Here is a 144,179-nt window from a genome sequence, read left to right on the forward strand (position 1 = left end):
CACTCGTTTGAGGTTGGCAGATGCAACCTCCATCTCTGCACCAGAACTTAGAGCATTAGAAACTATAGTGCCACACTGTAAAGAAGAGTGAGCAACAGTAGCAGAGTGGGCAGATGGTACAGGAGTAGCAGTTGGTACTGGAGTAGCAGCCGATACAGAAGTATGAGAGACGCTGTTTTTTTTGGATATGTCAGGACAAGGATGCACAGGAAGGACATCGGGAGTTTTGGATGTGTCAAAGCAAGATGTAGCATCGACACGGGTGTTTGTCACAGGAGGAACCGGAGGAACTGGGATGGGGGAGGTACTCCCAGACGCTGGAAGAACCACCGCAGAGGGGACACCCTCAGAGACAGGAGGCACCTCCCTGGAGGAAGCACCATGCAAGAACGGCAAACATGACCAAACCTTTGACAATAATAGCATCTTCTAGGTCGGGGAACATAAGGTTTAACCTTAAGCTTCCACCATGCAGCGGTGATTACCTCTGGCAAAGTAAGACGATCAAATTACAAGATAAGAGTGGGCGTGGGGATTAGAATCCCATCAACTTTCTTCATTATTCTTTGTACTGCTACAACTCCCTGAGAAGCCAGCCCCTCTAAGAGGGAAGAATCAGAATATGAGACCAAGTCACGAGAATATACAACCCCTCGGGACTGATTTAGGACCAAGTGACGAGAGGCAGATACAGGATAATCAGCGACTGTAGTTAGGGACTGGATGCGTGAACTCTCCTCTTCATTCTTGGCTTCTAGCAATAGAGAACCATCACCCTGCAAAGAGACCTTGGGGGTAAATCCACATGCTGTAACTAGACCACTGTGAATCTTAAAACAGTTCAGGTTCCGGAAGGAAGTACCATCATCCGTTTTGAGGACTATATATTTTGTGTAGGAGTGTTTCACAAAGACACCAGGTAAAAACTCGATGCAGGGAACATCTGAACTCGCAGTTTTGGCAGACGACCCAAAGGGTACAGGGTCGTCGGCAGAGAGAGTGACCACTTGATGCTGACTCGTGTGGCTGATCACCGACCACACGAGTGGTTAAGAAATTGTTTAATGTATCCATACATACTTCAGTAAATATGAATTGGCACCAGGAGCCAAGGGAAACCGCTTACCAGGGAGTGAGGGGACCGAACGCAGTCTGATGGGAGCGGGGTACCTCGTCCCCAGAGGGTGTCCCAAAAAGGACACCCCATGCTACGAAAGTTTGCTCCCACCAGTGCAAAGACCCCCTTCCCCAACACCCCCCAGCCCAGACACCCAACCAACCAACTAAGGACAGCACCGAGGTGATCCCTCTGGAGGGCGGTACCGATGACCCATACGGGTAACCTACGTTTCGGGCAGCGCTTAGTCAGACCCCTCACCCACAACTCTACCCGCATGGGAGACCCTGCCAGATGTCGTTACATCCACGGGCAGGCTTGTGGGATCACAGGGGCACGCAAGCCCCCCCACCATGACAAGGTGGCTGCCCACGGGGGGGGTGATGGAGGGATAAGTGAGGGAAATGGATCTCCTAAAGGGGGGAGGAGGAGAGGGACACAGACTCTCATTCGTAAGGAAAGTTGAAAGACAACTGACCACATCGTTCTTTAGCTACCCCAATCTTCTAGAAATTCTTTGTATGGAAAGCAAGACTGCTGCAGAACTTTCGCCCAGCTATTTGATGTCCACCATGTGAACAGCTGTTTCACTTCTGCCCCACATCTTACTCACACAATGTGTTGTAATATACTGTACCTTTATTTGTTACCACTCATAATTTAAAATAAAAAAAAACATACACTAGGTTTCCGTCTAGAGAATCCCCCCTTCCCACTTTAATTAAATCAGGAACAAACCTACACAAAGGGGAGTAACTATTTTATTATTTAAATGGATTTCACATAGGTTAATTTCGCACTGAAACCTCTGTGAGGCTTCCAAGAGAATGAAGTCATTGTCACTGCTGAGTTGCAGGAATGGGTGTTATTGTCACACCCTCAAAAAGTTCCATCTCGATGGGGGTACATTGTCCTGCAGTGAATTTCGTTCCTGCGTTACTAGGAGTGATAAATGCACTCACCATCTTGTCTGCCTTTTTACTATCATCTTGGGATCATTTCACAAAATGAGACTGAACATCCAAGTCGAATTTCTTCTTTTTCTTTGGCAGCAGCTGGTTTTTTTTTTTTTTTTTTTTTTTTTGGCATCACTCTCGAAGATCTCGCTGTCCCTTCTGGATGAAGCACCAGGAGCAGTCTTCCTGGTGTCTGGGATCTTTGCCTCCTCTTCCAAGTCACATAGAACCTGAAGGCAACACCTCTTGCTTCTTCTCACCCACTCTTATCATTTCCTTGGGTAGACTATAATAATTTTTACATCCTGGACACCGGTGGGAATAATGTTGGAATAAAACATGTACCGTATATATAATAGTATTTGACTGTACAGGAGAGGAGATATCATCACATAGTGTTAAAGGTAAATTTTACCCAGTAACATCACAGACAGTGTCTGGGATTTTGGGTGGTCATAATTAACATTTTGACGGTCTTTAGATGCAGATCCGTGTCCAACCTGGAAGTGTCCAACCTGCTTTTTGGACGCGGATCCTCGTCCAAACAAAACAATGTTCACCATAAATCAGGAATAGTGTCTGACGTCCTGAAATTTGGTCTGATATTGGCCTGATTGAATACCCAGTTCAGCTGTACTATTTCCATTCATGAGAAAGTTAAAAAACGTGACCAAGAAACGCTTAGGAAAAAAAAAGTGGTATAAACATTATGTGCTCTTTTAATTTATGCATGCCATAACTATTTTACCTTATGTAATATCACATTCTTTGTTCTTTCATCTTATTCTACAAACTCTCAGGATTCTAATGGTTTAGGAATGGTTTAGGAACAAATCTGCCAATCCAAATATTTTGTGATGAAAAATGATCGGGATAGAAAAACTCGAGAGCACATATTTATAGTAAACATTCTTAAGTGTTCTTTCAACTTTGACAGGTCCTATTATACTTTATGAAATATCACTTTATTTCTTTCACCTTGTTCTACAACGTTTCAGCTTTCTAACAATATAAAAACAAATCCACTAATCCAAATATTTTGGGGAGAAAAATTGATTGCAAATTTAAAAAACTCACCTGTGCGGCATGGTACGGGGAAGGAAGAGCGGGACGGAAGGAAAGTAGTATGGTTATACTGGCTGCAAGGGGGTTGGTTGGACCACGCAAGTGTTAAGAGTTCTAACTAGCTCTCGTGTAGGAGTATTGTAAACAATAAATAAAAGCTACATTTAAAGTCACAATATGTAAATAGTCTTTTTACTGTATAGGAATAGTTGCTCTCCTTCCAACATGCTGCTCAAGAAAATTTTATAACAAACAGTCAGTAAAGGAGATAAAGGCAAACATAAACAGTTGTAAGACAAAGTATGAACACATGAATTTTCTCACTCTCCCATAGTTCTAGTGTTTCTGCAGAGCCATGTTGGCAAAGTTCAGACAGTCATAGTTGGATGTGTTACGCTATGCAGATATCTGCATATTTATACCATAGGTTGGTGTTCTATGGCAACCCCTTATGATTGCAAATCCTACCTGCCTGGCTTGCCGTGTGTGTGTGTGTGTGTGTGTGTGTGTGTCTGTGTGTGTGTGTGTGTGTGTTTCCCTCCCTTTGTCCAATCACGTGGTCTCACACGTGCATCTAATGTGGTTAATACTACTATTTCCACAAAGCCAGTATTCATGCAGTTATGAAAAAGTTTATATCCCAAATGTATCATTAATCTGTCATTGTGATTAAACTGGATATTTTTAAATGTGCCATGGATACACTACACAGTACAATTTAACCCTCTCGTGCATGGATAAGTTTAGTAAGTTTTCCAGCACATGATTTTATTCCACCCCCCTCCTCACCAGCCCCCCTGCATGCCACTGAAAACATGTATTCTCGCCTTATTTTCGCCACCCAAACATCTATATATTGCCATGAAACCTACATCGTCTTATTCGCTGATGTTTGTTCTAGCCGATAAGCAAAAAAAGAAAAAGGAAATTACGAATAAAAGTACATTTGGCCAGTGTGAATAAACATTTCGGAATGTCAGTCTCACTTCCCAACATCCTAGTTCGAATGCTTTCCATCATACAGAAAAATGTTATTAGAAGTTTTGACAGGAAATTTCATCGGCTTTTTAATGAGCTTTGTCCGGTTGTGATATGATTTGTACTTTTTGAGAAAATAACACAAAACTAAAAACCATTTTCTACCAAAAAACTGATTTTGTTCAGGGAGCTCTACTGCAAAAGTTTTCTCGTACAGGTTATGTTTTTATTTCACAGCCTTATGTAGAATTTCATGAGCTTTCTCGTGGTACCTGCAGATTTTTCATGCGCCTCATAGTTTCCGAGTAAATTGCAAAAAACTAGTGGGTACCCACACCCGTGCTGCACTTTTATCAAGCTCGCACAAAAACAGTTATATTCCCGCCTATGTAACAATGGCTTTTCATCAGAGATATTACATTGCTATGTCCTGAACTTATATAGAATTCACTGATCTTTATAATGGATCTTACAGGAAATCGATATGTCTAATACTTTTCGGGTAAATGGATGACAAAGGTAGAAAACTCCTCCGAATGCTGAATAGTTTTACCGCAAGCAAGAAAAAAACACTTTCTTCCCCTGCCTTTACCTAAAAAATATGCTACCAAAGTGTTATATTTTGGTCATGTACATACATACAATTCACTGATCTTTATCATGGTTCTTACAGGAAATTGATACATCCAATAGTTCTCGAGTAAATGACCGACAAAGCTAGAATACATCACTCAGCGCTATATGGTTTTACTGCAAGCAAGAAAAGGACACTCTCTTCTCCCGCCTTTACCTAAAAAATATGCTCCCAAAGGCTTACATTTGGTGATGTACATACTTAAAATTCACTGATCTTTATCATGGTTTTAACAGGAAATTGATATGTTCAACACTTTTTGGGTAAATGGACGACAAAGGTAGGATACTCCTTGTCGCTCACATGCATGATAAAAACACTCTTTCCCTGCCTCACTCACACCTACATGTTTTTGCTCGTTAGGTTATATTTTATTTTTTTAATCAAAGTATACACATAAAATATCATAAGCTTTTTTATAGTGATCTCAGAAACTCGACATGCCCACTAGTCTTTTTGCTAGGTACTGATACTGAAGCTGAACTTTCTTCCATCTCATATGTGTATATGTAAAACACAATACTTATTTGTGTAAGAAATGTAGAAATATAGAAATAGGTCAATATTCAAATCAACAAAATGCGGATAACTAACTTCCTCCAGAGGTGTTGAGCTGCCGGCAGGACCTTGAAGGGTTTGAAGATGGGGAGTTATGTAATGTGTGAGCATGTGTGTGTGTGTGTGTGTGTGGTTGTGGTGTATTTGTTCTCTCCTCCTTGCGTTACATTTGCCTAACACATGCGAAGCACACAATAGATTTCTCCACAAACTTTCACTGCACAACATACGTATAAATATGTGGCTGTGTGGTTTATTTGTTGTCTCTGACCCTTGCGCTAGGTTTGCACTAAGTCAGTCAATGCACGCAATAATTCTCAGTGAACACTTGTTGCACTATTTTATACGTATATTTCATTCTAAACCATACACAGTATTGCACTGTCTGAAATTGGTACAATACCTTTTCACTGAAGTCTGTGGCTGTGTGGCGTATTTGTTGTCTGATCCTTGCGCTAGGTTTGCGCTAAGTCAGTCAATGCACGCAATATTTCTCGGTGAACACTTGCAGCACTATTTTTTACATATATTTCACACAAAACTATATGCAATATAAAACACTATCACACTGATTCCATCCCAACCTCCTCTATTATTCCCTTCCCGACTCTATGACGTACGTGACCGCCTGTTCCCTCAGCAACTATGGCATATCTCTATGGTGCACATAACACCTGCTATGGTAGGTCAGTTATTTCACTAATGGAGGGACTATATGTTTCACAAATATAAGTAATGGCATCACTATAAAGGTAAAATACATCATTTACGGGTGGAGTGAAGCAGAGTGGAAACCCCCCCTATAACAAACCAGATTCCTGCCTCTAGGCCTAATGGCTGATAATGGGCCCCAATGCTTTACAAACAATATATCTATGTTCCATATACACAATAACTTCAAAGTATAGTTTAAAACATTGTACAGTCACAATGTTTCAATAATGGCTTCTGCCTCGGGTGGGAGGGGGAGAATGGAGGATTTAAAGGGATGACTGACGCAGTGCTACCCTTCAGCCTGGCTGGTCGTGAGGTAGTGAGGTTTTTCTGTTGCACATAGTCTCATCAGAGCAGTCACAGTGTTGCCAAGTATTTACTTTGGGGGCGAGAATGGCATGATAGAACGTACCAAAATTTGATGCATATCAGCTGAAAACTTAATTTTTGATTTATTTTTTACTTTTTCACGTGATTCAGATCAATGTGCATTTATCAGATAATAAGCATGGAATGCAATTCGTGTCATTGTGCCCGGGAGAGTAAATTAAAGTGAATTATTACATATGAAATATACTTATTAGCTAAGTTACACACATGCATAACTGGGGAAGCTTGTATGAGTAAACCTAAAGAACTGAGTTAAGGATTTAGATTATAATCATCATAATAACCTATTGTTAACGTTGCATAATTAACATATACTGTGTTCCAGTAAAAAAAAAAAAAAAAAAAAGTCTTTCTCATCCATAGAGACCGTATGAAGAATAATAACAGAAGGTTTCTCATGTATTCCTCGCTCATCTTCTGCAGACGAGACAAATCATTGTCTCCAGTGCAACCTCAGAAATGAACTCTATTTCCTGGTGCATCTCGCAAGCCGCATTCAATCTCTAATGCATTCATCTCCAATTACACCTAAACAATGCATAACACATGATGGTGTGCATCTATTTCAGTGATTTCAGACATGTCAGCTAGGAAAATAATGACACGTTTCTTATTTTCACCATCCTTGAAAGTTAGGTTAATATTCATATTACAAGATATCTTCACTGGAATACCATTAGTTAAATCCTCAGCCACAAAATTAAAGACACAGAGGGTTCTCCTACCGTGAAAAGTGTCACAGGAGAGAGCGTGACCATTTTCCAAACCTAAGGCTTCCCATATGGAATAGTACATCATAGAAATATGATATAGAAAGACAGCATGTAAATTATAGATCGTCGAACCATTGATAGTGAACTGAATACTAAACAGATTTGTATTTTGGAAACATAGGCTAAGACTCTAATATCAGCCATTCGGACTTTCCTTATCAACAATAACCATGGTTCGGTATTTGGGATGATTTGTGCAAACAGCAATTCTGCTAGAAGATTCATTTGATTGGTCCCCACGACATTTGCAAAGTTCTGTTTTACATATATTCTAGGGGTTTCAGTGTGATGAAATAATTGATTCTAAAATAGAGGCATGTGGAATAAGTCAGTCCATCCATAACTTCCTCATTTGGAGTGTAAACTTGTAGATGCTACCAGCCCGATGTGTATTCAGAGTCCAAAATTTATGAAATAGTTCCAGTCTAATGCGAACGTCTGTTCCATCCAAGAGATATGAATTCAAACTCACCAAATCTAATAATATGGCCGCTGTTACAGAGACCAGTATCTTTACAGTGTTTTACTCGTACAACTTCCTTTTCTATCCTATTACCTCCCAGGAAATATTTTGCACTATACGTACCAACTATACCTTTACCTCCTTATAATCCCTGTAGTAGAACGCACATAATCCTAGAGTATCCACCTTATCAGGGGAAAGTGTAGTTGCCATTTTAACACTTTTGCAGTCTTTCAACACGGATCCGTGCCCAACCTGAAAGTGTCCAACCAGCTGTTTGAACGTGGATCCACATCCAAACAAAGAACCAGTCACCATAAATCAAGGATTGCGTCTAAAGTCTTCAAATTTAATCCGATACTAACCTGACTGAATTTCCAGTTAAGTGATAGTTTTTTCATTCATAGGAAAATTGAAAACATATCCAAAAAATGCTTGAGAAAAAAAAGTGGTATAAACAATCTTATGCAATTTTTTTTAACTTATGCCCATCATAACTATTTTACTCTAAACAACATCACTTTGTTTTTTCTTTCATCTTATTCTTCAGAGTATCAGCTTTCCAATGGTATAAAAACGAATTCGTTCATCCAAATATCTAGGCGTGAAAAAGTGATCGTAATTGAAGAAAAACTCGAGCTTGCAGACTTTTAGCTGGCAAGGGAGAACAGGGGGTTTCAACTTGTACTCGTCATAACTGTTTTACTTTATGCAATATCACATTTTGTTATCTTTCATTATATTCTGCAAAGTCTGAGCTTTCTAACAATACAAAAACAAGTCCACTAATCCAAATATTTCGGGGTGAAATAATAACAGGAAAAGAAAACCTTCAAGCACCAGGATTTTCAGCTGGCGTGGGAGAGTGAGGCAGGGAAGTGGGGGGAACCGGGTACGTTCTACTAGCTGCAGGGGGGGTCAGACCACGAGTGTTAATAAAACTAAGATAGTTAAAAAAAGCATTACTCGATTATCTGCTCATTCAAATAGCAAGTCCAACTTATAAAGATGGTATTACTGAAACCATTTGCAAGCACCTTGTGGTCCATATCTAATTTTACTCCCCCTGCCTTGATGGTGCCCATATTCCTATCAATTAGTTAATGTGGAAAAATCGAGAAATTGCCCCACAACCCCTGGGATTCTGGAGTTGTTATTTGTATCAATGAAAGTATTATCCTCCTCCCAAGTTCACAGTGAGAAGCTCTAACTTGGGGTGAGCCACAATAGAGCTTTCCATTGCTCTTGTACGTGATGTACAGGGATAGTTTTCGGATACTGTGACAAGACACTCCTTGATAGGAGAGTAAATTCCACCGCCCTGCACATCTGGTCCGATTTCTGCTTTTGCTTCATTTCAGAAAAAGTCCACATGAGAATTATATTGTTTTTACAACAGGCTGTCACTGTCTTACGTCTTAGTCATCTCCACTTCTTTACCACTCTATTTCTGCACTTTGAAGTTTTCACCCTACCACCATCTTGCAATATTTTCTCACCCAATCCTTTCAAGGCTTCCACACCTCTTGTTTATAAGGAAGGTCAAAGTGTTGTACTCTTCATAACATCACTTAATTCGTTCTTTATCATACCTCTTCTGGAGTTATATTTCATATGAGAAAGGGGACTGCATTTCTTGAGACCACTATGTTAAGTATACCTCCTCCTCTCCTCGGGACTTCAGGTTAGGTGATAGAAGCACTTTCCTATTCCCTAAACCTTTGGCGGGCCTTACACCCTAGGCCCGCTCCACTCTGACAGTGTCAGGTGGAAAATCTCAACACACACACACACCGTAAACCTCCTCCCCTGGCGTAACTCTCAAGACAGCGTCAAACCCGCAATGAGATTGTGGAATAAAGCGCTCCTCATGACAGTTGAATAGTGAATAACACAAGTACTTGTAAAGTAAGGTATTTATGTATTTATTTCGAAGAGATATGAAGCACAACAGTCATAGATTTTTCCTTCCCAGACACAACTGAGCATCCTGTTGTCAGCCACATGATAGAAATTGTGTCCAAGAAGATTTTGTTAAGAGGTTTATATTTTGGTAAAAATCTCCGCCCCCCCCACCCCGACTCTTCCATGGCAGCTTCTAAATGATTTACACTTTGCCCAACAAACGTCGAAGGTGACTTTACAGTCACTGTAAAAGAGAGCAAAATCCATTTCACTGTTGACACAAGGTGGGAAGGGTAGAACAAATCCGCTAAACCAATTATTTCAGGATAAGAAAATGATCGGAACAGAAAAAACTCATGAGCACAGTTTTGGTATAAACATTCTTATGCGCTCATTCAACTTATACTTATCATAACTATTTACCTTTATGAAATACCACTTTCTTTTTCTTTCATCTTATTCTACAAAGTCTCAGCTCTCTATTGATTAAAAAAACATCCGCTAATCAAGATATTATGGTGTGAAAGTTTGACTGGATAAAAAACGCAAGCAAATGGCAGGGTAGGAAGGAGGGAGAGTGGGAGGAGACGAAACCAGGAGGGTACTGCTGGCTGCAGGGGGGTCAGACCATGAAAGTGTTAAAAGTTATAAGCTACATATCTAGCCCTCCTGTAGGAATATTGTTAAAAAAAAAATTATACATTTAAGTTGACTATATACACATAATCTTTTTACACTGTAAGAATAGGTGATCTCGCTACATTCTGCTCAAGAAAATTTTACTAGCAAACAAACACAGTCTGTGACATATAAACGAACGTAAACAGTTATATGACAAAGTTATATGACAAACATACGATGTTACTCTCCCACAGTTCTGGCGCTTCTGCAGGACCATGTTGGCAAACTTCACACAGTCTTAGTCGGATGTGTTATGCTATGCAGATACCCACATATTTATACCAGAGGTTGGTGTTCTATGGCAACCCCTTCAGGTTGTAAATCCCACCTACTCGGCTTGCTGCAAGCGCGCATCTGTGCGTGTCCCTTTGTCCCGGCACATGGTCTTATTCGTGTGTGTACAGTAGTTAATACTGTATTACTATTTCGACATAGAGTGTCTTTAAAGCAGTTGGGCATATGAAAAAGTTTTAATCCTAAACCTATCATTAATCTGTGATTATGATAAAACTGGCGACATTTAAACGTGCTGTGGATACAGCACAAAGCACGATTTAGGTTAAGGTTACTCATTACATAACAAAACTACGTAGCGTAAATGCCACATACAATTGAATATAGTCATTTTAACCTACACGCTAACTTAGTCACATGCTTTGTATGGGGAAGCTTGTATGAAGTGATGTAAACCTAAAGAACTTATTTTAAAATCTATGTTCTAACTATCATCATAACCTATTGTTAACGTTGCACACTTAACATATACAGTAATCCACTGTCAAAGATGAAGAGTCTCTCATTTGCAGAGTGCGTATAAAGAATAAAGATGCAAGGTTTCACGTATTCCTTGCCCATCTCCAGTAGACGAGACATTTTTCCCCAATACAACCCCAGGAACAGAGTCTATCTCCTAGCGCAACTCGCAAACCCTACTCAATCATTAATGCATTCGTCATCGATTATACATCACACGTGACGGTGTGCATCTATTTCAATTATTCCAGTCGTGATGGCTAGGAAAATATTGACACGATTCTTATGTTTGCCTTACCAGAAAGTTAGGTTAATTTGCATATTACGAGATTTCTCCACTGGAATACTGTTATTTATGTCCTCAGCCAAAAACTTAAAAGACATCTTAAAATGTGTCATAGGAGAGTGTGTGACCATTGTCCAAAACATAAGGCTTTCAGTATAGAATAGTACAACCAAGTAATATGATGTGGAAATTTACTGTGCAAATTATGATTGGTCGAAACATTGATAGTGATATGAATATTAGATTGATTTGCATTATGGAAATATAGGCCAATAATCTGATATGCGCTATTCAAACTTTCCATATCAACGATAACCATGGTTAGAGTATTTGGGATGATTTGTGCTAATGGCAGTTCTGCTAGAAGATTCGTTTGGTTGGGCCCCTAGATGTATGTCTTGAACAAAGTTCTGTTATACCTATATTCTACGTGTTTCAGTATTAGAGAATGATTAAGTGATGCCAAAGCAGAGGCATGTGGAATAACTCTGCCCACCCACAACTTCCCCAGCTGAAGTGTAAACTTGTATGCGGTACCAGCCTGATGTGTATTCAGCAACCAAGATTTACAAGCTAGTTCCAGTGTTAACGTCTGTTCCATTCAAGAGATATAAATCCAAATTCACCAAGTCTAATAATATGGCCGCTTTTACAGAGAGACCATGAAATTTACAGGGAGACCATGAACTTCCATTTTTAGCCTGTTACCTCCTGTGATATATTACTCACTATCAGTATCAACAATACCTTTACTTCCTTTATAATCCCTGTAGTGGAAAGCTCTTTATCCCGGAGTACTCACCTTCTCGGGGGAAAGTGTAGTTGCCATTTTAACACTTTAGCCATCTTTGGATGCAGATCGGTGTCCAACCTGGAAGCGTCCAACCAGCTGTTTGGACGCAGATCCACGTCCAAACAAAGAAATATTCACAATAAATCAGGAATTGCATGTAGGGTCTTGAAATCTGATCTTATTTTAACCGGGTTGAATTTCTAGTTTGGTGATACTCTTTTCATTCATGAGAAAATTCGAAAACGTGGCCAAAAAAATGCCAGGAAGAAATGGTGGTACAAACAATCATATGAGATCTAATTTATACTCATCATAACTGTTTTACTTTAAGAAATATCACTTTGTTTTCTCTTTCATCTTATTCCTCAAAGTATCAGCTTTCTAATGGTATAAAAACAAATTCGTTAATCTACATATTTTGGTGTGAAAAAAGTGATCGGAATAGAAAAAACTCGAGCTTGCAGACTTTTAGGTGGCGAGGGAGAGCCAGAGGGTTTCAATTTATACTTGTCATAACTATTTTACTTCATAAAATATCACTTTCTTTTTTCCTTCATCTTATTCTGCATAGTCCTGGCTTTCCAATAGTATAAAAACAAATCCCCCAATCCAGGTATTATGGGGTGAAAAAATGATAAAAATTGAAAAAATCTGGGCACCCAGATTTTCAGCTGGTGTGGGAGAGGAGGAGGAGTGGGGGTAGGTTCTGCTAGCTGGAAGGGAGTTGGACCACGAAAGTGTTAATAAAACTATGAGAGCTAATAAATCATTAGACTCAACCAACTGCTCATTCAAATATCAAGTGCAACTTTTAAAAAGGCTTACTGAAACCATCTGTACACACCATGTGGTCCACATTTAATTTTGCTCCCCCTGCCTCGATGATGCTCACCTTCATATCGATAGTTAATGTGGAATGATCGAGAAATTACCCCACCATCAGTGGGATTCTAAATTTGATATTCGTTTCACTGAAAGTATTATCCCCCTCCAAGTTTACAGAAAGAACATCTAATTTGTGGTGGGCCGCAATAGAGCTTTCTATTGCCCTTGTACGTGATGTACGGGGATAGTATTCAGATACTGTGACGAGATACTCCTTGAGAGGAGTGAAAACTCCACCCCCCTGCACATTTGTTTCGTATTCTGCTATTGCTTATTTTCTACTAAAGTCCACATGAATATATACAGTATAGTTTTTATAACATGCTTTCACTGTCTTATGTCTTAGTTGTCTTTTCTTCTTCACCACTCTCCACTCTTTGCAATTTTCCCCCTACCACCACCCCGCAATATTCTCTAACCCACTCCTCTTTAAGGCTTTCACATCTCTCTTTTTTGAGGGAATGTCAAAGTGTTGTACCCTCCATAACACTTCATACACCTTTTCCCATCTTTACCACTTCAGGAGTTATATTTCTCATGAGAAAGGGGACTGCTTTCCTTCAGAGACCACTTAATATGTTAACCTGCCCCATGCCGACCGATTTTCCACCACTGACCTCCCCCAGACCCGACCAAGTTTGGGAAAAAAAAAATTTGGCTCAAACCTCCGAAAATTCATAGAGAAATCTCTCACCTGAGGTTTAAAATACTGAATACAGGTAGCGGTACCCCTTACCTTACTGTGTTTTCTATCAGGCTGGCTCCAAAGAAAATGAGTTCTATGGGAGGGTTACTATTCCACACCACTCATAAGCAGTATTTACTTATTTATTTGGTACGAATTTATATGTAGTACCAGAGTATATTGGCTATCACACAATAATAAAGGCAATATAAGCATTGTATCACTCACCAAACACATCAACATACCTTTTTTGGCGACATTACCTGATCATTTCTGACTGTTTCTTCCTCTAATGCTATGTAAACTTTGTCCTCCACATTGTCATCGATTGAGGAATCACTCTGGCCTTGAATTTCGTATCGTGGCACGACATGTCTCTACTGGTCAGGTCACTGGTAACAGGTAAATTGCTGAGACAAAGGCATGCAGGGGGGGGGAAGGTCATGTGGGGTAAGGCATTGACCCTGCCTGGCATCTTGTAGAGGAAGGTGTCCCGTGTATACATACCAAAAATCATGCACGAAATATGAAAATTGTGCAAATTAGGGACCTTGCAATTGCTGTGCGTTTATATATGGCAACGGAAGTCACAGTGACAAAATGTGTGGACGAATATATACATCAGCGGGAGTCAGTGGGTATAATATACTTCCTCCCCTCCCGGCGCACTTCAATTCAGGTGATAGAAACACTTTTATAGCCCCTGAACCTACTGCCCACCACCAGAGTAGCTCTCTAGAAAGAGAGTGTCAAACCCGCAATGCGGTGGCGGAATTAAACCACTCCTCATGACGGTTGAATGGTGAATAACACAAGTACTTGTGAAGTAAGATATTTATGTATTTATTTTGAACGAATATGAAGCATGACAGTCGTAGATTTCTCCCTCCCAAATGCAATTGTCTGTCCATACTGGTCAGTCACTTTTATAGAAATAGTATCAAAGAAGGTTTTTTTAAGAGGCAAAAATCACTCCCTCCTGATGCTTCCATGGTTATAGCTTCTTAATGATTTACACTCTACCCAGCAACCCCCGTAGGGGACATGTAGTCACTGCAAAAGAGAGCAAAATCCAACCCCCTTGTTGATACAAAGTAGGAAGGGGACGAGGATGTAGGTAGCTGCCTTGTCAAATGGGAAAGTCGCTCCAAAAATCCAATACACAGCTGGATACTGCAAACCTAATACTTCACTCATCATGGAAACCATTTTACATGAGAGTTTGGAAAAATGTTCATCACTCATGCAGAGCCCTTTTCAAAACAATAAGATTCAATCTTTTTAATCTTTCATTATACTGAAAAAAATCGTCCATCAGAGAAAAAACGTGAATATTCCCCCCTTAGAATGTCTTGAAATTGGTAACCCCATTCCAGTGTTAATGGTATTCACCAAGTGCTGCGCATCCTCTGGATGAAGGTACATATGTGTATAGATGGTACGAGTGATTGGTATCCATCTGTGTCACAGCCCATACTTGTATCCTAGCACTATAATCATTCACTGATATGTCATAATAATTTTTTGAGTTAAGGTATATTATAATTTAGGATATAGGATATCACTGACACCTTAATAACAATACTGTAATGACTAAGAATATATAACTGTTGGCTTCTCACTCCCATACTCCCCCCTTCCCCCTACATCGTGCCATTTCTGGATGAACTTGCCCTCTGATTCTGAACCACAACTCAACCTGTATCGTGGTTCACGTTACAAGGCAAGAGAATTATTTTATATAACTCAGACTATAAATAGTGCACAGCCCATTATCCCATCGCATAATATTCATTAGCCTATATCGTAACTTAATACAATGGCCACATAATATTATTCGGAGGATGAAGCTTAGCGATTCGAAAAATTGTCGGGCACACACACACACACACACACACACACAGTACCACACAGAGGCAGTCAAAGGAGGCAGACGTGCGACATCGGCGCTCTGTACCGAACCAACACGGCCAGTGGCATTACCTAAATCAGTATCTTTGTATGAGTCAAGCTCTGTACCAGGTTAAACTAAATGATTTTTCATTATTAAAAGAAAAAAAATAAGAAGAAGGTTAACCCCTTAACCGCGGGGCGTCACTTTCGTGACGCTTGGGAGCAAGGGATCATACCGCGGGGCGTCGCTTTTGTGATTCTGTGTTATTTTGAATTCACCCGGGCTTTCCAGTGGGGGCTTGTATCATCTATCAGTACTGACAATGTCCAACACTAGTCAGCACTCCTAATCCCATCTGTACTCCCATCCATTGTTAACAATTTAGCCATTTCTCCCCGTTCTTGACTCCCCTCCCTACCCCCCCTCCATTACCCTATGCTCTCGCCTGCCCGGCCATGCTACGCTAAGTAAATCTTCCCTGGAATTTTTCACTGATTTCATCCATTGAAATAAGCCCTATGTCGTATTCTTATACCAAATAATATATACAAGTAAGAAATCAGGTAAGTGAGAGTGCCATACACCTGGAATTGGCTAATTATCACCTGACAACACCTCACGTGCACTCGTTCGCTAATTTTCGCTGTTTTTTTCCCCTTGAAATATGCCGTATAATCTATTTTCGTAATAAATATACGTGTAAGGAGAGAAGGGAGAAGCCTAAATGATATTTACATTCACCTGGAACTACCTAATTTATAATGTATTGTCTAGATTTCCTGCCAATCATATCAGTGCTACACAAAGCTGTTTCAAGATTTAACATTGGTAGCTCTGATTATATATCTCCTAAGTAGGCCTCTAATCTATTTTCGTAATAAATATACATGTAAGGAGGGAAGGGAGAATATTTACATACACCTGGAACTACCAGATTTATAATGTATTGTCTAGATTTCCTGCCAATCATATCAGTGCTAGACTTAGCTGTTTCAAGAAGTAATATTGGTAACTCTGAATAACCCCTAAAGCAGGCCTCTAGGCTGCCCCTGCGTTATCAGTGTACTCTCATCTTCCGAAGTGAGAGGACGTACGTTTCATCTTGCTGACTTCAAGGCCTTTTTTTTCACCCCCATGCAAATGGCTCTGTGACCTTTACCCCCTACTAAACCTCGTGTGGAAAGAGGTAAAGGGCTGACAATTGATAAAAGAGTGACTATGATCTTTCTATTGAGTAAAACAGTGCAAGTGGAATTGTAAATAATGTGTAAATAATGTGTAAACAGCAAGTGAAAGTAATGAATGTAAATATACGTGAACAATGGAAAATAGTTTTATAAGTTATTTCAAGTGACAGTGCACAACACAGTGTAAATAAAATAGAAATGTAAATAACGTAAATAAAATAGAGAACGTAAATAGAAATGTAAATGAGTAGTATTATAAGATTACGAGTATATACCCTAGGAGTAATGAAAGTGAAAGTTTCACTCTAACATGTCTGAATGCTATGAGTTATGAGAGTGAAGATGAAAGTGACATTCACTCTCAATGCCAGTATACAGGACGAGAAAGTGAATGCTACGTATTTTACTGAAAGAAATTGAATCCCTACAGTGACAATAAACTAATACTACTGAAGGAAACTTATGGATAAAGACTGTAGATATATATAAGTGTTATATAGTAATAGAAATATAAAGTGTGAGGGGTTTTATGAATAATAAATGACAGGCTACCATGAGCGAACTAGTGCCAGTGCGACGATCAGACGCGCTCGTAATTTCCATTGCTTTCACAGTGTTTTTTTTTTTTTTTAGTATGGATCCCAAACTACTTGAAAATTGTAGAATAGTGTTTATAGTGTTTGTATCTGGCTGTGGTAATCATATTACGGGTTGTCGGGAAGTGTAAAGTGGAGACTTCGTTACCCTACTTCAGAGGTCTCCACAAGTCCTACGGTAACCGACGAAGGCTCAACAATCATTCCAGGAGAAAGCTGAAGGTATGTGCCATAAGCATATGTAATTTTATTATTCTAGGACTAATAACTGATTTTTGGCAAATATTTTTTGAGAGTCTGTCGGAGCCCAAATAACCCCGCGGCACACGCAAGTTATTGGTAAACAAGCCCGCGGTGTAGGGGTTAAACAATACTTGTTCAAACAGAAAAGAGAACCAAGACGAAAATATTCGCTCAGTCAGCTGAGGTTTGTTTACAGCAGCACGGGGAATGTAAGTACATACTCTTTTAGTACTGCAAAATGGATACATACTTTAGTAATGCAAATTTGGAAAAGAAAAGGGATAAAGGTAGAAAGCAAAATGATGATTTCTACCAAGAACTGGTTGAAGTGGAGACTCACAACAGACTGGTTGAACGTGTACACAAACTAGAAATGGTTTTCAAAAATGAAATTGATGAAATAAAGAAGCAGATGCACTTGCAAAAGGAAGAAATAGAAAAAACTAGGAAGGGAGGCCAACAAGAAAGACACAACCATCAGTGAACTAACAGTGGAATTGAGTACACTTAGCAAGAAAATGAGTGAAATGGCAAGTACAGTAGTCAATCACGAGAGTGTTATGGAAGAGTTCAAAAATGACACAGAGACAATTAGGCAAGTAAGCAGTCTGATAGACCAAAGCAGTGATATTGAGGAGAAGATAACACAGGTGAATGAAGCTGTGCAAAGCTACAAAAACGATGTGGAAACCACGAATGCTGAAATGGTGAAAGTAAAGAAAGACTTAGAAACAAGGGTGGAGGAAAAAAGCATTAAACAGGAAGTGAAAAGAATAATCCAAAACAATCCAAAGTTAGTCAGAGATTCAGTAGATATAAACAAATCTATAGTAATCACTGGTATAGAAGAGGAAGAAGTAAAAAACAAGATCACAAGAGACAAAAAAGAGATGGCAAATGTAATGAGCTTACTGAAAGAAGTATCAGAGGAAATCTATAGTAAAGATATAGAGGAACACAAAAGGTTAGGGAAATAGGAGAAAACAGGACAAGACCTCTAAAGGTGACTTTCCAGAGTGTAAACACTGTGGAGGAGATACTAAAAAATGCAAAGAATCTTATGGAAAAAGAGGTGTTCAAAAATGTATGGATAAAAAGATGCCTAACACAAGAGGAACTAGAATTACTGAAAGAGAAAAGGGAGGAAGCAAAAACAAAAAATGAGGGAAGATCAGAAGAGGAGAAGAAGAAATTTTTTTTACAAAGTAGTAGGTTTGCAGGTACGAAAGTGGTACACAAACAGGATGGAATAAAAAGGAGGAAGATAGTAAAACCATGTCATGACAAGTATATAAACAAGATGATAAAGTTGATGTACTCAAATGTGGATGGAATGGTATCTATTTTACTAGAGACGAATGATTATGTCAGAGAATATGAACCACAAATAATATGCCTAACTGAAACAAAATTAACACCAAGGATATCCAATGACATATTAAACTTAGAGGAATACAATATATGGAGAAGAGACAGAAATTAAAAAAAAAAAAAAAAAAAGGAGGAATTATAATATTAACTAAGAAAAATATAAAAGTCAATGAAATAAAACTAGATATACCAACACAAGTAGAACTGCTTGCAGTAGCGATCAACACATCTGAAGGAAAAATAATTATAGCCAATTTGTACATGCCACCCTGATCAAACACATGGGAAAGAGACGAATATGAGGACCTGGCAGAGAGTACAATTCAAAGTATAAGAACATTACTACATAAAATGGAAGAGAAATCGGAAAGGATTATACTAACTGGAGATTTTAATACAAATATAAATTGGAATACTCTAGATATAATTAGCCAAGAAAGCTGTTGGGACCAAAAGCTCCTGGATCTCGTGCAAGAGTTTTTCCTAACGCAACATGTGAGGGAAACCACCAGAAAAAGAGAACTCGATGTACTTTCAGTGCTAGATCTAATATTTACAAGGCAAGAAAATGATATTAACAGTTTAATATATCACCCTCCACTCGGCAAAACCGATCATGCAGTACTAAATTACAACTTCAGGATAGCATATGACATAGTTAACAGCAATGAAAGTTATAAAAAGAGCCTAAACTATAAAAAGGGAAATTATCAAGACCTAAAGAAGTATTTCTTAGAAGTTGATTGGGAAAATGAGCTTAGAGGACAAGATTTAAATGCTGTATATAAAAAATTCTGTGAATTTTATGAAATGGGAGTCCAGAAGTACATCCCACAGCACAAAGAAGCAGATAAGAAAATACAGAAATGGTTCAAAACAGAATGTAAAAAATCAAAAGAAAGAAAAGATTTGTTGTGGAATAGATACAGAAGACACAATAGTGAAAGGGCATACAATAATTACAAACAGGCAAGAAACGATTATACAAGAATAAGGAGGGAAGCCCAAAAACAGTTTGAGGAGGATATAATAAATAAAAGCAGTGATCAACCAATGCTGTTTTATAGCTATATCAGAAGCAAAACCAAAGTAAAAGATATAATACAATCCATTACAGACGAGGGAATCACTTATACACAAGAGAAAGATATTTGTGAAGCACTAAATAAGAATTTCCAATTAGTTTTTACAGAAGAAAAAAATTTTGAGAGGGACTATGTGGAACGTACATGTCCACACATACTACCAAATATACAAATAACAGAAAAAGTAATTCAGGAGGAATTAAGTAAATTAGACAGAGGAAAAGCAAGTGGTCCTAATGAAATTTCATGTTGGGTACTACGAGAATGTGCAAAGGAGTTAAGTAAACCATTATTTTTAATTTTCAAGAAATCCTTGAGTCAAGGTAAACTACCTGATATTTGGAAAAAAGCAAATATTGTCCTCTTATTCAAGAAAGGAAATAGACATAATCCACTCAACTACCGACCAGTATCACTGACCAGTGTTGTAAGCAAGGTATTAGAAAAGCTTATAAGAAAAGCTTGGGTAAATCATCTAGAAGAACACAGTATGATAACAGCAAGACCTTTTGGTTTCAGAAAAGGAAAGTCATGTGTAACTAATCTGTTGAGCTACTATGACAGAGTAACAAACACAATACAGGAAAGCGAAGGATGGGTGGACAGTATCTGTTTAGATTTCAAGAAAGCTTTTGACACAGTAGCACACCAAAGACTTTTATGGAAACTGTACCATCAAGGAGGAATTCGAGGCAAACTCTTTTGTTGGATGCAAGATTTTCTCATAAAAAGAGAAATGAGAACAGTACTAAGAGGAAACTACTCATCATGGAAAGAAGTGACTAGTGGAGTACCACAGGGTTCAGTGCTGGCACCAATCATGTTTTTAGTGTATATAAATGATATAAACAGTAACACTGGAAATGAGAGCCATCTGAATATGTTTGCAGATGATGCAAAAATACAAAGGAGAATTACTAACACAGACTCTTGTAAAGAGCTACAAGAAGAATTAAATAAACTTCATGAATGGAGTAATACATGGCAAATGGAATTCGATGTGGACAAGTGTCATGTAATCAAGTTTGGTAAAAGTGGAAAAAGACCTGATTGGGATTATAAGTTAGGAAATAAAACCCTATACACATCAGAAAGAGAGAAGGACCTAGGTGTGATTATCAATAACAGACTATCTCCGGCTGACCACATCAGCGAGAAGGTACGGAACATGTATACACTGCTTGCAAATATGAGAATAGCATTCACATACATAACTGAAGACATGCTAAGAAGGATAATAACATCATTCATTAGACCAACCCTGGAATATGCATCAGTAGTCTGGAGTCCTCATCTCAAAAAACACATAGACAAGATTGAAAAAGTTCAAAGGGGTGCTACAAGATGGATACCAAGCTTAAGGGACCTAAGCTACGAAGAAAGACTAAATAAACTGAATCTACCAACACTACAGGAGAGAAGGAAAAGAGGTGACATGATAATGCTAAGTGCATATCAGGCAAGGAGAAAATAGACATAAATGATTACTTAACATATGGAGAAGCATCAGCAAGAGGACACTGCAAAAAACTGCATAAGAAGAGAGGTGATAAAGACGTAAGGAAATTCAGTTTCCCAAACAGAGCAATTGATCAATGGAATGCACTACCGAATGAAATAGTGTGTGCCAAAACAATTCACAAATTTAAGGATATGTACGATAAATATGGTTTAAGACACGGGACAGTACGAGCTTGACTCATTCCTGTAAAGATACAATTAGGTAAGAACACACACACACACACACACACACACACACACACACGGGCGCGCGCTGATGCCACATTAGCCAAATCCCACAACCAGGTGGTCCAGTCGAAAATCTTGCCTAACGTACATGGTCGACACCTCACCCAATCTTTGTCATTTACAGTACTTTCCCAATCTTGACTATCATTTTAAGAAAGACTTTTGATCAAAGAATGATAAAAGAACTATGAATGCAGTGTGCCAGGTTGCGCTACATTTGTATAACTGTGGGATTAACTGTCTTGCTGCGCCTGTCCACTTGCGCGCTTCCATAACTCTTGACGGTTCATAAAATTTGTTCCTTGTTCTTGAGAATGTTCCTCACTCTTGAGTCACTTAAGCCAAGTTCATGTCCAATGCCTGAGTTCCATTTACCTCGCTTATTCAGATCAATGGCCTTTCTTTTCAGCTCCAAAGTGATTCTCTTATTTTGGAATGGAGAGGTGGGACAATGATTTGACAGGTGAGCAAGAGTGGGGCTTGTACAATGCTATAAACGCCACAATATGCCAGCGTGGTGCGGGCAGACACTGAGTAACAGACTGAGAGTCTTGCAACTTGATTTGAGAGATGTCGTGAGGGAAGGAAAGGAAGGGAAACCGATCAGCCATCTGGTGACCGCTTTTGATACTGCCATTTTGAGCGGACACACCGATTTTTTTCATATCTTTTGTGGGAAATATTTTTCCCCAGAGCAGTCGCACTCTCTATATTTATCATAGTTATCCCTGGTTAAAGGCAGAGGAAAAATAGAGACCGTTGTTAATTGTTCAAGCGGTTTTAATAACCCAGAAATTACGTTCTCTTTAATAATTCTTGTTATTGATAAATTAAATGCTACTGCATTTAACCCCCGTGGACAACTATACTTTGTAAATACATGTAATTATGTGGTATTTTCCACTGACCTAAACTGCGTCTGCGCGTTAGGTGACGTGGCAAGCAGGGAAAGATTCTCCTGTTAAGGCAGATGTGGAATTAAGATATTTACACAGTTAAAGGGAATATTTGGTCTAACTTTAGTTTAAGTAAAACTAAGATTAATTTGTTAGATTTGCCCTGTACATATCATGATGTAATATAACTGTATTTAGTACTGTAATTAAATAAGAGTTGGCAACCCACAATTCGATGAAGAGTTGGGGCTTGCCGCGTACACTCACTCAGCTCCTAGATCTCGTGGAGTTAGCACTTTGTTCCTAGTCATCCTCAAGCTAGGTTGTACAGAAGCACCATAAGGACGCTTGCTTGCTCAAGCAACTTCACCAAGCAGCCTCATCGTCATCGGTTAACGATCACTCCCTCTTCACTAGCTAAGTAACCTTAACGAATTGGCCAATTCAAGGGGGGATTAGCTATGAAATAGAAGAGAAATAGTTATTGTAGGTGAGTTAAGTTTAAGTTACGTTTTGCTTAACTCTATGAGACTTGTTTGATTTACTTAGACAACTTTAGGGAAGAGTAACGACCTGCGAGTTGTTTACCAGAAAATTCTTGCATAGCGGTGTCCCGGCAGGGATACCGATTTGTATACATTAAATATTTTTCACATTTTGGTGCCCAGAAAGAGGGCCCCGATTTGTTTACCTGAAGTATTAAACATTTTTCACATTTTTGGTGCCCTGACCGAGTGAGGAAAACCGATGTGTGCCAAAGCGCTGAATGTGTTTAAAGTTGCTTTTGTGGGGCACAGTTTACTACCACGTTCGGTTGAAGTGGAAGACGTGGACGTACGTGTCTATAGAGCTCCGGGAGGAACGGCAAGCTTTTCTCTGAAGATGAAAGGCTGAATGCCGTACTAGACTGGGAGCATGACCGTACGGTCCTGTTCCTTGGAGGAAATGATATCCATGAGGACGTGGAGGTCAATGAAGTAGTGGAGAATAGTTTACCAGTGGTAGGAGCCATAGAGGACTTTTGTAAATCCTCAGTAGCCATAACCCTCCTCGAGCCAAGGAACCTGCCATATGGCTCTCCAGTTTGTTATGGAATATATAAATTAATTAGCAGAGCTGTAAACCGAAAGTTGCAACGGGCCAGGAAGGCAAGGGATTTCATACATTTTAATGCCAAGCCCTTCCAAGCAATGTTGAAAGCTGATGGTATACATTGGAACCATCATGGTAGGGAAGCGGTTCTGCAGAAATTTATAAATTATGTAGAACTTAAGAAAGGAGAGTTCTATGCTGTACATGCTATGGGTGGGCCTATGGAGTATTGAGGTAAATAATTCTGAGCTCGGGGAATATGGGTGTTTTGGCAATTGAGTGTGGGGATGGAAATAAACCCTAGAGGTTTAATAACCCTGGGGGATAGGTTGAAATTAAAGACCTAATCCCTACACTCCTCAAAATTAAATAATTAGCTGAGCTGTAATGAATATTACGAAATTGGGAGAGGGGATAATTTTCGCAATGAGAACTTAATCCCTACCCTCTTCAAAATTTAAAATAATCAAATCATTACTAAGTTGAGGTAAATTTGTGGTTGGAATTCATATTTAAATAATTAAATTAGAACTTCGTTAACATGTCTGTTTCATTATTGCAAAGATCTTCCAGTAGTAAGGCAGGATGGGTAACTAGAGCCATAAATGATTGTAACCAGTCGTTGGACCAAATACCTCTGTCCAAGGAGAGAATAAATAGTCTCCTAAATTTCCTGAAAGATCGATGGAGTAAGTACGAAGAGAGTTACTTAACTTTAGAAGTGGCTATAGTAAAGGCTGAGAATAAGGAACTCTTAGAGTCAGAAACTACGAAGTTTGAAGACAAATTAGAAGAATACTTAACTGTAGTAAAGACACTAGAGTTAAAATTAGCTGACACTGCCGCGGAAACACAAGTTGTGGCACAGCAGAGTAGAGCTGTGTTACCACAAATAATGCTTCCGGAATTTGATGGAGAGCAGAACTGGAAATCTTTCTGGGATCAGTTCAAATATTTGGTACACGATTGAACAGATCTCCCTAAAGTCACCAAACTTACGTATTTGTTAGGACAGGTCAAAGGAACACCATATCAACTGATAAAAGAATTACCAGTAGAAGAAAATAACTATAAGGTGGCTTTGACCATCCTTAGACAAAATTACGAAGACAGGGAGCAAGTTATAAATCGTTTATTGAAGGCTCTAATAGAATTACCCCCGCCTAGGCACGATTTTGATTCCTTGCAAAAATTTAGAATTGCAATAAGTTGTAATTTAAAGGCCTTAGGTACTTACGAAGATATTAAGACATCAGGTTGGGTGCTTTCAAGAATTGTGTCTTTAAAGCTACCACCGAAAACCAAGGATGTTTTGTATGGTAGGTACCAGAAGGATAATTTCTCCTGTGAGGAGATTGAGGAAGGCTTGATGCAACTCTGTAAACATTTGCAAGGAACGTTAAACATTACTGAGGTAAAACCCATTAACCAACTGATTGGGAAGGTTAAGTCAGAGAAGACTAAGTATGTGCCTAAAGAAGAGATAGGTACTTTCCTTAGCTCCACAAAGGCCGAGGATAAAGTATTAAAGATAAGGAATAGACATGCTGAGGATATTAAGGAAATAAAACCTTCCATGGTAAAAGACAGGAAAGTTTGTGTCTTTTGTGGTAAGCAACATTCCAATGTATCTTGTCAACAGTACCCTGATTATGCTTCTAGAGTAGGGAAGCTTCAGGAACTGGGGTGTTGTATAATCTGTATGAACTCCGAACATAGTGCCGCGGACTGTAAGACTAAATTAAATCTTTGCTTTAAATGCAAAAAAGATCATCATCATAGTGCTTTATGCCCTAGGATGAAAATTGAGGTTCCTAAACCTGCAAGCGTCAATATGACAATTGCAAAAGGGAATGCTCCATTAGTAATGCCAGCTGCAGTACCAATAGCAGATGTGAAAGTATTGTTTGAGAATAGAAACCAATTAGTATGTACCCTGTTTGATACGGGTGCTCAGAAAACTTTTATTTCTGCAGACATTGTGGAGAAATTAAAGTTACCAGTTATCGACAAGGTAAATCTAACCATTACAGGATTCTTGACAACTAGGAAGGCTCAGTCTTTTGATTTAGTTAGACCTGTAATACAATTAGGAAGATATAAATGCCGTATAACAGCAGCTGTGCTTGATACTATGGAAACAAGTATATACATAAAGGGATTGAAGGAAACCTCTGATCATCTGCAAAGCTCAGGGATAAAGATGGCTAAACAGAATGTTGAATCAGATACTGTGGGTCCCATAAAAATGATAATTGGTTCTGATTATTGTGGAAGATTCCTACATAGGACTTTCAAAAGGAATAAGGTACAGTTGTTCAAGAGTCCAGGAGGTAACCTTATTATGGGTCAGTTGCCTTTTCCAAAACAAGTTAAAGGAGAGGCCAAACTAGTAGACTCAGTGTTTGTTACCCCGACACAGTCATTGATGGCAGCTAGAACAGGTGCAGAATTAGAACCTACTCAGATAAATGACTTGTTGGATGAAAACATTGAACCTGTACACAAACTGTGGGACCTAGACAGTATAGGTATACACACTGAGGAACCAACCCCTGAAGATAAAATAACATTGGACTTGTATAATCAGTCTGTGGAATTTAAGGATGGACAGTAGTGGGTAGGATTACCATGGAAACTAAACCATTCAGAGTTGCCAACAAATTACCAAGCAGCTAAAGCTCAGTTAAATTCTCTTCTAAGAAAGTTGAGAAATAAACCAGAACATCTGATTCTATATGATAATATTATAAGGGATCAATTGAAAAATAAATTTATACTCGTAGAAGAGGTAGAATACGCTGTTAACCACAAAGAAGGACACTACTTACCACATCATGCTGTTAGAAAGGATCCAGTAACTACTCCCATAAGGATAGTATTCAACTGTAGCAGTAAAGCGTCCAAGGGATCAGCTAGCTTGAACGATTGCCTATACTCTGGACCTACACTAACAGAGAAGTTAGGGAATGTGTTACTAAGATTTAGAGAGAAACCTTACGCTTACACAGCAGACATTAGGAAGGCTTTTCTCAGAATAGGACTGAGAGATGAGGATAGGAAATTTACAGAATTCCTCTGGCCTCATGATCCTCAAAATGTGGATAGTCCATTGAAAACTTGCTGTTTCCGATCGGTGCTCTTTGTCTCTTGTGCTAGTCCTTTCCTACTTTGCAACACTTTAAAGCATCATTTTGAAAATGCCAAATGTCCAGAAATAGGGCAGGCTTTTTTTTTGGATAATTTGCAAGGTGTTGCTGATACAGAGTCGGAAGCTTTGAAGGCTTATGAAGTAGCCAATTCCGAATGTGGGAAGGCAAATTTGCCGTTACAGAGCTGGAATACAAATTCATCGCTTTTGAGGAATAAAATACAAGAGGACTATCCAGATCCTGACATTCCCAAAATTCAAAATGTGTTAGGTCTTAACTGGGATGCAACAGCTGATGTATTAAGTTTGAAACCAATTAAGTTCTCTGATGTCACTCTCACCAAGAGGTCCTTGTTAAGTCAGGTTTCCAAACTATTTGACCCATTGGGATTTGTCAGTCCTATAGTTATTAGGGGCAAATGTTTAGTACAGGAGGCTTGGCGAGAAAAGTTAGACTGGGACACTGAATTAGGTGAGACATATGTGGAACAATGGGAACAGATTAGAAAGGAGTTTGAAACTACATCAGGCATATGTATTCCCAGGAAAATAAACAGTAATGAGAAGTCGCACTTACACATATTTTGTGATGCTTCTCAATGGGCCTATGGAGCAGTAGCTTATTGCGCAACAGGAGAGGATAGTAAGATTATAATGTCCAAAGCCAGAGTTGCGCCAATTAAAGAAAGAACCCTACCTCAAATGGAATTGGCTTCCATAGAAGTAGGAACTAAATTGGCCAGGTATATAACCACTACTCTTGATACTCAGTTTGAGGATATTTACATATGGACTGACAGTGAGATTTGTCTTTACTGGATAGGGAAGGAAGACAGCAAAATTCCTTTCGTCCGTAATAGAGTGAAGACTATTAAAGAGCTGTCTTCCAAATTTAATTTCATGCATGTGTCCTCCAAACAAAATCCAGCTGATCTGCTCTCGAGAGGTTCGACCGTAAAGACACTGATCAAAGGTAACTTGTGGTTTAAAGGTCCTAAATGGTTACTCGCTAAGGATTGGCCTGAACAGAAACAGTACAGTATTGCTGAGATTAGTGTAGTGAACTTGGATCCTATAGTACCTGAGCCAGAAGTAATTGACATCAGCCGATTCTCATCAATAAGACAACTTCTAAATACTACTAAATTGGTTGTTGAATTTTTGAATAAGAAGGTGGGGTTTCAGAAATTAGATCCCCTAGAATACTGGCTGAAAAGAGTACAAAGAAATTCTTATGGGGAAATATATAAACTTTTGGGCCAAGACACTGAAAAAAGGAATAAGCTGATGAAGAATTTAGGCTTGTTCTTAGACGGAAAAGGTCCGATAAGATGTCGAGGCCAATTGGTAAAGGCTGACTTATCCATCCAAACCAAACATCCCATTTTATTACCTAAGAGTGGATGCTTTGTACAACTTATTATAAAGGAAGCCCATGATTCCACTCTCCATGGAGGTGTACCGCAGACCTTAGCCCAAATTCGGGAAAGGTACTGGATTCCTAAGGGTAGACAGGTTATTAAAAAATATCTCAAAAACTGCATCATTTGTAGGAGGTATGAGCAGCGACCTTATATCTACCCAGAACCACCAGACCTACCGAAGGATAGGGTGAACATAAGTCGGCCCTTCCATATAACAGGAGTGGACTACACAGGGACTATAACTGTTATGGGTGAGGAAAAGCCCCATAAAGTTTACATTTGTTTATTTACTTGTGCCTACACAAGGGCAGTCCATCTAGAACTAGCGGAAGACCTACGCTCTGAGACATTCCTCAATGTCTTTCGCAGATTTGCTGCTAGAAGGTCTTGTCCTGGGAAGTTAATAAGCGACAACGGAACTAATTTCGCTGGAGCAGCACCCTTACTGTTGAACATAATGAACGACCCAAAGGTTAAGTCGGCGCTGGGAATCCGAAATTGTATTTGGCAGTTCACAGCTCCAAGAGCTCCATGGCAAAATGGATTTACCAAAAGAATGATTGGTATTGTCAAGAACTGCCTGAGGAAAACATTACATAGAACTAAGATCACGAGAGAAGATTTAAGAACAGTAATAACTGAAATTGAAACCAGGATTAATAATAGACCTTTGACTTATCAAGATGACACTAGTGACTCGCTAGAGGCCTTAACACCGGCTCACATGTTATATGGCAGGAAGCTCCATCCAATGCCTTGTGTGGATATCCAGGAAGAAGTTGATGATCCTAACATAGAAAATAATGATTTAGGACAACATCTGTGGGAGGGATATCAACATCTGAAAAAGGTGTTGGATACTTGGAATAGACATTGGAGCGAAGAGTATCTTTTGAGCCTACGCGAGAGGTTTTATGGGGCTCAAGCTGCCAGCAACAAATCAGTTATTAACATAGGAGATGTGGTCTTAGTGAAGACTGAACAGCCAAGATCCCAGTGGCCATTAGCTAAAGTGATCTCCACACACCCAGATTCTGAAGGGGTGCTGAGACTCGTAAAAATAAAATGCAGGGGACATACCAGTATAAAAACTATTGATAAACTGGTACCTCTTGAGTTAGCAGCCACTCCGAATCCAGAGGATGATGAAGATCAAACGGGTCAAGAAGCGCGACCTAGTGGGGCCGCAGCACAAGGTTCTCGAGAACTATGGAGGGAACTCTTGGCTAAGGGTCATATTACATGATACAGCCTATCATTTTCCGCCGGCCCCAAAACTGTGGGAAATATTTTCCCCCAGAGCAGTCACGCTCTCTATATTTATCATAGTTATCCCTGGTTAAAGGCAGAGGAAAAATAGAGACCGTTGTTAATTGTTCAAGCGGTTTTAATAACCCAGAAATTACGTTCTCTTTAATAATTCTTGTTATTGATAGATCCTACTGCATTTAACCCCTGTGGACAACTATACTTTGTAAATACATGTAATTATGTGGTATTTTCCACTGACCTAAACTGCGTCTGCGCGTTAGGTGATGTGGCAAGCAGGGAAAGATTCTCCTGTTAAGGCAGATGTGGAATTAAGATATTTACACAGTTAAAGGGAATATTTGGTCTAACTTTAGTTTAAGTAAAACTAAGATTAATTTGTTAGATTTGCCCTGTACATATCATGATGTAATATAACTGTATTTAGTACTGTAATTAAATAAGAGTTGGCAACCCACAATTCGATGAAGAGTTGGGGCTTGCCGCGTTCACTCACTCTGCTCGTAGATCTCGTGGAGTTAGCACTTTGTTCCTAGTCATCCTCAAGCTAGGTTGTACAGAAGCACCATAAGGACGCTTGCTTGCTCAAGCAACTTCACCAAGCAGCCTCATCGTCATCGGTTAACGATCACTCCCTCTTCACTAGCTAAGTAACCTTAACGAATTGGCTAATTCAAGGGGGGATTAGCTATGAAATAGAAGAGAAATAGTTATTGTAGGTGAGTTAAGTTTAAGTTATGTTTCGCCTAACTCTATGAGGCTTGTTTGATTTACTTAGACAACTTTAGGGAAGAGTAACGACCTACGAGTTGTTTACCAGAAAATTCTTTCATAGCTGTGTCCCGGCAGGGATACCGATTTGTATACATTAAATATTTTTCACATTTTGATGCCCAGAAAGAGGGCCCCGATTTGTTTACCTGAACTATTAAACATTTTTCACATCTTTCATGTTTAAAAATTATTATTTTTTAGGATCACACTTTTCGTGTCAGAAAATTGTTTTTTTTCCTGAGTCGAATTCACACAGTAAGTGCTTTGTATACTGAGATCCTGCATATTCGGAGACCGCAAAATGATATAGTTCACATAGTTCTTGACTTCTTTGTTTGTAAGAGAAAACTTTAAGTATACCGCTTTCAAATGGCCTTGTACCACTGTTTTCCCTTGTTTTATGTTTTAAAACGCTAAAAAAGAAAAAAAAATCAATTGTCATCATAACAATTATCTGAATGTACAGAAATATTTTACAGACTAGTATGTTGTATAATATTCTCAAAAAAATCCTTTTGCTACTTATTATTATCAGCATTCCATTTATTATTTGTCTGTATTATAGCGGTTTGAGATAAAAGAAATATATATGGGAATTAGATAAATATTATGTAAACTTTGTAGAAAATTACCAACGATTTTGTACGGATCTAGTATGATTTATGGGAATGATTTTAAGGTAAAATTATTTACATTGTATGGTATAAAGGAGCAAATCTCCGATGAAGAACTCACGTAACTGTTAACAGTTAATAGTTCAGTGGGTGTGTAAGTTATTTAACAGTTCAAAAAAGGAAGAAAATTTTTTCACTGTAAAGAAATTTTGTGCACTGACGGTGAACACGAAATGTATGTCATCATACAGTCCAAAAGGGAAATGAATTACACACCCTTATCATTTTTCTTTAAGTAAATCACTGCAGGGTAAAGATTTTCCGTGGTCAGGTAAGTATGAAGTGATTCTATTTACTCCTCTCTCTTTTCCAGTAATATTTTTTACCACTGTCCACCCCCCTACCCCCCTGGGGGTAGGGGGGGTTTTCAAGAATTCTCCCCCAGTATCCCTGCTTGTCGTAAAAGGCGACTAAAAGGGTTGGCGGAGGGTTAGTGCCCCTCCCCGGAAAGCAACTAACTAAAAAAACAAACAATAAGCCTCGGACAAGGACTGACCAAACGATGACGACCAAGGACCGGACAAAGGACATGGTTATTGGAACGTGGAATGTAAGGGGAGCGAATGATGAGGTGATAGAGAGAGATTATCCAGGTGCTTGAGGGTGCGAAAGTGGATGTATGTGGAATAACTGAAACAAAATGGAGAGGAGAAAGTGTGAGAGAATGGAAGTATGGATGGGGTATATGTGCAGGAGTAGGTGAGAATGAGAGGGCAAAGGAAGGAGTATGTATAGTTGTGAGTAAAACATGGAAGAGGAGCAATAAGACAGTATGGATCAGTTGGGTCAAGGATTGTGTGGGTAAAGTTGAAAGTTGGAATACAAATGTGGGCGATTGTGTGTGTGTCTGCACCAACGCAAGATCGTGCTAGAAGAGTGAGAGAAGAGTTCTGGACAAATGTAGAATTGTACAGGGAAAAGTTTGGAAGGAATGAGAGAGTGTTTTTGATTGGTGATATGAATGGTAAAGTTGGGAATGTGAAGGTGGATGGAATAGTTGGTGAGTGGGGTGTGCCTGCTGAGATAGATGAGAATGGGAGTGCGTTAGTGGACATTTGTGCTGGGAGGGGGTTGGTGATAGCCAATACCCTCTTCATGCATAAAATGATCCACAGGTATACATGGCGAGTGATGAGAAGGGTCGGTGGTGAACTGAATGAAAGGAAGGCAATGATTCATTATGTGTGTGTGGATGAAAGGATGCGAAGATGTGTAATGGATGCAAGAGTTTATAGAGGTTGGGGGAGTGGACTTTCTGACCACTACTTGGTAGTGGCCAGAATTAGAATTCAAGTAAGATGGGGGAATAGAAGACGGGAAAGACGAGAGGAAGGAGTAGTTGCAAGAAGAGTGGAAAGGTTACAAGAGGATGAGAAAAAGGCAGAGTATAAGAGAGAAGTGGAGGAACCATTGGGAAAATATGAATTGGAGCAGGTGGGGGACGTGGAAGGTGTGTGTAGGATATTTACAGAAGAAATATGTACAGCATGTGATGTGGTCTGTGGAAGGAAGAGAAGATGGCGGGAGGTGCAAGGAACAGCGTGGTGGACTGAAGAGGTGAAACAGGCTGTGGCACAAAAGAAGAAAGCATACAATGAAAAGATGAGAAATAGGAGCGTGGAAGAAATTGAGAGGCGGAAGCGAGAGTTATATGTAGAAAGAAAGAGAGAGGTGAAAAGATTAGTAAGAGAGAGTAAGAAGAGAGTGGATGAGGAATTTGGAAGGAATTTGAGTGTAAAGTGGAGGGACTGTAAGAAAATGTTCTGGATAGAGGTGAAAAGAGTAAGACAGGGTGGAAGTGAAGTTAGCAGGGGAGTGAAAGATAAAAATGGTAGAGTACTAGTGGAGAAGGGAGAAAAAGTGAGCAGATGGAGAGAACACTTTAAGGAATTGTTGAACGTAGAGGATGGAAGTAATGCGAGTATAAGTGGCTGGGGAATGGCTGGGAGAAGAAGGGAGGTGAGAAGACAGGAAGAAATCAGTAGGATAGAAGTTGTGGAAGCAATGAAGAAAGTTAAATCGGGGAAAGCCCCAGGAATTGATGGAGTGTGTGGTGATATGCTGAAGCATGGGGGAGAGATAGTAGTAGAATGGATGTGGAAGATGTGCAGATTGGCCTGGGAGGAAGATAGAGTCCCGGAGGATTGGAAGTCAGGTATATTATTCCCTTGTACAAAGGAAAAGGGGAAAAAGAAGTGTGTGGTAATCATAGGGGCATTTGTCTTCTTAGTATAATAGGAAAAGTGTATGGTAGGATACTTATTGACAGAGTTAGGAAAAGAACAGAGAACTTAGTTGGAGAAGAACCGGAAGGCTTTAGGAAGGGAAGAGGTTGTGTAGATCAGATATTCATTCTTAGATCTTTAGTGGAAAAGTTTCTAGAGAAGGGAAAGAAGTTGTATGCGGCTTTCATGGATTTGGAGAAAGCATATGACAGGGTGGATAGACAAGGATTGTGGAAAGTGTTAAGAATATATGGAGTAGATGGGAAGTTGTTGAATGCTGTGAAGAGTATGTATGATGGTGCGAAGGCTGCAGTGCGTGTAGATGGTGAACTAAGTGAATTTTTCTCTTTGAAAGTTGGGTTGAAACAAGGATGTGTCATGTCTCCATGGTTGTTCAATCTGTACATGGATGGGGTAATAAAAGAGGTACAGGGTAGGGTGGTGGATGTTGGAGTGGCCCTGGTGGGAGGGGGTGGTGTTTGGAAGCTCCCTGTGCTGTTGTTTGCAGATGATACTGTGTTGTTGAGTGAAGACGAAGGGGAGCTGCAAGGCTTGGTGGATGAGTTTGGGAGAGTGTGTAAGAAACGGAATCTAAAGGTGAATATAGGGAAGAGTAAAGTGATGGTCTTTGAGAGAGGTGAAGTCAGTGAATGTACAGCTAGGTTGGATGGTGAGGAATTGGAAAATGGGAGTACATTTAAGTACTTGGGTAGTGTGATGAGTAAGGATGGAGGTTTGGAGGGTGACGTGCTTGAAAGGGTACAGCAGGGAAGAAAGGTTGCTGGTTCTTTGAAAGCAGTGATAAGAAACAGGGAAGTGAGCATGGAAGTGAAAAAGTTACTACATGACAGTATTGTGATACCAACTCTAACGTACGGAAGTGAAGCTTGGACGTTGTTGGAAGGACACAAGTCAAGAGTGAAAGCAGTGGAAATGAGTTATTTAAGAGGAGCCTGTGGAGTCACATGGAGAGACAGGCTGACGAATGAGGATATAAAGGAGCGTTGTGGTGTTGATGTGGATGTGATAGGAAGCATTATGAGGAACACACTGAGGTGGTTTGGCCATGTGGAAAGGATGGAGGGTGAAAGACTGACGAAGAGAGTGTATGTGAGTGAGGTGGAGGGGGGAAAAGGGAGGGGGAGGCCGAGGATGAGATGGAGGGATGGGGTGGAGAGGTATATGAAAGAGGGGTGTGTGAGTTGGGAGCAGGGCAGTGAAATGGCGGGGGACAGGGCGACTTGGAGGCGATTTGTTTGTGGCCACCCCAAACGGGATTGAGGCGTCTGGCAATAAAAAAGATAGATAGATTTTTTACCAGTGTTACGTCCTCACCCCACACTGCCACAGGCTCCAATATCAGCAGTTCAGTACAGGAAGGACGTTGCCCAGTAAACTGTTCTTCCTATGGTCAGCCTTTAGTTGTACAGTACACAAGATCAACTCAGGCGTGGTGAATAAACACCGACTGCTTAAGTTCACTGTCTTTATTTTCCAGATACTTACACTTAATGCTTGCCACCTTCAGTTCACTGTTCTTACAAGCACTGGAGCTATACAAACTTTACTAACTGCTGTTACACTTAATGCTTGATGACACTTCACTGGCTCCTCCGATCACAACCTTATTAGCTTAACCTGTCCTATCGTTCCGGTACAGACTGTGGACCCTCCTAAGAAACGGCGACTGTGGCACTTTTGAGCTGAAGATTGGGAGGCCCTCACGCAGTACTTCTTTGATTTTCCCTGGAATGATTATTGCTTCCATGGCCGGGAGACCATCTGAGTGTGCCTTGTGCATTACATAGGTTATTCTCTCGGGCATGGATCTTATATTCCTTTCTCATATCCTTTGACTTGCAAGAAAGCCATGGTTTAATCAAGCTTGTTCTAATGCTGTCCGCAAAAAAGGAGAGGGCAAATGAAAGGTACCAGTGCCAACCCACCCCTGAATCACATCTTTATTATGTTTCAGCCCGGAATCGTGCTAAGTCTGTTCTTCGCTCTGCTAAAAATAATTTCATCTGCACTAAATGCTCTCAACTCTCCAACTCGAATTCTTCCCGCTCCTTCTGGCACCTTGCCAAAAAACCTTTCTAACAATTTTACCTCATCATCCTTCCCTTTTCTTTTCTACTCTGATGGTTTTGTAGCTATTTCTTCTACTGATAAAGCAGATCTCTTCGCTCAGACTTTCTCCTCCAATTCCACATTAGATGATCCGGTGCTGTTCCTCCATCACTTCCCCCTCTGACTTCCTCATGGCTGACATTAAAATGTCTTCAGCTGATGTATTTTCTGCCATCACTGGCCTCAGTACTAACAAGGCATATGGGCCTGATTTGAGTCCCTCCTGTTGTCCTCAAGAACTGTGCTTCTGTGCTTACACCCTGCTTAGGTAAACTCTTTCGTCTTTGTCTTTCAACTTGTACCTTTCCTTCTTGCTAGAAGTTTGCTCTCATTCAGCTTGTCCCAAAGAAGGGTGACCATCCCCAACCCCTTAACTATCGTCCAATGGCTTTAACATCCTGTGTCTCAACAGTTTTTGAGTATTCTTAACAAAAAAAATTTGAAGCATCTTTCCTATCACAACCTTCTTTCTGATCATCAGTATGGGTTCCGTCAGGGACGCTCAACTGGCGATCTTCTCACCTACCTTTCAGACTCTTGGTCATCCATCCTCCTTTTTGAACTCTGGCGAAAGCTTTTCCATTGCACTTGACATCTCAAAGGCTTTCGATCGAGTCTGGCACAAATCTTTGATTTCCAAAATACCCTCTTACGGTTTCTATCCATTCCATCTGTGCCCTCATCTACAGCTTCCTTTCTGGTTGTTCTATAGCTGCTGTTGTAGATGGCCTTCGTTCTTCTCCTAGATCTATTGACATTGGTGTTCCTAAGGGCTCTGTCTTATCACCAGCTCTCTTCCTTTTATTCATCAATGATCTTCTAAGCTGTATATCTACCCCTATCCACTTGTATGCTGATGATTCCACCCTTCACCTTTCCATTCGGTTCCCGCAACGTCCATCCCAGCAGTTACTTCAACAAACAAGGGATGAGGCTATGGCACTCCTAATGTCTGACCTGGCTTGTATCTCTGACTGGGGTAAAAATAATCTTGTTTTTAATGCATCTAAGACTCGGTTTTTACACCTATCAACCTGACAGAATCTTCCACAGGCGTACCCACTCAAACTGAATAATATCCAGCTCAATCCAGCATCATCCTGGAACATGCTTCGGGTTTCATTCACTCGGGATTTATCTTGGAAAGATCATACTTTATCTCTGTACCAATCTGCTTCCAAGAGATTAGGTGTGCTATGCCGACTCAGTACCTTCTTTACCCCTGCACAGATGTTGACTTTATACACGGGATTTATTTGCCCCTATATGGAGTACAACTCTCATGTGTGGGAAGGCTTCCCACATTCAGCTCTTCTTAATAGGGTGGAGGCAAAGGCATTTCGTCTCATTAACTCTGCTCCTTTTACTGGCTCCCTTCAACCTCTGTCTCTTCGCCGCACTGTTGCATCTTTATCTCTTCTCTGTCGCTACTTCCATGGTCATTGCTCCTCTGAACTGTCTGCTTGCATCCCTCCACCTCTACGACGGGTGCGTAGCACCCATCTAGCAATAAACTCTCATCCTTTTTCTGTCCAACTCTCTAATGCAAGAGTTAACAGTTACTCCCAATCCTTCATTTATGCAAGAGGTCAACTATGGAACTGTCTCCCTCTGTCTGTATTTCCTACTTCCTATGATCTCCAGTCTTTCAAATGCAGTGTGTCCAGGCATCTCGAAATGAACAGATCTTGAATTTGGCTCTCTTTAGTACTGTTTTTTTTTTTTTCCTTAGAAGGAACTGTTTTGAGGGCTCGTAGCCTTTGGTTCCTTCTTCCTCGCAAAAAAAAAAAAAAAAAACGAAAATATACAAACTTCACTACACTGACATTGCACAACACTCAAACTGAACTGAGAACCGACTGAACCTGAACTAGTCTCTTCCCCAACCATATAATTTAAGCTTGCATTCTTCGAGAAATTTCTAGCACAAACTCGACAGTGCAACAGATAATGGTTACCAACTAAGAGACATCAAAACATGCCAGAGCTTTCTTACATTAGTGCGCATCCACATGTGTGCTTAAAGAAGTGTTGGCAACATGTAAGCAACACAGTAATGAACACGCTACAAACATGTTGGCAACAGCATCATCCAGAAAATGTTGGCAGCATCATGATGAAGTCTCAGCTGCCTCGTATGGACACACTTATCCCATCACCTCTACTGTCAGTGTTCGAAGCTGCACTGAAACATGTTTGCATAAATCTGTCCAAATACTGTTGCAAACATGTTCCCGAACATTTTGCCAGCTGTTTTGGCGCCAACTCTCTTTCTCATTCATATAAATGACCTCCTATCTGTTTCTCACAACCCAACACACTCTTTTGCTGATGACTCGACTCATCACAGTTCTTTCACATTTAGTACCTCCTTTACACAATTTGATATTATAAATTCCCAAATAAACACAGCAATTTCTCTGAACCATGATCTTTATATAATTAATCAATGGGGACAAACAAAGCTGGTCTCATTTAATGCTCAGAAAACTAAATACATTAATTTCTCCAACAGAAAGAATCCCTCAGACTCTCACATAATTACAAAGTATGTCAATATTCCCATATCCACTACAGATGATATCCTAGGTGTTACTCTAAACCCCAACCTAAGCTGGACAGCTTATGTTAAATCCCTTGCTAAAAATGCTTCCAAAAAATTGGGACTTATGTACAGCATTCATGAGTTCTTCACTGACGAGCAGATGGCCACAATATACAAAAGTCATGTGTGTTCTCAGACTGAATACTGTTCACCACTGTGGAGTGGATGTGGAGCGGTTGCATTGAGGCAGTTGGACAAAATTCAGAATAAAGCCATTTCATTAATCTATAATCCTGTCATTACGCAGGACCTTCCTCCATTATCAGTACGTCGAGATGTTGCTTCTTAGGCACTATTCTATCGATATTTTTACCGTAAGTGCTCTGACGAACTGGCTTCAATTGTGCCTCCCCTTCACATTTTCTCCCGAAATACTCCGGCAACTGGGAGCGCCCATGAACTCACACTCTCTCCCCTGCAATGCAGAACCTCTGCTTATCAAAATTCATTTATACCCAGAACTACTACTACTCTGGATATCACTTTCTGGGAGTTGTTTCCCACAAACATTTAATCCACTTCAATTTAAATCCAGTTTTTATAAATATTTTATAAATGGGGGATGCCTTTAGGCACATGGACTTTTTTCCTTTGTTTTTCCTTCCTCCATTCATCATCTATTAAAAAAAATATATGTTCGAATACGCCTGTGGACATGCCCTTACGTGACACCGTAAATTATTTAGCATACAAACTTAAACTGAATTACACAATTTAACAAACAATCACATAAATAATAAATCATTATAAAGACTAAGAACATAAAAATTAATTCATAACTTACGAAACAACTACGCTTACAAACAGCAGGCAAACTGGCAACTCTAACTTGTACCGAAACCACTGTAAATGTCGAGAAGCAGCGAGAAGCCTCTCGAACACCCATCTGGCAAATCTCGCCTCTTAGCACCAGTATAGATTGCTGATGTTCATTCCTGTAACCTCTAGCCATTCAGACAAGTTGCTGTATTACATGTGCTACAAAGCAGTTCAAAAATATGTAAATTAATCGGTAACCATACTGAATTTTGGTCGATGCCTGATTAATACTCATAATTATGTGGGTGAGTAAGTTATTTAACGTTCAAAGAAGGAAGAAAATTTCATCGTAAAAAACTTTGTGCACTGACGGTGAACACGAAATGTATATCACTCATATAGTCCAAATGGGAAATGAATGATGCACCCTTATCATTTTTCCTTTCAGTATATCACTGCAGACTAAAGATTTCTCTGTGGACAGGTAAGTATGAAGTGATTTTATTTACTCCTCTCTCTTTTCCAGTAACAATTCTTACCAGTATAGGCTGCTGATTTTCATTCCTGTAACCTCTATCCATTCAGAGAAGTTGCTATATCACTTGTGCTGCAAATCAGTTCAAAGATATTAAAAATAATTGGTAACCATACTGAGTTTTGGTCGATGCCTGATTAATACTCATATTATGTACATATTTGTAAACAGAATGGTGCTTCCTGTGTGCTAAAGTAATAACCGAGCTGAAACTTAACAAATTAATCACACTGGTCTGACCGAGATTCGATCACTGCCCCTGCGCTTCATTCACGCCCACGTTACCACTGAGCCGAAGAGAGGATCCCCCCACTTTGCTTCTAAGCAACGTGGGCGTTTATACACCCCATTACATCCCTTTTTTCTTCCCTTGGTGATTAACTTGGTCAGTTTCGAACCCACAAGGTAGCGTAGCATCTGAGGCCACCTTGGGGAGGATGCAGACCACACTGAACAGTCCATCTCCGGGATGTAAGGCCAAGGACGCTGTCAGCTAACCAAGGAACATCATTAAATTGCCAACCAAGCCCCGCCTCGCATCCCACACCGCTGCCAACCAATGTAATAACCGAAATGAAACTTAACAAAATAATCATTGTCCTCGCTGAGATTCGATCTCAGGCCCCCGCGTTTCATATGCACGCACGTTACCACTCAGCCAAAGAGAGGATCCCCCCACTTTTCCTCTTAGCAACGCAGGCTTTTATAAACCCCATTACACTAATGACATGTGACCAAGTAGGACTGGTTCAGACGTGTCATATATTCATCACCCTCAGTATCACATTCAATGGATCCTGGAATATGAATGATGAAAGCATGGCTCACAGGTTACTCGGTGCACTACCTTAACCCATTAGCACCCACAGTTCCTGGGCAAGGTATTTTGCTGGAAGGGTACTAAGCATACCGCCCTCCACCTATTGGCTCATAGTTGTAAAGCTCATAGGTCCCTACCCAGGGGTTCCCTTCTTTATCAGATTTTAAAAATGCCCAGCTGCATCCTATATTAAGAACACTGGGAGCAAATGGGTTAACCCATTGGATCCCAGGGCTGCTGGGCGAGGCACTGTTCCGGCAGGGCCCTAAGTGTACTGCCCTCCGCCTATCGGCTCATAGTCGCAAAACTCATAGGTCCCTACCCGGGGGTCCCCTACTTTATTAAGAATTGAATATTCTCAGTTCTGTCCAATACTGTGGACACTGGGCTCCATTGGGATATATATATATATATAGCCTATGATTTCATCATCCTTTGCATAATTCTAACGTTCAGTATGCAGCATGTTTGATCACGATTCGCCTCGTGGCTTCCACAGTGACCAGGTTTGCGTGTTCTACCTCACTCCCCCCTTCTCCCCCTTATAGTAGAGTAAGTCGTTCTTTCTGTTGCTCAGAGCAGGATTGTCAACTCTTTGTCCCCTATGGCTTCATTTGTGCATCCTTCTTACAAGTTGTATCAAGCTCTGCTGGCCCCTATATAATGAGCTCAGTCACTGCATTAATTGCCACTTAGATCTACTCCTCATTTTGTTCACATCTCTGTCCTCCCCTGTATAGTGTATTTTTGTGAGTGTTCATGAAGTCTCCAGCCATCTAGCTGCTGTATAATTTGAGTATAAGTTGTTACCATTTTTCTTGTACTGTGTGGCCTGGGGCGTTAATTCGTGGGCCTGGTTAGGTTTTTGTGATTCATGTAGAGTTTTTGATGTCAGCCATTATTAATAATATTTTGTATCTGTAATATTATATCTTGCTTTAACTGAGCATTATCCGGTTTTCTCATTTATCAGGGCTGACTTAGATAAATTTGTTCTTGCTAAATTCGTGTTAATAGAGGCTATTGCAGTTAACCATATATTTAACCTGTTTTTGCCATTACATTATCCTTATGAGTCCTGAATGTTTAGTTGTTAGTTTGGGCATTAAACTTTAACTTGTAATATTACCTAACTCTTTTGTTTTGAACCTGGAACGTTGCGGGACAGTAGTGATTTTAGTATTCTCACTTGAAGTGTTTATTATCTTTCTCTGTTCCATAACAATATATATATATATATATATATATATATATATATATATATATAGATATAGATATATAGATATATATCTATATATACCAATCTATATCTATATCTATCTAAATATATATATATATATATATATATATATATATGGTGCCGCAACCATGGCAATATTTGTTGCCATTAATCAATAAAGCTATCGAGTAGGACTATTGTATTACTTATGAACCTACTGAGTTGCTAGTGTTCACCAAATTAAATATGTAATGTGCTGTAAGAACAGTGGACTATAAATATTATAGGTTTTGAGGGGTATCATTATCTCAAGCACAGAGAATCTTAACATTATCAAAAATTCAGTAATAGGAAAGCCACTAAGTCATGCCTATTCACCCAGCGGCCCGCGGGCCGTTTTTGCTTGGCCCTTTGACTGACTCAAAAGAAAGAAAATAAATAAACCAGTATAAACCAGTAAAGTTTTGCATTTTTCATTTTTATTCATGTATTTAGCAGAAAATGTAAACACAAAGAATATATGAATTGTTCTGGTCTCTTTCTATGTAAAAGTGTTTAGAAAAAGGGAAAAACAGAGGGGAAATAATGTATGGCCCTTTTTGTTCGTCTGAGTTTCATAATTCGGCAGTGTGTGTAGAGTAGCTGAATAGCCCTGCATTATGTCAATATAACCAGTGTTGATGAGTCGTATTCTCATTTACATACCTTAGTGATTTAACTAGCACATTAAAGCTTAATATTTTCTGACGTCTTGTAAAATAACAATACTGAGGAGGAAAAAACAAATGAATGGAAAAGCAATCCATACACCAGATTGCTGGTGTCCTCCATTCATAAAAAAATCTGTAATAGTTGGATTTGAACAACTGTAGGTTGAAGTTTGGGGGGAAACGACTCCAGGGAATCGAGTTCCAGAGGAATGCAATTCGAGGAATACAAGATTTCTGACAGGCGGAAGTTCTGCAATATGGCAATGTGACATTCCAGTCATGAGCACTAAGAGATGCCCGAGTAGTGCAGTGGAAGGCATGGAGAGGTGGCACAATGAATGCAACTTCGTCTGGGGATTTGCCATAAAAATATCTGTAAAATAATGCAAAAGAGGCAACATTCCTTCTTACTGGTAGGGGAGGTAGTTTAATTGTAATAGCAGGGTTACTGATAATTCTAACAGTTGAAAATAATATCTAACTGCTCGTCAGTGACGAAACTACGAGCTCTATACAGTAGTCCAAGTTTCTTTGAGGCGGTTTTAGCAAGTGATCTGACATAGAGGTCCAGCTGAGGGCATTGTTAAGTGAAACACCGAGAATTTCAATACTCTGGGGAATAGGAAGATTAGCAGCACTGAATCTGGCAATATTTGTCTATTAGTAGACTGTATATATTTGGTTTTACTAGCATTAACAGAGACAAGGTTATTTTGTCCTCATCCAGCGATCCTAGATAAGTCTTGATTTATGGAGATGGCTGTACTGAGTTTTGAGTTAGAGATATTAATCTTTGTGAATGGGTGTTTATGTGAATGAACTGTGAAGTGTTGAGTCATCTGCATATGAATGAATGGGATTATTGGTGACAGATTAGAGATAATAAATATGATTTAGGAATAGGGTAGGAGCCAGAGGTGATCCTTCTGGCACGCCAGCATTAATTGAATAGAAATTGGAATATACATCATGTGCTTTTATCCTCTACTTTCTGTCGCTGCGATATGAGGAAAGCAGAGAAACTAAAGACGTCAGTCCATAGCAAGGGAGTCTGGATAGCAGTCATTGGTACCATACTCTGTCGAAAGCTTTAGAAATATCAAGGGCTGTTGCATGAGTTTCTCCATGTTGGTTAATGGATAGATGCACAGTGTGAGTCAGGAGATTGAGTATAACAATGGTGAATCTGCCATGGCGAAAACCAAACTGTCTATCACTAATTAAGTTGTTGGATTCAAGATGCTTAACTATGTGCTTATTCATTACGAATTCAAATACTTTAGCAAGAGAAGACGTGATAGCTATTGACCTGTAATCAGTTCCTCGGAACTGGGTGGACATTGGCTTCTTTCCAAGAATTAGGGAATCAAGAAGTACGTATGCATAGTCTGAATAATTTAGGTAGAACACAAGCAAGTTCTGGGGAGCATTTTTTCAAAACAATTGGAGGAATTCCATCTGAGCCTGGAGCTTTGTTTTTAATATTGACACTCATTGCATGAAAAACATTCAGCTTTACAGATATTTGTGAGTCTGCCATGTGGAGAATAAATCAATGATGAAAAGGTGTTACGAAGCCTCCTAGGGTAATGAGAGTAGTCCTTATTTTCTTTTGGAAGTGCTAAGAAATTTCGTCAATGAGAATGCGCCTCACTACATTAGGTGGTTGTGATTCGTGATGAAAGGGACCTGCTAACACCATTATGGAGTAGCAAGCTATGTCGAGCCTACCTCTTCCTGCTCCTCGGTCCACAACCTCTGCTGTCTTTTGCTGACCAACACCTCAAGGCCTGGGATTACTATGGCAAGTAAGTGGACGTAATTTGATTTAACTGTACAGTAGCTTTGATCAACAATTTGAACCAGAGCCAATATATAATCTCGTGGTTCTGGTGTTTGTACTGTACTGTGCTGCTGTAATTTGACTGTAAGGATATATCAACATCTTCATGTTCGTTCTGAATTACTCTTATGCATTTAGCTTAATAAATTAAGAGCATATCTTTTGGGGAATGCAAATTCTTGTATTTGATAGAATAAAAAAAGCTGCTATTTAATGCCGTTAAAAATCCAGCAGTTCAAATATCTATCAATCTATCTATCTGTCTATATTTATATCTATCTATCTATCTATATATATATATATATATATATATATATATATATATATATATATATATATATATATATATATATATATATATATATATATACAGGGTGGTGCAAAAGTAGGTTGACATTATTATGTTGACATTATTATGTCCCCACCAACCTGGACCTGTGCATTAATGTGTGGCGAAGTGTGGCTGACAGACTCCAGGAATGTGTCAATGGTGAGAGCGGACACTTTGAACAGTTACGAGACTAAAAGTGTGCCTATTGTGTTGGAATAAATGGTAAATGTTAACCTACATTTGCACCACCCTCTCTCTCTCTCTCTCTCTGTATATATATATATATATATATATATATATATATATATATATATATATATATATATGTAACCGTTCAACAAAATAGACACACAAGAGCCCAACAATGTCATAAAAGCGAACATGGGGACGATTATCACCATCATGTGAGTGGCTTATTAATGAGTCATCTTTGTTTGCAATAGTTCCCGCTGAGATATTCGTTGGCTAACATGCCATTCAATATTTCTAACTGTACTTAAGTATATTTCGGCTTTCTGTAAAAAAAAAAAAAAAAAAAAAAATGTATTACTGACGAGCCTGATTAGGGCCTTTCTGAGGAGACTTGGGGTAAATTACCCGCATATGAAATTTGGTTTAGAAACTTGATGTTTTTATGCCACTGGCTATTTACTGAAAATGTAAGACTCCTTTCTGTCAATACTTAGAAGCTCAACATGGCATTTACTTTTTTGTGTAATCACATAACAGTTTTGAATTAGCATTATAGTTCCATGGATTCATGGTGCAGGTAAAGATTAAGCAGATGACTGCAGGAGACTTAGCACTGCTTCAGAAATCAGTGTGTCGGTAGACATCCCGTATAGGGATGGCGTTAACGTGCCATTATGTTTGTTAAGGTTTAGGTCTCAACAAGTATAGTTCTTTGTAACTACCGAACACAAAGTATTAATCTGTTTAAGCACATAACCTTAATCCTCATGATGATCTATACTGAAAGCATCCACATGTTTCCACATATAGATTTCTCCATAGTGTTGATGCTTCTTCTTCTTCTTTGTGGCTTAGACCACTCTAGCCTTGAAACTGGCAAGCCGAACATCTTAGTTTTTCTTAGTGTGATTTCATTACTGGGTCGGAAGCACGATACTGCCGTAAAAGAATCAAAGATAATACATAACGAACAAGGCCAACATTTACAGTACTGGTTCGACACAAATAAAACTTGCTTGAAGGGTAAAAGGTGAAGAAAGGGTTAAAGGTTTCAGTTTTAGGAACAATCCGTCGAAATTTAAGGTCACAAGACAGTGCTAGATTATCGGTCCTTAACCCAAAAAATTGTCATTCAGTTTGTATTAAACTTAGTGGAATGGTCTAGAGTCAGCCTTAGATTAAAATGTACGGTTATGAAAACAGTATGACAAAGGTAGTGTTCACATACCAAGGTCATCTTAACACATTTTGATCAAATTTGAACGAAATTCTTCTGGTGGGGTTCAAGGTTGCGTAAGGATAAAGTATTTCAAATCTGAGAGCAATGGGTCAAAGGTCAAGGTTACAGAACTAGGTCAAAACTTTAATCTTCGAGCATTTGCAAGGCGTGTGTGTTGCGCTCTCCCAGTGCTCCTTGTTATTTTCTCACTCTTTTTTTTTTTTTAGTCATCAAAGAATTTTCAAACTGGAGAGGGTTAGTCAGAGCCTTCATTAACCAAATCACCACCACGCCGCTCATAAGATGGAAAACTTACTCAAACATTAGGAATTTTCTTACAGAGAGGCTCTTAAAAATCAGCAAGGAAATTATATATATAATTATATATATATATATATATATATATATATATATATATATATATATATATATATATATATATATATATATATATATATATATATACAGTACCCTCGCGTCTAACACGGGTTTGTCCAAGACGTTTATCATCCAAGAAGAAGACCATAAATAATAATCCAAAATATTGCTTAATACGGTTGCATACGTCCAATACGGAACCAACAGTTCATAACGGCCAGAATTCCAGGAGAATACATCTATGACAGTCTCACCAAGTCCAACACGGTTCCCGCGCCCGGTAGAGTGGTTGAGATGTTGTCCAATAAAATATTGGCATCTGGTCACGTGATGAGCAAGCGGGGCTTGCTTTTGTCTTTCACCAGTGCATCGTGGTCACACTTAACGTGTGTTGCACTCAGCGTTTGATCCTAGGTTATTGCCTCTCTTTACGTAACCATGCCTAGGAAACCATCTGCTAACCCCTTGAAGTGCCGCCATCTACCTCAGGATACAAAGCTGAAGATAACTGAACTACTAAGCTGGAGATAAGCTCAGAAACACACCCTTTCAAAGTGAAGAAATTTGTTTTGGTGCCAAAATAGGTCTAGGTTGATGTTTTTACTGGTACTTTTCGAAGATTTTCTGACAGTATTATTTTTTTCCATAAGGTCTTGTGTTGGTCCAAGACGTTTTCCGTCTTAGACGAGACCCTCAGGCGACAACACACACACACACACACACACACACACACACACACACACACACACACATATATATATATATATATATATATATATATATATATATATATATATATATATATATATATATATATATATATCACACACACACACACATATATATATATATATATATATATATATATATATATATATATATATATATATATATATATATATATGTTTGAGGATGAAGGGGATGACATTGTGCCAAAAGCCATCGGAAGAAGATCGAGGCAATAAAACTATACGTAACCCTATTCTTGGATTTTTTTTAAAAGTCTTGTACGTGCCATTATAATGCAGCATAAAGGCACCCGAAAATGTCATGACAATGGTACAACTATTAACCAACAGTTCAGTATACAAAAGCGTGCCATAAAAAGTATAGGGACTGGATTAAATGTCATACTTCCTAGACCATGTTCCGATGGTTATCGAGACACTGCCATCCTTATATCTTCATAAATTTTTCAAACGTTTATGGACTTGTATTAATATTCAGAACACCTTGATAAGATATAGGTGGTCTGTATTTTCATTAGTTGTATTTATTTTATTTTATTTTTTTTATTTATTTTTTTTTAAATAACAGAACAGAGGAAGGAAAAACAAATGGAGAAAAAAAAAATAATCCATACACCAGATTACTGGTGTCCTCTGTTCATAAAATATCTGTAACAGTTAGACTTGAACAGTTGTAGGTTGAAATTTGGAGGAAAACAACTCTGGGGAAGCGAGTTCCAGAGAGATGCAGTTTGGGGAATGAAAGAATTCTGATAGGCAGAAGTTCTGCAATATGGTTGAGTGACATTCCAGTCATGAGCGCTACCAGATGCCCGTGTAGCACGAGGGAAGGCATGGAGAGGTGGCACCATGGACGCAACTTCGTCTGAGCATTTGCCAAAAAAATATCTGTAAAATAATGCAAGGGAGGCAACATTCCTTCTTACTTGCAGGGGAGGTAGTTTATATGTAATGGCAGGGTTGTTAATGACTCTAACAGCTTTATTCTGAATTTTGTCTAGTTGTTTTAATGCAACCTCTCCACATCCATTCCACAAGGGTGAGCAATATTCAAGCTGAGAGCACACATGACTCTTATAAATTATAGCTAACTGCTCATCGGCGAAGAAGTTACGGACTCTGTACAATAATCCAAGTTTCTTTGAGGCGGTTTTAGCAAGTGATCTGACATGAGAGGTCCAGCTGAGGGCACTGTTAAGTGAGACACCAAGAATTTCAATACTTTTGGAGATGGGAATATTAGTAGCACTGAAGGTAATGTACGAATCTGGCAATATCTGTCTATTAGTAAACTGTATATATTTAGTTTTACTAGCATTAAAAGAGACAAGGTTGTTTTGTCCCCATTCACTGATTGTAGATAGATCTTGATTTATGGAGATGGTTGTATTGAGTTGAGAGGTAGAGATATGAGACTTTGTAAATGGATGTCTGAGTGTGAATGAACTATGTAGTGTTGAGTCATCTGCATATGAGTGAATGGGATTGTGAGTGACAGATAAGAGATCATTAATATGAACCAGAAATAGGGTTGGCGCCAGAACTGATCCCTGTGGCACGCCGGCGTTAATTGAGTGGAAATTCGAATATACATCATCTACTTTTACTCTTATTTTCCTGTCACTAAGATAAGAAGAAATCAAAGGAACAAAAGACGTTAGTCCATAGCAAGGGAGTTTGGACAGCAGGGAACGGTGCCATACTCTGTCGAAAGCTTTAGAGATATCAAGAGCTACTGCATGAGTTTCTCCCAAAAGATCAATTGATTGATGGATGGTATGAGTTAAGAGATTGAGTATGTCAATGGTGGATCTTTCGTGGCGAAAACCGTATTGTCTATCATTAATTAAGTTGTTGGATTCAAGATGTTTAACAATATGCTTGTTTATTAAAGTTTCAAATACCTTACCAAGTGAAGATGTGATAGCTATTGGTCTGTAATTGGAGGGGTCAGACGAACTTCCTTTCTTCGGAACTGGGTGGATATTGGCTTCTTTCCATGAATTTGGGAATAAAGAAGTACGTTTGCATAGTCTGAATAATTTAGCTAGGACAGAGGCAAGTTCAGGGGAACACTTTTTCAAAACAATTGGCGGAATTCCATCTGGACCTGGAGCTTTGTTGGTAGGTAAATTGTCTAGGATGGATTTTACAAATCTTGTCTGTATTTTAAGTGGGGCAATTTCGGGAGAATCTAGTTCCAGTACTGAGACATTCTGGCTGGTATCATCTATGGTAGAGTTTCTTGCAAAGGTACTAGCAAAGATATCTGCTTTCCCACGTGGGTCATTTGTAATATTGCCATCTGAAGATTTTAGTGGGGGAATGGAAGATGACTTGTTAAAGTTATTATTGAAAGAATTAAGAGTTGACCAGAATATTCTATTGTCATTAGGGTTGTTAAGTAGTTTTGATGCTTGCTTTTGAAGAAAGTTTGATTTAGATAGATTTAATACTGCTTTTGCATGATTTCTAGCAATTTTAAATTGGGAGAGTGATTCAGGTGTTTTTTATTTAAAGTAAGAGTTATATGCTAATGACTTTTGGGCTGTTGCTCTGGCACAATTGCCATCAAACCATTTTGGAGAGTTTGATCTTTTAGTGAATTGTTGACTTGGTATGAATAAATCCATACCAGCTAGTATTAAGTCACAAATGTGGGACTGGGTAGAATTGGGATCACTAGAGAAGAAAGACTGCCATGGAACATCAGCAAGATAATTTCTAAATCCATCCCAGTCCGCCCTGTCAAAGTGCCATCGGGTCACCCTGACAGGTTCAGAATGGGGAGGTGTAGGAGGGTTAACTAATGAGGCTTTGATGAGATTGTGGTCAGAGGATCCAAGTGGTGACAGTACCTCTATCCTGTATTGATCTGGATTATTTGTCAAGAATAAATCCAAGAGATGGGCATTATGGTCAGGATTATCAGGTATTCTGGTTGGTTGCTTTACCAACTGGGTGAGATTAAACGATTCCGCAAACAGCTCGCATTCGAGACCAGCGTCGTCAGTCCGGGCAGAATGCAATAACCATTCAACATTGTGTATGTTAAAATCACCCAAAATGGTAATTTCATTGCCAAGGTCAAGGTCAAGGTTACTCAACTGAGTGGATATGGAATCAAATACACTGGGTTCCGAAGAAGCATTGGGGGAACGATAAACTACACAGATATATTTGGTAATGTTTTGGAAATTTAATTTATATAATGAGTAATCAAAATTGGATGAAGTGAAGTTTAAAATAGTATCAACTGCATATTGGGATTTGATATAACATCATTTTGTTTAACACACCACATTTCATTATTAGGACAGTACAAGAAAAGGCACAGCGGATCACAATTGCCTCCTCACCTCTGAGAAACAACGGAAAAAGGAAGTACGACAAAAGACTTGAACATGACAAAATCAAAGCTTAAAACTAGACAGGCATACTGTGGAAGATTCATGCATATTTTTACTGACTTAATATTATTCAGGTAGTTAAGGCACATCGCCTTCCCTATATCTTCAGGCAATTTAGGAAATATTTTTGTCCATAAATTAACTTCGGCACATCTTGATAATATACATATAGTCTGTATTTTCTTTTGTTGTGTTTATTTTATTTTACTTCCTTTTATTTAACAATACACTTCATTACCGACAGAGACAGAACAGATTACAAGTGCTTCCTCGCAGCTTAGAAACGGCGCAAGAGGAAGTAAAGCAAATGATTAGAACCTGACGCAATCTAAGCTAAAGCCTAGACAAATGTACAGTAGAAGATTCTTGCAACACTCAAGCCCATCCAAATAATCACGCTATATATACTATGTACCGTACTTAGGCAGGCATTTCCGCAACTACACAGTGACATTCATAAAACATTTACTGAACTGGGTTATCGAATATGACGTAACTGCCCAAACACTCTTCCTGAATCCCTAGTACATCAAGAAGCAACATAACGACCCGGCAATACATCATGCATGGGGTTGTTTTATGAGGCCTATGTGTACGTAGCCCGGAAATCAAGAGTAAGGAGTACTAGCATATTAATAAAACTAGATTGCAGTTAAAGTTTCATTGATAATTTGTTTTTAAAAATGAATGAAAATAACATATTTAAGCCTGTTTAAAAAAAAAAGCTTACCTAAAATTTTCCAAATATTTCCCAAGAGCGCGAGCCAAGAGCTGTGCAAAGAAAGTATTGTAATTTATGGAGGTCAGGCAAAAAAGAAAACTTTATCTGACAGGGTCACACGTGAACACAGAGCAAGGGCAAGTTAGGAATTATATAAAAGAGCTTTTGCATCACAGTATTACACTTAAATCCAGTTAGTAATAGGAATATTCATCAAGTATACACAGACATATAAGTGGTGATAGCAGAGAGTGTCAAGAAATAGTCAAAATGGAAGCAAGTTCAATCTTAGGATGAGGCAAGGAAGTGAGATAAAATTCAAATCGTAAAATCGACTCTTCTGATCTTCCAGATACCCCACCGGCAAAAAAAGATCCCCCACAAATACCAGTGCATCATTCTTGAATACGACTGCCATATATATGGACAGTGGGTGTTAAAATGATGACATGTGAAGGTATTTGGCATGTAGGAAAACTATTGGCTCACAGTGAGTGGGCTGTTTAGCTAGGGCCCAGAGTTAGGCGGTTTTTTCTTTTATAGATAAGGTACAGTATATTCTTTAAAACATCTGAGCGAATTTAAACTCGGTTTTTGACGTTCCTATTCAACCACAGTGTCCACGTGTTTTCCAGTTCATTGTACTGTGAATATGAACCAGAATAAAAAGATATGTTTATTTTCCCAACTTCTAACGTAAATTCTCTTATTTGGGGGGATCTGATCACTATCCACTGACAACATCTTTAAATGAGAATAAAGGTATGGATAATGATGAAGGTCATGACGATAATTTCTTTGGTGTTATAAGAAGAGCACGGTGTGGGAAGGCAACTGCAACAACTTCATCCCTTTACCGAAACTCAGGCTTTCCCAAACAATGTTCTTACCTGATTTCCTTAAAAAAATAAATAAATAAATAAACGATAAACGACGGAGATACAGACATATTTACGTACTGTAGACGATTTCAACACCGCTGGTCAGTAGTTTTCTCTTTCCAGAATGCTCATTGCTTGTTATTTGCTAGTGTAAGCTGATAGGATCTGTTGATTTGGGTGGTTCAGACTAATTGTTGAGAATTTCCTTGGTGAGGGGTACTAAAAATACGAGTATATGATGTGCCCTATGAACCCCCCCCAAAAAAAAAAAAAAAAAAATCACATTTTTTTATGTAAGACGATATTATCTTGATAAGTAATGACTAATATTAAAACAGGTAACGCTTCCCAAACTCAAGCATAGTAATGCATATTTCGGCTTACATTTAATTGAAAACCAACAGTAGCTACAGTGATTCATTCTTTCACTAAAAACATTCTTTATTCAGAGGAAAAACACTATCAACAAAAGCTTTAAAGACTCAGTTTTGTGGTTCATTGTGCCAGTTTCCTTCCAGTCCTGCATTGATTCATATCAGGACATCAGTTGTCTGCTTGCTTCTTGACCTAATATGATGCCTTCTCACTTCTCGGAACTAAATACTTTGCCTGCTGCTACTGTGACTTGCTTGACACGTCGTTCTTTGTCATAAGCATGACGTGCCCACTGAGGCGCTTGCATTGCCACAGCGATGAATTTCATTTGTTGTAAGCCCAAAGGTTAAAGGTGGTTTATAAACTCCATCACACCAGTCAATCAGATCTAAGAGTGAGGACACCTCTGGTTTGATGGAAGAGTCTACCTGGCACGGACAGAAATATCCCAAAGCTGAGTGTCCTCATCTCCACTGCCTCTCGATTCGGTAACCCTTTGGACACTCTGTCGCCTCTCCTCACTATCATCAGAGCAAATCAGTGTTTGGATTATCATGTCACTAAAGACACTAAAGGAAAACCATGCTGAATGCTGTACAGTAAGAATGACAATATCCACCACAGCCTTCTTCTGATGCTTTAGCTGCTGCAATTGAAATAATGTGGCGATGGCCCTGATTCAAAGAGTGTTTCATTTTAATGTTTAACCAACAAGGATAGTTAACGCCCAAAATGCACTCGACTATCACTCACAGATTAGTCAGAGTATTTCCTTTGAGGCCCTGTTTTGATAAGCATATCGGCTAAATCTCTTGCTGTTGTCAACCATATTGAGTGATTTTTACAGGGTTAATCTCAAGGAAAACCAGGTCTGCAGGTAGATAGCTTGCTTTCATTGCCTGTGTAATATTGTAACCAAAGTACTGATAAGTGGAGAGATACTGTACTTAAATACTTCAACACTTAGGTAGATACGTCATTCCGTGTGTATCTTTCATGAAAGATTGACTTCTAGCTCCGTGGCCGAGTCAAGCATCTTCCATATTGTACCATTCCACTTGTTTGACAGGATTTTGTCATCCAGTGCGTTTCCAGTGGCCACTGAGGTAGCTCATTGGCATGGAGGGCACAAGCCAGCCAATTCTGCCTACGATCAAAGTATCTCCTCTACCCAGTACTTGGTGCCCCCTCCCACCCAGTGTTGACATTTGCGGAATCACATTACATGGATTCAAGCTTCTGTCAATCCCTGTTTCTCTCATGAATTCCAAGAGATCGCAATGGTTTCAGTAGTTTTCCTGTCTTGGACTGTTTCTCAGGTGTCAAGTGGAAGAGATACTGTCCACCTGACTGCCTGCACACGGCATAAGGCTCCTCTTTGTCCATGACTGGAAACTGCCTCTCTGATTCCTCCGCCTTGAGCATCACCTTTGTGTGTCTCGGCAGCCATCTAAAAAGCTACGGTCAATTAGTCCTTCCTTGCAACAGTCATCAAACTTCTGGTCTAGTGTCATATAAATTTTTCCTATGGCCTGTTTACTTTGCTGTGGTCAGTGATAAGCCTCTTATCCTGTACTCGGTCTGACGCACTGATTTTGCCAGCCGAGGACAGGTGGATCTGGTAACACTGCGCGATGTACTCGGGCGGTGAAATCCGTTGTGTTTGAACGTGCACCAAATTGACTTTGTATTCCAACCAAGGCCGTATTGATTTGTAAGATACCGGAAAATACAAATACAAATTAAAACAATGATATCTTTAATGATAAATATTTGCCTTTTAAATTACTAGAGAGAAACCTGAACGACAATGATAACAAAAACTAAGTAAAGTCGCGACTGGATGCATACGGACACCAGTCAGCGACTGATTTTTTTAAAATTCATTGTTTGATTTCGTTCACACTGCACGCGGTTTTATTATAGCAGCAGAGTTCAACTATTATTTTCTCATGGGGTCTGTTTTTATCTTACTTTCCTTTCTTCCACCATTAACAAAAATTCGGTTCATTCATTATATAATGATGTAATCCATTATCTTCCCGGCTCTCTGTCGACGGGACAGGGAAACATGCTTGAGGAGAGGGTGCATGGTGACCAGCGATAGGGTGTCCGTCCGTCTGTCTGTATGTCTGTCTCATATGATACCAAAATGTTAGCGAAAATCAAACACCAAATTTATTCATGTTTGAAATAATTTCACTGAATCTGACTGGCAATACAAACAAATGTAGATTTTTAAAGCTACTGTTACCTATGAAGGTAATGAAAATGTGTATGTACATTATATATATATTGAGAATAGCATGTATTGACCCCAGTTAGGTGTGTGTGTGTGTGTGTGTGTGTGTGTGTGTGTGTGTGTGTGTGTGCTCACACAAATCATAATTATTAGAAGATAAGGTAAGCGTATATAGGGTCAGGTTGTATATTGGCAGATGAGGTGTTGACTGTAGGTTGTGACACTGTGTAGTAGTGGTGGGAAAAACATTCCAGCCTTCACAGAACCTCGGAACCACCTCGCTATGAACATCTGAATTCCCGCCACAGTTGCTGACTGGTGTCCGTATGCATCCAGTCGCGACTTTACTTAGTTTTTGTTATCACTGTCGTTCAGGTTTCTCTCTAGTAATTTAAAAGGCAAATATTTATCATTAAAGATATCATTGTTTTAATTTGTATCTGTATTTTCCGGTATCTTACAAATCAATGAGGCCTTGGTTGGAATACAAAGTCAATTTGGCGCATGTTCAAACACAACGGAAATCCACCAATCACCGCCCGAGTGCATCGCGCAGTGTTACCAAATCCACCTGTCCTCGGCTGGCAAAATCAGTGCGTCAGACTACGTGGAACCGAGTATAGTTAATGATCTGCCATACGTCCTTCAACGTAGCTGTACCAATAGCACCTGTATGACGAATGCCAACGCCATTCTTGATGCTCTGCAGGCCAACATAAAGTATTTCTTGCTAAAGTGTTGTACTCCATTTTTTTTTACTGATGGATGTGCTTTGGGTTTCAAATAGAGGCTTATTTGGAATAACTTGCACATCGTGGTCTTATTCATCTCCAAGAAACTCCAGTGTTACAGATTATATCAAAGATTGTTGCTCATTTATATCAGCCTTCTGTTTACCTACTTCTTCTTGTCTTACCTGTAATTTTCAGGACGATCTGGAAGCCCCATCTGATGAAGTCTAATGATGGCAGGTTGTTTAATCCTTCATAAAAGCAACTCCTTTCAAAGGAATCCTTCTGTCTTTAGGACACTGACAGTTGATGCGAGCTTCCTATTAGCAGTCATGAAGGAAACTGTAGTTAAAGCAGGCAAAGACTTCGCATTTGCAAACAAGATTGTTGAAGAGCTAGTCAAGGTTTGCAGTAAATGTGTCCTTGACTTACAGTTTTCTCCAGACAAACGATGTGTTTCTTTCCTGCCCCCAGCCCTCTTGTATCTTGTTCAGTCTGGTGAGCCGTGCAATAATAGGAGGAGGTTGGAGCAAATAATTCGCTATTTTTCCATGTCGATTTTTCAGTCACAACTGGATAAATGTCGATCGCAAAATGGACTGCTGGGTAGTTTCTCACATACTCATTGCCTTGTTCTCCTTTTTCGAAGTCCATAGCGTAGAACATCACGTATAGTTGGAAGTTTAACTGACAGAAGCCTCTTGCTAGTTCCCTACAGAGTGCCCATGTATGTAAAGGTTGACTGTCCTGTCCTTTTTTTTTTGTCATGCTGAACACTGAGTCCTATAATGGGGAACCGGTATTAACTGATGATCTAAGTTTTAGTAGTAGAGACAGCCTGAGTATCAGTATTCTTTCTTATGAACATTGATTAAGTAGTGTCAAATTGTGTTTGAATAGGGATTTGTTAGTGACTGTGTTAGTAAGCTGGTACACATATTGTTTTTATGAAGATTTTCTAACCTGTCAAACATACCAAAGCTTGTTCACGCACTGCATGGAATGCTTTTTAATATCCTAAAGTTCTCAATGTGTGATTTAAAAGAAACAAACTTGTATGATTTTACATTTCTAAGAAGTATTTATCCATCAGAAGTTCAACAAATATCCAAAAAAGCAACAACAATTTACCATGGAAAACTAAATGGGATTGAAATATAAAAAATGGTTTTGAACCTTAGTATGTCAAAAAATAAGTTCTTAACACCCAACAACTTTCACATCAGCAAGTTGGAAAAAAAAAAAAAAAATGGCACACCAAATAAACTCACCTAACCTAACCTTCCCTAATCTAACTTAACCTTGAAAGAGAGAACACAGCAAGGCATGACCTATCCTGGACTGTTGTGGAAAAAAAGCACATATCGACTAGTTAGAATATCTGAAAATCTACATGAAATGTAGAAGAAGGAGGGGGGAGGGAGAGTGGTGGAGAGAATTCATAGTTTTCATTTTGATTGTAAGGTTGACTAATATCCGTCTTGTGTCCCCAGGTATATCATTGTTGGACTCAGTGTTGCAGACCTGAAAGCTCTTTCTAACACGACGAAGGGAAGAAAAACACAGCACATAGTCGGTCTTGTTCAGGTACTGTACTATGTGAGACTAAACTTGGGTTCTAGAGTAACTATATTGAAAATTAAACTTATATTAATACTTGTATTGTACATATAGTCTTTGACTTATGCATTACCGACTTGCGAATTTTCACCAATGTGAACAAAGTTTTACAAACGTATTAAGGCTTCATAGCTGCAACATGTCATAGTTCACTTCCAAAATTTCTAATGGAATGGTTAAAAAAAAAAAAAAAATGAACATGAAACGCCGAGAAATCTGGTTCCTGAGCTGTCGACACTTACTGTAGTGTCGCTCGGTATGTCTCCGTCAAGCCTTGCACAGAGACTCGCCATACAACCTCCATGACAGAGTTCATTCTGGGTTGAAATGAGACTAAAGATGAACTAAGTCGACCCCCATATGACCTTGACCTTGCTGCCCTAATCAGTTCATCGTCCCATCATACTGTGTCGCTGACAAAAGTTTGGTCAAAATCCATAAAGGGGTTCAGGAGATAACGCACCCAAAACCATATAATCTTGACTTTGGACCCTTTGACTTTGCTGAACAAATCAGTTAATCGGCCCTTCATACTATATGAACATAAAACAATAGCCTATAACATTTATACAAGGACCAAAACCAAAGAAGCCTTTAACTGTTATACAAATATCAGAAACCATGCCAAAACTATTATCAATCTTTCCAAATCAAACTTTCTACACAGACAAGCTAACAATTACTAAACAGTCCAAATGATAACAAAATATTCTGGTCAGCCCTTAATTCATTCAAAACTAACTTCACTACCACCTCTTCCATTCCACCGTTACAGTCCCCCAATGGAAATCTAGTACGTGACCCACGTGGAAAAGCCAACCTTCTTGTTGACATTTTTTCAACAAACTCAACCCTTAATTCAGAAAATCATAATTTTCCTGTACTTGATTTTGATGGAAGGAGCACTTTGAGGATTTGTTGAATGTAGAAAGCGAGAGCAGTACGAGTATAAGTAGTTGGGGAATGGCTGGGAGAAGAAGAGATGAGAGGAGGGAGGAAGAGATCAGTAAGGCGAAAGTAGTGGAAGCAATGAAAAAGATCAAGTTGGGAAATACCCCAGGAAATGACAGAGTGTGTGGTGAAATGCTGAGGTATGGGGGTGAGATTGTTGTGGAGTGGATATGGAAGTTGTGTAGATTGGCTTGGGAAGAGGGAAGGGTTCCAGAGGACTGGAAATCAGGTATAATTGTTCCTTTATACAAAGGAAAAGGGGAGAGAGAAGTATGTGGTAACCATAGGGGTATTTGCCTTCTTAGTGTGACTGGTAAAATATATGGTAGAATACTCATTGATAGGGTTAATATGACAGAGGAGCTAGTTGGAGAAGAACAAGGGGGATTTAGGAAGGGAAAAGGGTGTGTAGATCAGATATTTGTTCTAAGATGTTTAGTGGAGAAGTATCTAGAGAAGGGAAAGAAAGTGCATGCTGCCTTCATGGACTTGGAGAAAGCTTATGACAGAATAGATAGGCAAGGTATCTGGATGGTATTAAGAATATATGGAGTGGAAGGGAAATTGTTGAGTGCTGTGAAGAGTATGTACGAAGGAGCTAGGGCTACGGTGCGAGTGGATGGTGAGCTGAGTGAGTTCTTTGATCTCAAATAGGACTGAAACAGGGTTGTGTGATGTCTCTATGGCTGTTTAATATATACATGGATGGGGTTGTAAAGGAGGTGCAAGGTAGAGCAGTGGGTGTGGGGGTGGCTCTAATGAATGAGGGTGAGATTTGGAAGATTCCGTTGTTGCTGTTTGCTGATGATACAGTACTGTTGAGTGAAGATGAATGGGAGTTGCAAGGTTTGGTGAATGAATTTGGGACAGTGTGTAGGAGGAGGAAGCTGAAAGTTAATGTAAACAAAAGTAAAGTTATGGTGTTTGAGAGGAATGAAGTCACAGAATGTACAGTGAGGTTGGATGGTGAGGGTATGGAGAATGTGAGTGCATTCAAGTACTTGGGTAGTGTGATGAGTAAGGATGGAACTTTGGGGGTTGAAGTGCATGAAAGGGTACAGCAGGGAAGGAAGGTTGTTGGTTCGCTGAAAGCTGTGATGAGAAATAGGGAGGTGAGTATGGAAGTTAAGAAGTTGCTGCATGATAGTATTGTGATTCCTCCCCTGACGTGTGGAAGCGAGGCGCGGACCTTGCAAGAGGGGAACAAGTCAAGAGTGAGAGCAGGGGAAATGAGTTACTTGAGAGGAGCATGTGGAGTGACATGGAGGGACAGGTTGACGAATGAAGAAGTGAAGGAATGTTGTGGGGTGGATGGGGATGTGGTTGAGAAGATTAGGAGAAATACACTGAGGTGGTCTGGGCATGTGGAGAGAATGGAGAATGAACGACTGACTAAGAGGGTGTATGTAGGTGAGGTGGAGGGAGGGAGAGGGATGGGTAGACCGAGGATGAGGTGGAGGGATGGAGTTGAGAGGTATATGAGGGAGGGGGGAGTGAGTTGGGGGGAGGGTAGTCAAATGGTGGGTGACAGAGCGACTTGGAGGCGTTTTGTCTGCGGCCACCCTTTGCGGGATTAGGGCGTCGGGTTATAGATAGATAGATAGATAGATTTTGATTCCCCTCAAATACCTCCTTTCATGATTCACACCAGATACGTACAAGCCGTATTACTCGTACAGAATCTCTCAGCAGACAAAGCCACTGGTCCAGATGAAATTCCTTCAAGAGTACTTTAAAAATTGTTCCTCAGTGTTGGCTCCTGTATTAGCAAAATTTTTCCACTTATGCATCCGTACCTCAATTTTTCCAGCCCCTTGGGATTAGAAGTTGCCCCCTAAAAAGGGGGCAACTTCTAATCCATCAAACTATAGACCAATTGCAATAACTTCCGTTCCCGGTAAAGTTTTTGAGACAATACTTAACAAACACACAGTCAAGCATCTAGAAATCAATAAATTGAGCAATGATCGGCAGTATGGATTTAGATAGGAACGTTCAACTGCAGACATTCTTTGCCTTCTTACCCATCAGATTAACAAAACAATAGACCAACATGGTGAAACACACACAGTAGCACTTGATATTTCAAAAGCATTTGACAGAGTATGGCAACAGGCCTTATTGTCTAAGATGTCACACTATGGCCTTGCATCACTGGTTCTTCTAATTTCTTCTTACCTTTATAGTAGAAAAATACGGGTCATGGTAGATGAAATTTATTCTCAGTTTCATTCCATAAATGCTGGCGTACCTCAGGGATCAGTTTAGGCGCCAGCCCTCTTTCTCATTCATATAAATGACCTCCTATCTGTCACGCACAACCCAATATACTCTTATGCTGATGACTCGACCCTTCATAGTTCTTTCACTTTTAGAACCTCCTTTACACAATTTGATATTATAAATTCCCAAATAATCACAGCAATTTCTCTGATCCAGGACCTTTCTAAAATTAATCAATGGGGACAAAAAAATCTGGTCTCATTTAATGCTCAGAAAACTAAATACATTAATTTCTTCAATAGAATCCCTCAGACTCTCACATAATTTTAAATGATGTCAGTATTCCCATATCCACTACAGTTGATATCCTAGGTGTTACTCTACACACCAACCTAAGCTGGACAGCTTATGTTAAATCCCTTGCTAAAAATGCTTCCAAAACTCTGGGACTTATGTACAGAGTTCGTGAGTTCTTCACTGATGAGCAGATGGCCACAATATACAGTCATGTGCGTTCTCAGATCGAATACTGTTCACCACTGTGGAGTGGATGTGGAGCGGTTGCATTGAGGCAGTTGGACAAAATTCAAAATAAAACCATTAGATTAATCAATAATCCTGCCATAACACAGGACCTTCCTCCGTTATCAGTACGTCGAGATGTTGCATCTTTAGCACTATTTTATCGATATTTTTACCGTAAGTGCTCTAACGAACTGGCTTCAATTGTGCCTCCCCTTCACATTTTCTCCCGAAATACTCCGGCAACTGGGAGCACCCATGAACTCACACATTCTCTCCCACAATGCAAACCTCTGCTTATCAAAATTCATTTATCCCCAGAACTACTACTCTCTGGAATTCACTTCCTGGGAGTTGCTTCCCACATACATTTAATCCTCACGATTTTAAATCCAATTGTTATAAGTATTTTATGAATGGAGGATGCCTTTAGGCACATGGACTTATTTTTTTTCTTTGTTTTTCCTTCCTCCATTCATTATCAAAAAAAAAAAAAAAAAATGCACTCTGATTTGTGTGTTAGTATGCATAGTATTCTCCAGCGTTCCCACTTCTGGGGAATTGGTCACCAATTTGCCAAATTTAAACACATTTGGGGACAAATCTAGGGAAATGGGGATTTGGGGGAATTTCTGGGGAATTTTGAGTATTTATGGGGAATATTTAAGGAATTCGAGTGGGACTGGCTTATAATGCACCAATATTAAGTCTTGGGGACAAAATCTCTCCTGAAAATATGAAAAGGATTGTCAGCTGATTTATGATGCCATATTTTATATCAACAATTTTCATTTGCTACTGAGGTTAGCCTTTTCAAACCCCAACCAATCGTAATCTGCGTACTGTGAAGACGTGCTTTACTTATTTACCAACATCAAGACCAGAAACCACGCAGTTTGTTCATGCATCTATTATGTTTAACATATTTTTCTCCATATATCTCATACATACGAGACTAGGGGTGGAAGAAAGTTATGTGATTTAAATAATGGTCATAGGATTTAAGGGAATCATCATATGACAGTTATTTTTTAGCAATAATGAAGCAAAAGGACAAGCCTATTAATCCCTGCAGATACTGAATTGTTTATTGTATTTATTATATTTTATGGATAAAGCAAATGTATAAATTTATCATAATCTAAGTTTAAGAGGACCACTGAGTCCAAACAGGACTCTCATAGAGTTGATCTGAAAACCACAATAAGACATTTATTTCAATAATAATAATAATAATAATAATAATAATCTAGCCTTTTGTTTCTCAAAAGCGCCAGTTTTTCTTTAGGGAGTTCACTAGCGCTCGACACCCATACATTATTTTTTACAATTACAAGAATTGTGACATTTTTTGTATATAATACATGCTACGTCATATATACACGAAAGTGGCAATAATTAACCCGCCCTGTCCCGGAGACGTGAATTCACGTCCTCACATGATGTGCACTCATATCCCGGAGACGTAAATTAACGTGGCAACATTGCAAGGACATTGCAAGGTTCCTAATTTGCACAATTTTCAATTTTCGCGAGTGATTTTTGGCACGTATACACGGGACACATTCCTCTACAAGATGCCAGGCAGGGACAATGCCTTACACAGCATGACCTCCTCCCCCCCCCTGCATGACCTTTTCTCAGCAATTCACCTGTTATCAGTGACCTGGCCAGTAAAGCCATCATGCCACGGTACGAAATTCAGGGCCAGAGTGATTCCCCAATTGATGACAATGTGGAGGACAAACATTGGAGGAAAAAACAGTCAGAAATGATGATCAGGTAATGTGGCAAAATAAGGTCAGGAATGGTGATGAGTTAGTGAGTGAAACAACGCTCATAATGCCTATATTACCGTTTGAAAACCAATATACTCTCATACTACATATAAATTCGTACCAAATAAATATATAAATACCGTTTATGAGTGGTGTAGAATAGTTATCCTCCCATACAACTTGTTTTCTTTGCAGCCAGCCTGATAGAAAACCCTGTAAGGTAAGGAGGTACTCCTACCTGGATCGAGTATTTTAAACCTAAGGTGAGTGATTTCTCTATGAATTTTCGATGTTTCTCACCAAAAGCGTATGTTTGAGCCAAAAAAAAAAAAAAGATCCAAAAATGTCGGGACTGGGGCGTGCTACTGCCCAGAAAACGTCAGGATGGGGCGGGTTAAACCCTATAATCATCAGTCATAGTACCTCTCTCCAGGTCATAGCATTTTGAAAAAAGAAAGGCTTTCAGCTGTCTCTTATAGGATTCAACAGTAGAGAGTTGTCTTATGGACAATGGCAATCTGTTATATAATCTAGGGGCTCTATACGCAAAAGAATGATCAGAGAAAGATGACTGGTGAATGGCTCCTGGCTCATCAAGACACAAGGAATCATCTTCACTGCGTAACAGCACACCTGGGCGTGCCGATGGTCGTTTTAACAATTCAGCAAGATACTTCGGTTAACCAAACTTGAGAACCTTAAATGTAATAAGACAGTTTAAATTCAATTCTAGCCTTTACTGGTAACCAATGCAACTCAATCAGAAACGGGGTAGTTGAGGTTCTCGGGGGGAGACCAAAGATAAGCCGTGCTGCCCTGTTCAACACAGACTGAACTTTTGTTAGTATATTATTTGGAAGACCAACCCACAGTGAATTACAATAATCAACACGAGACAAGACAACTGCATGGACCAATGTAAAGAGGCACCATCTATTTAGGAATTTTCTCACAGAGTACAGATTTCTGATATGCAAGTTACACCTTCTCACAACCTGATTAATATGTTCTTTGTAATTTAACTTAGAATTAGAATAAACACCCAGATTTCGAATAGAATTAACTGGGTGAAGCTGTGACACGCCAATGTTCAAAGCCAAGGCATTGTCAGTGTCATCACCCCTTCTGTTTCCTCTGATGATGATGATCTCAGTTTTACCATCATTCAGCTTAAGTTTCCTCTTAGCCATCCAAATCTTAATATCAGACATTAGAGATTCAAATTTTGTCTTAGTATCATTGATATTTGACATCTTAACATTGAGTTGGGTGTCATCAGCATAAAAATGATTGGACACATCATGAGCATCAAGTAGAGATGATAAACTACTTTAGATAGTAAATAGAATTGGACCCCAAACTGATCCTTGAGGGACTCCAAATAGAAGGGCAGCAGAATCAGAGCTAGCGAAATCAACAACCACTCTCTGAGATCTGTCCGATAGATACGACTTAAGGAGCAAGAGGGCACTCTCACGAACGCCATAAAAATACAGATCGTCCAACAATAGTTTATGATCTACTGTATCAAAAGCTGCAGACAGATCCAACAGAACTAGGAGAGAGGACACCCTACTACAAGTGTTTGCCACCAAGTCACTTTGAATCCTTGTTAGTGCAGTTTCAGTTGAATGGTATTTTCTGTATGCTGATTAACCCGCCCCGTCCCGGCCACTTTTCGACCACTGGTACCCCCCCAATCCCGGGCATTTTTCGACCCTTTTTTTTTTTTGCTTAAACTTTCGCTTTTGGTCAGAAACAATGGCCGGTGGCAAAGAAAGTGGTCCCCGGGGTCCCTAATTAGCTTAACCAGGTATGCCTTGGTCCCACCTGGCCCCATGTTCTCCTTATGCGGTGTGAGCATCAAACGTTTTCTATGGTATTATAAGTTTGGGAAACCAATGAAAGTAAGTAGAAATGAATTTATTACAAACATAAAAACATGTGATAAAAGAGTATATTGGATTTTATACAAAAATAGAGCAGAAATAACCATTGTACCATCGTGAGAAACGAGCAAAATCGGCCAACTTGGTCCCGATGAATCGCTAACATTCTAAAATCATGATACATATAATTTTTTTTACTTACATAATACTTCTACAATAACATTATACCATTTTACATTTTATTGAACTGTTTTTACGTATTCACAGGCCTTTTGATAACATTTAGCGTAATGTTAGCGCTTATTTACGTAGTGAGTGAACTCGCTGTGACTGTTGTTTCAACTCGTATTGTGCTTTTTCTACTTACATAATACTTTTCTAATATTATTATACACTTTTCAACTTTATAGAACTGTTTTGAGATTATTTCAGGCCTTATATAAATATATAGCGTAATAATAGCGCATAGTAACACACACGGTGAAGTCGCTATGACAACTAATTCAACTTACAACCTATTTTTGTACTTATATAATAATTCTACACTAACATTGCACATGTAAACACTTGATATAATTGATATTATATCATTTCTGAACGTACGATGGAACTTAGCATCATATTTGCGCGTACTTACACAGGGAGTGTTATCGCGATATCATTTGTTTCATCTTACACTAGTAATCAACTTATAAAATACCTTACTACTAACATTACAACATCTTCCACTGTATATAATTCCTATCACATACTTACTGACCAGAATGTGGGTGTACTCGTGACATCAATTATGACAACTTACAGTAATGTTCAACTTATGTTTTATTCATGCTAACATTACACCCGTTTCCACTTTATTTCCTTGCTATCACATATTTACTGACCAGATTTACACAGTGGGTGTAGTTTTGATAACAATTCTTTCCACTTACACTAATTCTCATCTTATACATTACTTTTCTGAAAAAATAACACCCGTTTCAACTTTATATTTGACTTAGCACCTACTGACTGGCCTTACCATTATCATGAGCGTCATTTCGCCTTCCCACACAGTTTCAGAAGTGTAGGAAATTATGATATTCCTTGAAACAAGGCTGAAGGCACAACGCAACATTGCACTCGACACACTCGTATCTTGTGTCTTTTCTCTGCGTGGATGGTCTGACTGTCGAGTGCTTACATACATGGCAGCGACGCTGGGGTTTATGACGGTTTGGTTCGGAAGGGATTGCGCTGGGGTAGTGGCGGCCTGCAAGACGTAGGGGAGTCTGAGCAGCACGGGGGGCGCGGGGGCGGTGTGGGGGTCTTTCCTGGGCATGCTTGGCGATTATTTCACGTGCCAGCTCCCTCACAAACCCCTCAAAGGTCTCGGATACTCCGGTGGTCATTGCGTGCAGGTAGTGGGCGTTCAGGACCGTGATGTCGAGCAAGTGGAAAAAGAGTTTCTTGTACCACTTCATCGTGGTCCTGGCACAGTCAACACTTGAAATCATCGAGTCTGACTGATCAACTTGCCTCATGTTCAGATTATAGGCAAGTACAGACTCTGGTTTCCATACGTTGCGCCTCCTCTCGCTACGGTGATCCACGGAGTCTGTGCGGTGCATCAGGGGGCTGTGAACAGTTGATAGGAGGCAAACTTCCCTGTTATGGTTCCACAGGGTTGCAAGGATGTTATTGGCCTGGAAGAAAACCACCTCATTCTTGTCAAGTTTCCTCCCTATCTTGACCATATGGCGACGGTTTCTCTTGACTGTACCACAGACTCCGGTGTCGTGTTGGTGGAGGAACCTAGCGAGAAGAGGGCTAGTGTACCAGTTGTTCAGGTACAACACATGCCCACGATGAAGGTACTCTTCTATCATTGTCTTCACCACGGCCCCAGAGAGTCCTATACTCCGATCTTCTATTATATCTGTCTGTGCGCCCGTGTACAAGACTATGTCTTGCACATAACCAGTCTTACAGTCACACATAACAAAGATCTTGAACCCGAAACGGTGTCATAAAGACTCTGTAGTTACTTGTAGAGAAGTATATTTTAGACTTGTGGTCGAGCGGCTTTTATATCTTGTAGTATTTAAAATGTAATATTACTGAATAATCACTATTTACTATGAATAATATATGTATACAATATTCATACAATTATGTTACTTTTACAATATTATGTATTTGACTTAATTAACTTATAAGTTCATTATAATGTGTATATAATATATATATAGTATGTATTAATATATTATAACTATTAAATGTCGATGGTACGCCATTTTCGCGCGACCGAGCAGTGTGGTAAAGACTACATATTATATAGATAGATAGAGAGACAGATAGAAGCAGGGAGTCAGATGATGAGAAGGTGTTGTGTCTGCGAGAATTGAGCAGTGCTAAACGTGCTTACACACTCTTAACACTGAGGAAAGCTGACGACAGCGGCCAGTAAGATGATGCAGTTAGCTGTCAGCAGTCCTCTCGTGAACAAAGATCTGGTAACCATGAGGAACATACGTGACACACCCCTGCTACACCAGATTTTAGGAAAGAGAGTTTAGAAGGAGACAAGCGACTCTAGAGAGAGGTCGAGACGGAGATTAGCCTTAGAACACAGAGAGAGAGAGATAGCGAGACAGGGAGGTAGCTACCCGGGACTTATACTCTTTCCATGTGAGAGACCTGTTTAATATTTCCAAGACAAATAAAAATAGTCCCATACTATTCTTTACCTCTCCCGTCACTACATGACATCTGGTGGGGAAGCTACTACAAGATATAAAAGCCGCTCGACCACAAGTCTAAAATATACTTCTCTACAAGTAACTACAGAGTCTTTATGACAACGGTGTCTCTTGCTGGGTATGTACTGCCTAAAGGAAATATTGCCTCTCCACAACACAAGACTCTCGTCTATGATGAGGTCTCTGTAGGGATAAAATGAGGAGCGGAACATTTCCCATAAATGATCAAATACCAGCCTAATTCTCCTCATTTTATCGGTGTTATTTGCATTGGCTGGATCATCTGCATCAAAAAAGTGGAGGCGGCCGAGAATAAACTGAAATCTATTACGACCCATCACCTTTCCAAAGAAAGGTGTTAGGATGATTGGGTCCGTTGTCCAGTAGGCAGGAATTTGATTTTTCCTCACCACACCCATCAAGATTACCAGGGCAAAAAATAGGAACATCTCTGATAAAGTCACGGGATAGTCATACTGTTCTGCATGCATGCTTGTGGTTCCTAAGCGTTCACTTTCAAGGCGCTGGGATTGTGAAAATATATTTGTCTGTTCTACTATGCACCCAACAAACGCCTCACCAAAAAACAAGTTGAAAAAATCTAACCGTGACGACCCAGCATTTACACCTGGAGCCGTGCAACCTGACCGCCACTCCTCAGTGAAAGGGTGAATGATGGGAGTAAAATTACTCCCATCCTCCCAGTTCCACATGACACCACCGTCTCCAGCCACGTCACCATCGTCCCCTTCGTCAGGGTGGGGAGGTGAGGGTGGTGGGGGAGGTTGGGGAGGGGGAGAGCGGCGCCTCTCATCACTCGCACTTCTCTTCCTTCTCCCTTTTCCTTTACCCTTTCCCTTCCCTTTCTTTCCTTTCCCCACATCCTGGGGCTGTGGGGAGGAAGTTTGTGAATATTCAGGGGTGAAAGAAGTGCTGGGGAGTGACTCAACCTCCTCTTCCCTAGGCCTATGAGCACCACGTGCTCGTGCTGCCTCCCTCACACCACTGGCCCCTTCACCCCTCACTACCCCCACACCACTCTCACTTTCACCCCGCGCTGCCGCCACAACACTTTCCCTCTCTCCCAGCAATCCCACCACACCACTTGCTACTTCCCCAGACAAAGTACTTTGACCATACCTTAGGTGTCGTCTCGCCCCACCTTCTGATCCACGTGGTGATATTTTCTCCTTTCCCAACCACGCGGCGATATCACGTCCTAGGCCTCCGTCATCCTCATCGTCCTCATCCTCGTCCTGATCAGAATCGTGATGGAGAGATAGCTGTGCACGTGGTTGGGGAGCAGGCTGGCCTTCCCTTGCCTTACGGTATGTCACATACCGCGTTTTTCGGGGCGAAGGGACCTCCTCATCACTGCTACTTATTTCTTCCTCTGGCTGGACGTAATCGCGATCCACCACATCATCATCGAGTGGAGAATCACTGTCTCCAGTGAAGGCTTCCAGGACGGATGCAATTTGCTCGTCTGAGAGACCTTTCCGCGCCATGTCTGACCTGGGTCACTGCTGGCAGGTGAGTGACCGAGACAAGGGCGAGCGCGGGTCACGCGGGGTCTAGGACGCTGCCCGCCTGGCGGCAGGTAGGGGAGGCTTGGGTACCCGGGCGAAACGAAAATCTCCCGCGAATTTTGAAAATTGTGGAAATTATGAACCTTTTAATTGCAGGACGTTGAAGTACGTCCTCGGGATTAGCTGTGACAAAACGTGAGGACGTGGAAGTACGTCCTCGGGACGGCACTGGTTAAACAACAGGAACAACTCTGTTGTGTTCCAGTAGAGGTACGAGTTGATTGAGTATGGCCCGCTCAATATTCTTGGACAAAAAAAAGACAGGTTAGAGACGGGACGATAATTTGTCATGCTTTTGACATCAAGGCCAGGTTTCTTAATTAGGGGCCTAAGCAAAGCACGTTTCTCAGACTGCACAAAGTTACTTTCTAAGAAGCATCTATTTATTATGTTGCAGATAAAGTCTGCAGCATGCTCATACACATCAGGTAGTTGTGACATGTTACATGGATCGAGTGAGCAAAATGTTTTATTAAGTTCCCTGATATAACATTTGACTTTGTCTACATCCAGCGGATGAAATGTTGAAAGCAAATGATCCCTGGTGCACCGTGGCCAGAAGTCAACTGAGTACGCTTCACTAGGAAAACTGCTGTCTAAATCACTTCTAATGCGAGATATCTCGTAAAAAATGAAGCAAAATCAGAGGCCAATTGGGTATCAGATGCAGAAGTTGGTTTAACAATTACATTCCTCTGGCCAACCAAACTGTTCACAACTGCAAACAGTTTTTTTTTATCACCACCACAAGAATCAACTTTATTTTGATAATACCTAGCCTTTTGGGCTTTTACAGTGTGAACGACTGCTCTTCTCGCAAAAACATAATGCAAACGAGTTACTTCAGTCTGCTGTAAGCGCCACTCACGTTCTGCCCTTCTATGTTGTCTACGCAAAGAATTAATGGATGGACCATACCACAGAGAATCATCACATACAGTGAATGTTTTTACTACCTCAGGACAATAATGGTCAAAAACTGACCTAAGCTAGTTGTTGTAAATATCAACCAACTCATCAGAAGAAAGACTGGAAGAATCAATGGAGTTTAAACGTTGATCAGTTTCAAGACACATCAACTGAAGGTCAACATTCCTGTAATTTCTGAACCTAATGACTTTTTTATATGAACGGGATTTCGGGACATCAAAACAAAGAGTGATTAGAGCATGGTCAGAGATGAGGGGATCAAATGAGTCAACCTCTACCGTACATCTGATACGCGCCTGCAACCAACAGGGGACAAGAACAAGTCAAGGACATGTCCTGAGACATGACTTGGATTACTCACATGATTGAAAAAATTGTTCTGGGTGATCAACTCAAGGAATTCTGAAGAAAATTGTTTTGACTCTGGACTGTCAACCCAATAATTGAAATCACCACAAACAAGAAGTCCTCCAGGTTTAAGAAAAAACCCTTCAAAAAACTGCCCAAACTCCTCCATAAACCTCGAACTCTGCCCGGATTACCTGGTCGATAGACAATTGCAATTCTAATGGTATTCTGATGGAAATTTATTAATACTTCCATAAATTCAGATGAAGATGTGGTCAGGTCTGAGTCAATGAGAGAAACGTTTCCAAGTGCTGCCGAGTAGATGAGTCCTACGCCTCCTCCTGGATAGTCAGCAGCAGGCCTGGGAATACTAATTGTAGAATGTGTCTTAGGCAAAGCATTACGAATAATATCGATATCAGACTCATACAACCAGGTTTCAGTCAAGCACAAAATGTCAAGCTCGTGCTGATTTAGAGTTTCATTAATATAGTCTATCTTATTTCGGATAGAACGAATATTTAAAAGACCCATCCTTAACTGGTTCAAGAGGGACGTAGTCAGTTTTTTGAATGGTCAAAATTGGTGTTTTCAGTCAATCTATTCCTATGAGAAATCATAATTAGACAGTCTCTACTTGATGCAAACTGGGCAACCGACTGTGAATTTGAATTAGCATTTTGATGTCTTAAAGAAGAGCAGTTGATGCATTTGGGAGAATTTCTGTTACTACAATCCTTAGATTTATGGGTTCCAGCACAAAAGACGGATTTAGGTTCATCATTTTTCCTAGAACATCTCTCAAATGTATGACCAAAGCCTTGACAGTGATCACTGTGTAACCCAGAATCTATCGAATGTGCAGCATCTTGTAAGATCCACATAGATGTAATTGCCCTGTTCTACAATGGAGGATCTCACCTCTGGCGACATCTTCAAGACAGCAGTTTTGGTGTTATTCCTTGTTCTTGTGAAGAGAAGGTTGAGGGTACAACCTCGATCAACGACCATCTTAATTTTATTGTTTTTTCTCAGAATGTTTGGGATGATGTCAGAGTCACCCAAGGAAGAGGAATGGCCTGTCACGGTCATTTTAGGCAACATTTTCTTTGGCTCTGATATGCAAAAAGTGCCCTCAGAGGCAAAATGATCACTCAGCATCCCTGTTGCTTCACCCTTGGCTTCAGCTGACTGAAACTTCATTACTAACCCACCAGACTTGGTCTTAAGACAGCTATCAACGGGTACCGAGTTAAGTACACCTCTGATGTCTTCTGGTCTCATCTGATTTGTCCGGGCATCAGCACCACTCTTTGGTTTCACAATCAGTACATGCATATTACATATATAGAAAATAGATTTTGGGAATTTTGGTCAAATCTGGGGAATTTTCATCCTTAGTGTAGGACAGTGGTTTCCAACCTGTGGGGCACGCCCCCCTAGGGGGACACGAACAGGGGTGTCATTTCAGGTTTCCTTGGGGGGGTGCATAGGCTATTTAGGAGGCCCCCCTACTCCCATGGCCAGCGAGCATTTTGAAGCCACATGCAAAGCTATATTTAGAGAATTAAATCAGTAAACATATATACTGTATATAATTATTTATTAAACCAATTACTTCCTGACCCGCACACACACGCTAATGGGTATTCTAGCATTGGCAGTATTTCTGTGTGAAGTTGAATATGTAATTTAAATTGCATGGTAAAGTACATATCATTGCATTATATGCTAATGAACTTGGATAACAGACAAAATAGCAATTAAATTATTTGTATTTGGTGAAAGCTTAAACCGAAAAACTGAAAAACTGAAAAAATAATGAATATAAAACTGAGAATGAAAAGTTGTAAACTTGTAATTGAATTAAAATGGAAAGCTTTTAGCTTACTAGCCCCCAAAATACCATGAACCATATGGAGTAATGTGAAAAAGTAAGCTCTACAGTAAGAGCTGCGAGAAATGAAATGATGGTTTTTAAATTTGGAAGACGCTCTGATAAGAATAGTATATTAATTTCAGACTTCATTAGAGGAAATTGAAAACTAAACTATGTATATTTATTGCATTGAAAAATGAATAAACTACTGCAACAGTGGATATCTCAGTGTTCTCTGCTTCGCAAATTTTTTTGTAGTGCCCTTTGTGGCCTACGTGCCATGGTGAATAATGCCGTACATTCTACCTAAAGCAGCTTTATACTCTACCAGTTCCAAGAGATTAATATAGTTACATGGCAAGATATCATACATTAATTTGACATGTGAGGTGGTGTGGGGTTATAGAGACGACGAAAGGGGATGCAGGGAACAGCATTGTGGAATGAAGAGGTGAGAGAGGCTGTGGCACAAAACAAGAAAGCATACAGTGAGTGGATGAGAAACAGGGGCATGGAAGAAGTTGAGAGACGGATGAGAGAGTTATATATAGAGAGGAAGAGAGAGGTGAAAAGATTGGTAAGAGAGAGTAAGAGAGTGGATGAGGAATTTGGTAGGAATTTGAGTGTAAAGTGGAGGGAACATAAGAAAATGTTCTGGAAAGAGGTAAAGAGAGTTAGACAGGGTGCCAAAGGAGTTAGTTAGGGAATGAAAGATAAGAGTGGTAGATTACTAGTGGAGAAGGGAGAAGAAGTGAGCGGATCGAGGAAACACTTTAGGGTACTGTTGAACATAGAGAATGAAAGTAATGCGAGTTTAAGTGGCTGGGGAATGGCTGGGAAACAGAAGGATGTGAGAAGAGAGGAAGAAATCAGTAGGATGGAAGTTGTGGAAGCAATGAAGAAAGTAAAAATGGGGAAAGCCCCAGGAATTGACGGAGTGTGTGGTGAAATGCTGAAGCATGGTGCAAAGACAGTAGCCGAATGGATGTGGAAGATGTGCAGACTGGCCTGGGAGGAAGGTAGGACTGGAAGTCAGGTATAATTTTTTTTTTTTTAATGCAAGGAAGATGTACCAAAGGCCGCAAGCCCGCAATTATTGTTCCTTCCAAGAGAAAAACAAAATACTAAAGAGAGCCAAATTCAAGATCCGATCATTTCGAGATGCCTGGACACACTGCGTTTAAAGACTGGAGATCATAGGAAGCAGGAAATACAGACAGAGGGAGACAGTTCCAGAGTTGACCTGTTGCATAAATGAAGGACTGGGAATAACGGTTAACTCTTGCATTAGAGAGTTGGACAGAAAAGGGATGAGAGTCTGCGGCTAGACGGGTGCTACACGCCCGTCATAGAGGTGGAGGAATGCATGCAGACAATTCAGAGGAGCAGTGACCATTGAAGTAGAGATAGAAAAGAGATAAAGATGCAAAAGTGTGACGAAGAGACAGAGTTTGAAGGGAGTCAGTAAGAGGAGGAGAGTTAATGAGACGAAAAGCCTTTGACTCCACCCTATTGAGAAGAGCTGTATGTGGGGAGCCTCCCCATACATGAGAGTTGTACTCCACACAGGGGCGGATACAACCCCTGTATAGTTAACAATTGTGCAGAGGTAAAGAAGGAATGACGTTGGTTTAGCACATCTAATCTCTGTACAAAGGATAGAGGGAAAAAGAAGTATGTGATAATCATATGGGTATTTATCTTCACAGTGTAATAAGAAATGTATATGGTAGGATACTTATTGACAGAGTTAGGGAAATAACAGAGGAATTAGTTGGAGAAGAACAGAGAGTTTTGGGGAGAGTTGTGTAGATCAGATATTCATTCTTAGCTCTTTAGTGGAAAAGTTTGTAGACAATGGAAAGAAGTTGTATGCGGCCTTCATGGATTTTGAGAATGCATATGACACGGTGGACAGACAAGGGCTGTGGAAAGTATTAAGAATGTATGGAGTAGATGGGAAATTGTTGAATACTGTGAAGAGTATATACGAGGGTGCTAAAACTGCAAGGCGTGTGGATAGTGAACTGAGTGAATTTTTCTGTTTGAAGGTTGGACTGAAACAGGGATGTGTCATGTCTCCATGGTTGTTCAATCTGTATATGGATGGGGTAATAAAAAGAGATGCAAGGTAGGGCAGTGGATATTGGAGTGGCCCTCATGAGAGGGCAGTGTTTGGAAACTCCCTGTACTGTTGTTTGCAGATGATACAGTGTTGTTAAGTGAAGACTAAGGGGAGCTGCAAGGCTTGGTGGATGAGTTTGGGAGAGTGTGTAAGAAACAGAATGTAAAGGTGAATTTAGGAAAGAGTAAAGATATGGTCCTCGTGAGAAATGAAGTCAGTGAATGTACAGTGAGGTTGGATGAAGAGGAAATGGAAAATGTGAATGCATGTAAGTACTTTGGTAATGTGATGAGTAAGGATGGAAGTTTGGAGGGTGAAGTGCTTGAAAGGGTACAACAAGGAAAAAAGCTTGCTGGTTCCTTGAAAGAAGTGATAAGAAACAGGGAAGTGAGCATGGAAATGAAAAGGTTGCTACATGATAGTATTGTGATACAAACTCTAACGTACGGAAGTGAAGCTTGGACCTTGTTGTAGGGACAGAAGTCAAGAATGAGAGCAGTGGAAATGAGTTATTTGAGAGGAGCGTGTGGAGTCACATGGAGAGACAGACTGACAATGAGGATGAGAAGGAGCATTGTGGTGTGGATGTGGATGTGACAGGAAGCGTTAGGAGAAAAACACTGAAGTGGATTGGCCATGTGGAGAGGATCGAGAGTGAGAGACTGACGAAGAGAGTGTATGTGAGGGAGGTGAGGGGGAGAGGGTCGAGGAGGCCAAGGACGAGATAGAGGGATGGAGTGGAGAGGTATATGAAAGAGGGGGATGTGAGTTGGGAGCAGGAGAGTGAAATGGAGGGGGACAGGGCGACATGGAGGCGATTTGATTGTGGCCACTCCTTACGGGATTAAGGCGTCTGGCAATAGACAGGTAGATAGAACTGTGATCATACGTACTTTACCAGCCCTTACAGAATGAACTCCCCACGATGTCTGCTGTCTGACCGGCTGGCCTCTGGATTGTGGTGCCTATCGTGTCCAGACCACGTTACCAAGATATAAAGAAAACGTTCGAACTTTTAACTCCGACGTCCTACCACAAAATAAAATAAAACCATGCTTTCGGGTATTATTCTTTTTTTTTTTTTTTTTTAAGCATACATGTCATTTAAGTGTTTGTAACTTAGATTTTTTCTTATAGATTGTATTAAAAAAAAAGACTTACTTGGTTTTGATGCCACCCTGCCGACCCCCTACCGTCCCCATTTTCCTCACGGTCCCATGGTACCTCACCGTCCCTCTGGATTTTCTACTTCCCACTTTGGGAATCACTGATCTGAATGAACTCTTAAGACTCCTACCTACAGGTACGTACTTCCTAAGGTGAAGAAAAACTTTTAATGATAGCCAGAATATAATAAAAAAAGGCAGCTCGATACTGAAGTTAACTGAACAGGGGGCTAGGAACATATTTACATTCGCATCCTTTAATATACTAGTTACTGTGATTATTACACACACACACACACACACACACACACACACACACACAAGACATATTTCACTCAAAACTTACTGAGCCTAAATACAAATTATTTTCACTTTCACTGTGTTAACCTTATATATTTTTGTTTTCATTAATTGTAGTTGATTTGGAGGCCCCTTCAGAAAGCTTGGGGGGGGCGAGCGCCCCTCGCTCCCCCCCCCAATGACGCCCCTGGGCACGAAGGGCTGCCTGGGGGGGCGCGAAGGCTTGATAAAGAGGGTAATTATATTTTGAAAACTATGAATTATGATGGAATTCAGTAATTTCTAAATATCGAGCAAATAATTCAGATATGAATAAGAAATCTAGTTATCTGAATATATAAACAATTTCAAAGATTAAGAACCTATGATATTTATTGGCATGTGCCAACTATGCCAGTAAAATACAGTATATGAGGAAGGGTGGCGCAGGGAACGTGTCATTCAGTGAGGGGGGGGGGGCGAGAATGGGAATAGGTTGGAAACCACTGGTGTAGGGAATTCTTGATCTGAACTTGTGGGAAAGCTGGTATTCTCGTTGGTTAAGGAAGCTGACTAGCTTTTCCTTATAAATTTATTATACACAGAACATGTTATGCTTTGTGCTACCATGGATGCACTTAAAAAATACCGTATAGTTTTGGTAAATGCACATTGTTTTATTAATGTAAGTTAACATTTGAGCATTCCAGTCATTAAATGAGACAATTTTCTACTTTTTGGGCACTATAATGTCTCTCAGCTGAACAAAGGCGTCTAGTGGCACCCTGATATACGGTAATTAATTGCTGCGTTCATAGAGAGCGAAGACGTTAATTAGCCCCTGCATGATATTCATAAAATGAATGTTTGCATTGAAATGTAAATTTAAAAAATATATATAAGTTATACGATTTAGCATTTTTAAGAATCGCTAAGGAAGGGGTACTATAATTCACAAATCAACAGAAGTAGGACCTTGTATTGAGGTATGGTAGAATAATTCGTCACTACCAAGTCGAATGGATGTATATATATATATATATATATATATATATATATATATATATATATATATATATATATATATATATATAAGCAAAATTGAGTTACAACCACCATGATGTTCCTTGTAGTAAGCTCTATGGTGAAACTGCTGAGTAGCTGGTGGGTGAGATACGGTCTGTATGACTGTCGACGTATCTCAGTAAATAAAGAACAATCTCATAACATACTGGCGTCACTTGAGTTATGCTCATTAGTCACGATACTAAATGATCAACATTAACAACAGGGGTGCACCCAGGGGGGTTTCCTGGTTGCCCGGAAACCCCCCTCAGTCTGATTCCTCCAAGTACTGCAAGGTGCGGTCTGACCAGGTCTATTCCGACAGTCAGAATTCATCCCACACCATGATAACTGTCATACATCTGAATCATCTGAATGCAATTCAGCACTGCCACACAATGTCAAATATTGAAATTTAATTTTTCTATTTCTCCATTGAACATTTAGCGCTTGGTGCCACTGCACCGTGTGGCAAATGGTCGATTTACGTGTTTAGTTGGCAACCCCACTACCACAGTTGCCACTGATTGAATTATTTTAGTGCAGTGATCTATTCATCAAATATTGGTTAGATAAAAAAAAAAAAAATCCTGGGGGGGACATACGTACCCCTCTCCCGGGACCCCACAGTTGTATGGGTTTGCTTTGCTCACAAGGACTTGTCAGTATTTTGAAAACCTCCCCTACTCAGTTTCTGGGTGCGCCCCTGAACAAGGTGACAGGGCGTAAGTCAAGATACGCCTGTTTGACTAGCATTCAAGTTATTCTGTTTGATTATTTTGGCATACACCTCAACCCCAAACAACACAGCCTATATATTTTATTTGTTATTTATGTATTTTAAAGTACAATAATACAAATGGTTTAAATTTAATGTTAACAATACTTTTTTTTTTCTATACTTATAGACTGAATTACGAGAATAGCAACGTTGAGTCATAAGATCCGAAAAAGATGGATGTCTTGGTTAAGTGGGAAGACCATTCAAGAAATGTCGTAGCTACTGATGAACCTGAATGTGTTGGAAATGGAAAAGAATTTAAGAGAGTACAGAAAGTTAGAATGCGTTGGAGGAGAAAATACTAATATGGTATAATTTTAGAAACCGATTTAGACAAACCTATGAGTGAGAGTAGCGACAGTGATGACAATTTGCCTCTCAGTGTTTTTAGAAATGAAAGACAGGAAACTGATGAGGGTGTAAGTTTATCAAAAGGAAATAAGAATTTACAAACTCTTAGTGAAAGTGATGAACATTTGCATCTCAATAGTCATGACGAAAAGGCTCCTGACACAGATAAAAGTGTGGCTTTATCAGCTGTGAAGGGAAGTACACAATAGGAAGGAACTTTAAATGTACAAACTACGAGTAATAATGATGATTATGGTGATAATCATGATGATGATAATGTGCCTCTTAGTAGTCTTGGAAAGAAGCTGCCAGCAAATGAAGCGGACCTGCCATTATCACTTTCACAAAAAACATACAACCTAAAGGGCCTGACAACAGTAACAGTGAAAATGGAGCAAGTGTATCAACGTTCTGTGACAGTGATGCAGATCCTTCTTATATCAAAACCTGTGAAGTATCAGACTGTAAGAAGGGAGAGTTTAGTTCATGCCACCTATGCCATTGCCTGTTGTGTTGCAAACATTTTATAGATATGGGGCCATGTAAAAATTATCACAAGATTAAAGCAGCTAAACTCTCAGGCAAAAAGAGGAAATTATCTTTTAAGTTTCAGCAACAGAAGGTAAACCTCAAAACTGCTCCAGTGCATGCCATACCTGAAGAGTTTCCTGTGGAAGGGTCAGAAAGAGATGAAGGAGCACTGCCTCTCAAAATTAAAAGAGAAAATAAGAAAAGGAAAGCACAGGAAAATAGACTACAAGGTAATTTGTTAATCCTAGAACTGGAAAAACTGTTCATACAAGGAAAGTTTTAAAACCTAGATGGAATGGAGTAACATGCAGTAAATTTGGCAAAGAATGTTCCACATTATCAGATGAAGAAAGGGAGAACATTGTTCAGTCTTATTAACCCGCCTCATGCCAGTGCCGATTTCGAACGGTCTGACATAACTCTGCAGCCAGTGCCAGTGCCGTTTTAAAACGGTCTAAAATAAAAACATTCAATGTGACCGCATTTTTCAAGATTTGCGGTTTATTTTTTGCAGACATGTAAGGTAACTGCTCCTCTACCATCCCCTAGGCTGTCAAGGCCATACGGTCACTCACTCCCCCCCCTCACTTTCACTCTGCCTCACTCTGCCTGTGTGCCTCACCCAGTGCAGTACATAGTGAAGGCATTTTGTAAATATTTTCATGTAAGTGTAAGTTGTAAATATTTTCTTGTAAGTGTAAGGACTATATAGTGAAGTCAAGTTCTAATATCTTCTTGTAAGTGCCAGGACTGTACACAATGAAGTCAGGTTGTACCTATCTTCAAGTAAGTGTAAAATAATGCATTCACAGTGAGAAAGACACAAATTGTGATAGATGCTGAAGCAATAAGTAATCAGAAAAGTGTACTGAACATTGGTATACCTTCCCAGCATAAATAACTGAGTATACCTTACATAGAAAACAGCTTTCTCTCACGTATGTGGTGAGCATGAGAGAGCAGCTATACCTGTATATGAGTATGCCAGACTCAATAAAACCCATTTCCGAGCCTCGCTGAGCATTTTAACAGCGAAATTCGTTGTTTCTATATCAAACCCTATCATTTTAGCCAAAAAAAAAGTCAAAAAATGGCCGGCACTGGGGTGACCCATACAGTAGGGCTAAAAATTGCCGGCATGCAGCAGGTTAAGGGACCAACAGTTTGCAATTGGAAAGAGAATACATAACTCGGTTTGTGAAAGCAATTGCAGGAAAGCAGAGAAGTCAAGAAGAGCAGTCTCTTATTACTACTCCTTACCAAAGAATGGGCAGCCTGTTCCTGCTTCTAAAACAATGTTAACATTTCAGAAAAGACTCTACGAACAGCCATGCACAAAAAGTTGCCCTCAAGTACTGTCCACAAAGACGGGAGATGAGGTAGACCAGACCATATTCAGGAAGAAGATAAGCAGAGATGAGATGCAGTCACTGAACAAATCAACATATTTCCACGAATGAAATCTCACTACTGCCGAAAAGAAAATAAACGAGACTATTTACACCTAGATCTTAACAAGAGGAAAATGTAAGACATTTTTGAAGATGAATATGCACCAAGGGGGATATCAGCAAGCTTCACCACCGTTTGTGACGTTCTGAAATCCCAGGATATTTAATTTCATAACCCTAAAAAAAGACCAATGTAAAATCTGTGAAAACTATAGTAACGGAAATAGTGAAAAAAAGAACTAACTTTTGGTTCTGTATAAAGAGCATATCAAGGAGAAAGATGCAGTAAGGAAGTAAAAAATAACACAGATACAAATTTTGCTGTGTCAACATTCGACCTCCAACAAGTTATTTACTTGCCCAAGACAAGTAATAACCAATTCTTTTACAAGAAGAGACTGTCAAATTATAATTTCACTGTTTTTGAACTGAAATTTAAGGTTTGCCAATATTTTACATAGCTTGAAGGTCATCCGAAATCTCCACATGCCTAGGAAAATACCTGGAAATTTGACACTGCTGGGATCCGAGAAGTAGTGTTGTTTGCAGAAGGATGTCCTGTGCAAAAAATAATTCTGTTGTCATAGTTATGCTTTTACACTCAGTATGTTGCTTGGAAAACATTGAAAGCATCAAGCTACTTTTTTTTTTAGTCCTACCAAGGACAAAATGAGGGAGACTCTGCACACAGTGCCATTAGCACTGCCATGGACAGTACTGGTGATTTATTTGTGCCTTCCCAACTAATCCCAATTTTCCGACTTGCTAGAAGAAAGAATCCCTACTCTGTACATACACTCCAAACCCCTGACTTCCTAGACTGCAAGACATCGGCAAACGATCTTCATACACTGCAAGTCAGAACTGATGATCAAGGACATTTTGTTGACTGGACTTATGCGGAAGGTAATGGTACACAAAACTGACAGGGGTAAGATCTTCTTCAGAACAAGTCACCAGGTGGAGCCTTCAGATTCATCACTCTGAAACAACGATTGCTGTCTGTACTTTACTGCAAACTGCCACCAAAACTCTACCCAAAACTATCAAAGACTGCCAAAGAAAAGTACAATGATTTGCTGCCACTTTGCCAGGGTTCCTTACCAATGATCAGTGTGTCAGAATTTTTTTTTTTTTTTTTTTTTTTTTTTTAATCTTTGTCCCACTGAAGTTAACTTCTTTAGGTGAAATATTTTAACAATGGTTTTTGTTCTCTTTGTTGAGTAGTATCACTCTCAGTTGGTGACGCCTGAGTAATTGTTGAAACTGGATCCCCCAATAATTCACAAAGTACGTGAATGTGCAATACCAAAGCAGTGATGCCTTATATCAGATAGAAATTAAAAGGGTGTCACATAGCCTGAAAGCTTGAAAACAAAGAAGTTCATATATTTTTTTCTTAATTTTAATGTTACTTCTACTTTGTAATAGAAATATAATTTGTGTTAACTGCACATCGAAATTCCATGGCTCTCATAAACATTCCACGGGTCTTTCATAAAGGCATATCTGAGGCATAACTAAAGTTTTCCCCAGTGCCAATAAGTGTTATAATTAATTTAAATTTTCACTGTACATTTGACGTCAATATTTATTTTCAGTATAATGTCTCCTTTTGTTTTGTACTTTATAATGAGGCTTAATTGTTTTTTTCCCATTGAGATCTGAGTTACCTTCAATCATTGTAAAACACATTTACAATTACTTATAACAATAAACCAAAATCATTTTTGGGTATAACTCAGTGATTACCTAATTTATGTAGTGCTGTGCTGGAGCTTTCATAAGAGACAAATAGGTGTATCTGAGGTATAACTAAAGGTTTCCCCATCTGCGAAAAGTTTTTCCACAAGATGAACGGGCCCATCATTTTCAACCCCTGCAAATCCCCCTGAAACCTCATTCATGGAAAAAATCCTTTCACTCCCCCCAAAACACAACCTTCCAGTTGTCCATAGGTGTTTAAAAGGTGAATATATCTTTAAAAATAAATAAACTGTTGATGGACACATTTCATCATAAACTTTAAATAGCTCTCCTGAAAAAATCAAGAAAGCTGAGATACGTCTGTTCGACTTGGTAGTGACGAATTAGTGTCATATCAGTTTTTGTGCATTATACTTGTATTCCCCTTTACTCTTTTTGCCTATAAATTGAACCGGAGACTTGAATATAAGTTCGATTATTAGGTTTCGTACTCTGGTAGATTAGAAATTAGCCAAATTGACTTTGTGCTTTTGGTGGTAGGTGGTAGCGACCAGCATCTACTCTCTTATGTAGTGCTGCATACTTCATCCTTCACTTATCATTCATTTTTCTGTTTCCCCTCCTCTCTTCCCATTTCTCCCATTTTTCCTGTCACATTTTATTGCTTCTCTTTGCTTTCCAGATGACTTTACATTGAATGATGAGACAAATGATTTCCTGTACACCAGAAACCATTTACAATGCTTGGTGGTAACAATATAACCAACCCATACCTGTTTTCTACGTGTAAGTAAGTGGGTTGGTGGAGAGTCAGTGTCCATCACCCTAAAATAACTAACTAAAGACAAATGGCCACCAGGATTACTGCGTCTGGTGGTAGACAGATACTCATTGACAATGTGCTTTAATGACACTTGTGAAGTCAAGTGATATTAATGCCTCTTTTATATTTTCTTAACAGTCCAAGGTGTCACCCGGCGAGTTTAGTGTGTATGTGAACCAGGTTTATGCCAGACAAAGAGTGACTTTCCAGTCTACCTGGCGACGCTCACACTTCACACGCACGCCGACTCTCTTCCCAGACAAGATCTCAAACCTACACGGCGCTACACTCAACGTAATTGTTTTTCTGGTTTGTACACACACACACACACACACACACACACACACACAGTATATATATATATATATATATATATATATATATATATAGGTGGGGGTGCTGCTCACAATCCACTCACTCGACGACGTAGTGCTGCTGTCGGGTGTCTGCCCTTTCCTCCCCTACATCCTTCTTTCCTTCCATCCTCTTCTGTCTTCCTTTACTTCATTCTTTCCTTGTCCTTCTGCCTACAGGTAACTTTACACTTCCTCTTCTGTCTTTCTTTCCTTCATTCTTTCCTCTTCCTTCTGCCTGTGGGTAACTCTACACTGAGTGACAAGCCAAATGGCTTCCTGTACACCAGGAAACCATTTACTACGCTGGGTGGTAACCAAATAACCAAATATTGGCGCCTGGTGGATTAGTGAGTAATTATTGCGCTCCAGTCGGATTGAGCCGGCGAAGGTTTATATCCATGGGATGGTTGGAGTTGATTGCTCATATAATGCCACTCAGGGAAGAGTGAGGCTGGTCACTCTCATCTTAAATGTCAGGACCAAATTGCCTAGCCCCAGGCTCCTACGCTCCTCATGGAGCAACGTAAGACTGGATGATGATATATATATATATATATATATATATATATATATATATATATACAACGTATATACAGGGTGTCCTGAGAGTTAAATGAAAAACTCTGGGAAATGATAGAGGAGGGAATTCTAAGGAAAAAATGTTATATGAACATGTATGCCCAAATCCCAACCGTTACGGAGCTACAGTTACTGATGAGCTTATGGGCGAATTATGAAGACCATTTTCGCCCATAAGGTCATCAGTAATTGCAGCTCCATAACGGTTGGGATTTGGACACATGTTTATATAACATTTTTTGCTTAGAATTCCCTCATCTGTCATTTCTCAAAGTTTTTGACATAACTCCAGGGACATCCAGTATATACAGTATATAATGTACAAATATCAAAGGGCAGGATCCCACTTTTTTTTTTTTTTTTTTTTTTTTTTTTAATGCGAGGAAGAAGGAACCAAAGGCCATGAGCCCGCAGTAACAGTTCCCTCCAAGAGAAAAACAAAATACAATAGAGAGCCAAATTCAAGATCCGATCATTTTGAGATGCCTGGACACACTGCGTTTGAAAGACTGGAGATCATAGGCAGGAGGAAATACAGACAGAGGGAGACAGTTCCAGAGCTGACCTGTTGCATGAATGAAAGACTGGGAGTAACGGTTAACTCTTGCATTAGAGAGTTGGACAGAAAAGGGATGAGAGTTTGCTGCCAGACGGGTGCTACGCGCCCGTCGTAGAGGTGGAGGAATGCAAGCAGACAGTTCAGAGGAGCAGTGACCATTAAAGTAGCGATAGAAAAGAGATAAAGATGCAACAGTGCGAAGAGACAGAGGTTGAAGGGAGTCAGTAAGAGGAGGAGAGTTAATGAGACGAAAAGCCTTTGACTCCACCCTATTGAGAAGAGCTGTATGTGGGGAGCCTCCCCACACATGAGAGTTGTACTCCACACAGGGGCGGATAAAACCCTGTATAGAGTCAACAATTGTGCAGGGGTAAAGAAAGAGCGGAGTCGGCTTAGCACACCCAATCTCTTGGAAGCAGATTTTACAAGAGATGCAATATGATCTTTCCAAGATAAGTCCCGAGTAAATGAAACCCCAAGCATGTTCAAGGATGATGCAGGATTAATCTGAATATTATTAAACATTAGTGGGTATACCTGTGGAAGATTTTGTCGGGTTGATAGGTGTAAGAACTGAGTCTTAGAAGCATTAAAGACAACCATATTATTTTTACCCCAGTCAGAGATATGAGCCAAGTCAGACATTAGGTGTGCCATAGCCTCATCCCTTGTTTCTTGAAGTAACTGTTGAGATGGGCGTTGCGGGAACCGAATGGAAAGGTGAAGGGTGGAGTCATCAGCGTATGAGTGGATAGAGTTAGATGTACAGCTTAGAAGATCATTGATGAATAAAAGGAAGAGAGTTGGTGATAGGACAGAGCCCTGAGGAACACCACTGTTGATAGATCTAGGAGAAGAACGATGGCCGTCTACGACAGCAGCTATAGAACGACCAGAAAGGAAGCTAGCGATGAAGGTACAGATAGAAGGATAGAAACCGTAGGAGGGCAGTTTGGAAATTAAAGATTTATGCCAGACTCGATCAAAAGCCTTTGAGATGTCAAGTGCAATGGCAAAGCTTTCGCCAAAGTCCCGAAAGGAGGATGACCAGGAGTCTGAAAGGTAGGTGAGAAGATCGCCAGTGGAGCGTCCCTGACGGAACCCATACTGACGATCGGAAAGAAGGTTGTGATAGGAAAGATGCCTTAAAATTTTTTTATTAAGAATTGACTCGAAAACTTTTGAAATACAGGACGTTAAAGCAATTGGACGATAGTTGGAGGGTTGGGAGTGGTCACCCTTCTTGGGACTGGCTGAATGAGAGCAAACTTCCAGCAAGAAGGAAAGGTACAAGTTGACAGACAAAGGCGAAATAGTTTGCCTAGGCAGGGTGTAAGCACAGAAGCACAGTTTTTGAGAACAACAGGAGGGACCCCATCAGGCCCATATGCCTTGTTAGTACTGAGGCCAGTAATGGCAGAAAATACATCAACTGAAGAAATTTTAATGTCAGCCATGAGGAAGTCAGAGGGGGAAGTGATGGAGGAACAGCACCGGAATCGTCTAAGGTGGAATTGGAGGAGAAAGTCTGTGCGAAGAGATCTGCTTTATCAGTAGAAGAAATAGCTACAGAACCATCAGAGTAGAAAAGAGGAGGGAAGGATGATGAGGTAAAGTTGTTAGAAAGATTTTTGGCAAGGTGCCAGAAGGAGCGGGAAGAATTCGAGTTGGAGAGTTGAGAGCATTTAGTATGGATGAAATTATTTTTAGTAGAGCGAAGAACAGACTTAGCACGATTCCGGGCAGAAACGTAAAGATTATGTGATTCAGGGGTGGGTTGGCTCCGGTACCTTTTTTTAGGCCTTCTCCTTGTTGCGGACAGAATTAGAACAAGCGTGATTAAACCAAGGCTTTCTTGCGTTAGTCAAAGGATATGAGAAAGGAATGTATGCTTCCATGCCCGAGAGAATAACCTCCGTAATGCGCAAGGCACACTCAGATGGCTCACGGCCATGGAAGCAATAATCATTCCAGGGAAAATCAAAGAAGTACTGCCTGAGGGCCTCCCAGTCCGCAGCTCCAAAATGCCAGAGACGACGTTTCCTGAGGGTCCGCAGGCCGTACTGGAGCGATAGGACAGGTTAAGGTAATAAGGTTGTGATCGGAGGAGCCCAACGGAGAGAAAAGATTAACAGAGTAAGCTGAAGGATTAGTTGTGAGGAAGAGGTCAAGTATGTTGGAGCTCTCTCCAAGGCGGTCAGGGATACGGGTAGGGTGCTGTACAAGCTGCTCTAGGTCATTAAGGATAGAAAAGATGTAGGCTTGTTCACCAGGTGGATCCGTGAAAGGAGAGGAGAGCCAAAGGTGGTGGTGAACATTGAAATCTCCAAGAATGGAGATTTCAGAGAAAGGAGAAATGGACAGAATGTGTTCCATCGTAGAAGTAAGATAGTTGAAGAATTTTTATAGTCAGTAGAATTAGGGGATAAGTAAACAGCACAGATATATTTAGTCAGAGAATGACAGGAAAGCCGAAGCCAGAGAGTGGAGAATTCAGAAGAATCAAGTTCAGGAACACGAGAGCAAGATAAGTCGTTGCGTATGTATACACAACAGCCACCTTTGGCTTTGAAATGAGTATAGAGAAAGTAGGAGGATACAGAAAAGGGTTTGCTGTCAGTTGCCTCAGACAGCTGAGTCTCCGTTAGAAAAAGAAGGTGAGGTTTAGAGGAGGAGAGGTGGTGCTCAACAGAGCGAAAGTTAGATGAAAGGCCGCGAATGTTGCAGAAATGAAGAAGAAGAGAGTCAGACAGTGGTTCCAGGCACCTCGAGTCGTCACCGGGAGAGGGGCAGATGGCGGGGGCATTTATGGTCCCCCCCCCTGGGGACTCCGAGGCTAGGTGAATTGACGCCATTTTGGTAAATTTTGAATAGGAAGTGTAGTGTGTACTGTGCATGTAGTTTGGTGAAGATAGATAGAGAAATTTGTACTGGAGAGCATGCTGGCCTACTCTCTGTGTAACTGAGACACTGAAAAAGTTCAGCAAAGGGGGATGGTCAGGAACTAGTCCTGAGGGCTGATGAAACGGGAGCTCCAGCACTCCCTGTCATCAGCTTTCCATCCACCTCGGGAGTACTGCCCTGCTCGACTGGTGCTACAGTCTACGTGGCACGTCCGCAATGGTCAGACTGGGAAATGCCTCACTGAGAGATGGTGTGGACCATGAGACCCCCTGCAAATAAGTATGACTCCACCAAATATACTGAATAAATTGGCACAAAAATTACATCTCCCCAGAGTCTATGTGAGAGGAAGGTGAGATTATTTTTCACAATACCTCCAACCAAACATGACTTATACTGGAAATGATTATACGGGTATTCCTGGTGGATCATGGTCTACAAAAGGTCCAACTGCAGAAAGTGAGTAGGCACTGTCCGGGCAAATCAGAGACTGAGATATTAAACAAACTGAAGTCCATGAAATTCTACACATAGGATATAAAAAGCCTTGCAGAAAATTACAGTCTTGATACCTTAATGACTGAATTAGAAAACATTAGTTCGGATATTAAAGGTGTGAGCAAGATCCAAAGAAAAGAAGAACATTTGAATCTGATCCAAGACAGCAACGACTCATTTTACTACACAGAAAGGCTGAACGAAAGAATTAGTGGTATACAGATTCTAATTAACAGAAATTTTGTGGAGAACATTGTTAAAATCAGTTGTGTGAAACAGAACATGCAAATGTTGGCAAATCGAAAAATGGAAAGGCATGTGTGGGAAAACTGAACCCTTTCACTCCTTTTTCCAAGCATGGACCAAACGATAATGTAAAAAATAACTCCACACTACTGTAAACACATTTTATATCAAAAAGATGAAAAAATATTCATAATAATTTTTGCTTGAGCCAATCGTAACATATTATGTACTGAAATCATTTGATATCATTATATGTGCAACATTTCAGCACCATTCACATTGTTTTGGGGGGATAAAAAAATGATAAGAACACATGCAATGTTGCAGTGCAGCAGCACCTCTCGACAGCAGATATCAGCTCCCAATATTTCTGAAAATTTCGTGCTCCATTTCAAGCCATAGATTGGGTCTAGGAAACAGGCATTTGCACTGCTAGGTGCGTCTGGACTTTCTCTTCAATATGGCAAGAAAATAACAATTTTCGAAACTTCAGAAAATGGCCCCTTCATCGGCCTGGGGTGCACATAAAATTCTGAACCCATGGCCATGGAGGAGTTAATGCTTGACAACACTTCACTGTCTGCCAACAACACTTCATTATCTTCACAAGTACCGAAAATATACAAACTTCAAAGCACTGACACTGCACTACACTCAAACTGAACTGAAAACCGACTAAACTTGCTCTATTCTCTTCCCCATCCTTATATAAGCTTGCATTGTACTAGGATGATCTACTTCTTCACAGGTCTGGTGTATTTTAGAGAAAGAGAGCATGGTTAGGTACTGGCCACCATTCTGTACTGATAGAAAAATAACCAACAAAAACCACTTACAAATAACAATGTGACCAGTACATTTAAATTGAAGTTTATGAGTATATGAAAATATATGAGGATATGTTGTTAATAATATATTTTAAAACAGAATAATAAAAGGACCTAACATCAAGGGGTGTCCATACTATGACTTGAAGAAGGGTATAAGATATACTTGGTAGCGCTGACCTTTTAGGTTTTCTGGGGAAGAAAATAGGGTAATGCAGGAGGTTGACGAAACACCCTGTCAGTAGGCGTTTATCCTTTATTTATGTAGAGCATCTCCATTCACACTAGATGACAACAGGGAAGTTGGATTTGTTCCATGTCTGGGTAAAACTTGAATACTGCTTAACCCTGCGAGACACGTTCACACAAGTTGTGTTCTTTGTGGTTTGACATATAAATGCACGTAGATGCGAATCATGTTGTTAAGCAGAAAAAACACCATCAAAAGGAAACTTTTGGCCAATTTGCATCAAATTTTGGTGCATTCTAATGGGTGCGTCTCTCTTCCAAGGTAAACACTTGGGAACACTGTGACTGCTCTGATGAGACAATGCACAGCAGAAAAACTCAGTTTCTCACGACCAGCCAGGCTAAAGGGTAGCGCTACTGTCAGTCGTCCCTTTAAATCCGCCATTTTCCCCTTCCCACCTGAGGCAGAAGCCATTATTGAAATATTGTGACTGTACAGTGTTTTTTTTACTATAATGTGAAGTGTTTGTGTCTATGAAACACAGATATGATGTTTGTAAAGCACTGGGGCCCGTTATCAGCCATTAGGCCTAGAGGCAGGAGTGTGGCATGTTATGATGGGGTTTCCACTCCGCTTCACCCTGCCTGTAAATGATGTGAGTATTTTACCTTTTAAGTGAAGCCAATACTTATATTTTGTTAAACATATAGTGCCTGGATTAGTGAAATAACTGACCTACCATAGCAGGCATTATGTATGCAATAGAGATATGCCACAGTCACTAAGGAAAAAAGCAGTCACGTACACCATAGAGTCAGGAAGGGAACAATAGAGGAGGTTGGGATGGAATCATGTGATAGTGTTTTATATTGCATATGGTTTAGTGTGAAATATATGTATAAAATAGTGCAGCGAGTATTTGCCGAGAAAAACTGCATGCATTGACTGACTTAGCTCAAATCTAGTGCAAGTATCAGAGATAACAAATACACTACACAATCACAGACTTCATTGAAAAGGTATTGTACCAATCTCAGACAGTGCTATATTGCGTATGGGTTAGTGTAAAACATACGTATAAAATAGTGCAGCGAGTGTTCACCAAGAAATATTGCATGCATTGACTGACTTAGCAAAAACCTAGCGCAAATATCAGAGACGACAAATATGCCACACAATCACAGACTTCAGTGAAAAGGTATTATACCAATCTCAGACTGTTCTATATTGCGCAGGGTCTAGTGTGAAACAAACGAATAAAATAGTGCAGTGAGTGTTCACTGAGAAATATTGCATGCATTGACTGACTCAGCGAAAACCTAGTACAAGAATCAGAGACAACAATTATGCCACACATATATATGTCTGTAGCGAATGTTTGTGGACAAATCTATTGTGTGCATCGCATGTGTCAGGCAAACATAGTGCAAGGAGGAGAGAACAAAATACGACACAAACACACACACACGCTCACACGCTACGTAACTCCTCGTCTTCAAACCCCTTCAAGGCCCTGCCAATATCTCAACACCTCTGGAGGAAGTGAGTTATATGTATTTTGTTGATTTGTATATTGACCTATTTCTATATTTTTTACACTAATATTGTTTTTTACATATACACATATGAGATGGAAGAAAGTTCAGCTTCAGTATCACTACCAGGCTAAAACACTGGTGGTCATGTCAAGTTTCTGAGAGCACTATGAAAAAGCTTATGATATTACGTGTATACTTTGAGTGAAAAAAGAAAATAATAAAACCTAATGAGCGAAAATATGTAGGTGTGGGTAAGGCAGGGAAAGGGAGTGTTTTTATCGCACTTTCGGGCGAGGAGGAGTATTCTATATTTGTCGTCCATTTACTCGAAAACTATTGGACGTATCGATTTCCTGTAAGAACCATGACAAAGATCAGTGAATTCTACGCGTGTACAGGACATAACACTAATAAATCTGATGAAAAGTCGTTGTTACGTAGGCGGGAATAGAAAGGTTATTGTGCGCACATGATGAAAGTGCAGCACGGCCGTGCGTACCCAGTAGTTTTTTGCGATTTACTAGGAAACTATGAGGCCTATCAAAAGTCGGCGGAGACCATGAGAAAGCTCATGAAGTTTTACACAAGATTATGAAATAAAAACATAACGTGTGCGAGAAAACTTTTGCAGAAAAGCTCTCTGCACAAAAATCTTTTTTTTTTTTTTTTTCAGAAAATGGCTTTCAGTTTTTGGCTATTATCTCGAAAACTACAAGTAATATCATAACCGGAATTTTTCATTAGAAAGCTGATGATATTCTCTATCAAAACTTCTAATAACATTTTTCTGCATGATGGAAAACATTCGAACTAGGATGTTGTAAGTGAAATTGATGTTCGGAAATGTTTATTCACGGTGGCCTAATGTACTTTTATTCGGATTTTTCTGTATTTTTTATCCCTTATCGGCTAGAACAAACATCGGCGAATAAGATATGTAGGTTTCATGGCAATATATAGAGGTTTGGGTGGCAAAAATAAGGCGAGAATACTTGTTTTCAGCAGCGCGCGGGCAGGCTGGCGGGGAGGGGGGTGGAGGAAAATCGTGTGTCGGCAAAACTTATAAAACTTATGCATGCACGAGAGGGTTAAAAACCAGACAATGGCCATGCTGGACCCAGTGTCAGAAATTAAATACTCTGCCAGAGCTTAGTTAAAGTCCACTCCTGGACTTATATTCAGCCTTGCATCAAAGGCCTGCTCCAAGAATTGTATCAAGACTCGTTCCAAGACTTGTTCCCCTTAAAGTGTTAGAACTTTCAGGTAGTTTCAAGCAAAATAATAAGATAAAGTATTATACTTTTGTGAAAAAATAAAACATTTCATAGGAGTATTCCATGGAATAAAATAATGCAGCCGCCCTATGACCATCCTAACCTCTACGTGCTAGGATGATACTGCGTAGGATAAGACTCCATCACCTTATTTTATAATTATAAAACAGATTTTAGTGTCATGGTGGTGTACATGAATGATTGGCCTTACCCAAGGGCGTCATACGGCTGAGGTCAGCTGTTTTTGCCTCTCCTCTCTCTCTCCCTCTCTCTCTCTCTCTCACACACACACACACACACACACACACACACTCTAGATATAATAAGCAAGAAAGCTGATAGGACCAAAAGCTCCTGGATCTGGTGCAGGAGTTTTTCCCAACGAAACATGTACGGGAAAGCACCAGAAAAGGAGGACTCGATGTACCCTCATTGCTAGACCTTATCTTGACCAGGCAAGAAAACGATATTGACGAGTTAATGTATACCCTTCATTCGGTAAAGGCGACCATGAAGTACTAAATTGCAACTTCAGGATTGCATATGACATAGTTAACAGCAATAAAAGTTTAAAAAAAAACTAAAGTATAAAAAGGTAAACTACCATGACCTAAAGAAGTACTTCTTAGAAACAGATTGGGAAAAGGAGCTTAGAAGACAAGATTTAAATGCTATATATAAAAAACATCTGTGAACTTTATGAAAAAGGAGTCCAGAAGTACATCCCAGAGCAAAAAGAAGCAGAAAAGAAAATAGAGAAATGGTTTAATACAGAGTGTAAAAAATCAAAAGAAAAAAGAGACTTGTTGTGGAATACATACAGAGGACACAATAGTGAAAGGGCATACAACAACTATAAACAGGCAAGAAACGATTATACAAGGCTAAGGAGGGAAGCCCCAAAACAGTTTGAGGAGGACATCATAAATAAAAGTAGTGATCAACCTAAGCTATTTTACAGCTACATCAGAAGCATTACCAAAGTAAACGATAAAATACAATCCATTACGAATGAGGGGATCACCAGTACACAAGAGAAGGATATTTGTAAAGCACTAAATAAGAATATCCAATCAGTTTTCACAGAAGAAAATAATTTTGCGAGGGATGACATGGAACATGCATGCCCACACATATTACCAGATATACAAATATCAAAAAAGGAAATACAGGCGGAGTTACGTAAATTAGACAAAGGAAAAAGCAAATGGTCCTGATGAAATTTCATGTTGGGTGCTACATGAATGTGCAAAGGAATTAAGTAAACCATTATCTTTAATTTTCAAGAAATCCTCGAGTCAAGGTAAACTACCTGATATTTGGAAGAAAGTAAACATTGTTCCCTTATTCAAGAAAGGGAATAGACAAAATTCACTCAACTACCGACGTATCACTAACCAGTGTTATAAGCAAGGTGTTGGAAAAGCTGATAAGAAAAGTTTGGGTAAATCATCTAGAACACAATATGATAACAGAAAGACAGTTTGGTTTCAGAAAGGGAAAATCCTGTGTTACTAATCTGTTGAGCTACTATGATAGTGTAACAGAAACATTTCAGAAGAGAGAAGGATGGCTGGACATTATCTATTTAGATTTCAAGAAACAATTTGGCAGAGTACCGCATCCAAGACTTTTATGGAAACTGTACCATCAAGGAGGAATCTGAGGCAAACTGTATTGTTGGATGCAAGATTTTCTCAAAAAAAAAAAAAAAAAAAAAAAAATGAGAAAAGTACTATGGGGAAATTACTCATCTTGGAGGGAAATGACTAGAGAAGTTCCACAGGGTTCAGTGCTGGCACCAATCATGTTTTTAGTGTATATAAATGATACAGATAGCAACACTAGAAATGAAAGCTATCTAAATATGTTTGGAGATGATGCAAAAATACAAAGGAAAATTACTAATGCAGACTCTTGTGAAGAGGTACAAGAAGAATTAAATAAACTTCATGAATGGAGCAATACATGGCAAATGGAATTCAATGTGGACAAGTGTCATGTAATCAAGTTTGGTAAAAATAGAAAAAGATCTGATTGGGATTATAAGTTAGGAAATAAAACCCTACACACATCCGAAAGAGAGAAGGACCTAGGTGTGATTGTCAATAACAGGCTATCTCCGGCTGACCACATCAGCGAGAAGGTACAGAACATGTATACACTGCTTGCCAATATGAGAACAGCATTCACATACATAAATGAAGACATGCTAAGAAGGATAATAACATCATTCATCAGACCAACCCTGGAGTATGCGTCAGTAGTATGGAGTCCTCATCTCAGAAAACAAATAGATAAGATTGATAAAGTTCAAAGGGCTGCAACAAGATGGGTACTAAGCTTAAGGGATATAAGCTACGAAGAAAGACTAGAAAAACTGAATCTGCCTACACTACAGGAGAAGAAAAAGAGGAGGCATGATTATGCTATATCAATGCATATCAAGGAAGGAGAAAATAGACGTAAATTATTGCATAATCTATGGTGATGCATCAGCAAGAGGACACTGCAAAAACCTGCATAAAAGGAGATGCGATAGACTTAGGGAAATTTAGTTTCCCAAATATGGCAACTGATCAGTGGAATACACTACCGAATGAAATAGTGTATGCCAAAACAATTCATAAATTTAAGGACATGTACGATAAAAATGGTTTAAGACACGGGACCGTACTAGCTTAACTCTTTCCTGTAAAGACACAATTAGGTAGAACAATTAGGTAAGAACACAGGTGCTCTGTACTCTTCTCATATCTAAATTTTCAGGGCAGATTTCACTTTCAAAACATTACTAACATAGGCACAATACAATAAAAATACCTTTTAGGGGAATAGAAGTCGATGCACTAACTCATAATGGGGCTAAGAGAATGAAAAGCACCAGGCAGGACACTGCGATGTTGCCCCCTCAGAACACAAAACAGAAAAGACCTTGCTTCTCGTTTTCCCCTCCCGTATTGCCAAACCTCCTCTTAGAGATGATTACTGTAAAAAGAACTTTTAAATTGCTTATGATATTTTCTTTTAGAAGTGTTGATAAATATCACAAAATATATAGAAACTCACTGGTAACACATTAGCCTCAAGTGTCATCATTCAACTGAAAAAAAAAATACTGAATCGATGTAGAGAATACACAACATTATCATAATAATGCATAAAATCAGGGGATATGACAGGGCAAGGTGCAAAAATGTTACTGGCATATGTTTTCAACCAGTACACCTGACCATCCTCCCCAAAAGTTATTTTTTTTGGTTGTGCGATGACACTGGAATGTAATAATTGAAAATGTGAAGAGAATTATAACTGAAATATTCAGACTAATAATCCAAAAAAGACCTTGAGCCAGAAGATACATAAAGGAGAATGTTCCCACCAAAAACATGGGTGTCCTTACAAAAAATAACATAGATGGAATAAAGTACAACCAATGCGCAAACAATATCCTCCTAAACTGGCTTTTTGTATACCATAGTGCACAGCGTCCCTTAGAGACACATCAAAGGGATGTCATATTCTGATTTTCCCAGGGTGCCTGTATGCTTTCCCAAGGTACACTGCCAGACAAGCCAATTAATTGCACGTTCAGAAGACTGAACTGAGCCTTACTAGGAAGCCTTATATAATTTCATTCACCATTCATACTCCCCACTAACATACTACCAGTTATACTAAAGTTTCCTAGTGGAACTAGATAATTCCTTTAATGAGGATTACTCAAAGTCAGTCAAGTCCCAGCGGGTCAGCGGGAAAAAGGCTGGCAGCCTGTAAGTGTAACCTGTCTCATACAGATTATCAATTAAGAAAACAGATTTATGAAAATCACAAGTGGATAAGCCATCACCCAAATACAATACAAACTTGAGAACAATTCTCACTAAAAATCAAAGGTACATCATTACCTGTAAAATCACATGGCACCAAGGAAAATAGCACCTTCACAATGGCATTGAGGTCCAAAGTATTCATTACAGACAATGGTTCCTGAGAAAAATTAAATACAAATGAGTATAGAAATGAGTATAAATAAATATTTTGTGTAACTATTACTATCACAGGTCAGCATACCTAATGCAAGAATACCATTTTACACTTTAGGACAATGATCTTCCTTTACAAATACTTTCAGTACAATCATACATCCAAAGGTTGTCCTAACTCCAAGGTTCTTTGATCAGTCTTGATGGAGGTTTCCTCATTCTTGAATGAGATTCAATGGCACAGTCCCAACCCACATCACTGCACATATCCACATGTCCATGTGGTTTAGAGATCCACTCCTTAGTTCCATAATATTTCTTCACTTTGTCGGCTGCTCGATAGATCACCACATCGTCAAACATATTCAAACATATGCCGGACCATCTCTAATAATTTCCAACACTCGGAGCGGTCCAAGCCACTTTATGTTCAATTTTCTACTTGTACTTAATAAAGGGTTTTCATTTTTCACCCACACTAAATCATCCTTTTCCACAACATCATTTTTCCAGTTCCTGTTGGCTCTGTCAAGAGTTATTTTAGATTGTTGTTTTGAAGTTTCTTGGATTATCTCATGGGCTACTCTTATTGCCTCTCCTTCATCAGAGTCCTCAATCACTGGAAGAGTTGCACTAATTTGTCTTGGGGATGTCTGAGAGAAAAACACAAAATGTGGTCTCTTTCAAAGTGGTGTGAACAGCATGGTTTAAAATTCTCTGACACTCATTAAGATATTTCGGCCACCTAAAAGGGTAACCTTTACACAGACTACTTAGCACACTTTTCATTGTGCGATGTAGGCGCTCACACACGCTGTTGCCTTGTGGGTGATAGGGTGTAGTGTTGCTAAGTTTTATATGGAACTGTTTGAAAACACTTTTGAACTGCTGAGAGGTAAACTTCGTTCCATTATCAAGCACTAACACTGTAGGAGATCCAGAGTCACACAAATACTCCTTAAACTTTGAACACACCTCTTCAGTGGTTTTGGTCCTTAATACATAAAATTTTACATATCTGCTATAATGATCCACAATGATGAGAGCATAGCGGTACCCGTTTGTTCCCTGACACATGTCTGTGATGTCTACACTAACACGCTCGAGAGGCTTAGTGACTGGAGGTAGTTCCTGCCAATTCTGCTGCAAACCTTGGTTACCCTTATGGACTTGACACTCAATACATTCTTTCACATATAACATGGCATCAGTTCTAAGAGTTGGCCAATAGAAGTAAGTCTCCAGTTTGTCAATAGTCTTCTTAACTCCCATGTGACCAGACTGATCATCATGTGCAAACATCAAGGCTGCTTTTACCAAACAGTTTGGCATAACTAGAACAGTGTGAAGACTATTGTCCTTCTTTGGCAGAGAGAGATAAACAAGGTCCTCATGTAATGGAAATCGATTTAATGTGGCTCTAGGATAACTGCTCCACCCTCTAAGTAAGTGATAAGATCATTCCACCTGGACTCCTTTCTTTGTACTTCCTTAAACTCATCCTTGGCCAAGCCAAGCCATGTGTCGGACTATCTGTGAACTATAGGCCAAGCTTGTCTACTAAGCTGAACTGCAACAACATTTAGGTGCCCATTTTTGTAGTACGGTAGTATATCAAAGGTGTAGTCTCTCGTGTCAATTATCCATCTGTTCATTCTGGGGGACTTAGTTTTCCTACGGAAGATGGAAACTAGTGGCTGGTGGTCTGTCATTACTGTAAAGTAAGTTCCCACAAATAATGGTGAAATTTCCTACATGCTAGCACAATGGCTAATGCCTCTTTGTCTGTGGCACTGTATCTACAGTAGTTTCACCCTGGAGCTTCTTGGAGAAATATGCAATAGCACTAAGGCTACCATCATCTTGCTGTTGCGTTAGGGCTGCACCAACATCTATAGCACTCACATCAGTATGCAAAACAAAAAGTTTACTCAAAACAGCCTTTACCAGTACAGGTGACTGGATTAAATCTTTCAGGTCTCTCTGAAAGCTCTCTAACATTCTGGAGTCCATGAAAATATCTTATCCTTCTGCAACAACTGTGTCAAAAGGTGTGCGATCCTTGCAAAATTTTGAATATGTTTCCTGTAAAATCCACACGTACCCAAAAATCTTCTCACCTCCTTTCCGTTCTTTGGAGGTTTCATATGATGAACTGCCTCAACATTTTCTGGATTGGGGATGCACCCTTCCTCAGATAGTATGTGACCCAGAAACTTTACACATCTTTGACTATATATATATATATATATATATATATATATATATATATATATATATATATATATATATACAGTATATATTATGTACTGGGCTACAGTTTTTAAGTTGATAATTTTGTATGGCCTGCGAATGATGTTAAAATTATCCTAATGGCCCTTAATAGGAGAAAGGTTCCACACCCCTGGTCTAGAAAGTTCTTCACCCAACCATCCCTCATCAGTGGGGTTGGCAACTTTCTCATCACTCAAGAAAATATAGCAGGACTGCAACTTAATCCAGAGGGTAAGTGCTTTAATCTGTACAGTGTGATGTCATCTGTAAAAGTGGTTAAGTCTCTACTGGCTTCGTCTAAGACAACCTGGTAATAGACGTCCTTGAGGTCTAATGATGCATAATATTTCTGACCAGCTGCACTTTCTACCATCTTTTCCAGTTTGGGAAGTGGGTACAGGTCCACCTCCAATTTTGTGTTAACTTGTCATTTGTAAGCCAAGCACATCCTCTTTGATCCATCCGGTTTACTGACTAGTACAATTGGGCTTAACCAAGCTGCCGTGGATGGCTCTGTTATGTCTCTCTCCACCATCTCATCAAGCATATTGCTGATAATTTCCTTAGCTTTCTCTGGATAGCAATACACTGGGGCTCTGACTAGGGAATTGTGCCTAACTGCTATCTTTGCAGGAAGTCCCTTGATTTTTCCTAATTCTGACTTGTCAACCATAAAGAATTCATGGTGTTGTTTGAACAGTGTCTTAAGTTGCAATTGCTGTTCGAATGTCAGACGGTTCCATTTCTTTGTTTTAAGCAACTCATCAAATTTCTCCTCTCTACCGGCTGTAGTAGCAACATTATCAGTATGAGGGATAAAATCTTTTGAAACTTTAGCAACCAAATAAGACGGCCCAAATTTTTCAATGTCTTTCTCACAAAGGATCCTATGAGCTGCTACAATGGTCCCAGGTTTAAGTACAATGTCTGCCTAGTTCTGGTTGATAAAAGGCAAATGAACTTCTCCCTTATTGAAGACTGTAGTACACAACAATGAATCAGCTAAACTCAATGATGTTTGAGGAGAGATGTCCAAAACTGTGTTGGGTTCTTCACTAACTTGAACAGGCAACACACAGGCTTGCAAACATCTAACGACAAGTTCTTCCCGTAGGTGAAGATACTCAAAAGGCTGTTTAACTGGGCAGGTCAGTCTCTCCCTACCTGCGCTTCGCTTGTAGGACTAATGGTAATGGAGCCTAACCTGGTAAACAAATTAATCCCAATTAAATGTTTGCTGCTGATGATCCCATTCTACAGGAGCTTTGCCCAACACATCTACTCCTAACAAGAGATCAGTCTCAAGAAAGTGATCAGGGACTACCAAAGTTAGGTGTCGAACAGTCTTTGTGCCACCAAATAGAATATCCAGGTACACAGAGCCTAGTACAGGAAGTGGGGTTTTTGATACCCGTCAATGGAAGAAGGTTCTTATTCTGGGACAGTTCTAATTCAAGTTGATTTACAAATTTCTCTGAAGCAAGGGTTACTTTGCTCCCTGAATCTACCAATATGGAACTCGATCTTTGGCTCACAGTCAATGAAATGGTGGGACATCAAATTGTTCGAGCTTTACCTAGTCATTTTGACTGTCTGGACTGTCTACCTGGGCGGTCAGCAATTCCCTTCCTACAACCTACTCTTAAACAATCAAAACAAGCAGATGTAAGAGGGCATGTTTTTACACCTATCAACCCGACACAGTCTTCCACAGGAGTACTCACTAATGTTTAATAATATCCAGCTCAATCCTGCATCATCCTTGAACATGCTTGGGGTTTTATGCACTCGGGACTTATCTTGGAAAGATCATATTGCATCTCTTGTAAAATCCGCTTCCAAGAGATTAGGTGTGCTAAGCCGACTCCATAACTTCTTTACCACTGCACAGTTGTTGATTTTATACACGGGTTTCATTCTCCCCTGTTTAGAGTACAACTCTCATGTGTGGGGAGGCTCCCCACATACAGCTTTTCTCAATAGGGTGGAGTCAAAGGCTTTTCGTCTTATCAACTCTTCTCCTCTTACTGGCTCCCTTCAACCTCTGTCTCTTCGTTGCACTGTTGCATCTTTATCTCTTTCTATCGCTACTTCCATGATCACTGCTCCTCTGAACTGTCTCCTTGCATCCCTCCACCTTAACGGAGGGTGCGTAGCACCCAACTAGCAACAAACTCTCATCCCTTTTCTGTCCAACTCTCTAATGCAAGAGTTAACCGTTACTCCAGGTCCTTCATTTATGCAACAGGTCAGCTCTGGAACTGTCTCCCTCTGTCTGTATTTCCTACTTCCTATGATCTCCGGTCTTTCAAACGCAGTGTGTTCAGGCATCTCGAAATGAACTAATCTTGAATTTGGCTCTCTTTTGTATTGTTTTTGTTTTTTTTTTGGAAGGAACAGTTTCCGGGCTCCTGGCCTTTGGTCCCTTCTTTCTTGCATAAAAAATAAAGTTGCTGGCGAATGATCAGACTTTGTGCAGTAACCACAATATATTTTCTTAGGAGGAGGTTTAAAGGTTTTCATCCATTGAGTCAGGTTGTTAAGTGCTCATTCTATTTTATCAAACTGATCATTGTTTGGAGGCCCTGTCTTGGGTGGCTTTGATGGGGTCACAGGAGCCATATCTTTCCTCGCACTCACCAGTTTGATGTCTCCGTTAGTTAGTAACACAAGTCTCCTCTCATCCTTAACCCATTTAAGAAACTCAGTAAGGGTGACAGTGTCAAAGAAATCACCAAGCTTAAGCTGGGCAACTTCTGGAAGTCCCTGGAATAATTTCCTCTTTGTTAATTTCTCTGCATCAAGGATGGAATCTTTGGGGAATTTGGTTTCTAGGGCTGCCACTTTACAATTTAATCTGTTCACAATGGTTCTGGGGCTTTCCTCTATATCATAGGTGATTTCCTCAATAATTTGCCAAGCTTCCGTAATATTAGGAGTACCACAAAACTTAACACTCATAACTGCCTTGAAGTCATGCCATGTAGAGATTGTTCCCTTCTTAATGAGACTATAAATCATGGCATGTAATGGCTTGTCAACTTGAGTCTGAGCAACTTGCAACCTTTCCTCATCAGATGTCACACATGACCCAGCTAGGCCATACAGCTCTGCTAGGATAATTTCGGTTTCAGTTCCATCTAAATCTGTTAAATTTACTATTGGAATGTCAGTAGGCCTAATGGCGGACTGTTTGAGCATGAAAGTACCTGGTTGTGGGGGCTGCTGTGGAACAGCGGGAGTTTATGTAACTGACGGAAGGCATGGATTAGGATTAGTTTGGTTTGGATCAGGGGCTGAAGGTGTAAGGTTCTGTGATGCACTTTTGAATTCTAACATTACATCCCTCAGTGTTTCAAATAAGGTTTGTTGCTTGTTTAAAAGCTGCCACACATTTGTCATGAAAGCATGTTCTGCATTAGCCTTGATGTCCCAATAGCCATCTTCAGCTTCCCAATGCTGACTGTCATTTACTCCATTTGCCATTTTGACTTAAATAACCTAAAAATAATGGCACAGGTGAAACATATAAGAAACAAAAGTTTGAAGAGTAGCTGGCACTTCAGCAGGCATGTACCATAATTATGGTTAGGTTAACACATGGGTTCGGCGGGAAACTTTAAGCCTCAAAAAAGAGGAAAAATTCACAAAACATGCACGAAAATAGACTTAAATCATCCTATTAAACTGCCACCATTATGTCCTGATAGAAAAATAACCAACAAAAAACACTTACAAATAATAATAAATGACCAGTACATTTAAAGAAGTTTATGAGTATATGAAAATATTTGAGGAACTATTATTAATAATATACTTGAAAACAGAATAATAAATGGACTGAACATAAATGGGTGTCCATACTAAGTCGTGATTTATGAAACGGGATATTTTTATAATTTACATTTTACTATACAGAACCGAGATTTGCATCAAAGTATGTAAGAATATGGCCTCTGTGTTGACAGGTCCATATTTATTTTCCCCGCATCTCTGGCATCTGGTGGTCATTTCAGGTGGCAGCATTTGAGTTCCCGCCAGATGTCATGTATGACCGACATGATGGCGGACAGCTGCGTCTGTATGGAAGGGAAGTGGAGTTGATAAGAGCACTCTCCACCGCCTGCAACTTCACAGTAATCTTCTTGGAGCCTCCACCGAGTAAGGAGATTTCTATCAAAGGGTTGGTAATAGTTTATTGTTCACATAAGGCCACGTAGACTGAGCAACTTATCAACCCCCCTCCCCCTTGGATGCCATAGCTGAGTATCCTAGTCCCGTGCCCATGCACTCATATGGGAGCAATAGAGAATGAATTAGTAGGAAGAGTAGAACATTCTTAAATAACGTTAAATATTCAGTTAGAGTCGTTTTCTACTCTTCTTCCGTATGCTTCAGAGTTGCATGAATAAAAATATTTATGGTACTTGAACTTCCATCAGCTGCATGAGATAATCCAGCAGAAGCTAAAGAATCTTTTACTGCAGAATGGTTAAAGGTTTAGATATTTATCAGCCATTTTCAGTTCCGTATTGATATTGATCACCTGATGAAGGCCTGAATAGAAATACAAGTACGGGATGGTACAGTCGCCCAATGAAGTGATAGCAGAGTTTCAGATTGCTTCGGTCACTCTACATTGATATACGTTCAGTGAAAACATAGTGAATATATGGTAAAACTTCTGTGCTTCCATTACGTCATACAAAATAAAATGTATATATTACGCTGAGAATTGTATAAAACGAATAACATGAGGTAGTGATATAGTAGAAGTTAACACTCAGATACTTCTCCCGTTTTGAATGAATGTGTAAAGTATTAGGTTCCCCGCACACGGGCCACTTTTCAGTGGGCGGTGGCTGCCGCTTACTCGTGGCGCCACTAAAAAGTGGAGAGGGATGCTATGACATCCCGCACACGGACCACTTTTTCGTGGGAACCACAGGCAGTTCCATCATGGATGTCGAGGAGGTGGCATGTGTCATCGCTGTGCTCCTCAAAATAAGAAAAGAAAGATCTACAAGAAAGTACTGGGTGCATCCAATAATCAGCCATAGGCTTATCAGGGGTCAATTTTAAACCGTATTTGAAAACTTAAAAGCGTACCCAGAGAAGTTGCAAACTATTTTAGAATGACCTATGCTTCTTTTGATGACCTGCTGACTGCAATTGGGGTTTCAGTTTCACGTCTGAACACAAACATGAACTGAGCACCACCAGAAGAAAAACTTGCAGTTATCTTAAGGTAAATATAGAAAAACACATACACGTCAGAATCAAGGTCCAAGTAAAATGGAGAAATAAAAGAAGGGAAGGACGGGAGGAAGGAGTAGATGTAAAGAGAGTGGAAAGATTACAAGAGGATGAGAAAAAGACAGAATATAAGAGAGAAGTGGGGGAACGATTGGGTAAATATGAAGTGGAGCAGATGGGGGACGTGGAAGGTGTGTGCAAGATATTCACAGAAGAAATATGTGCAGCATGTGAGGTGGTGTGTGGGGTGAAGAGAAAACGAAAGGGGGTGCAAGGAACAGCATGGTGGAATGAAGAGGTGAGACAGGCTGTGGCACAAAAGAAAAAAGCATATAATAAATGGATGAGAAATAGGGACGTGGAAGAAGTTGAGAGATGGAAGAGAGAGTTATATGTAGAAAGGAAGAGAAAGGTGAAAAGCTTAGTAAGGGAGAGTAAGATGACAGTGGATGAGGAATTTGGAGGGAATTTGAGTGTGAAGTGGTGAGAATATAAAAAAATGTTCCGAAGAGAGGTAAAGAGAGTCAGACAGGTCGGCAGTGAAGTTAGTAGGGGAGTGAAAGATAAGAATGGTAGATTACTAATGGAGAAAGGAGAAAAAAGTGAGTAGACGAAGAGAACAATTTACGGAATTGTTGAACATAGAGAATGAATGAGCGTATAAGTGGCTGGGGAATGCCTGGGAGAAGGAGCGATGTGAGAAGAGAGGAAGAAATCAGCAGGATGGAAGTTGTGGAAGTAAAGAAGAAAGTTAAAATGGGGAAAGCCGCAGAAATTGATGGAGTGTGTGGTGAAATGCTGAAGCATGAGGGAGAGATTGTAGTAGAATGGATGTGGAAGATGTGTAGATTGGCCTCGGAGGAAGGTAGAGTCTCGGAGGATTGGAAGTCAGGTATAATTATTCCCTTGTACAAAGGGAAAGGGGAAAAAGAAGGGTGTGGTAATCACAGGGGCATTTGTCTTCTTAGTGTAATAGGAAAAGTATACGGCAAGTTACTTATTGACAGGGTTAGGAAAATAACAAAGGAATTAGTTGGAGAAGAACAGGGAGGTTTTAGGAAGGGAAGAGGTTGTGTAGATCAGGTATTCATTCTTAGATCTTTAGTGGAAAAGTTTCTAGAGAAGGGAAAGAATTTGTATGCGGCGTTCATGGTTTTGAAGAAAGCCTATGACGGGTGGATAGACAAGTATTGTGGAAAGTATTAAGAATATATGGAGTAGATGGGAAGTTGTTGAATGCTGTGAAGAGTACAGTATGTATGAGGGTCATCATTTATTCATTTACAATTTCTCTCCATTTATTTCTGTCACGCACAGCCAATCTTCCTTGCTCAACAGACATCCCTCTCGCATCCAGCGCTCTCTTCACATTGTCCATCCATCCTATTCGTGGTCTCCCTCTCAGCCTTACACCTCTCACATCAGATCTAGTTATCTTTTTCACCAGTCACTCATTATCCATTCTCTCCATATGCCCAAACCATCGCAACACCCTCTGCTCACCTCTACCAGCCACCTCCCGAACGACTCCAGTTCTCCTTCGCACTTCATCATTTCGCACTCGATCCATACACGTCACTCCACACATATTCCTCTGACACCTCATCTCCATTATATTCAAACTTTTCCTCTCTGCTACACCCATATTCCATGTTTCAGCCCCATATAACGCAGTCGGTACCACAACTCCCTCTTACAGCCTTCTCTTTACATCCATTCTAAGCAAACGACATCTAAACACTTTTATCATTCGTCCCAGCACTTTACCTACTTCATTCATTCTAAACTTCACTTCTGCATCTATTCTTCCACCCACAGCAACGTGTGACCCTAAATATTTTAAGCACTCTATCTCCTCAAGCAACTCACCATTCAAAACTATATTCATCCCCCTACCATCTACCCACCTCGTAAACTTCATCACTTTACTCTTATTCTCATTTACTTTCAATTTCCTCCTTTCACACACCCTTCCAAACACCTCTACCAACTGTCTCAATCTCTCCTCTGAATCAGCCACCAGTGCAGTATCATCTGCAAACAGCAGCTGCTTCAGATTCCACTCTCCACCATCAACATTCACCAGACTCAGACCTCCCCCTAAAACTCTTGCATTCACCTCCCTTACAACACCATCCACATAAATATTAAACAACCAACATCCCTGTCGCAGCCCCACTCTCACGGAAAACCAATCATTCACAGCATTTCCCACTCTTACACACGCACTACTATTTACATAAAAACTTTTCACCCCTCTTAGTAACCTACCATCAAGTCCATACAATCTTAAAACAGTCCACAAAGCCTCCCTATCAGTTCAATCATACGCTTTCTCTAAATCCATGAATGCCCAAAACACATCCTTACTTTTCACACACATGTCTCACAGCGAACACCTGATCCATGCATCCCCTCCCTCTCCTAAAGCCATACTGCTCATTACCAATCACTCCCATGGTACCCTCTCTAACTCTCATAATTAACACTCTACCATACATCTTACCTACAACACTTAACAGATTTATACCCCTAAAGCTAGTACATTCATACTTATCACCCTTGCCTTTATACAACGGGACCACACAAGCACTTGCCCAGTCAACTGGCACCATACCTTTCACAAAGCACACATTCAACAATCTTACTAACCAGTCAACAATAGTCACTCCACCACCCTTCAGGCATTCCACAGCACACCCATCCATACCTGCAGCCTTCCCTGTTTTCATCTCCTTTACTGCCTTCTCCTGTTCCTCCTTCGTGATCAAAGAATCATTCAACTCTCCCAACACATTTATTCATTGTAGCCTAAAAAAAAATATTGCGTTTAACCATATTATATATGAACTTCGCAAATTATTCCTGACTCTCCCTGAGCGATAGTTCTGAAATTTCACTGAGTTCCGTTTAGGATTTTCTATTATCGCAATTAACGAACTGCTTGCTACATTTTGAAATATACCGGCAATTTTTCATTGCCTTACTGTTTTCTGTAACAATTTTACATAATGGGTTTCACCTTGTAAAAATATAAGGAAGAATACATATATACATAATCGATGACAGAAAACTGCTTGGTACTCTGCCATAATTTCATAGGCCGACTGTACAAGTGATTCAACGATACAGGATAAGCACAGCAAAGCTGTGCAACCGTACCTCACAACAGCATGCTTTCTGGAACCTAAAGGCTTACAGCATGTGCAAATATCATGGGCAGGCCTAAAAATGTGTTCTTAAAAAAATGAATTAAAAGTTTTCTATAACGGTTGCTAGGCAAAGATTCGTTCAGAACAGTGTCTCCTTCCTGGAAAAAGGATGTTCCCTGGTCACTCCAAGCAAACTGCAGGGTGTGGGAGAAAATGCCAAATGTTAAACAGTAAGGTTCGGTACTCCCGGTGACAAAACCGGCGTCCCTCTGCGTCAGCCCTTCTTAAATGACAGCTTAATCGCTCCTCAGGTAGGACTAGGGGGAAGAGGGGGGCGAGAGTGAGTCTGGGCTTTTCCTCGACAGATGCATGGTTGCTTGAAACGAGCTTCACCTCCAGTGATTGGGTAGGGAATGTGTATCAAGCTCAGCCAATTAGGAAGTGATACACGTTAGCCCAGTCTCATAACTCAAGATGACGATGTTAGATGAAGATGATAGGTCATGACGATGCAGGATGATGGTGACATGATGGATGATATATGGTGGATTATGATGCCATGATGGATGATGGACGACGGATGATGAATGGTGAGGATGATGAACTGATGATCGATCATGATCCATGATGATAGGTGATGGATGATAACGTTAGATGATAGTGATGGATGATGATGATTGGTGATAGATGATTGATGAAAAATGGTTGATGATTGATGATGGATGATAAATGATAGGTGTTGATGGATGGCGATGATATATGATGATGCCTGACTGATGATGAGTACTGATTGCGTGTGATGGGTGACGATTATAAATGAATGTTTTGAGGTTATGGGTGGTATTGGATGATAGATGAGGATGCTGGGTAATGAAAACGGATGATGATCGATGATAATGATGGATGATGATGATGGATAATAATGATACATTATCATGATGGATGAAATATAAAGGAGGTAATGATGGATGATAATATTAAATGATTGATGACAGAGGGTGGCCGATGATGACTGACGATGGATGAAGATGATGGATGATGGTCGACGGATGATGTATGACATAATAATGATGGACGAGGGGTAAGGATGATGGATGATTACGATGCCAGATGACCGATGATAATGGCAAATGTTCATAATGGATGATAGATGATAATGATGGATGGCAGAAATTAATGACGATGATGCATGATGATGGCAAATGGTCATATGTGGTAGTAGATGATGGACAACACTGGTCTACATTTTGAAAGTTTTTTCAGCCGATTTAGTGATTCATGCTGATTTCGTACAATTCGAGAGTGATGATTTCGAATATACTTTCAAAAGTTATGTAGAACTTCAAAATTTTTCACAAAACACATGAGTATTTTTATGCAATAAAGGGAATACGTCCGGCATTAAACGGCAGTGTAATGGAAATTCACTCGAATGGCAACCACAAATATGCATAAATGTGATGCGCAAGACAATTGATTAGCACTGGCAGTTGATCTAAGGCTGGGATTCCCTTCTCTTAGATTTCCTAGTGTATTCAATGTCTGAACAGTCGCGCTGCAAGCACCAGCAGTAGTCTGCCATCATTTTGGCATTCCATTTCCCTTGATACCTATGCTCCATCTTCTTGATGTCCTGGTGAAACCTTTCAACTAAGTCTACTAATACCAAGTCGGTTCACTTCCTTCTAAAACAGCTCCAAGCTCGCACAGGGGGCGGAGCATCGGAGTGACGTCGACTGGCTCGAACACGAAACACTAGCTCATTTGACTCCTGACCATGATGGAGGGTGGATGTTTGCTCCACTACTCACACCATGACACTTTTTCGGTCCGGTGAAGTGAGGGAAGGGACTGAAATGTGTGAGGGAAGGTGTGGGGGTGTGAGGGAAGGTGTAGGGGTGCGAGGGAAGCACTTCTTCCCCTGCTTCGTTTTCCCTTGTTATAAATATTTTTATTTGAATCGGCGGTTTTATACATTTTCTGTTACTTAAGCCAACTGACGTCACACACAAGCCACGCCATCCTGCGCTCTGATGGAAAGTGAAAAGACTTGGTATTAGTAGACTTTGCCTTTCACCTTGTTCTTCACTGGTTGCGCCAACTCTGAGAAAAAGTTCATGCAACAGTGCAAAAAATGCACTTTCCCGCTAATGTTTGCCACCACGTCTCTCAACGATGTCAGGAGAGTTTCCACGATGGATTCATGGTTTCATATTTTCTCGTTTCCAAGAAAATTCGAGACCTCGTTGGCAAATGCAGTTCAGCAATTTTTTTCACCCGGTGTCATGGATTTCACAAATTCCCCATTCTTCATGAGTAGCCTTATTTGTGAACCGTCGAATATTCCCGTCTTGAGTTTTTCGTCAGAAAGTTTGGGGAACTTCAAGCCAAGGTATTGGAATCTATCTATCTATCTATCTATCTATCTAGAGAGAGAGAGAGAGATGCAAAAATATGGGCCATATCCCCAGATGCTCATTGCTTTCCACCACTACCTCTGATCTTATGGTAGTTCATTTTTTCGGTAAGAAAACGTGACAGAAAGCGTCCAGCGTGTATTTTAATGGTGTGTTAAGTTGTAGAAATAATTTTTCATATCTAATGTGCATAATATCATCTTTTACATCTCTTATATAACTGCAAAGTACCGTTATGAATGCCTCATTATTAGATTATTAGCTATAAGGTTGTAAGACATAAGGTAAATATTTGCATACACTCTTAATCGTTCGTGGTTAGATTCTTTGGTACCAGTATTTTTGTCACATAAAATATTGTAGTACCTTTCCTCCAACCACGTTTGTCAAGGTAAAGAGTTTAACTCAATAGTATTGAAAGTTCTAGTGCTATATTATTGATGTCTGCGTCCTGTAGGGGAAGTGTGGGGGGCTCGTCAGCCAAACGGAAGCTGGACTGGAATAGTTGGCATGCTTGGGAGTAACACTGCAGACCTCGCCATCACCAGCCTTTATATTACAAGTCTGAAGGGCCGCATGGATTTCCAGCATTTTAGTTCTCCATACGATCAAAACGTGAGCATTAGTCTGTTATCAGTTATCTTATAATTTTCATTTCTATTAACATGTATGATTCCATAACTGTTAGCCATGCTCAGCTTCATTTACGTCAATGAAACTGCTGACTTTTTTTATTATTATTATTACTACTTTCCAACAAATTAAATAAATTTAAGAAACACTCTCATTAGGAAACTGCACACATTCTTTGGATCAGAAACTACAATGCAGCATTTAACTTTTAGTTAAGCAAACTTTTATTACAAGTTTGGATATGTTGGAGTGGCTGTTTTGTGTTCTGAAATGTTTCCTGTCAACTTAATACAAATTTTTTTAGCAATTTTGTCACGCCATGCACCTGAGTGGTAGCTATGAATCACGTGGTAATACTCGATGTACTACATGTCAGGCAGCGTCCTGATTCTGGTAGTTCTTTAGACACTGCAAGCGACGGCTTCAGATAACAATTTTGAATTCATACTGCCAGTGTTGTATAATTACCTCTCAGTTAAGATAATCCTATTGGTAATAAAAATCGTTTGGTGGTATCAAGAAATTAAAAGTACCAAGGTTCTAGATGCGGGAGCTTCCTTAATGCAATATGGTGTGGGAGGGTGAGTTTGTGTAATGTGGTGTGAGAGGGTGGTATGGTGTGCTGTGTGTCAAGATGTCTATAGTCGTTTCCGAAAATCGTTAATGAGGGCCAAAGGGACATGGCTATTACTAGGGATGCTTTAGCATCAATATATGACACCTCTGCTGGCAAGTATCTGTCGGACTTATTGTTACACTGTGTGTTAGCCCTGGGTAGTATGTAACTGTATAGTGAAATGAGAGAGGCTTGTAAATTAGGCTTTTATATGACCTTAATAAAAACAAGAGAGAGAATGCAGATGAAAAACACAACCACGCAGTTAGTGAGTTGTTGAATGTTAAATTGTAACAGCTCTAATAAGCTATGCTGTGATATATTTGTTCTCCCTTACAAATTGTAGTATATTGTCCTTTTAAGTATATAAGAGAGAAACCAAATATATAGTAAACAACATTGTTCTCTCGCAAAGCTTTTGATGCAGTTTCTCCAGTGCATTTAAGTACGAAAGTTGAAGCACATGGTCTACATGGGAATATCTGCAAATTAACTGAAACTTGGTTAAAGAGGTACATGTGGGACTGGAGTTTAGTTACTACACAGTGCATCTCATTTCACAGTATTATACCCTTTTTACCCTAACCTGGCCCAGACTTTGGTCTTTCTGCAGTTTGATTCATGTAGGTGAATGGGAAAAAGATAATGCCACGGCTCTACATTCTTTTCTTAGCACTACTTTGTGACTCACATCATATTCTAGAGATAATCAGTTCTTACAACACAGTATTCAAGACACAGACATGGTAATTTTAGGCCAAGTTAGAGTAAAATGAGTATAGCGTACTTGCTATGTGGCACAAGTAAGTCATATACTTAGAGAGTCAATAGTCAGCGCTGCTATAACATTTTATGGTGCCTTCCCAGTGCTTACAATGCCTTCTCACTCATTTCTTGTTTTTCTCTTTCCCATGCCTCTTATTCCTTTTTACAGTTGGTAACATTTGTGCATTTTTGTTCCTTTCAATTGATGCTTGCCTGTAATCTTTCCAACTCATTTGCGAACTTCTTAAAATTGGTTTGCTGTCTTCTGAGAATTTCATTTGTACTTTCCCACTATTAATCTTTTTGCTTTTCCTTCCAACTCAACTACATCTTCCTAATCTTAGTTCTACTCTGCCTACTTTAATACCCCATTATAATTCTTATTTAAACCACTGACACATTTGCAAGGACAACCAAAGCATTCACCCAAAAATGCACGTCACCCCCATCCCAAAAAACTTAAGTAATCATCTGGAAATCGGAGGAATGTCAATCCAGCTTCGCCAAAATCTAATCAGTTCAAGCCACGTATCCCGGAATGCTGCCCACAAAGTTTGGTTACAATTTGCCCTCTTGATTTTGAGATATTTTGGCAACACACACACACACACACACACACACACACAAAGATGCTGACGATTATGTTAGCACCTAACTAGGCAGCCAATTAAACCCAAAAAGTCGTAGGATTTCGTCCGCTGTGTTTTACCGTCCCATTGCATTTCTGTTTATAAAAAAAAAAAAAAAAGATCAGTAATCTTCTGGCAGTTGGAGGCATATTACCACAGCTTTGCCAAAATCTTACCAATTCTGGCAACATATTCTGAATTACTGCAGACAATGTTGAGAGAGAGAGAGAGAGAGAGAGAGAGAGAGAGAGAGAGAGAGAGAGAGAGAGTTTGAAGGAGGGAGGAGATGAGGTAGGCCAAGGAGAAGGTGGAGAGATATGGTGGATGAATGTTTGAGGAAGAGAGGTTTGGAAGTCGGTGAGGCTAGGGAACTGACACGAGATCGACCTGGCTGGATGAATGTTGTGAGAAGTGCATGATCAGGGATTTTGGCACCCCTTGTGAGCATGGCAGCATCCGGACTGACTCAATCGGATACGTTTGTGTAAAGCTGCAGAATATGGTGAATGTTCTTGGCATATCCGGTAGAGCCAGGATTCTGGGGGCTTAAATGATGAGTGAATGGAAGCGTGGCCAATTTGGATTGGGCAAGTTTGTGCTGTCTGGACATTGCTACTCCTCACCCTGCCTGTGGGTGGGAAAGGAGGTCCGGATGATGATGATGATGTTAGTTTTTTACAGAAGATGAAGTGAGGTAGGAAAATCAAATTGAAAAAAAATAACATAATCCCTACACCGGATTACAAGTGTCTTCCATTCACAAAAAATCTGTAACATTTGGAATTGAATTGGTGTAGGTTGAAGCCTGGGGGAAGGCTATTCTGGGGAAGTGATTTTCAAAGAGATGCAGCGAAGGGAATAAAAGAATACTTGTAATTAATAGGCAGAGGTTTTGCAATATAACAGTGTGACAGTCCAGTTATGAGTGCTACCAGATGTTCATGTAGCATGGGGTGGGTCGTGGAGTGGTGGCACAATGGATGCAACTTCGTCTGAGCATTTGTCATGAAATTATCTAAAAGAATGCAAGGAAGGCAACATTCCTTCTTTCTTGCTGGGGAGGTGGCGTATTTGTAATTGCTGCGTAATTAATAATTCTTACAGCATTGTTCTGAATTTTGCTAAGTTGTTTTAGTGCAACCTCTCCACATCCAGTACACAAGGGTGAGCTGTATTCCAGTTAAGAGTGCACATGACTCTTGTAAATAACAGCTAACTACTCATCAGTGGGGAATTTAGTGATTCTGTAAATAATCCAAGTCTCCTTGAATCAGTTTTGGCAAGTGCTCTAACATGAGAGGTCCTGCTGAGGGCGTTGTTAAGTCAAACAGTATGAATGTCAGTACATTTAGATGTAGGAATATTTGCTGCATTGAAGGTAATATATGAATTAGGCAATATATGTCTATTAGTAAATTGTATAATAACTGGTTTTCCTAACATTAAATGAGACAATGTTATTTTGTCTTCTTCCAATGACCTTACTGTAGCAAAGTCTTGATTAATGGAGATTGCTGCAATGAGATGCAAGTTAGAGATATAAAACTTTGTGAATGGGTGTTTAAGTGTGAAGAAGCTGTGAAGTGTTGAGTCATCTGCATTAATCAGTGACTGGGATTATGGGTGATAGATAAGAGATCATTAATTAACTTAGGAATATAGGTGGAGCCAGGACTGATCCTTGTGGTACGCCAGCAGTAACTGAATGGAAATTGGAATATACATCATCTACTTTTACACTTATTTGTCACCGAGATTTAGGAAATTAGTGGAACAAAAGATGATAGGCCACAGCAAGGGAGTTTGGATAGCAGAGAACGGTGCCACACTCTATCAAAAGCCTTAGAAATAGCTACTGCATGGGTTTCTCCATGCTGGTCAGCTGACTGATAGATGGTATGAGTCAAGAGACTGAATATATCAACAGTGGATGTTTCGTGGCGAAACACATACTGCCTATCAATAATTAAGATATTGGATTCAAGTTGTTACACGGTGTGCTTATTAACTACAATCTCGAATACTTTACCAGAGGAAGATGTGATAGCTACTGGTCTGTTAGCAGAAAGGCCAACGGAACTTCCTCTCTTCGAAACTGGGTGTATATTAGTTTCTTTCCAAGAATTTCGGGAATGAAAAAGAACGTATGCAAAGTCTGAATAAATTAGGTAAAACGGGAGTAAGTTCTGGAGAACACTTTTTTCAAAACCATTGAAGGAATTCCATCTTTGTTGGTTGGTTAATTGTCCAGGAGGGATTTTGCATATCTTAAGTGGAGCAATTTCGGGAGAGTCAAGTTCTAAAGAAAGTACAGAGTCGTTCGGACAAACTTTCTCTAAGGTAGACTTTCTGGCAAACGTGCTGGCAAGGATGTTCGCTTATCCATGCAGGTCATTTAAAGTATTTCCATCTGAAAATTTTAATAGGGGAATGGTGATGCCTTGTTATTATTAAATGAACTGAGAGTTGACCAGAATATTCATTTGTCATTTGGAGTATTTACTAGTTTGGATGCTTGGTTGTAGAGCTTGATCTTGCGAAATGTATTACTGCTTTTGCATGAATTCTAGATAATTTATATTGACAGAAATTCATTTTTTTAAAATTATGAGTAAAAGTTATATGCTGGGGACTTTGGGGTCGCTGCTGTCAAATCATCTGATCTCACAGTAAACTGTTGACTGGGTATAAGCAATTCCTTACCAGCTTGTAATAAGCTATTAATGGGGGACTGGGGAGAATTGATGTCACTGGAGAAGAAAGACTGCCATCAATATATTTTCTAAATCCATCCCTTTCTGCTCTAACCAGGTGCCATCTGGTCACCTTGACTGGTTCAGAACAGGTAGGTTTGGGGCAACAACTGGCTAATTAGGCTTTGATATGATTGTCATTGTAGGATCCAAGTGGTGGCAGTACTTCTATCCTGTACTGTTCTGCGTTATTTGTCAGGAATAGGTCCATAAGAAAGGTGTTATGGTCAGGATTGTCTGGTATTTCGGATGCCTGTTTTACCAGCTACTTGAGATTAAACAGTTCTGAAAACAGCTCGCATTCTAGACCAGCGTCGTCAGTCCTGGCGTAATGCAATAACCATTCTACATTATGGACGTTAAAATCACCCAAAACGGTAATTTCAGTGGTAAGGGTGAGGTTAGGGTTGGTAAATTGTGTGGATATGGTGTCAAATACGCTGGGTTTTGAAGATGCATTGGAAGGTGATAAAGCCATACAGCTATATTTGGTAATATTTAGGTAACAGATTTCCCCTCTTGATTTGGAGTTATCTTCGTGACAGATAGACACAGACACAGATGCAGGCAATTACTTTATCGCCTCGCTAGGTGGTAATAACAACACGCATGTCTTATGCACTCCTGAACGACACTTATTTTATACATTTAACAAAGCCCTTCAACATCCCGTTCTCTTATCAGACTCAGCAACTTGCTGGAATGTTGGAATCTCTTTAGGGCTCATCTTTTTTTTTTTTTAATGCAAGAAAGAAGGAACCAAAGGCCTGGCGCCCGCAAACCGTGCCTTCCAAGAAAAAAACAAAAACAGTACACTACCATCCATTCCCTTCAGTCACCTGATATTTCATTTTGACCTCTAACTTCCCTCCTTTCGTTTTAAAGAATATGATTTTCTGGTCATTCACTACTTAACTTTACAATCTATTTGTTTGCTTTAATGGCATCCACACGTGGACGGCCTGAACGCACGAGCGCTCAGAAAGTCTAACAATCTAAAAACATTTAAAACAACCTAAGCAAAAGTTTATTTCAATGTTTGTCAAAGAAAAACTGAAAAAAAAAAAAAAAAAACTCTGACTAGCAGGTGATCCATACATCTGAAAGGGAAGCAGAATTTGATGAAAATGAAAGAGAAATGTAGAACTGGCATTCTATAGCCAACCCAGGAAGAAACCACTTGCATGAGAGTGCTTGAGCAACAAAACTGACCACCATAATTTACTGTGTGACGGGCTTCGCTCAGCCACTCCCACGCTCAGTGAATCTTTAGGGCCTTCCATGCCCCGTCGGCTGAAAGTCTGTTTTCCTCCCAATCACATATTTTATTAAAAGCAAGACAAACTATCAGCCACTGCTGCTAATACAATTCACTAGCAGTTTTTCATCAGACAACTTTTTTCTTTCTTCGTGTTTTAGTCTAGCTTTGAGCATTTTATGAGAAAAATTTTGTAAGAGCCTTGTAACGTTTTCATAAGGAAGGAACACCAACTTTTCTTTTCTTTTATTTATTTACTTTTTTTTTTTGCATCTGCTCACAGCAATGTATGTCAGACCATTTACAAACCCTGTTTTAAGTAATACTGAGGATTTCCACATTCTTATTGATTTTTGTAGTGAGCACATTGCCATGCCATCAGCAGAGGACAGTACTGTTTCTGATGGAGGGTAAGTTGGCATGTCGTCAAGAAAAGACTTAAAAGTGAGGGTGGATGGACGGAGCCCAGTGGGATTCAGAATCAAGTCTTATGATGTAGAACATTTGGGCTTATCTGTCATAAAGTAAGTTAGCCAGTCAGTTCTTATCAATGTCTTTAATGTTTGTAACTAAAATACAGGATGTGCCAGAGTGGACTGCTAGAGGAAGAAGAGGTAGAGGTAGGCCGAGGGAAACTTGGTTGAGGACAATGTAAAAAGAAGCAGGAGAGGAGTGTTGGTGGGACCTGAAGGAGATGGCAAGAGAAAATATTGGTGGAGAGAGTTCATTGAGGCCCTTTGCATCCCGTGGGGTGCCACAGGAAATGATTGATTGATTGACTAAAAAAGTTTGCTTCTTGAAATAGTGTGATACTATATCAAATGCTTTGCTCATGTGTAGTGCAGATAGTTTGGGACTGGGTGGTTGCATTTTGTTGAAACAATCAAGAGCAAGTCGGGTGAACTTGGAAAGGGTTGTGCTAAATGAATGTGTTGGTCAAAATTCCTGCTGGAAGGCTGATGGTGGGATGTGAGAGCAATGCTCTTTTTTGTCAGTCATTCTATGATTCTTGTACAGCATACAAAACACTAATCCACTACAACCAGCCAATAACGTTTACCGAAGTTACCCCTTACATGCATCAAAGAAGCCCTAGAGCTTTTAGTACCACTTTCTGTATTTCTGCTGATGGATATTGCTCAAATTTTCTTTACTGTTTCCAAAGTAATGTGAGCACATGCATGTTCAAATAATACTTTCTTTACCACTCTTAGCTTTCTGCCATTTTACATTCCCGTTTCTCTTCTGTCTGTCTGCCGCTTTATTATCTGAACTCCTTAGCCATTCCTTCTAATTATGCTCGTCTCCTTTCATCCATCCCTACTTTCACTTCTTTACTCCACCAAGGTGTCCTTGTAAATCCACCTACTTGCCACTGTACAACACACACACACACACACACACACACACACACACTCCCTCCTTTAACCCGTCACGTCCCGAGGTTTTCCGCACCTCCGACATCCCCCAGTCCCGAGTTATTTTCGAATTTTTTTTTTTTTTGGCTAAAACCTTCGCTTTTGGTGAGAAACATAGAAAATTCATAGAGAAATCGCTCACCTGAGGTTTAAAGTGCCCAATCCAGGTAGGAGTTCCTCCTTACCTGAGTGGGTTTTCTAACATGCTGGCACCAAAGAAAACGAGTTCTATGGGAGGGTAACTATTTTATCCACTCATAAACGGTATTTATTTATTTACTTGGTACGAATGTATATGTAGTATGAGAGTATATTGGTTTTCAAGCAGTAATAAAGGCATTATAAGCATTGTGTCACTCACTAACTCATCACCATACCTGACCTTTTTTTGCCACATTACCTGATCATTATTTCTGGCTGTTTCTTCTTCTAATGCTATGTAAACATTGTCCTCCACATTGTCATCGATTGGGGAATCACTTTGGCCCTGAATATCTTTACTAGCCAGGTCACTGGTAACAGGTCCTTTGCCAAGACAATGGCGTGAGGGGGGGAGGGGGGAGGTTATGTGGTGTAAGGCATTGTCCCTGCTTGGTTTCTTGTAGAGGAATAGAGGAAGGTGTCCCGTGTATACATACGAAAAATCACATGCGAAAATTGAAAATTGTGCAAATTAGGGACCTTGCAATTGCACAACGTACTGGTACGTCGCCGGGACTGGCAAATGCAAATCATTGCAACGTACCCATACGTCGACGGGATGGGGCGAGTTAATATTCTTCATATATCTTCATTGTGCTAACTTACCTACACTGTGCTTTCTGTTATGTCCCCATCCCACAATGACACAGGTGCAACAGCAGTGGTTGCCCAGTGAGTTGTTCTTCCTATGGTCAGTCTTCCGGTGTGCAACAACAGGATCAGCTCAGGCGTGGTTAATAAACACTGGCTTCTCAAGTTCGCTGTCTTTCTTCACCAAATGATGACACTCAATGCCTGCCAACTACACTTCACTGTTTTCACAGGTACAGGAGCAACACAGTCTTCACTAAATGCACTGACACTGAACTAAACTCAGACTGAACTGAAACTCCTCTAGTCCCTTTCCCATCCTTGTATAAGCTTCCAATATACTTGAATGATCTACTACATTCTCGGAGAAGCAACAGTTACCATCTCGGAGACATCCAAAATATCCAGTTTTCTTACACTAACACTCTAAGTTCTTTAGCATACAAACTGAACTAAAATAACATAATTTATCAATCACATCACTAAAAACAGAAAAAGAGCATAAAAATTTTTGTATAAATTTACAAAATAACTCCGCTCACAGTAGCAGACTAACTGGTAACTCTAACATGTAACAGAAACTGTGAGAACAATCGGGTACCCTCCAATACTACCTAATTAGCAAATCCTGCTGCCCAACATTACTTAATTTCTCTGTCGTTACTTCACTGAGACATACCCGCAGTTTCCACACTGGGTACTACATCTTCTTTACAATTACATTTTTTATGCAAGGAAGTAAGAACCAAAGGTCAAAAGCCGTCATGATTGTTCCCTCCACGAAAAAAACAAAAACACGATAACAGGGAGTCAAAATCAAGAACTGTTCATTTTGAGCTGTCTAGACACACTGCCTTTGAAAGACAAGCCATAGGCAGTAGGAAATGCAGACAGAGGAAGACAGTTCCAGGTTTGATCTGTTGTATACATGAAGGACTGAAAGTATCAGTTAACTCTTGCATTAGAGAGTTGGGCAGAATAAGGATGAGAGTTTGTTGGAGAGACGTAAGCAGACAGTTCAGAGGAACAGTGACCATTGAAGAAGCAATAGAAAAGAGATAAAGATACAACAGTATGGCAAAGAGATAGAGGCTGAAGGGATGCAGTAAGAGGGGGAGAGATGATGAGACGAAAAACGTTTGACTCCACCTTATTGAGGAGAGCTGTATGTGGGGAGCCTCTCCACACATGAGAGTTGTACTTTACGCAGGGAAGAATATGTATAACCCATGCATGAAGTCGACAACTGTGCATGGGTTAAGAAAGCATGGAGTCGGCTTAGCACACTTAATCTCTTGGAAGTAGATTTTACAAAAGAGGTAATATGAACTTTCCAAGATAAATCCTGAGAGAATGAAACCCCAAGCACAGTATGTTGAAAGATGATGCAGGATTGAGTTGGATATTGTTTACAATTAAAGAATCTTCCTGCTCTCTAAACAAAACTCAAATCTTTGATAAAACTACATAGCAATGTGATAATCCACCTTTATTCATCAAAATATCATAATACTCGTATCTAACATATCTTTCATCAATCGCTTATCCACGTACACTGTATCAGTCATTGCCTTTTACTCTACACTCTACCTTTCATTCTTTTTCCCATCCTTAATTCATACTTGTGTATCCACTTGCAATTAAAGAGGTATTCGTGAAAGCCAGTCACCTCTCAGCATATATGTTCAGCAATGTATGTTCTCATTCTAATTCACTCGTGATGCTTCACGCCACTAAGTAACTCTTACTTTCTTGTATACTCTACTTTTGCAATCAAATCGCCATTTAGAATCGTCCACTCACTTACACTAAACTATCCAGACACACTTCGATATCCATCCAAACCTGTTCCTTTCACTCATGCTTCCCTGTCATCTGGTACAGGATTCGCAAAGGCAAACACGCCCATTTGTACTCCCACTTAAATCTTAACACAGCTAATACTCAGTTCCATCTTTCCATAATCTTACCTTTTTTTTCCAGCTATTTAAGACCTTTATATATATCTATATATGTATATCTATCTCTCTATCTATATATCTATATATATTTTGATGCTCATAGATGAACTGCATCATGCTGAGGGTGCCCCTACCAGAGCCACGCTGGCAGGCTGTCTTGTGGCCCTTCACACAGTACACATGGTTCGCCTTGGCAGTGGGACTTCTGCTCAGCGGGCCACTTCTCTATTGCATGGGTCGATGCTCTGCCCAGAGGTATGAATGTTTCATGTAATTATTTTGAGGCAATTGCACAATTATCACACATTTTCTGACTTCGTCAGGAACTTAAAGAAGTCATGAATCATTGCCGAAAAATCCAAAGACTCTGACTTAAAACATATTACATATGACCTGAAAGACGGCATGTTAAAAAAAAAACAATAATACATATGAAAGAAATGGTGACAGGAAGATGCCTCTCCTACTTACCACTGATTTCATCCCTAAACATCAAGAGGTTTCTTCTTGGCAAGCATAATCGCCTCTCATTAACCAGAGTATAACAGATACCCAGATAACATGGGGTTATTGGGCCAATATCGGCTCATTTCTGATTAGTATCGATACCGCCGGGTTGCAGCAAATCGCATGTGACCTGCACTGGATTAATACACAAAATACTCTTCCATTCCAATTCTGGCAAACAAGAATTGAAACAGAATATTGTTGCCACTGCTAACATATACCTGAATTGTGTCTATAGAGTCAAATCCTTATCACGCCATTTCCAGCTGTTTGTTTAATGTTTGCCTATATATAAATTTTACAGTTTTTAACTTAATTTAATTTTAGGTAGAGAACACTGAAACATGGTTAGTCGATCGATGATCTTAACTATTCTATTTTTACATGAGAATTAGGAAATTATGCATTGTATTATAACTTTTCTGAATAACAATTGGTTATGCATTATCATCATCATCATCATTATTGTTGTTGTTGTTATTATTATTATTATTATTATTATTATTATTATCATGATCATCATCATCCGGAACAGTGATTTTGCACTGGATTTTCCCCCTATTTTTTCGACTTTTCTTCCACCGCCCGCAGTACCACTGGTGTCTATCTTCCAGATATTTGCAGGGAAAATTACACTCTTGACACTAGCAAAACTCTGTGTTTTCTTAGTAGTTCAATAGATACTTCTTTATTACTGTGGTTAAGTAAATATTGATTTTGTGTGGTTTGTACGTTTCTCCCCCTTCCTATGCTAAACCTGTTTTTTTTTTTTTTTTTTTCAAACTATTTGGATGCTATACAGGTCTGCCAGTCTGTCCAGTAGAATTATGTGTGCAATATATACCAGACATGCTTTTACAAAGAACCAACAGTTATAACCTACAGATGTTTGAGAGCCGCAAGATGTAGACTTATCACAAACCTTTTCCAAGCTGCAAAACCACCTTTAAATCACCTTGTAATGTGCTGAATATCACTATTCAACAAAGACATGAATGATGTTCAGCTCAGTTCAAGGTAATTCAAAGGTCGTCTCTTAACTTGTAAAAAAGAGAAAAAAACCGGATATGCAGTTTTGCCTTTAATGGTCTGATACATAACCAATGCTGGCTAACAGATGGTTCTGTAATGGTTATGAATAGGTCTGATACAGCAGTACATATTACATGAATCGACAGGTACTCAGCAAACACTGAAATGGTGTGCCAGCACAGGCATATAACGGAACTAATGGAACACGGCAACCATCCACTGGACCGATTCCTGGCCATAATAGTCTGTTTTTATCGGACCAATTGATGTAAAACTTGTGTTGGTCTGATATATAAATAAAACTTTTTTTTCCGACATTTGGCTGAAACGGCAACCATACATTGGACCGATTCCTGGCAGTAATGGTTTTATACAGACAGACAGACAGACAGACACACACACACACACACACACACACACACACACACACACATCTATCTATCTATATATATATATATATATATATATATATATATATATATATATATATATATATATATATAATGGGCCTATTGGTGTAAAACATGTATTGGACGGATACATGAATATAACTTTTTTTGAAAACTGGGTCAAGAATGGGAATAAAATGTTAGCCCAATCTGTGTGTTGCTGATCACGCCAATAAAGCAGCTAATAACTGAGTGATATACATCACCCACCACTGATCATTTTCATATATTGGATAATTGAAATATATTTTATATAATATAGAAATTTCGACAGAGACGGAGAGTTTTCCACAGGCAACTGTCTTGTTATAAAACGAGTCTTATTTTTGGTAATGTTTTTGTGGAACTGAACTTGTTTCAGCTTACTAGATCATAATTGATAATATTAATGTTAAAGGGGCATTGATATATGCACAAAATATATACAGCCGGGTCTATAAAATGGTCAGAGTTGCACTATTGACTATGAAGGTCGTCCGTGACTGAATAGTAAGATGCACATATGTGATGGGGTGGAGGGGCGGATTCAAGTCCCACACCAGCCAGTTAATTTGTTTCGTGTCAGACATTCCATCACTTGACAGCAATTCAGGACAGACAGAGATATTGAGCTGGCAACATAGTGTGTATTCATAGATGTATGTAACTTGGGTATAAGAGACTCCACTCACTAAATCAGGTGTCAGGTGTTGTGGACTGTACGGGAGGGAAAAAGTTCGAATCCTGATTGTTTGTTTGTTTGTTTTTTAAAGGAGCATTTAAAGGGTTAAAGTTTACGAGGTTATTCTCTCAAAGGAAGAAAAAGTAAATTCAAGATATATTAATTTCGAGCTGTCCAGACACATTTACTTGTAAATTGGCCCGATTACTTACTCCCGATTCAGATTTGATTACTGGCTTCTGATACAGACATGATGTTGGGCAGAACAGAACCGAATCTGGATCTATGTGCAAACGTTTGTCGGCACTTGCACTGGGACGATTCAAGTCATCTGGCCTGCCTGTACCATTCCAACACCACGTGCCATCGCAAGCCAGCATCGGTACGGTTCTGATCCAACACAATCATATTTCCTGGGTAGGCAGCCCTTCAAGATTTAATGATAAAACGGAAATTTTTTCATTACATATCTCACACTCAGCCACTTAGTCCTCTTGGATTTCAAATTCATTGGTATCATATCTGTAAAATAATATATTTTTAATGAAGCATGTCCTTGCAGTCATATGAACTAATAAGTTCCACCCTTCCTAATCCACCTCAAGCGATTTTAAAATCAACCTTGATTCTTGTGCGCTTTGCATTCTACCCTCCCTCACCAGGATGTTGCAGCCATAACCGTGTTTAACATGCTTTTACAGAACTCATCGCCACTCGCCAGACTTTTCCCTCAGTTCGTCTTTCCATTCGTTCGTTCATTTGTTCTCTGCAGGCCACAAATTTAAAGATTCTTATTATCAACATGTCAGATCAGACCTCTCAGTATGACAGTGTCTCCTCGTCTTTGTGGTCAACATGCTGAAATAACCCCAATGTCACAATAACCCCAAACTTTTTAATATGTAGCTGTATAGCCATAAATTGGTTTCACTAGAAAAGGCGTTCAGTATGCAAATATTTGTCCCTGCCACATTTTTTATACAACCCGCTGAAATTAGGCAAAGTGCAGAAGTAAATAAATGGGAGCATGGTTTCCTACCTCATTAGGTGGTTGAGGTAGGAAGGGAGATATGGAAGCAGGGAGGCAGCCAGACAAGTAAGTAGGTACGTAATAAGGGAAGGAGGTAGACAGAGATGTTTTAGGCACTGTTAAAAAAAAAATAATAATAATAATTTTACGGTAAAACGACTGGCAGCAAACATGCCAGAGAAATACCGTAAAACTGACGATCAAACCATAAATCATTTAACGGCTATGATAGAATGACTATAAATTTCACGGTCGTAAATTCATTTGAGCACAAAAGCCGAAAATTTTACACCAACCGTAAAATATTCCTGGCTCAAAGGGTTAAAAATGCAGTAAAAGTTAAATATTAACACTGTTGGTGCCTGAATGGATGGTTTATGCGAGGGTCGGCAACCTTTTGAACACAGTGTGCCAATATATAATTAATGCCAATTTTTTCGCCACTTTGCGTGCCAGGTAAGATTTTTTAACACTAGCGACAGTGTATCGGCCTTAATTAGTAAAATACATCGTGAACATACATAATATACATGGAAACGTCTTATTGTGGTGTGCAGTACATATTTGTATGCAAAACGAATAGCTGAATAGGTAGGTACGACTTTTGGTGATAAAACAAACATTGCTAAAGGAATTTAGAATGAATTATAAATATATGTACTTGCCGCCTTAATGTGATCCTTGCCTCTGCTTCCCTTTAGCCAAAGTTGATATTTTGGGTGAGCTGATACCTTGAGCTTCACAAAGCCCTCAGAATGATCCGTTGTAAGATTGCTGCGGTGCGGGTTAAGGATGTGCTTTAGGTGTGAAAACACCTGCTCACACTGATACGTAGTTCCAAAGGCTGATAGTAATGCAAAAGCAACTTTCTTCATGCCGTTGAATTTATTAGGCAGTGATGCTCAACAGCTTTGAATGGATGCTCCATGATCATCCACAGTTGTTTCCAGTATTTCTCGAAGCTCCTTGAATTTAGCTGACCATAAAGAGAAGGCCTGAAAATCAATCAACTGTAATTCCAACTCCTCAATTTCCATCCACTGGAACAGAGGCACTTCCAAGTCGCTATATATAAAGTTGTCTGGTCCGATCAAAAAAGAAAACACTGGGCCAGTGAGTTGTATATCTTGAAATATGACTGAGAACTCGGGCTCTAATTCCTGCATGTAGACTTCAGTATCAGCAGTGCTGACAGAATGAACTGCAGATAAGCTCTTCAAGTTTCTGAAGTACCGAAAAGATCCATTTTTAATATACAATGAGAAAACGGCAAGTTTTACCACAAATGCCGTCCATGTATCATATGGATCCAGTAAAGTCTGTCCTGCTCCTTGGAAGCGAAGACTGAGGCCGTTGAGATATGAAGTGATATCTGAGAGAAACATAAGTTTTACAATCTAGTCTCTGTTCTCTAGTTCAGGATAGGCTTGGTCATTATCCGTTAAAAAGATCTTAATTTCATCAAAGCACTCCACAAATCTCTCCAAAACCTTCCCACAGCTGTGCAAGGGTATATCTTTGTACGCACTTTCCACCTCTTCAAGAAAAGACTGAAATTGCTTGTGTATAAGAGAAGAGCGTGCAACAAGAAAATTCACTATTTTTGTTACAATAACCATCACATTCTTGGGTTCAAAGTTCGAAATCTTGGCACACAGGTTTTCTTGGTGAATGATGCAATGCAATTTCAGGACGGGGTGCCCAATTCTACCCTCATGCAGCTTGGTAAAGTCCATGCTTTTTCCTACCATAGCAGGAGCACCATCCGTTGTAACTGCAAAAATTTTCCTAATGTCAACACCTCGATCCTCAAAATGGTTAGTGAACGTTTTCATTATATCCTCTCCCTTGGTAGTGTCATGCATAGGTTTAAAACAGCACAGCTCCTCGTGTATCTCTGTGTCACAATACCTGGCAAAGATAGCCAACCGGGGAATGTCATTTATATCCACACTTTCATCCAGGGCCACGCTGAACACAGGTGCGTTTGTTAAAGCAACAGTTTGTTGTTCACTTACACTGGCAGACATTTCAGAAATGCGCCTTTACACAGTTCTAGCAGACAGGCATGTCTTTTATCCCTGAGATGATAATATTCTTACTGTATTTGACAGGCCATGAAATAACTCTTCAGAGCAGTCCAGGAATGCACTTTTATATAATCTCCATCAGCGAAAGTTCCGTGTTTTGCAGTACACAGAGTTACTTTGTAACTTGCTTCAGTTAAATTATTTTTGCTAGCACACAGGCTCTTCAACACACTGCTTTGTTTTTCGTAGCTGGATACTGCTTTCTTAATAGCCTCAGCCTTGTCTGCATTGTCCGTGAAAGTTTTCTCATGTTTTCTTTCAAAGCGTCTCTTAACGCTCGATGTGCGGCACACAACATTCTCACAGCAGAAAGCACACACAGCACGATCATTCTGCTGGATAAATCCAAAGTCGTTTGTCCGTGACGCCTGAAATGAGCGCACATCAAGCTTGGCTTTCTTGGCAGTAGCCATTGTAACCATATCTCCGACACTTGTTGCGACTGAGCAGCTACATGACGCGTCACCAACCGCCAGTTGGGTAGCACGAACTTGTCTCGTACTCATCAACGTCTGGCAGTATTAGCTGACACCTCATTCAGGGTAGCATATAGTTTCATTGTTAACTCATTGAATCATGTATATGAATCCTGTCTACATCAATTATTATACAAGGACATCTATTTTTCCTATAATTGATTTAGTAAGTAAGGTTGTGCCCACCTCTCTCTCTCTCTCTCTCTCTCTCTCTCTCTCTCTCTTCGTATTTTCAATATTTTCTTTCTGAATTACGTCAAGTGTCATAGTATAGCACGTTGCGTGCCAAGTTTGGCATGCGTGCCTAGGGTCCCCAACCCCAGGTTTGTGCTAAGAAAAATTATTTTGAATGATTATTTTTGATTACTCGTGTTAATGCCATAATTCAATAATTTCAAAAATAAACTGCCAAACATTCAACTTTATTTCGTTTCAACAGTGAAAATATTAGAGTTGTGATCCCATGAAAAATTAGTAGAAATATTTCTGATAATTTTACTCTCTACTTTCATAAAGAAACTCTAAACACTGGCTGATGCCATAAAGGAATATTTCTTTATGCGGATACACATTAAAATATTATCCAACTGGAATACTCAATCTTCATCACTCCATCTTGTTCAACAGAAAAAGAGAGACTTTTGCTGTTAAATGAGTGCTGGAGTGCTGGCTGAAAAGTATTAAGCCTTGCCAAGGTGCTGGGCCACACGGAGGACATTTTGACTGCATGAGTTCAACCCTTTTGATGACCAAGTAGGGGTATATATTTGTTCTCATATTGTTGACTTCCTTCATAGTGTGCAGGTAGCAGACATTCATGAAAAGGGACATATCTGGTTGTCGTGTGGTGTGATCAGATATTTGCTTTTACTCCCACAGCTATTCATCCCGATATAAATGCAACCCCAGGAAAACAAATCTCCTGTTGACCATCAAAAGTTATATTTCATGCATGCAAAGTGTCATTCGCCTGGCCCACCTCCTTTCTGGATATCATGGTAAGGGTTCGAACTTTTCAGCCACCCCTTGTAACCTTGGCTTTGGTTTAACACGTTCAATATAAAAATCACCTTCAAGACTGTGCATTAAGTATACTATAATCCCAATATATATATATATATATATATATATATATATATATATATATATATATATATATATATATATATATATATATATATATATATATATATATATATATATATATATATATATATATATATATATATATTTTTTTAAATTGGCGGTCAGTCATCAGCTAAAAACAACGTAAGAATTAGTTACCAGAATTGTTCTGATAGGAAGGGTGGGAGAAAACAAGAAGAGAGGAGAGTAGACACAAAAAGCGAATGATAAAGATGAAGGAAGAAGTGGGCAACTCTACAAATGGCTGGTATGGAGGACATACTTATGGTTGGGTGGGGGTTGGGGTGTCCAAACAATATATATTATAATGAATATTGCGGCTTCTTGTCATCTGAATGACTCTTAGGACTTGCTAGAAGGTGCATCTCTTAATTTTGTAATAATATATGCAGCTTGTCCTTAGGGGTACAGCTGAAAATGATAAATTTTTAAAATGTGTAAACTCAAAGTAAAATAGTCAAGCTCTTTATTCACTATGTTGCTTAAAGTTCAAAAGCTTTAACCCATCCATCATCCAATTTCTTTTCTTTTTTTCTTTTTTTTGCCCCATCAGGAGCATACAGGCTTAGGACAGGGCTAGGCTGCGCAATCCCGACATTTAAGGTGATCACTCACTCACCCTAAGTGTCATTAAGTGAGAAAATAATTCTAACCATCACTCAGATATAAAGCCTTATACTGTAGGTGCAATCTGGCAGTAGCACCTTAACTCACTAAACTACCAGGCATCATTTCCTTATATGGTTACCACCCAGTGTAGTAGGTGGTTTCCTGGTTTACAAGAAACCATTTCGTTATCATTCAGTGCACAATCACCCGAATGCAGTACTATATCGAGTGAGTAGATGATGGGCGTCCCCACCTATCACAAGAGATGTTTTAGACACTGACCCAGTGGGAAGTGATGTCAGTGGAAAGACCTCTTTAACTACTAGGACAACAGCAGCACTGGAAATAATATTGTGCCCTTGTCCATATACTATAAGGGATGGGCATGAAGTACCAGTTCAGTGCTTAATTTATCTTGTGATAAAAATGTGGGACAACTGAGTATGAAAAATAAACGAAAAAAGTGGGACAAGTATGAAAAATATGCCAGTCATTCTTAAACACTCAATGGAATATGAAATGAAAATTATCTACCACATCAACTGTGAAGGTAATTAGTGGCATTCATTAAGGCACTTCCCTTAGCACTATGGTTGCTGCATAAGCACTATGATTGCTGCATACAGACAAAACTAAATATATTATTTATCACAGTATTATGCATCAAAAATAAATCCTGTAGAACACCTTATTCTTATAGGAACGCTGTACTGCGTTATACAAAACTACAGTATACATATCACATTCTTGTGTAAAAAAGTAAAAATCATATACAGCACCATAATCTCTCTTGGGAATGTTCCATATTCAAACCTAAACATATCATATTAACAAAACATATCACATTAGTGTGTATAATAATAATAATCATATAGCGCACTCTTGCTCTGTTCAAACGTAATCGTATCACATTAACTAAACATAATTATCCCATTCTTATGCAAAATAATAATAATGATAATAATAATAATAATAATAATAATAATAATAATAATCATGTAGACCACCATAATATCTCCTGGCAATTCTTTATATACAAAACTAAACGTATTTATCTCATTATTATGCACAAAAATAATAATAATGCAGAACTCCTCTCTCTCCAGGGAGGCCTTGTGCCAAAATTAGCTCCAAGCCACACTGGATGTTTAATTAAATCTGATCATGACTGAGACAGCTCCAGCGTATGTATTCAAATTCTATAAACACCAGACGATTCTGCTCAACTGAGACCAAATTATGGGTGTCTGAGAATTAATCATTTCACTCAAATTACCTACTTTTCATTTTGCTTGGGCTACCACCCGATTATTTAACATTCCAGTTCAAAACATTTCCCTTAAGCTGTGTATATAATCATCGGGAGATGAGCATAAAATTAAACTGAAGTAGAGTATGTCCTCAAAATTTGTGGTGTTGACTAGCCATGGCTTAAGAGCAACCACTTTTCAGCTGGACTCAAATTAATCACAAAATTAAAACCATGAGACTGTTTGCTGTTGCTGAACTAGGACTTTTACTTTAAACTACCTATTCATACATGTTTAAGATGGTTAGTGCACAATTATCATTTTAATTTGACTGTCCACATAGTTCTGATTACAGTCCTATAGCATTTATTTTGTGCTGTACTGTTCATATTTTTACATACAGGTATTCCAACATGTCCGGCGTGTTTTAAGAAAGGAAAATGATGTTGATAATGATCTTACAGTACACGATAGCAAATAGAGTAGAAACTTGTCAACTCCAATACGTACAAAAATATATCGTATAGTCCAGCAGAATCTCAATATTCACATATACCAAAGTGATTCACCAGTTGGGGTCAACTGTAAGAACTCCTTGGGTCCTTATTTTGCATAATCCATGTGTGAAGATGCGACTAATCCATGACAGAACAAACTAATAACTGACCTCAAAATCTGCCAAATTTCTGATGAATAACAACACACTTAAGTGGACTGAATAGTGTTTTTTTTACATTCTTTCCTTCACTCCTTAGTCAAGGTTGATCAGCATTAGGCATCTGAAAAATTGATAACAGCTTGAATGATGGCCCTTGTACATCTATATATTATGTCCTGGGAAAAAAACTGCACCTGGCTTCCCACCAGCTAGTGCCCCCATGGAGGAGGAGGAATAGGGCATTGAGGTGGCAGAGGGGCCATCAAAGTAAATCATTCATTCATTCATTGCCAGACGCCATGTATCCCAAACGGGGTGGCCAAGGGCTTAGAGTTAATGATTTTACAGGGAGGGGCACTAATCCTCCACCAACCCCACTTGACACGTAGGGATGCCAACAGCATCTGGTGTTCCCAGGCGGTCACCCATCCAAGTACTAACCAGACCCAACGTTGCTTGGTTAGTACTTGGATGGGTGATTAGAGATGCAACTCTTAATGTAAATGGCATGAATGATTGGGAGAAGAGGTATATGGTTTTATGAAAGAGCGGAGAGAGGCGAGTTTAGATGTATGTGGAGTGAGTGAAACACATTTATTATTATACAATATCTCTAACTCAAGTAGATACTAAATTGTTATTTTTTTTTCCAACATCATGAATCATACCAGTTAATATATGTTGTCTTATTTTTTAAAAATATGCTGAAAAGAGAGAGGCAAACCTAAAATGGGCAACTTGGTCAAATGCTCTTAAAAAAAAAAAAAAAAAAAAAAGCTTGATAATCAAACACAGCCTATATGCACCATGCAACCAAACTACCCTATAACACTGCATGATATTTTGACAGAAATTGTCCTCTGAATAAAATCCAACGCAGCAGCCGCATCTAAAGTATACTGTATCCCTAGGCAATAGTATGCAGCAAACATCATCCAGAGTCCATTATGGAATGCCTTGATGGAATCGTTGATGACATAACCATCAAACCTCAGCATAAATTTCTGGGGAGTAAGCATAAAATCACCTGCAAACCAAAATTAAACCGATCTTGTAACAGGAGTATGGAATGGAACTGGAAATGTGATAGAATTTATGTTGAATACAGTTATCCCTGCTTCCCCATGGTTTTCACCAAACAAAATCCTATTATTTCTAGGCATTTTTTTAAAGGACACGTTTTAAGGAAATTACATAGCCTTAAAACTACCAAGAGAAGTTTTAACATATTGTTATTGCAGCTCACCTGTGATTGGGCCTTAACCCGCAGCGTCCCGTCGACGTTCTTCCACGTCCTCACGTTTTGTCACTGCCAATCCCGTCAACGTACTTTAACGTCCTGCAATTGCAAAGTTCATAATTTCCACAATTTTCAAAATTCGTGCGAGATTTTCGATTCGCCCACCTACCCAAGCCTCCCCTACCTGCCGCCGGGCAGGCAGCGTCCCAGACCCCGCGTGACCCGCGCTCGCCCTTGTCTCGGTCACTCATCTGTCAGCAGAGACCCAGGTCAGACATGGCGCGTAAAGGTCTCTCAGACGACGAAATACAATCCGCCCTGGATGCCTTCACTGGAGATAGTGATTCTCCACTTGATGATGATGTGGTGGATCGAGATTACGTGCAGCCTGAGGAGGAAATAACAAGCAGTGATGAGGAGGTCCCTTCGCCCCGGAAAAAGTGGTATGTCACATATCGTAAGGCAAGGGAAGGCCAGCCTGCACCCAAACCACCTGCACGGACCTCTCTCCATCCTCTAGAGAGAGATTCTGATGAGGACGAGGATGAGGACGATGATGATGACGGTGGCTTAGGACGTGATGTTGCCTCGTGGTTGGGGAAGGAAAAAATCTCACCCCGAGGATCAGAAGGTGGGGCGAGAAGGCAAATAAAGTATGGTCCTAGTGTTTTGTCTGGGGAAGGCAAAAGTGGTGTGGTGGGAGTGCGGGGTGAAAGGGAAAGTGGTGTGGCGGGAGCGCGGGGTGAAAGGGAAAGTGGTGTGGCAGGAGTGCGGGGTGAAAGGGAAAGTGGTGTGAGGGAGGCAGCATGAGCACGTGGTGCACGTAGGCCTAGGGAAGAGGAGGTGGAGCCACTTCCCAGCACGTCTTTCGCCATACAATATTCCCAAACTTCCTCCCCACAGTCCCAGGACGTGGGGAAAGGAAGGAAAGGGAAGGGAAAGGGTAAAGGAAAAGGGAGAGGGAAGAGAAGTGCGAGTGGTGAAAGGCGCTGCTCTCCACCTCCCCAACCTCCCCCACCACCCTCACCTCCCCACCCCGATGAAGGCGACGATGGGGACGAGGCTGGAGACGGTGGTGTCTCGTGGAACTGGGAAGATGGGAGTAATTTTACTCCCATCATTCACCCTTTCACTGAGGAGTGGCGGTCTGGTTGCACGGCTCCAGGTGTGCATGCGGGTTCCGCTAGGGTGGATTTCTTCCACCTGTTCTTTGGGGAGGCGTTTGTGGGGCACATAGTGGAACAGACAAACCTATTTTCACGAGCACAGCGCCGTGAAAGTGAACGTTTGGGAACAACGAGCAGGCATTCCCAGCAATATGACTATCCTGTGACAGTTTCTGAGATGTTCTTATTTTTTGCCCTGGTTCTCTTGATGGGTGTTGTAAGAAAAAATCAAATACCTGCATACTGGATCACTAAACCAATGACCATCACACCTTTCTTTGGAAAGGTGACGAGTCGTAATAGATTTCAGCAGATTCTCGGCCGCCTCCACTTTTTTTATGCAGAAGATCCAGCTAATGCTAATAACACTGATAAAATGAGGAGAATTAGGCTTGTATTTGATCATTTACAGGAAATGTTCCGCTCCTCATTTTATCCTTACAGAGACCTCGTCATAGACGAGAGTCTTGTGTTGTGGAGAGGCAATATTTCCTTTCGCCAGTACATACCCAGCAAGAGACACCGTTTTGGGTTCAAGATCTTTGTTATGTGTGACTGTAAGACTGGTTATGTGCAAGACATAGTCTTGTACACGGGCGCACAGACAGATATAACAGAAGATCGTAATATAGGACTCTCAGGGGCCGTGGTGAAGACAATGATAAAGGAGTACCTTCATCGTGGTCATGTGTTGTACCTGGACAACTGGTACACACGCCCTCTTCTCGCTAGGTTGCTCCACCAACACGTCACCGGAGTCTGTGGTACAGTCAAGAGAAACCGTCGCCATATGGTCAAGATAGAGAGGAAACTTGACAAGAACGAGGTGGTTTTCTTCCAGGCAAATAACATCCTTGCCACCCTGTGGAACCACAAAAGGGAAGTTTGCCTCCTATCAACTGTACACAGCCCCCTGATGCACCGCACAGACTCCGTTGATCACCGTAGCGAGAGGAGGCGCAACGTCTGGAAACCCGAGTCTGTACTGGACTATAATCTGAACATGAGGCAAGTGGATTAGTCAGACTCGATGATTTCCAGTGTTGACTGTGCCAGGACCACGATGAAGTGGTACAAAAAGCTCTTTTTCCACTTGCTCGACATCACGATCCTGAACACACACTACCTGCACGCCATGACAACGGGAGTATCAAAGACCTTCGAGGGGTTTGTGAGGGAGCTGGCACGTGAAATAATCGCCAGGCATGCCCAGGACAGACCCACACACCGCACCCACACCCCCATGGCTGCCCAGACTCCCCTACGCCTCGCAGGACGCCATTATCCTAGCACAATCCCTTCCGAACCAAACCGTCGTAAATCCCAGCGCCATGTATGCAAGCACTTGACAGTCAGACCAGCCACTCAGAGAAAAGACACAAGGTACGAGTGTGTAGAGTGCAATGTTGCGTTGTGCCTTCAGCTATGTTTCAGAGAGTACCATAACTTCCTGCACTACTGAAACTGTGTGGGATGACGATATGACGCTCAGTATAATGGTAAGGCCAGTCAGTATGTGCTAAGTCTTATATAATGTTGAAACGGGTGTAATGTTTGCAGGAAAGTAATGTATAAGTTGAGAAATAGAGAAATAGTGTAAGTTGAAAGAAGTGATATCAAAACTACACCCACTGTGTAAATCTGCGAAAATATGACACTCAGTATAACGCTCTGGTCAGTAAATATGTGATAGCAAGAATATAAAGTGGAAACGGGTGTAATGTTAGTAGGAAAGTAATTTATTAGTTGACTACTAGTGTAAGATGAAACAAATGATATCACGATAACACTCACTGTGTAAATATGTGATAATATGATGCTCAGTAGAATAGTAAGGTCTCCAATTATGTGATAGCAATGATATCAAGTGGAAACATGCGTAATGTTAGTGGAGAAGTATTATATAAGTACAAAAATAGGTTGTAAGTTGAAATAATAGTCATAGTGACTTCACCCTCTGTGTTATTATGGGCTATTATTACGCTAAATAATTACGTAAGGCCTGAAACTATCTCAAACCAGTTCTCAAAAGTGGAAAAGTGTATAATGTTATTAGGAAAGTATTATGTAAGTTGAAAAAACACAATACGAGTTGAAACAACAGTCACAGCGAGTTCACTCACTACGTAAATAAGCGCTAACATTACGCTAAATGTTATCGAAAGGCCTGTGAATACGTAAAAACAGTTCTATAAAATGTAAAATGGGATAATGTTATTGGAGATGTATTATGTAAGTAGAAAAAATGATATGTATCATGATTCAGCAATGTTAGCGATTCATCGTGAACAGTTTGTCCGATTTCGCTCGGTTCGCCCGATGGTACAATGCTTATTTCACCTCTATTTTTGTATAAAATCCAATTTACTCTTTATCACATGTTTTTATGTTTGTAATAAATACATATCTACTTACTTTCATTGGTTTCCCAGACTTATAATACCATAGAAAACGTGAGAGCCTCAGACCACCTACAGAGAACACAGTACCAGGTGTAACGAAGGTATACCTGTTTAGGCCACTTATGGACCCCGGTGAACACTTTCTTGGTGATTAACCATTGTTTCTGACCAAAAGCGAAAGTTTTAGCAAAAAAAATTTGGGTCCAAAAATGGTCGGGATTGGGGGGTACCAGTGGTGAAAAAGTAGGGTCGGGACGGGGCGGGTTAAAAATAGAGAGTGGGTCATCATAATTTTAAACCAAATCAAACATGGTTCATTTTGAATGCAGTTACAGGTAAAGTTGATCAAAAAAATTCATTCACTTAACCCGCCGGCCTACCGACATTTTGTTTTGGTAATAGTGGATAGTACACACACAAACGAACGCACAATCAGTTACCAGTATGTCTTTGGTATTAATTATGTTCATCAGATAACTACGACTGTAAGGAAAGGCCCACATATACTTTACCGAAGATATATCACTGCACAATGTGTATCAGGTCATATTTCTCTCTGCACAGCAAAATTATTTATACTTTTTCCATATTGTAGTCATCTTATTCCTCCATGGGAGCCTTCTGCCACCACACCCTGTTTGTTTATAATTAAAGTAAGGATACTGTCTGTGTTTTGTAGTCCTAATATATTCAATAGAAGAAATGTTTTTCATGAACAGATAATTTACTCCATTATAGTATTTTTACGTCTCCGTCCCACACTGCCACTGGCTCCAACAGCAGTAGTTCGGTAAAGAAAGGACGTTGCCATGTGAGTTGTTCATCCTATGGTCAGCCTTTTGGTGTACAGCACACAGGATCAGCTCATGCATTGTAAATAAACACTGGCTTCTTAAGTTCGCTGTTGGTATTTTCCAGAGAATTACACTTAATGATTGCCAACTTCACTTCACTGTTTTCACAAGTACCAGAGCTATACAATCTTCATTAACTGCACTGGCATTGAACTATACTCAAACTGAACTGAAACGAAATTTACTGCCCTAGGCTCTTCTACCTCATTCAATAGCCTTCCCTACTACAGAATTCTAGTACACTCTCGAAGAGGCAGCAGTTACCAACTCAAGAGATATCCAAAACATCCAGCGTTTTCTTACATTACATAACACTAAATGCTTTAGCAAACAAACTGAGATAAAATTACATAATTAAACAATCACATAAATAACACATTATACAGAAAGAACATAAAATTTAATGCATTGCATTAAAATATATCTCTGCTTACAAACAGGAGGCTAACTGGCAACTCTGACACGTAGCGGAAAAAAAAATCGAGATTCGTCGGGAATACTCCAGCACTACCTAACTAGCAAATCCCACTTATCACCACTATTCCAATCCTACTTCTTTGCCTTCCCGACAAAATTCCACAAGGTATACAAAGTAATCTTTAATCCAAACGAAACATTCAGTTATATACAAAATAATCCTTCAACTTATCAGGTGTTCTCCTATACCACTTCCAATGACGTCCCTGCTCCTTCACACAGTTCACTCCTCGTGGAAGGTCTTGATACTATTCCTGATGCACTTCTTCTCTTCGGAAATTGTCACCATCCTTTTGTACTGGAGCTCCTTGTTTCTACTCAACATCATCGGCTGTGGGAAAGTACGATTATTGAGACGTCCCAGCTGTTGCCTCCTGGCCCATGGTACTGCCACAGATGATTCACATGTACCACCTTTGGGCGAGACTTCCTGCCTCCCTGAATCCTGTATGCTATATCTGATAGGCAGTCCAACACAATTTAAGGCCCATCTCATGGGCACTGCAGCTTTGGTGACTGTCTCTTCTTCCGCTGAGGATTGTATAACCAAACTTTGTCACTATCCTTGAAGCTCACCTCACTTGCCTTGGCATCATACTTGCACTTCATCACTTTGCCTGAAAACTTTAGAGCTTCTCACACTTGATGATGTACCTCAGCCAGCCTTTCCTGAAGATGCATCACTTAGCTGGAGGTGCCTGTAGGCAGCTTCTCACCAGGTGGTCGTCCCACTGACAAGTCAATGAGTATGCATAACTAGTGGCCTCGCATCAATTTTGCAGGGGTGTAGCCAGTAGACTCGTGAGATGCAGACCAATATGGTATCAGCACGCAGGTAATTTCTGGTCCCATTCCATTTGTCCATCTATGCAGTACTTGGCTAGTTCTTGTCCCAGGGTCCAGTTGAATTTCTCCACCATCCCATATGACTGTGGCCTTACTGGGGTTGTCCTGGTCTTCTTGATCCGTAGTAACTTGCAGCACTCATGGAACAAAGCAGACTCGAAGATCCTACCCTGGTCTGGATTAGCTCTTGTGGCATCCCAAAATGACAGAAGAACTGGTCGACCAACACCTGAGCAACAGTTGCAGCCTCTTGATCGGGGTTGGCATAGGCCTCTGGCCACATTGTGAAGTCATCCATGGCGACACCTATATACTGATTTCCTCTTTCATTGAGTTACAGAAGTCCAGCAATGTCCACCACGACTCTTTTCATCGGTGCATGCACTTAGTACAGCTGGAGAGGGGCGCAACCACGTTTCTTGGGTCCCTTCTTGGCACATCATGCATCACAGGCCTGACACCACTCTTCAACATCCTGACGCATGCCAGTTCAGTAGAACCTCTGTTGCAGCCAGCTTAGAGTTTTATTCACTCCCAGGTGCCCATTAATGATCTTGTTATGGGACTCATCCAAGATCTTGGACCTCATTTTCTTAAGAACCACCAGTTGCCAATACTTGCTGAGGCCATCAGGTATCTCCCACTAACGCTCCAGTAGTCCGTTGTTCTAACAAGGAAAGTCCCATTGACTTCAGTAGCTCTTAGTCACAGGGCTAAACCTGGAAACCTCTTCCTAAGATGGTTGCACTGTAATCTGCTGCAGTCATTCTAGCACTGGTTGCAAATCTGCATTCTCCATCTGCATCCTCTTCAGGTCTTCAGCTGACACTTGCCCTGTAACAACAGCATGGTGACACTTGTTGCCAAGATTCCCATTCCTACTACACTGCTTGCCATCTGTTCTTCTGTCTTCTTGCACAGTGTCAATCAAGATCCTCTTGCATTTCCTCAGTGGTGAGGCTTCTTGGGAAAAACTTGCGGTTGTTGCCTCTTGTCACCAGCCTTTACAAATGTACTCTCATCCTTATCTCCTGCGGCCTTCTTCTTCCTGTTCTTCTTATTTGGAGAATCATAGGAGAAGTATCTCACTTCACCACATATCAAACACCCATTTGTTGCAATCGTGTTTTTTTTTGCACTGTTCCATTCTTGCTCCATCCATTTGTAACAATCCTCCTTATTGTGTCCTGGCTTCCAGCAGAACCAGTAACCTCCTCCGGTCTTATCCTGTTCCCTCTTCTACTTGTACCAGTCCTCTTTCCTATGTCCTGGCATTTCATAATACTAGCAACTTCCTTCAAGTTTTTCTGCTTCTCGTACCAGCCCGTTTCCTGCCTTGAATGCGGCACTATGACCCTCCTGAAAATTGGACTTACTGGACCTGATGTAGGACTCAGGTCTAGAGCCCTGGCTAGTGCTTGTATGCTTCTTGGTTGTGCCTGTGTCACGTGCACTTTCAACGCTGCACTATCAAGAGCATCGATGAACTGGTTCCTGAGAAGAATAGCCAAAAGGTTAGGTTCTGCTCCAGAGTACACCTTTTATGACATACTCTCCACGTCATGAGCAAGCTGCTGTGGGTTTCACCTCGAGCCTGTACACAGCTCCTGAATATTGCTCTGTAAACCCCAGTCTGGTACATGGTCCCATATCTGCGCTTTAGTACGTCTAATAAGGACTGATATCTGTTCCTCTCCTCTACTGACATCTGTCTCAGAATTATCACTGCAGCACCCTCAAGGCTAGTAGCAAGCTGAGCTGCCCTCTGCCTATCATCTCAACCATTCTGATCAGCAAGTACTGTTACTCAAACTGTGCACGGTAGGCTTCCCAAGATACTCTACCATCAAATTCCTGAGGTTTCTTTTTAATTGGACCCCCATATTAGCCATGCACTTCACTGGTTTGGGGCCTAAAAACCGGGACATCATAACTGAGTTCAGGACTTAGAACTTCTGCATTCTGATTATTATGTTAGTGCACGAAAAAGACTGGGATCAGTATTTACCCTTCCTGTTGTTCGTGACAAGAGAGACACCGAATGAGTGTGAAGACTACTCCTTCTTTGAATTAATTTTTGGTCGTGAGGTGAGAGATCTCGTTAAGTTAGTGAAAGAACAGTGGCTCCAGGACGATCTCAAGTCAATCTCGTAGAGTATCTTTCCAAGTCCAAGGAGAGTATTAATCCATTAGCTCCAAGAGTTCCTGCTTGAGGGATTTTGCTGGATGGAGGTATAAAATTCCTGTTTTCGTATAATCTCGTGAGCAGTGTATATAATTATTATAATTTTTTTTCTCATAACTTTGGATATATATATATATATATATATATATATATATATATATATATATATATATATATATATATATATATTCCTCTGTTTATACTTGACCTCACCTATTATATATGCCTATATCCCAACACTTCAACTTTCCCCAACTGGCTAGTAGTCTGGAGATGATTATGTTCATAACTGTGGTGGAAATAATTAATCTGTCTTTTTACATAAACCCAAGTTCTGACACTCTTGCTGCTATTACAACTATTACTCCCACTTCTAATAATATTTATAAGTCTGTCGAATAACTTCTTGTTACAGAAGTATCCCCCGAAACCTCGTTTTCTACCCTGTGTACTTAAACCCCCTCAGAATTCACTCTGATTTCCTACCCTGAATATTTAAACAGTTTACTACAACATTCTCACTATTTTATCCTTTTGCGAGCAAAGAAGACAGGCACCACTATGTATTCCTCCACTCATTCATCCTAACACACCAAGTTAGTCTGATAATACTACAGTAGTCCTTACTCGCAACGCAGATCACATACACCTGCCTCAATTCGTCATCTGTCTGATGAGCCTTAACGTTTGACTTCATGACGGAGAGGGAAATTCTTTCTTGTTTGCAGGGACTGTGGTGTCTCTGGGCATCGTCAGTCACAGTGTTATTGCAGGCAGAAACAAATCCATGAAAACAGACAATGCCTTAGTTAGCGATCTGGCCATGAATATTATATACACTATGACAGACGATGGTGTTATATTTGCGGTCAGGTAATGAGCTGTGTAAGTATCACAAATAGTCAACAAGTCACACTACTAGTGAATGCCGTTATGTGGCAAGACAGTATTTGGGGGAAGAACAGCACGATGTTCAAAAACATTGAACGTAACAGGTACAGAAAACAATGAGCTGCCCCTCAGTACTGCTGCTGTATTAGGCGACTTAGGGGTAGTTGTGTGTGGAAACTGCAGCCAGGTGGATATCTCACTTTTGTCTGGATACAGGTTCTGTCATCAACTTACTATCTGAAGTGGCATTAGAAAGAATGCAATGTAACAGATCGAAATGTGTTAGCTTCCCCGAGCCCCTGGGAAATCTGTGCATGGTGGATGGAATACATTTAGACATTTTAGGCAAAACCCAGCTTAGAATCACTTTACATGATTCGGCAGACCCATTCATTATTGATTTATATGTTGCACCATGGATTAGCTGCCCTGCCGATGTTTTAATCAGTGTTCAAACCATGGCAGATGAAAATATCAAAATGTTACCAGCAAAAGGGGAAATCACTATTCAAGGTTTGTTTGTGCCAAGTATCACAGACCGCATTTCACAGTCACTAGTTGATAAAGTTACGACCCCTCCTAATGATCCATCATCAGATCCATCCTCCTTTGATCTGCCTGATCAAGTTACTGATTTAATGATGAACTGTACTGACTTAAAGATGAACTGTACTCATCCATGCTTGATCTTGGTGAGCCATCCTGTGGTACTGAGCTATCTTCGAACTCGTCCTTATCAACCTCATTGCCCCTAGTAGACCTGCAGCCCTCAACAACGAGCATGGCTATGGTAAAAAAAAGTGCACGGTTTTACCCCCCGAATGTATATAGTAAAGTTGCTCTGAAGACTATTGGGTCACCTAGTGGTGTCACTGCTATTTCTCAGCCTAAGGCATGTTGTGTTATGACCTTGAGTTAAGAGTCTGCTATGTGCTCGGTGTCAGACAATGGCTTATGCTATTTGTATCTAGCCAACTCAGTACATGGCATACTGGGACACAGATTGGTGATTTTTTGGTATACCAAGCAGCCATGCATGTGTGCCATGATTTCCCACTTTCTGTCGCAGAAGTGTCCTTAGTTGTTCACTCTACTGGCAGTGCTTCCCAAACTAATCGTGAATCTCATGTGAAATGGGGTTATTACCCTGAGTACAGAAGTCAGTTGCTCAATCTTTTGTAAGACTATTGTGAAATTGTAGCCCTACTTGTTGAGAACATGGTCACAACTAGTCTTGTAATGTATGCCATTCCATTGCAGCCTGCAGCTCAACCCGTATATGTCCCTACCTGTCATTTACCTCATAGTCAGCATCAGTAGGCTGATCATCTCGTAGAGGAAATGTTGGAATCTGATGTTATCGAACACTCTGACAGTCCATGGAACACAGGTACTAAGTTCATTGCCCTCCACCTGTCGGCTCATAGTCGTGAAGCTCTTAGGTCCCTACCCCGGGGTTCCCTCTTTTATTAGCTTTTGAAAATGCCCAATTCCCTCCTATACTGAGGACATTAGGGGGAAATGGGTTAAAACACTGATAGATTTGCCAGTGTTTAAAGAAACTGTTTGATTTGCCAGTGTTTAACCCATTAGCTCCTCAAGTTCATGCGAGGGATTTTGCCAGACAAATACTAAACATACTGCCCTCCACCTGTTGGCTCATAGTTGCAAAGCTCATAGGTCCCTATCCTGGGGTTCCCTCCCTATTTAACTTTAAAAAATGCCCAGTTCAGTTCTATATTGAGGACACTAGGCAGAAATGAGTTAACCCTTTCGTGCACAATGACTCAATGTGAGTCATAATCCTTACACTCTGAAGAGTAACCGATGACGCAACATGATGCAAATTCCCTACAAATGATTGTAGAAATTTTTCCTGTGGATGAATTTGCGTCAAATTTTGGTGATCAAAGGTGAGGGTGGCCAGGTCTAGGGGAAATACATGGCAACACCTGGGAGCTTATCGGAGGGGCAAGCGGCCTATTTTAAGCTCAGTGTTCTCCTGGCAGTCAGCCTAGTAGGGTGTCTGAGCATGTGGCCGGCCATTTAAATCCGTGTTTTCTATTACCGCACTGTCCATACCTTATGTGTATTATAGTGATAGTGTGTTATATATATAGTGCAGTGTACTTGTGGAGAAGGATTTTAAGTGTTTCTTATATATTTTCAGAGAAAGCCAAATTTGAATAATCATAATCAATTTTTACTGTTCCCCTCCTGTTACACTAAAACTACAGTGTCACGCAAGGGCTTATCAGAGAAGTACATGAAATACTTGTTTAGTGGAAGTTAAAGTGAAGAAAGCAGTGAGAGTGAATCTGATAGTGAATCAGGTGAGGAGGAGAGAGTGAGGAGGAGGAAAGGGAGGCAAAATCTGCCCCCAAGGGAGGACATAAGCACAAAGCCGCGGTCAAGGCCATGATGATTAGCACTGCAGACAGTAGTAGCACCATCACTACCACCACTCCTTTCACCTTGCCACCACTGGTGTAACTACTCCTGTCACCACTGCCATCACTCTTATGACAACTGTCACCACTGCTATCACTCCTATGACAGCTGACACCATTGCCATCACTCCTATGACAATTGTCACCATTGCCATCACTCCTATGACATCTGACACCACTCCTGTAACAACTGACACCACTCCTATGACAACTGTCACCACTGCCATCACTCCTATGACAGCTGACACCACTGCCATCACTCCTATTGCAACTGACACCACTTATCACTGCCACCACTCCTACCACCATTGGTGTCACACCTGCCACCACTGGAACCACCATGACCATGGAGACTGAGCCATATCATACTGAGGAAAGCATACAGCAATAAATCAAATCGCGAACACACACACACACACACACACACACACACACACACACACACACACACACACATTCACACAACATAAATACTCACACACACACACATGCAGGGTGTGGTCATACCTGTCCTCTCTGTGGCTCCATGTCCTCTCAAGAAAGACTACAACACTGGTAGATGGCGTAAGTAACCAGCTTATTTGTCTAGTTTTTAAACTATTGTATTGTAAGGTATAAATTGTGTTTTTACTATATGTTTATCATTGGGAAAATACAGTGCATTTCATTGCTATCCTCTCAGTCATTTTACTTGTAAAGTATAGGTCGCATCAAAAATCTGAAGAAAGCATGATCAAGCTGATGATTTCTTATGCATACTTTTGTAAAGCAAAGTAACCTATGTGTGCAAATAATTATTTGGGGAAAAGTTCCAGAAGACGAAAATAGTGCTGTTACAATGCACAACCCATTGTATCTTTTCAAAATTCATTTTCTCAATAACAATTAGGGTTATAACACCTCGATTTATATCATGGGCTTCCTTAACTTTTGGGCTACAAAACTGGATAGAATTTACATATATGGATGTTACAGTGTCACTAATTACATACGAAATAAACGACTTATTTGGCAATTTTTTTTTTTCGATTTACTCGAAAACTATTGGACAGATCAACTCGAAACCTGTCTCTTTTGAAAGACCGTGAAATTCTGCATATAGGCATGTCCTTTGCAACTGCGCGTCATGGGAAAAAATTTTCATGGTGATGCTGGAAGTTATGAGAAGCTAGTTCTCACCTAAATATGGTTTATTCTGGCTTCATTTCTGTACATTTATTCATCTATTTTATGTTTTTTTTCTTATCTGATAGTATAAACATCAGCAAAGATGATGGGATGCGATTTATAACAATATATAAGCACTTTCCGATGGTAAATTGAGCCATAGAATTTTATTCCTTTCTGCACGAGTGGAGCCAACCCGAGCGGGATTTTGGTTTTGTGCGGGGAACTGAAAATTACTGAAAACTTATGGTGCCCGAGAGGGTTAACATATAGGGAGCTAATGCAAGAGAACCTGGAGTCCACTCATGTCCAAATGAAGAAGTGTTATAACCACTGTCACAAAGCTGTAAGTAGGCAGTTCCAGATGAAGTAGTGCTCTTATTGCCTCCACTGCATGTGAGCTTCTTGGGCCCTTATCAAGTATAAGGGAGAATTAGAGAGGTTAACTATGTCATTCTGACCCCAGAATGAAGAAAGCCCCGCAGGGTGTGTCACATCATCATGATACTGGAATACCACAGCAGAGACGAGGACGCACCAAGCACTGCATGTGTGGTATCAATGAGCGAGACAGATGAGGAGACAAATGACGAGGAATGCAGCTGGATACCCACTGAGACGTTGAGCTGAAGAGATAACCCAAAGGTTTGGGGTACCTTATCCAACCAGCTCTCCCATATCTCAGCAGAACATTGAGAACACCTGATGGCTGTCCTTAGTAGGAATCCAGACGTCTTCTGTGACAATCCAAGTCGGACTGAGACTGTGACCCATGACGTCATTGTGGGAGATACATGCCCTGTGAAGCAGCCACTGTACCGTGTCAACCCCTGGAAATAGTCTTTGCTCCAGGCAGAGGTTAACTACATGCTGAGTCATGGCCTGATTGAGCCTTGCTGGAGTCTCTGGTCTCTGTCTTCGTCCCTAAGCCCAGTGGGTCACATAGGCTATGCATAGTTTTCAGGAAGGTGAATGCCCTCACAAAAGCAGACACCTATCCTCTTCCTCGTGTTGACGACTGCATGGATGCCATTGGTAACACACAGTTCATTTCCAAGATTGAATTAATGAAGGGTTATTGGCAAGTCGCTCTCTCTCCTTGGGCACAATTAATCATGGCTTTCGTTGTTGGAGGTAGGACTTATAAGTGTAAACTTATGCGCTACAGCATGAATAATGCCCCTGCTGCCTTCCAACAACTCATGAATGACCTCACTAAAGATTCCCTAACTACCTCACTTACATAGATGACATCACATTGTTTAGCATCTGCTGGCCTAAACACCTACATCAGTCAGAGAGCTTATTTCATAAGCTTTGTCTTGAATCCACTTGTAAAGGCTCAAGTGGAGTATTTAGGCTGTCAAGTAGGCCGTGGAAAAGTTAGCCCTCTTGATTCTAAGCTCACAGCAATTACCAAATCCTCCCATCTAAAGAATAAGTGAACTCTGTAGATTCTTGGGTATGATAGGATACTATCGGAGATTCATAGCAAACTTCTCTGCTTTAGTAGGTCCCCTCACAAATGTTTTGAAGGACACAAAATTTAATTGGGATCAGAACTGCAATGAAGTCTTTCTCAAAGCTAATTTTTTTTTGGCCCACAAGCCGTGCTACAGGCTCCAAACTTTGATAAGCCACTGAAATTAGCTGTGGATGCTAGTGGTATTGTAGCTGGCACTGTTCTATTGCAAGACAGTGAACAAGGAATAGAAATGCCAGTATCTTACTTTAGCAGAAAGTTCACCCCAAATCAGTGTAAATACTCACTATAGAGAAAGAACAGTTAGTTCTTACATTTTTAGAACATTTTGCTATGTTGGTCCAGGATCACCCACTTTGCAAGT

At 40.0% G+C, this 144,179-nt stretch overlaps 1 protein-coding gene across 1 annotated transcript; it reads right to left on the reverse strand.

Annotated features, from left to right (window-relative positions):
* Positions 1-123,822: 123,822 nt before the first annotated feature.
* LOC145396979 (general transcription factor II-I repeat domain-containing protein 2A-like) lies at positions 123,823-124,455 on the reverse strand. The gene has a single exon (XM_080270208.1). It carries the CDS (start codon positions 124,453-124,455, stop codon positions 123,823-123,825), a length of 633 nt encoding a protein of 210 aa, XP_080126334.1.
* Positions 124,456-144,179: the final 19,724 nt, after the last annotated feature.

This window comes from Coenobita brevimanus, chromosome 40 (assembly GCF_032717465.1).
Source record: "Coenobita brevimanus isolate Jiangsu-jjx chromosome 40, ASM3271746v2, whole genome shotgun sequence".
In the NCBI taxonomy this organism is placed as follows: domain Eukaryota; kingdom Metazoa; phylum Arthropoda; class Malacostraca; order Decapoda; family Coenobitidae; genus Coenobita; species Coenobita brevimanus.

Excerpts from the sequence above, each read along its gene's own strand:
- LOC145396979 (XM_080270208.1), bottom strand. The coding sequence starts at position 124,455 with ATGTCTGCCAGTGTAAGTGAACAACAAACTGTTGCTTTAACAAACGCA.